This window comes from Lontra canadensis, unplaced genomic scaffold, assembly GCF_010015895.1.
Source record: "Lontra canadensis isolate GAN:19392208 unplaced genomic scaffold, GSC_riverotter_1.0 scaffold84, whole genome shotgun sequence".
Taxonomy (NCBI): Eukaryota; Metazoa; Chordata; class Mammalia; order Carnivora; family Mustelidae; genus Lontra; species Lontra canadensis.
The window spans coordinates 8135207-8279385 of NW_022631078.1; the positions used below are offsets into that span (position 1 = coordinate 8135207).

Sequence of the window (144179 nt, forward strand, 5' to 3'; positions counted from 1 at the left end):
GAAATACTACACTTAAGTAATTAATTCCTTGGACAAAATTAAAAGGGGAGGGGTAGGGTTGGTGTTTTAAATACATTTATTCCAATTTATCCTGAAATTTCTGGCAAGAGTGTCATGCTGAATGCATCACTTGGTGAGAAACTATACTACCTTTAAAAGGTATGTAACTTCTGGGAGGATTCCAAAGGTTTTTGCTTTGTTTTGTATAAAGACCCCTCCCCCTCCTCTTGTTCATTTTTGGTGAACACATTTAGGATAAGACTCTCTCTCTTCCTTTCCATAAAGCTCTGCTGTAAGGCTAGTCCCGCAGTAAGGCTGCTCCAGCTCACCCCTGGTGACCTCCTACGGCCCAGCCCTCAGAGAACCTTGCACACCTATCGGGAGCCCAGGGAGAAGGCGTGCCAGATTCCCCAGGAGGTCCCAGAAAGCAGGGGAGAAGGGAAAGAAAAGCACTTTGTTTCACATCTCTGCTACAATGATATTGTAAACTACCTTCATAATTTTTCTTTTGCTATTCCCAGTAAAGAGGGATTTCTCTTTTTGTAAAGACAGTCTCAACGTATTAACCTTGGCTCTGGATGGGCCAGGGGCTTGGGAGGTGAGGACTGATAGTGGGAATACTCAACTGAGGCACAAAGTGCTTTGGGGAAATGCTAATTTTTTATTTAAAACAGAACAGTTCTTGCCTTCATCTGACTTTTCCTCCCATGGAGAAAGCAAGCATTTGTCACAATGATGACCCCATGATGGGTCCGGCAGAGACCCGTGGGTCAGGGCGGTACCAATTTTCCTGATGTGCAGAGCTTCTCGTTAAAAACAAGTTGTGTGGCTAACTGACAAGAACTACCTAAATTCTGTGCGGCAAACACTGTCAGCTTCTGTCATTTTTTTTTTTTTTTTAAGTGGTGGTGGTAGGAGGATACAAGAGACTGACCACTTAGAAACAACTCACATATTAGAATACTTGGTAATTCCTTCGGATCTAGTCCTAGTGACCACGCACCTTAGGACAGAAGGAATGCCCCACCAGTGGGGAAGTCGTTCTGTTTCCTGACCAGTGTTACCTCCGCCCTCCTGTGAATGTTCATGGCCTCTTTCCTTTGGTGGCACAGGCAGCGCAGGGAGGTGTTGTGGGCAGGGGAGGGAGGGTCAGTGTTCTATTTTTATTAGGTTATTACTATGTTTACAAGTTCTTGAAGTTGATAATTATTTTAAATCTAAAGAATGGGATGCCAGTACCTCCTTTGTCTAATTCGAAGTCAGGAAAACAACACTATCATTAATAAGCAGGGACCATCTCTGGAAATTACACACACTTTTGGCACTGGCTGTAAACCTACAGAACTTATTACAGGGTACGCACTAACTCTGGAAACACAGAGAACATTCTATGTGGGTTTTTTTTTAAAAAAATAGATTGATGATGTTCTTGACAACATTATGTATACTTGTCTGTTTCTAGACTGTGTGGACACCCTGTGTGGACACCCTGCACTCGTAGGTAAGAAAGCTAAGAGGGTGTGGTGCAGCGTGCAGCAGAGGGGGAGGGCATCCCACTTTCTGAATGGGTTCTGAGGTCTACAGATTGAGAATTCACTGCAGACACAGAAGCTGGAATATTTTCATCTGCACCATTACATGCAGACCGAGCTGGACACTCACAGGAAGGGAAGCAACTCAAGAATAAGATTTCTTTTTGCAGCAACGCTAAGATGCGGAATCAATGCACAGGCATGAAGATTGACAAAAGTTGACAAAAACGCTGGAGAAGAAAAAGTTTGATTTTTTTTTTCAACCAGCTGAAACTGTACCTCTACTCCTAGTAAAAGACCTTATAGATAGCTAAAACAAAAGAAAAAAAACCAAAATCCAAGCAATAATCCTACGTGTTACATAGTGAATCTGAACTCTGAGCGGGGGTAGAAGGGGACCTGTTCTACATAAAGACTCACTTGTTCCCTAATCTTAGAGATGGCTATTACAGCCAAGTCTGCCGAAAACATCTTGTTTATACTGCAGAGGAAAACAGGCTTGGCTCAAGCGTTTTGCTTAGCACAGACACATCTTCATTTTGTTTAAGAGAAGAGTCAAGATGGCAAAATAGAAAAAAATAAAATCTAAAAGTACACAGCATCTGAGGTCGATATGGAATCTGGCTGTTAACCTTACAAAAACTGCCGCCCCCATGGCAAAAATTCAAGTGACTATTTGCAACAAGTCAATAGCCTGTGAAATGCTAGTTTCTGCTAGATATATTAATATAAGCTCTTCCAAATTCTTAGGAATTTCTTTTCCTTTTTTTTTTTTTTTTTTTTGCGTATCTCAGATACCACATTCAACCCACAGGAACTTGGAAGAACCAATTGTTAATTCATGCTACATTCATATCAGAAGAGTTGGGAAAGTTTTTAGAACAGGAGCCATAATTAAGAAAATTAAGCTGCTCTAAGTAAAACTGATCGAATGGCAATCAATGGATAATATTGATTTACTGGGGGACACTGGTGAAGAATTTGGTTTGGAACCTTAACATGTAGCACTGCTAAGTTAACTTCTGTGCATGTTGTGAATGGAAAAGGTCAAGGCTAGGTATGGAGGAATCAGATGCCATATGGGCCATCCATTTCTTCACAGTGTCTCGGAGATCTGAACTTTGTTTTTTGTGTGTGTGTGTGTGTGTGTGTGTGTTTTGTTGTTGTTGTTGTTGTTGTTTTGTTTTTGTTTTTTAAAAACCTAAAATTAGGTCATGGCACTGGATTTCAATTGCCAGTAGAGGTCTCCAGTCTGATGGAAGACATCTATCTCTTCCCCACGAGTGCTTTTTCCTTTTGGCTACTCATGTGGTAGACGGAAACCAAGTTTGTGATGTCTGAAAGATGGGCACCTCCAGCCACTAGTAACCAAGTGTTTAAAAAAATAAAGGAAACTAGTAAAAATTGGAAAGCTCAAATTTACGTGATTGAAGTGTTTATAAATCTACGTTAAGGAGAAGGGACCAGCAAACCTCTGCACACATGCCACAATGTGGTGGAGAGAGGCCACTCCCACCGAATTTTTTAAGTGTTATGGAAGTTACCTAACCTCTCAGCAGACATGGCTCTTGCCAAAGAATACCATGGAAAGAAAAGAGTTTTTCTTTTCCATTATATCCTCACTATATCCTGTTCTTAGGTCACTGCCAACCAATAAAGCAAAGCTTCCAGCAAGTTGACGAAAGATATGGGGTCGGGGTGGGGGCTTGGGGGAAAGAGGAGACCAAGTAGGACAAGAGCAGAAAAACAGGAACCCCTTTCGACTGGCCCAACACAAACTGACTTTAAAATCACTGTATGCAGTTGTCACAATGACACACCTGGAGAAGTCAGTGCACAGTAACGAGGGCAATAACACAAGGAAGGATCTTGGCATTCCGCATTATCCAGACATGAAAGCGTATTTAACTTCCTTGACTTCTGTTTATTTATTTTAAATTTAGCCCACTGCCTTTGGGGCCTGTCCAGAACCACTCCAATTTCCTTAATGGGCAAGCGTAGGTCATGTCTGCGGAGTGACTGGACCACATGCACATACACACGAGCTCCCCCTGCTTAGGATGTCTGGGTGTATGTACGAAGGCACTAAAGTGGTTTTAGAGAAATTGCAGGCAGCAACCCCACCCACTCCCGTTACCTGTCGAGCTGGAGTTTCTTTCCCACTGGGAAGCTTAGATGTTTAAAAGAAGCTGTGGTCATGCTTGGGAATTCTGACCCCTGGCCCCAGGAGGGAATACAAAAGGAGAATTCAACATCAGGAAAAACTGAAAGGAAATACTCCACATCTCCAGCTGAGGGATGGGGATAATTAAGCAGCAGATCTTCAAAACAGCAATTAAAATGAGCACAACAGTAGCTGGGAGCTAAAAAGCAAAATCACTTGTTCCTCATGAGATTCTGCTTATTTTCTCCTCCTGCCGCAACAAGCGGGGAGGTAAAGACAGACATTCTTCATTAACAGAACAGTCCATAGATATTTTCCTCTAGTAATGCCTATGTTTAAAATGTGTTCCAAAAATTATTAACCTATATTTCCTAGCTCTTTACACAGATTCTCAGCAATCCAACCGTACTATTTTACAGATTAGAGTTTACTTGTTTTTCTAAGTTGTTCTTTCTATCTTTCTTTCTTTCTTTTGTTGCTGGGGTTTGAGGGACAGGGAGAAGGGTTCCCTTAAAAAAAAAATAACAATCTTTAGGGGAGATGTCAGTTCACTCTTAAATGGAAGGGAAAAAAGTGATGGCATTCCCATTTATACAAACCAAACACTCCCACTAAATGACACACGATTTCAAATAAATCCGTGATAAGGCTCTTAGAAAGCTAAACCTTCTCCCATATTTTTAAGATAACGAATTGACCTGTTGCTGCTAAATTCATAATTTTTAAAAAATATTTCTTTCTATGTGTTTTAAAATGTGTGATCCCCAGTATGACAATAATGTTTGGAGACTTTTCTTTTTACATTTTTTTAAGTAAAAATTGTTTAAACTTTTTGAAGTTTCAGGAACTTGTAAAAGTTTATTAACAGGAAAGAAACAGCCGTCTATCTAGGATAAGATACGGTTAAATAAACCATCTTCAAAAAACTGGCTTCCTACCCTAGAATTCCTGAGAATGCTTGCAAATTTTAAAGCAGGAAAATAAATGTTAAAAACAAAAACAAAAAACACTGTTAAATGCTCCCAGAGTTAGTCTTCATCTAAAATATATATTTATATGTATATATATACGCACTTTTTGGTCTTTTTTTTTTTAAGTTTTTAATTTTTTCCCTTTAAGCTTAAGATGGAAGAACATTTGAGCTTCTCATGTTTATTTTTACATATTTCAAATCCCTCATTATGTCTTGTAAACAAGAGGGGCTCTAGCACCCGGCTTTCACCGTAGTATCGTAAGGAACCCAACTAACCCATAGTGCAGGCCTAGGAACCAGCAGGCAGGAGGGGGGCGGGGGCGGGGCACGGCAAGGAACCATGGCAGTGGACAGGGTCGCCACGGGCTCGTGGGGGGGGGGGGGGGCCGGGGGGGGGGGGGGGGGGGGGGGGCTCAGGACATGCTCCTGGCCCAGGGCCACTAAGATTTCGCCTCCTGTAGATGGCTGAACACAGCTGCTCTCCACCTGGACATCACCACACACCACAGGGTTTCCCTCACACACAGAGAGCAGGCGGAGGGGCCCGGAAGGAGACGTTTGTACATGGGCAGGGGTGGAAGGGGCACGGTGGTGGTGATGACAACCAGAGAGCAGGAAGAGGGCGCAGTGAGCTTTCTACAAGGCATCCAATGGGACCGAACCAAGGCTGGAGACTCAAGTCTGACCACCTACCCACAAAGGGTGCATAAAGACTTAGCTGAGCCAACGCTCACTTGAACTATGCATGTCAATCTCTTCTGAGGCTAGGTATACAATCAACGGGGTAAGCCAGAGGACTACAGAATTCCCATTCTTTGCCTCCTAAAACCACTTCAATGCAAATAATTCGTTTTTGCCTTTTCCTATACACACCCACCCACCCACCTACACACAGACACAAGCTAAAAGTCAAATACATTAGACATTGTTGTATCCTTCACTGAAGATGCTGAAGAAAGAAAAACTCCCTTGTCCTCACTAGCAGCAAGTTACGGAGGACAGTAGAGGTCTGCTCCCACCAAGGGTTGGAATGGGCAGGTATTTGCTGGTACAGAATGTCGGCACTTTATGTTAAACAGTATAATGCAGACTGGGATGTCCACACCAAGTGCTAGGGCGTTACCGGCATACGTTCCCCTCCCCCCACCCCACCCGCCCCCGCCAGCCATCCGCTTTGTATAAAGGGGTTTTCGGGTCTGCTAGAACTCTTCACAAAAAGCAGTCTGATACATGTTGATTCCAACTAAGTACATACATGTTGGTGGTAACTGTGGATTAAAAGTTGCCCCCTAGTCGGCCCAGAGTACTACTACATTGATGCTTTAAAAAAAAAAAAAAAAGTCTTTAAATACCGAAAAAAAAAAGCAAAATTAAAAAGAAAAAAAAAAAAAAAGAGGTCAAAACCAAAAAAAGGTGCAATACTTAAAAAGTCTTTGCTAAGTTATACCTGCCTAAGCGAAAACCACATACACAGGAAACACACAACACAGAGGAACGAAAGGAGACGCTTGAAGTCCACACTGGTTTAAGGACATTCGTTAAGTAAACGTTTCTGTCAGTGATGGCCTCGTGCTGTAACACGCCGCGGCCTGGCACAGGTAACGCTCGGCGAGAGAGGAGCAGAGAGAGGGAGAAGCTGCAGGTGTTCTCAGGAGGCTGCTCGCAACCGATTTGTGTCCGTTTTCACAAAACAAAAAAGAGAACCAATGGAAACCTTTAATTCGGCACTACCTCACGTCTGCTCAATTCCTCCTACTGATGACATGAGAGGGGGAGCGTTCTTTTTCTGCCTTTGAGACGGGGTGTACGTAAAAAATCGCCTGTTCCCAGGCCGACTGATGAAAGAAAAGGCCTGGATAAAACTTAGTGGGTATTCTGTGTGCCCGGCGGCCACGAACTTTAAAAAAAAAAACCAGAAATCAGTGAACACACGGTTGCTCCACGAGGTGCCTCCTGCTCTCCTACTTTTTTGGACTTGGCAGTGCTCCGCTCTACTGCTAGGTCAAAAGAAAAGCAAGAGAAAACTCACTCGGGCTAATTTGCAAATGGAAAGGCGCTCCCTGCTTATGAAATCATTAAAAAGCACTCTGTTTATCTTAATGCAGCCCAACGGAGTTGCTCTAGTAAGCAGTGGCTCCCTGCGCTTGTGTGTTCTCTTAGTTTAAAAAAAAGAAAAAAGAAGAAAAAGCAGATGGCCGGCCAGCCAGCCTGCAGACTGTCAGCAACGCAGCTTTCTGAGATCGCATGGGGGAGGAGGAGGAGGACAGGGGTGCGCGCACACACACACACACACAGAGACAGAGAGAAGGATGCACGCGGATGCACATGAACACACGTGCACACACACACCAGAACGAGCATGCCTGGGCAGTTACATGTGCCAGAACACACTGGTATTTATCAACCAGCCAATCACAAATTTTTTCCTTTTTTTTTTTTTTTTTTAGGTTTTTTGTGTTTTTGTTTTTAAAGTGAGGCTCCGTCAAGTCTCCCCCTCCCCCCCAGCAATTCTTTTGAATTCCCCTCCCTCCCAAACGTGGTAGACCTAAGGACGGAAACACACCCAGTGCAAACAAAGTTAAAAAGCTATTTTTTTTTCAGTATATATGTTTCTTAGCAACAACTTCCATATAACATGAAAAAAGTGAAAAACTAGAAACTAATTTTTTTAATTTTTTTTGTGTTTAAATTTAAATGGTATGTGTACTTGCTTCACATTGTCTTTCTAGGTTGGCGTTCATGATTCAAGTATTTCAAGAGTGATATGTTCTCTTTTTGGATTCATATTCCAAACGAAAAAACTGAAGTTAAGGGAGGCAACTATGTGCTCAGACAGTCTGTCAATGACCCACCTTTTTTTTCTCTCTCCGTTTTCTTTTTTCCTTTTAAAAATGTATTTATTGCAAGTTGAAAAAAAAAACGAAAAGGTCAAGTTAGTGCTGCTGCTGTTCCAAAAAAGGTCACGAGGTCAGAGTTGAAAGTTCTAAGTTCAGATTGAATCCGACCCTCCTCCCAGAAGGTCACCAGGTAGTAAGGGAGCAGGGCTGCCCATCCTATGGGGATCTTCCACAGCTGGGACTCCCCACAAGCTAGAAGAGTAGTTTGGGGGCCCCCACAACGAAGCGCCAGCAAGATCGGCCCCGCTGCTGCCACCAGCGCTGCTGCTCCACTGCCCGAGCCCTGTGGACCCACCGAAAAGATTCAGAGCCGGTCCGACGGGATCTGACTGGGTCTGGCCGGTCTCCAGCGACTGCCAACCTGTGGCGGGTGCACTTGGGGTTGCTGCAGGCGTAGGGGGCTGAGCTTGTGCCAGAAAGCGGCTAACTTCGTCATCGGTGGCAAACTCAGCCAGGATGGTAGTGTTCCCCAGCACACACCTAGAAAAAAGGGGAGGAAACAGGTATGGATCGGAGGGCAATTCTAAAGCACCCACAGGGACTGAAGGTGCTGAGTCCTCGAGGGTCACTGGGTGCCCCTCTGACTGGCAGCTTCCACATGCCCAGGAAGCTTTGTAGAACGCAGCATCGTGGGCCCCACCCCAGGCCTCCAGGATCAACACCTGGTTTTAACCCAACCAGGTGCTCGACAAGCACTGTTTTCAATCAATAAGGGATCACTAATCTCAGGACATCCAAAGACTACTAGAGTGTACCACATATCAGTAACCCTTGGGTATATGGAATTCATATGTGGAGAACAACGTCGCGCCTCTTTTCCCCCGGGGGAGGTGCAAGGTCACACCACAGGCAACGGGGTGACTCCGCTTTAGACATCTGGAGGTGCTGCTGCTGTGTCACGGCCCCACTCATGCCTGAGCCTCCCTGCTGCCCGCTCCCTCTGTTGGTAGCTTTCTGCCGTGGCATCTGCTGGCTCCCAGTCTGACAGCAGCTGGGAGTGGGGACGGTCGCGGTATGATCCAGTCCCACCTACTTTAGACAAAACCACGGCTTCCCCCACCCCCAGACCACTGCGTTTCACCTTCACCAACAAAGAAGCCAAGGTAGGTTGCTAGGTTCTATTACAAAAAGTCACAGCGCTTCTTACAATGTTTCACAGTCTCATAAACACTGGCTTTGTTTCATGGCACTCAAAATTTACTCACTGCTTCACGACTTCATAAATTCCTTAGTTTTGGAATTCTGGTGAGTGGCCTATGAGATGCACAGGACAGTCTGTGCTTAGGTAGGGAGAGAAAAGCAGTCCCCTCAGTACCAAGCAATCGCTTAAGCCATGATGCTGTTTTTGTGTACCTGTGTCCCGTCAAGCAGGTGGCAGGCCACTCACGTGTGCACCTTCATGCGCGTCTGTCTCAGTGAGGGCACGATGGGTACTCACATGTGCAGTGCGGTCTGGGCCTTGGCCGCCTCCTGTTTGGTGCTGTATCGGATCAGGGCGGTGCCCTGGGTTAGGTTCAGATGGAATGTCAGCAGTGGGCCATGCTGCATGCAGATGGTTCTCAACGTTGACCCATCAATCTGAGGGGTAATGACATTCACGAGATTAAAATCTGGACGTGGGGTGTGAAGGGAACGCAAGTGGCCTTTCTTATGCAGGAGAAGAAGAAGGGCTTCTGGATTGTAAATAACGGTAGGTATCAGCACAAAATGCGTCTTGGAGAAAGGAAGGAAGAACTCGGAGCAGGAAAGAGTGCACTGAATAGAGGTCTTAAAGGCAAATTTTAAGACTTTCAAAGCCCTGGGCTAAGATCTAACGGGTCCATACTAGAAATAAAAACGTTTGTAAAACACAGCTCGAAACAAATCATATGATTCAACCTGCAGTGTCTTTCCCTGAAGAGCTAAACAAGTGAACGTGTATTGATCTGTCAGGCTTAAGGGAGCAGAAGTAAGACGGCACCTGAGTAAGAACTTAAGAGAACATGCCCAGTTCTTGGCATCACCGCCAGTGTAGTAATCTCCACTTCCCCGGGTAATGATCTCACAGAGAACTAAGAGGTTAGCACTGCTAATCACACCTCATGGTGTGGGATGCTGCTGACTGACCTAGCTCACGGACTATAGTGGTGTCCTTGGACTCCCACGGTGGCCAACCCGGGGTAAGACTTTCTGCCTCCTTCTCTGTGAACTCTGCTGCCTCAGCCTCCTGTTAGCCAGACTCTCATGCCCAGTGATTCGAGACTGTTTCCCTTGCCCAGGACTTGGATGAACAAACCTACTTCTTCACTCTGATCAACTTATTTGTATCGAGGTCTTAACTAGGTTGAGATAGGCTGCGGAGTCCAACACTCGGTTCATTTCTTTGGAAGGGAAACAGATGACCATCGGAACAGCCTGCTACTGGTGGCAGCCGTGGAAATGCTGTGTGGTTTCGCCACGGAAACCCTGCAGGATGGAAACCAGCAGGTTCACCAAATTTCTTTACAGAAAATGATAAGCAACTATATGAGCATGGCCTAGAGCATGTGCTACAAGTGACCTTTCAGCAGAGATGCCCTCTAAACAGATTTTAGGTAATGAAAGTAAATTTATCCAAGTTCCAAAGATTTGCCCTAAAAACCTTCTTCTAAGCTACGATGGAGATTAGTCTATTAGGTAGTTCTGAGCTTTAAAATTAAACAATTCTTTTTACTACAAACACAGCCAACCCCCTGATTCATTTTACACACATATACGTTATGTATTCACTATTTTTCATAGAATAAAACAGAAGTGGACAGCTCGTTAGCTTCCCCAGGTTCCTTTCAAAACAGCGTATCCATTACTGTCTCTCTCATCCTAACCATATAACCACCACACCGAGCGACAACTTTTAGAATGTTGTCATATTCTGGGATGCCTGGGTGGCTCAGTCGGCTAAATGTCTGCTGCCTTCAGCTCAGGTCATGATCTCGGGGTCCTGAAATCTAGTCCTGTGTCTGGCTCAGTGGGGAATTTGCTTTTCCCTCTCCCTCTGCACCAGCCCCCCACACTCGTGCTCACTCTCAAATAAATTCTTTACAAATGTTCTAATGACGCATATACAGTTTTGAGTAAAGTCATATAAAATCTTCATACTTCAGTCAATTATCAGCTAAAAAACAACGCTACCTAGGGCTTTTAGCTGAATTGATACGGAGATTAAGAGCCAACCCAGACCTTTCCTCATGTTAACTGTATTTATGAAACTACCCTTCTCCACATGTACCCTGAAATACAAGCCCTGGGTACACTCTGCACAAACAGATTCACTGGGCAAGTAAATTTAGGAGAAGCTGTATTTCCCCACAGAGGATCATAATACATGTTAGCATATTAAAGGATCTAAGAAGTCTCATAGTGAAGAAACCTGCTTAATTTTGTTTAATCAAGTATATATTCCAAACATATTAGGCCAGAGACCTATTAATATCCCATGGGAACACTACAGAACATGCTGGCTTACTAAAGTGTGCATGAATCCATTTATGAATTAAATGCTAGACAATTCATTTTATGTGTCAAAGGGAGGGAGACATAATTGACTCCTTTGAATAAGGTGTTGTAAAGGGGGTCCTGTCAAGTCCAAATGAAGGTCACGGGCTCACTTGCAGTGGGTTCATTTAATCTCGTGTGAGTGTTCAACATAATACTGCTGCAAACATGTCAGTTATCAAGCAAACAAGGTGATAGAGTGGCTTGGGGCAAATGAAACCCATCACTGTAAAAACAACCCAGAGGGCATGTTCTGAAGAGAGCAAATTAGTAATGCCATCTACAAAGAAGAGAGTAACAGACGGAAAACTGAAAGCACCCATGTGACATTCACAATATGAAACTGACAGATTTCTTCTACTGCCGAGATGGATGGTTAATTATTTATGAAGCATAAAAATGGGAGGATATTGAGCCTTAAGCCTTGCTGGGCCTACACTCCCCATTTAGGAGAAGGCTTCAAGCCCTTGGGTGGGCAGAGCCACTCCTGTGCGCTGGACCTCTCTGCAGTGACCAGGAAATTAATGAGCTTTCTTCTCTGCCGACATCCCACACCTGAGTTTCCCTCTCTTAATGCAATCAAGTCCTGTCTTGAAAATCACAAGGAAACATGATTACCTGTGGAGTGAGATTGTGAAGAACCAGCCAGTAACTGGGACGGACTGAACCACCATCACTCCAGGTAGAGGCTGAAGCAACCAGAAAAACAATTAGGAAGAGCAATAAAAAAAGTCAGGAAGCCACGTGTGAGAAACACTTTCACACAGCCCACATACTACTACTCTCCTGTTCTCTGCGGGCTTCTCTTTTTGACCGCCCTCCGACCCCCTCCACCCTGTCACTGAATGGCCAGCTCTCTTCTCCTAGACCTTGAACACTGCACTCGCGTACCTCACTGGTAAGACGTTTTCCTCCTAATGTTCTCCCTCTGCTGGTCATCATTTTTGCTTCAACAGTCCCTTGAGAGTTCTCGGATCCCTCTGCCCTAGACTGACTGCTACCTTCCACTCAAGAGATACTCCCTCCTCTACCAGACTGCCTGTCTTGTGAAGACTTCATGTTCCTGTTTGGTGTTAACATGAACCCCTTGTGTTTGAACAGCGATGCTCCTTTCGGCGGATCCTTCTCACCCGAGGCAAGCCGCGAGTCCTGTGTCCCCCACCCCCTGACTGATCGGGGTGCTGTGCTGCTCCAGGGAGATGACGGTTTGGGGTTGGTTAGACCGGGAGGTGGGCGGGGCAGCGGTGTAGTGTTCCTTGAGGAAATATGGTTTTTCCACATCTTGTTGGAGAGATGAGTGGGGTTGTGTCCTATGGGATCTGGGGACCATGTTGATTTGTAATCAGGGAACTTTGCTATAAAGAAGAGAAAATTAAGGAAGGAATAAGGTTAGGACCGGTCGCTTTTGTCAATATACATAAAATTTGTGTGTACTCATAAATAATATTCTAAAAATAGTTAAAAAAACATTTTGAGAGTAGCAATGCAAAGTTACATTGCCCCTTGAGCTTATTAAATATAAAAATGTCGGGGCGCCTGGGTGGCTCAGTGGGTTAAAGCCTCTGCCTTCGGCTCAGGTCATGATCCCAGGGTCTTGGGATCGAGCCCCATGTCGGGCTCTCTGCTCAGCAGGGAGCCTGCTTCCTCCTCTCTCTTTGCCTGCCTCTCTGCCTACTTGTGATCTCTGTCTGTCAAATAAATAAATAAAACCTTAAAAAAAAAAAAAAAAAAAAAAAAAAACCCTTTTAAAAAAAAAAAAATAAATATAAAAATGTCAATGATTATTACTCTGAATTGACAACATATAAACTGAAGATTTAATATGATAACTAATTCTCTACTACTTTCTTCGTCAAACAGAACATGAAAGGGAAGATTAATTGAAGGGAAGTACTCCTAGAACCATTAGTCTTACAGATACAGTAGAATGTGAACCCTAGTAAAACTATTCTATAAATAGTCATTGACTGAATGGAAAGTAATTAGAAATTTGTACTTTTCTTGATCCAGATTATTAGCTATCAACATTCAAATAAAAATTTTTTTGCAAGGTTTTTTTTTTTTTTAAAGATTTTATTTTATTTATTTATTTGACAGAGAGAGAGAAAGATCACAAGCAGGCGGAGAGGCAGGGAGAGAGAGAGAGGAGGAAGCAGGCTCCCCGCTGAACAGAGAGCCCGATGCGGGGCTTGATCCCAGGACCCTGGGACCATGATCTGAGCCGAAGGCAGAAGCTTTAGCCCACTGAGCCATCCAGGTGCCCCTTGCAAGGTTTTTTAAAAGTAATCTCTACAGCCAACACGGAGCTCGAACTTACAACCCTGAGATCAAGAGTCATATGCTCTAGTGACTGAGCCAGCCAGGCGCCCCAACATTCAAAAAACAATCAACAAATATTTGCTAAGGGCTTAAGATGCTTAAAGGCACTAAATCAATGCTGTGGGTAATACAAACAGTTATTCTCAAGAGTTCACTGGGGAAGACAGAACAGATAAATAAGAGAATTGGTAACCTTAGGCATCATCACACATGTTCAATACACAGAGATAATGTGTATTATCCAATTATCCAATTATAACCAATACCGCTTGGCCATCATGTAAGGGTTTGCAAAGATAGGTCTGGAAGGATTTACATAAATGGATGGGCTCAGAGAGACAGGAGAATATAGACCAATGTCCAATCTGAACTCTATTTGTACCAAATATGCTTTCCTCCAGTTCTGGCTGAACAGTATTTCACAGGAGCAGGTATAGGAGGCTGGAAAGTTGGGCTGGGGGCCGATGAGGATGCTACTAGATTGAGCATGTAGTGTTTAAACCTGGCTCTCATCTTGGGTGACAGCAAGTAGAATGGAGCAGAAGACATGGATGGGAGATGGGGCTGCAGACTACACCCCCTGGGAGACATCCAAGACATTTACTGAATGGAAAGACTTCATTAGGAAAAGATAATGGGGGGGTGGTGCAGAAAAGAATACATTCAGTTTAGACATGTCTGAGGTGATTCTTGGGTCATCTCTCAGTGAATGGCCAACTGTAGACAAAAGGATAAAAACAGTTCAACTGAAGACAACGGGCAGTTACTGGGATAAAAGAGTTGGGTTGAAAAATGAGTTTTTACGTGTAAAGAAGTCCCACAAAAGTATAATGTAGGGTGGTGGTTAGAAACATGGGACTGCTGAGTTGTGCCCTTACACACTCACTCAGACCTGAGGCAAAATGTATCAGCTCTTTGAGTCTGAGTTTTTTCATCGATAAAATTGGGAGAAGGCCAGGACCTGCTCCCAGTATTTGATGAAGGTAAGGTAAGGATTCATGCTGAAGACTCAGCCTGGTCTCCAGGAGCAGTCAATACGTGACAGGCAATTGTGACCCTGTCGATGTGACACAGAGGTGAAAAGAAAGAGAAGATAATCTGTAAAGCCATTCACCTACAGTGTCTTAGAAAGTAGCTAAGGATTTGTTCCATTTGCTTTTGCTTGGACAGAACAGAAGCCTTAATGACTTTAATGGCTTGAGGTCTAACTTTTCCAAGACCAAGGTGCCAATCAGAAATAATCTCTCTACCAATCTGTGAGGCAGTGTGTTGAATGAGTGACTTCAAAGGCTTTACTGTATCCATTAAGTTGTTATTCCCTATCATCTTAAAAAAAAAAAAAGTAACACACATACACATAAGGAATTCAACAAATGTTGTTGGTAGAATTAACTGAGGGCCTCTTTTTTTTTCCCCCTTGGCCATTTGCCTGTAGCCTTTGTCCATAAGTGAAAGGATTTTTTTTTTTTTTTTTAGAAAAGCAAGCCATAATTGGCTGCCTAAGAAATAATAACCTGGATTTCCCCAGCTCTTCCCATGGCCCATGATTCCTTCTGGTTCAAGAAAAGCACTTGTGGCACCAAATTTAACCTCTGCCCTCTCAATTCCCACAAGGCTCCCTGCAATTATGTCACCATCTGTCCTGTCCTAAAGCTGTGTGTCTCATCCTGTCTCTGTGCTGCAGGAAGCTCCTTGAGAACACGGCCAACAGAAGAGGTGTGCCTCCATTTCGGCTGACTTAGCCAGTTAGCTTCTGTTGAAGTCGTCCTTAAGAAATAAGTGCCCATTTCCTTTGTCAAGGGGAACCTGACGGGAAAGTAACCCGACGGGAAAGTGCTAGCCAAAGGGAAACAAAGAGGTCATACTTGTACCTGAAGTGCTATGAACGTTGGTAAAGGAGTTGTCAGAGGCACTGTAGGGCCAGGCACCAGGTGAAGGCAGCGAGGTGTTGAGGGAAGAATTAGACCCTTTGGGTGACACGGAAAGAACGAGATGAAAATACTGCAGACAGATGTCAGTATAACCAGTGAAACCTTAAGTACTGTATTTAGCCTTTGATGGAAGATTAAAATGTATCTAAAAATGTATCCAAAAAACCCCTGAAAAACTACATATTTTTATGTTTTCTGATTAAATTATTAGATTATTAGCAGGTACAAATGAAAACATAGATTGACAGATACAGAATGTTGGATATTGAATAAACACAAAGGATGCCTCACTCGTTTACCTGTGGTGTTATCCCGCAGAAGTTGGTGGTCAGTATCTACAATGGGAGATGTGGCTGTACCCCCCAGCACACTTCCTGGGGTGACATAGGGGTCAGATTCAGGGTCAATGTTTTGGATACCTTTCCACGGCACTCCTGGTTGGAATTCTGAAAGAAGGAGAACAAATATTAGAGGTAGGAGGTTGTTCAAAAATGATAAAAATCAAGTTTCTTTTTTTAAATTTTATTTTTAAGGAATATCTACGCCCAGTGTGGGGCTCAGACTCACAACCCCGAGATCAAGTCCTATGTTCCTCTGACTGAGCCAGCCAGATGCCCCTCAAGTTAGTTTTTGATATAAGACACAGATCTGTGAAAAGTAGAATACTCAATCTATTTTAGTTCAGACTTTTATCATAAAATTAAAGATAAAAAACTCAGCCCGGGGGCACCTGGGTGGCTCAGTAGGTTAAGCCTCTGCCTTTGGCTCAGGTCATGATCTCGGGGTCCTGGGATCGAGCCCCGCATCAGGCTCTCTGCTCGGCAGGGAGCCTGCTTCCCACCCCATCTCTCTGCCTGCCTCTCTGCCTACTTGTGATCTCTGTCTGTCGAATAAAGAAAAATCTTAAAACACAAAACACTCAGCCCGAACAGGTACTGTGCCAGCACCTCTATATTATCAAGCATGCTGACATTTTCCGTCTCTGTGGCTTTGAGCCAGAGCCCGTCAGTGCCTGGTCCAGGTGTCTGCTCCTCCTGCTCCCAGGGAAGTTCGGGCCTGAGGGCAGCAAAGTCAGGAGTAAGTAACCTGGTGCTCAGGAGAACTGTCCGGGCATCCAGAACAAGAACTGGGAGAAAATCTGGGTTGGAGATGAGTGACTTCTCCATTTCACCGAAAATTGGCTCAGATGCACAAAAGAAAAGACAACGCAAGCGACCACCGTGATGTGGAACGGCCAGGGACAAACAGCAGGAATGAGCCGGCTTATCACGAGAAAGCCTAGAATACGTGGACGCGTGTCTGCAATTTTTTTTATCGGTTAATTTAAATCCTACTCAAAGCCATGGGATAGGATTTACAAGCTTTTGTTTTCCCAATCACAACCCAGAGAGATACAGCATTACACACAAACCATATACATTATACGAGCCTCAATGGGAGGAAACGAAATGGATTCCTATTACAAACACACCCATACAGGAAGAGGTTTAGAGAGAGACACGCCGATTTTTTATTTTTGCTTAACTAAATCTGAAAAATTTTTACAATGAAAATATTGTATCAAAATAAAAAGAGAGGAAAAAAAGTAACAAAGACTCTCAGGGCAGCATTACTGCATACCTGGGACCTAACTGGTAATACTTGCTTCATGAATAAACAAGTCAATTACATGGACATTTCAGAAGATCCCATGTTACAAGGCATCCTACGCACGGAAGAATGCCACAGTGCCAATACTCCCACATCACCTTCTCTGATCTCCCAAATTCCACTCCTCTGACCTCCTATAGCTCGTCCGTGCCTCTGCAGTGTTCATCACAGTTACCTGCATTGCAGGGGACCAGCGTCCACACCTCACCTTCCTGACTGAACTCGAAGGAGCAGAGGAGACCCCATCTACTGTGAATGTCCTATCTTTCCCACAGCACAGCACATGCCTGGCTCTTATCAGACAGTAATTACGAAATGAAAAAATAAAGTAAGTGCCTTAATAACTGGCAAAAGCAATCTGCCCAGAACCCAAGATTAAGAATTAAAAACAGACGATACACCAGAAAAAAAACAAAAAAAAAAAAAAAAAAAAAAAAAAAAAAAAAAACATGGCCTGGACAGTACCTGGAGGCCAACTGGCATTGCTGGATTTACTTCCGATTTTATTTGTTGGTGGAGATTTGGCAGGTAACCAGCTATCACCAGCAGGACCCGTATGGCCACCCAGTGTGTCACTCGGGATGATATCAAACTGGTTGTATGGTGACCCTCCTCGAGTCTTACCAGGGGCCACGATAGCGCCTGAGGGGAGAAAGGAAATTCATTCACACCCAGAAACGATTCTTATGAACACAACTTGTCAAGTCTCTTATCCAGCAGAGAACAGTATTCTGATGTTTACTCAACTAAAAAGGGGAAAAAAAAAAAAGGCACTGGAACGAGAGGTCGCCCTGGTGAGCCAGTATCCACTTCACAAGCAGGATGAGTAGAAACAATCCACTTCACCTTCCTGAGCCTCCTGGGGTCTCAATGAGGCACACAGCACTTTTCTCATTCTCGAATCTTCCTTTCAGTTTTAAAATTCCACGGTTTAAGAAATTAACAAAACTTTCATCAACAATGAATCATATCATTCTCCCCAGTTTCCATACTAATGACTCAAGAATGAGAAATGGGGAAAAACACGACACAATCCGTGGTACATAGGATATGTTCTCACGACACTTGTACGGACGCCTCCCCCCAAACCCCTGCCACCGCCCCAGGTTCTTCCATGCTTGTCAGACCTCAAATAGCTGGAAGAGCAGTGTACACAGAGGGAGCCCACTGGAGAGAACAGCATCTGCCATTGCTTTGAATTCCAAAGCCATGAGATGTAGTCCTGCCTTGGGTCTCTCCAGCATGAGGGGAGCAGGGAACCCTGCAGCTCTGCAGCCCGTGGCCCCACACACGAAGCAGAGCTAATCCTTTTGTAACTTTCTTCCTGAGAGATTTCGGCAGTTCTGTCTGTGCCCCTTTTATGCATTTCTGATGCTACGAGGCAGGAAGAACATTGAAAGCTCAAAAGTTCTCTTAACCTAACAAAAAAGGATCTTCACCTTCAATAAAACTTTGGGCCTCTGTGAGATACTACCCTATTTCTTTCTCACATGAATTTTACATGCCGCATTGTGTCACCCGATCTCCCCTCACGATGCTGTTTATAAACAGATAAAGTTATTCCCAGCATGATGTATTAAAATATTTGTGTAAATATTGATTAAAATAATTTGCCTGTGTTGGCCCAGTAGGAGCATTATCAAAACCACCTCCACGCTCTGCTAAGGCATCGCCTGCATTTCTGGAGCCGCTGACAGAAATCTGACTCAAGGGCACATCACACTGAAGTCATAGGAAATGAAGAGCTCAATTACCGTGGTGATGGCTGAGGAAATGGGGAGCACTGTATCTATAAGCTCTGAAAAGGCAAGTAGAAGTTTAAACTTCTAGATATCCTCTCACATGACATTTTGTGTTTATTATCATGCACCAATCATGTCTTTGGGGACAAAGGGACCTGACAAATCACCAGCCTAAGGAAGCAGGATAAGTGCCCAAAGCTACAAATGCTGGGCCTGAATTATTCAGTCTAGAGATAGGTGTTAGAATTTCAATAAATCATTCTTGATTTCGTGCCATGAAATCAAATGAAAGCACACAGGGAGAGCAAGGAGGAGCTCCATGTGGCCAGTTTACTGTCTCTCGGATTCAAGAGTGGTTGATAAAGGAACACTGGAAGTTTTCAGACCCGAGGCACTCAGGTCTGCCAGGGAACTGCGGCCGGACCAGCCCAACACCCAGTTATACCTGGTTCTCAAGGCTACAGTTGAGTCCACGTGAATTACTGTCCAGTAAAATAAACATTGAAGCAAAGGCTGAAGGAAGTTTCGAAGACCTTTTATCTGTTTTACAGGGACACAGAGAAGCATTTACAGAGAATGATGGAAATGAAGAGCCCACGGTTCACAACCAAAGCCCGTGATGTCCCTCAGCTGCTGTCTTGCGGACACTAATTTATTACGAACAAGAAAGCTTTGTGGACAGTTCAAATCTCATGTACTATTAGTCATCCATCTTTTGGAGACTAAAGGGTTCGAGTAATCAACATGATATTTGTTGTGATCTCTTATACCTCAAAAAAAAAAAAAAAAAAAAGGGTTCTGTTCTCTCAGCCCAAATATTAGGGTTTCATCCTAATGGGTACTCGACTTCACTGCTACTGTCCTCAATCCCATTACAGGTGGGAAATTTTGTTCCCCTTAATTACAGCTAGCATTTTAAGTTTCTTATAATTTGAAATATACACAACCCCAACCTGCCTCTCACAGGTGATCATAGGATTTGGAGGAAAAAAAAAATCAAGAGATCAAGAAAAAGCTAAAGATTTGTGCTTTAAAATAATTTTACAGGATGTATCATCAAGGCCCGGGAAGGCCGTATAGCTCCAACTCATAAGGCTTTGCTTGCTCTTACCATTTTTGTGCATATTGGCTTCCTGTGTGGCTACAGAGGGCAGTCCCTCCATCATGGAGGTCCATTGTTTAAAGCGAGACTCTGTTCCAGCCTCCTTCCCACCAACCATGCCATAGTCCATGCCGCCAGAGCTGAAGCCTAAAACAGAGAACCACATTTTATATCTTCCTATATATTTTTAGTATCAGCAACCAAGAGATCTGAGATAGAACCAACTTCATTTGTCATTTAAAGACTCATTCACAAAACGTTTCTTCACTCAGAAACAGAGATTTTGATTCAAAACACTCATCTTGGCCCTTGCTTGCTCAAGAAAGCAATGGCTCTTTGTGCAGGTATGAAAATGTGCAGGACTCCCCAACACTCACTCATTTAGCTAACGCCTGAGCCAGGCAGAATGCTGGGGCCAGGAATTCGCCAACTCAAAGTGCCATCTCCACACATCAAACTAATATGGCAGAACAAGAGCCATGAGAGTGAGGGTGTCTGGCTGAAGAAAGGCTTTGCAGAAGAAGGGATATTTGATTTAGGGCTGATGGCAGGTATGCAACTAAGTCAAGGACACCAAGCAGAAAGCTTTAATTGATGACAATCTGGTACATTTAGGGAATGAGGAGTTCAGTGTGACTCTAGTGCTGGGCTAACCATGGCTGAAGTGAGGCAGGGTGACAGGAGATTGGGGGGGAATGAGAGTCATGTTCTGTAGGGTTCTTTATGTTTTAGGCCAAGGACTTTGGGCCTTTTTTTCCCTAAGACAGGAGATAAAGACATTTTTTAACAAGTGAGAGAAAGAGAAAACTAAGTTTGTATTTTAGGGAGCGCCTGGATGGTTCCATTGGAAGAGCAAGCAACTCTTAATCTTGGGGTCATGAGTTTGAGCTCTACATTGGGTGCAGAGATGACTAAAAATAAATAAACTAAAAAAAGTTTGTATTTTAGAAAAAGAACTGGCAGTGTAAGAATGGGGCACATAGAGGTCAAGGCAGATGCAGGAGATCAATTTGAAAGAAATCTTTACGCAGTGACAAAGACCCCAGAGCTCGAACAGGCAATGAAGGAGAGGTTCAGAGGTAACTTTGCCACGAACCCCAGGTAAGCCTCAGGTGTCAAGGCTTTTAGCACGAGTGTAGGTGGGTCATGACTTCCTGCTGCAATGGGCGGAACAGGGGAGAATCAGCATGAGAGGCTTGCTGACGGGGTCTCCCAGGCCCCACCACCCACTGTGGATCAGAATGTACTCGACATAAAGAGCAAAATAAAGTACTAAAATACACAAATGAAACAGAGGAGGGGAAGAGCAGTGAACAGCCAGAGAGAGACTGAGGATGGACCGCAGTGAGCACAGAACAGCCATCGCAAGGGTGGTGAGCAGGGGTCCTGTCACGCGAAAGCTCAGGCGGCTGCAGGAGCCAAACCCCATCTGTTGGTTCTGGAGAAGATGCGCCACGGCAGCTTGGCCACGCTTCTCGCTGTGCCCACTTGACCCTCCGACCATGTGTGGTGCCTCACTGGCTCCGAGATTCTACTTATTATCCAAATCCCATGAGGGCCCAGGTCACGTTTTCTCCCTGTGCTTCTGAGTTGTGAGAGTCAGTTTTATAAATGCGTTAACAGATCCAGTTCAAATCATTCCTAACACCTTGACCTATATTTCAAATGTTGCTATTAATATAAAGAACACTGCTTCGCACTGTTTGTAAGCAACTTTACTAGTCCATGTGATTACTTGGAGCATGGGGGCGGGGAGCAGAAATTCTTGGCATAAGCTGGAAATACTTCAAATTAACTGATTTCTTTTTTTTTTTAAAGAAGAGTTTAAGGTATTTTCTGTTTTCCTATGTAGTTGAAATGAAATGAGACTGGAGGATAGCAGGGCTGAAAGCAGTAAGGCCTTTCTCTGATGGAAGCTTTAATGGCCTAAGTGGGTTGCTCCTTGGGCAAGGAACGCCTCTACCTTTGACAGAGAAAACCAACGCCAAGTGCCTGGATTCCAGGCTATTTGAAAGCTTGGTTCCAACCATGGAGGAAGAGCTTTTGGGAGTAACCCTGGATTATATGGTGAAGACTAGAAAGAACGTGACGATTAGTAAGAAGATAACCATTCCTTACATATTTCTTTTCTTTTTTCCTTATTTTTTTTTTTTAAAGATTCCATTCATTTATTTGACAGAGAGAGAGAGTGCACAGGCAGGGGTAATGGCAGAGGGAGAGGGAGAAGCCCCCCCCCCCGCCCCTGCACTGAGCAGGGAGCCCGGCGTGGGACTCAACCCCAGGACCCCAGGTTCATGACCTGAGCTAAAGGCAGACACTTAACCAGCTGAGTCACCCAGGCGCCCCCCCGTTACTTTTTCTTTAGAGTTGCTCTGAAATGTCTTTAGAACCCACTGTGAATTATAATTATTATTATTATTTTTTAAAGATTTTATTATTTTATTTGACAGACAGAGATCACAAGTAGGCAGAGAAGCAGGCAGAGAGGGAGGAGGAAGCAGGCTCCCCGCTGAGCAGAAGGCCCGATGCGGGGCTCGATCCCAGGACCCCGGGATCATGACCTGAGCCGAAGGCAGAGGCCTTAACCTACTGAGCCACCCAGGCACCCCCCCATTACCTTTTCTTTAGAGTTGCTCTGAAATGTCTTTAGAACCCACTGTGAATTATGATTATTTAATTTCAGCTGCTTAGAGTCCTTTTGTGACACGTGAAGCGTAGAAAATTACGAAGAGTTACACATCTCGAGGGGATGAGGAGACAGTTTGAGCAGTTCCATCTGAACCTTAAGCGAAGTTGGCATCTTTCTGGAAGACTTGGGAATCAAACATCTCCAAAGCAAGGCAGCGTCCTAACTAAGGAACAAGGTTTGGGAAGGAAATACCCAGAGGGCTGCGCAGAGAACAGGAGATAAAACTGCCCTGAAAGGTTTAACCTCTGAACCCAAAATCGGGAGAGGAAGAATCAGCGTGAGGCTGCACATGGTTCTGGGTCTTTCTTCAATGCCCCAGAGTAATGGGCAAGACTCACAACCTCTACGCCATTTGTGAGGCACCACATCTCAAAGCCCAGCAACGTCCAAGACCTTTCTGTCCTTGCTACTTCATCAAAACCACACTCCTCGGTCCACCAAACAGCCTCCCAGTAACCCTCTGGCTCACCAGCACAGAACCTGAGCTCCAGTCCAACAGTCCTTCGGTTCAGGTCAGCGCACCCCCACAGAAAGCCTCATTTGTGCCAGGCTCTGTGAGGAGCCGAGGGACAAACAGAAATAAGACATGCCTCCTGCTCTCTCAGGGGTTCGTGTCCCCAGTACATTCTTTTTACCTATCTTATCGTTCCTACAGATCCAACCCTTGGCCCCCCCTTATCCATCCTGGCCAGAATTACCTTCTCTGCCACACACGCTGCTTCACTGACTACTCATCATTACCGCTTGGCTCAGCTGCCACCTCCTTGAGGAAACTGGGATTTCCTCTTTCACACTCTTTGTCTATGTTAGTTCTTTCTTTCCCGCTTTTCCTTTTATTATAGATTAAAAAACAAATCCGTGCTTTTATAATAATAAAAATACACTGTAAAAGAAACAAACCACCCATAGTTGCTCATTTAACACAAATATATTTTTTTTTAAGTAGCGTCTACCCAACATGGGGCTCAAACTTACAACCCTGAGATTAAGAATTGCATGCTCGGACGACTGAGCCAGCCAGGCGCCCCCAGATTTTGATTAATTTTAAACATGAGAAGTAAAATTTTATTGGAAGTATGTTTTTTTCCTTTTTTTTAAGTAAGTTCCACACTCGGCATGGGGCTTGAACTCACAGCCCTGAGACCAAGACCAGAGCTGAGCTGAGTCAGACGCCCAACTGCCTGAGCCACCCAGGTGCCCTAGGACATTTTCTAATAAGACGAGGGACTTTACTTCTTGATTAGTTCAGATATCTATGCATGAGAGATATGAGAGGGAGTTCACACTATTCCTACTTTTTAAATTCTGAGAGACAAAAAGCACCAAGAAATCTTACATATAAGTACACAGCTGTTCAAACAACCCCAGACAACTCAGGTATATTTTCAATTCTGCTAAAAGCAGAGAATGAGAAACCATTTTTAAAAAAATAAAAACAATTAGTCAAGGATCAGTTAAAGAGTCATTAAACTCATTCAACTTTTTAATTTTGAGAAAATATACCAAAAGAGGCTTTTTTAAAGGACTTACTAACAGGCTTTTAACTGTTCGTGCTTCTCTTTCACTCAGAGGTGTCTTTTTTAGTTTAATACTCAGTAGTAGGAAAAGTGAAATAGTATTCATTTTACTACATCTTTGCTATACGCTTTTTGAAAAAAATTTAACCTCTCTGTATGCATTACGTATATTCTCATCAAAATCTTATAGCTATAGATTTAGTTATTCAAAATAGGCAGCCAAATTAGATTTACTTTGAATCCCAAAACGTATTTTTCAGTTCAAATAAATGTCATAATATTAAGGAATCAAGGACATTTTAAACTGTGAAATAAATTGCAAAGTGTGTTTTATTTATTTATTAATTTTTAAAAGATTTTATTTATTTATTTGACAGAAAGAGATCACAAGTAGGCAGAGAGGCAGGCGGAGAGAGTAGGAAGCAGGCTCCCCGCGGAGCAGAGAGCCCGATGCGGGGCTCGATCCCAGGACTCTGGGATCATGACCTGAGCCGAAGGCAGAGGCTTTAACCCACTGAGCGACCCAGGAGCCCCGCAAAGTGTATTTTATAAGGCAGACTGTAAGTGGTCAGATCACAATTAATATGATAAAGACCTAATAAAATTTATCTACTGTTTCACAAGTGACCGAATGGAAATAAATCAGTAAGTATGTTTTTGTCCTTACTTAATTTTGATTATAATGCATAGTTAAATTTATAAGTTACTTTGAAACAAAAGTATGATTAAAAATTGCCTTTTCTTCAGTAAATGTAGTGTGTTTGTATGTATATAAAACGCTGACCCTTCAGCCATAAAAAAAAAAGCCTAAATAAAAGCACATAAGAGGTCTATTCACAGGTTTTATCTGATAAACTGTGAAAAAAATGTGTCCTTAAGAGTATCTGTGTCACTAACCTATGTTGCTCAAGTTGTTGGAAGATACTTTTCTTTCCACCTAAGACATGCACGTAGGGGATGAGACTGAAGAGCTCAAAAGAACTGTGCATTTCAACATGTGGAAAAGCTGCCCGGGGCTTCCAGATGTCCACTTTGCTTTGTACGACTAGACCCTACTCTGGGAACCACGCACTCTCTGCCAAAAGGGGATGGAATAAGCAAAGCTACCTTGCTTTATTATCATATACGGCATCTAAATTCCCAAGAACTGGACACATACCAAAATACCCAGGTTCTTATTTCGTTTTATCCTTAACAGAAAACATGGTAAGAAGGTGAAGCCTTGGGGTGCCTTGGTGGCTCAGTGGGTTAAGCCTCTGCCTTTAGCTCAGGTCATGATGCCAGGGTGCTGGGATCAAGCCCGGCATCAGGCTCTCTGCTCAACGGGGAGCCTGCTTCCTCCTCTCTCTGCCTGCCTCTCTGTCTACTTGTGATCTCTCTCTGTCAAATAAATAAATAAAATCTTAAAAAAAAAAAGGAGGGGGGGAAGGTGAAGCCTGGAAACACAGAGTTAATGACACCCTCCTTAGTCATCATGGGAGGCTTCCCCCTTGCTTAGCACCCTGGATTTCTACACCCAAGATGGGCAGGCCTTAGTAAGACAGGAGCTGGTGGAGAGTTTGCTCTTCTTTTACGTCAAGTAGAAGAAAGGTTATTTTGAATTTAAGTCATTTCTCAATCAAACCATTTTAAAGAAACAATACCATTGGTGGATCTGGAGATTAATTCCCTTAAAACTATCCAGGATCAGGATCAAGGCATCCTTGGAAGTCCCTGCTCTTCTCCGCATGTGGACACCCAGCAGGCAGCGTGCACCCCACAGAAGTAGAGCAGAGCGCAGGGCTATGTGTCGAGTCGCTTTGTTTCCTAGGAGCCAAGGGTTTCAGGTCTCCCCGACTCTTATTTTTGAGTTTGCACAGAACAGTATTTTCCTTACCAAAATAAAGCCTGAATCTTATCACTTTGAGAAAAAACCCACTGTGGTGTGTGGTACCTTTTTAATTTTTACATTTTATTTTTAAGTCACTGTTGCCTCATGGACTGGATTCTGCTTACCACACGTTCCCCGGTACTGAAAGAGCTACCATCTGCCTGCCAACAAATTCTTGATGAATGTCAAAGGTATAACCTTACTTGAGCTAATTCTATTTAAATCAGATGAAATACTAATATCAGAAGAATTCTATCAGTTTGTCTCCCAAGCTTCATTTTAGTTCTCCATTTCTCCACAAGAAGGAACTTTTATCAGTAGAGCTAAACACCTCAGCCTGTACATATTCTAACAGATTTTAACTTCAGATGCGTGTGGCACTCACAGCGCAAACAAACGTTTCAACTGGCTTTCAAAAATTCCCGGTGGCAGGGGCACCTGGGTGGCTAAATTGGGTAAATGTGTGCCTTCGGCTCAGGTCATGATCCCAGGGTCCTGGGATAGAGCCCTGCATTGGGCTCCCTGCTCAGCAGAGAGCCTGGTTCTCTCTCCTTCTGTCTGCCGCTCTGCTTACTTGTGCTCTCTCCCCGTCAAATAAATAAATAAAATCTTACAAAAAAAAAAAAATTCCTGATGGCAGAAGAGCAGGTTGCCATTTGAAAATAGTAAAAGACTCCCTTGGACCCAGAGAAGTCGGAAGCATAGCTCTGAGATTTACTCATCGTGCAGTCAGCTTTCAAACACCATCAGAACTCTAGGCTATCGGCTGTAAGGCCAGGATGAGAGTCCTTCTCTTTCTCGTGTGCCTGCTGCGCAAACAGGGGTTAAGGAGGACCGAGCTCCACCAGAGGCTCAGCGCGTGACTGGTGGATTTTGTTAAAGGTGATCTGCACTACTGACCACTTACCAGAACCATATCCAGGTATTGGCCCTTTGGTTTGAAGGTCTGGAAGCCCCACATTCAGAGCGTTGGGTACCATGTTGTCCAGATGTGGCTTGGGCCCAACGGGATGAGAGGGCGAGTGCTTCATGCCAGGCTGTCTCTGCTGCTGCTGCTGCTGCTGCTGGAGCGCGCTCACCATGCGAGCCAGCTGGAGGCCAGGAGGCCAGAGTGAGGGGGAACCGGAGGGAAAACGGACACATGAGAAGCCGGCACCCCGACCCTCCCAGCAGAGACTGCAGGTGGCTGGTGCTGGGCTCTCAGAGGCACCGAGCTGCAGTCCTCACACAGAGCACTAGAGGGACCCTGCCAACCCCGCGTACCTGCTGCTCTTGCTGCTGGCGCACGGCTTGAGAAAGCTTCCTCTGGTTCTGTAGCAACTGCTGCTGCTGCTGCTGCTGCAGGAGAAGCTGACATGCCTACAAAACAGGGGAGGGGAAAGAGGAGCAAAGTTTCCTGAGCTCGACTTACTGAGACACCCCAGTGAGCTGTGCACTAAAGCACAGTGGCTGAATCAAGCATCTAGGAGGGAAGGACCTCCCTGTTCCTGGTCTACTGGGCACATCTACTTCTAGTTGAGCTCATATGACCCTTAAACATGCATAAAACGAAGCAAATCAAAGTTAAAGGGGGAAAAAAAAAAAGCAAATAGCCTTTTTTTTTTTTTTTTTTTAAGCTATAGGAGGAAAATCTGCTACTCACCAACTGAAACTGGGGAATTTGTGGAAGCTGGCTCAGCATGGCAATTTGTTGAGGAGATAACTGGGGCCCCACATTGAAAAGACCTGGGTTCAGGCCACTGTTGGGAAACTGCTTGAGCATTGAGGCAGAAACCTAACAAGAAAAAAAAGATGCATTTTTTAGAACTTACCAAAATAAAACTTTTTTTTTTCCCTGTAAGGTCTTAATAGGTCTAAAACAAGCACCCACAGTTTTCCGTGACAAGTATTTGTGAAAAATATTAAATGATCAGGAGAAATACACTAAAGTGTTAACAATGGTTATCTCTGAGTGGTGAGATAGTTAAGAGCTAATTTTAGGGGATGCCTGGGTGTCTCAGTTGGTTGGACGACTGCCTTCGGCTCAGGTCATGATCCCGGAGTCCCGGGATCGAGTCCCGCATCGGGCTCCCAGCTCCATGGGGAGTCTGCTTCTCCCTCTGACCGTCTTGCTCATGCTCTCTCTCACTGTCTCTCTAATGAATAAAATCTTTAAAAAAAAAAAAAAAGAGCTAATTTTAGGGGCAACTGGCTGGCTCAGTCGGTGGAATGTGCAACTCCTGATCTTGGGGGTTCTAAGTTTGAGCCCCACATTGGGGGTAGAGTACCTAAAGATAAAATCTTTTTATTTTGCTTTTAAATTTTTTAAGGAGATTTTATTTATTCATCTGACAGACACAGAGAGAGCACAAGCAGAGGGAGTAGTAGGCTGAGAGAGGGAGAAGCAGACTCCCTGCTGAGCAGGGCTTGACCCCAGGATCCCAGGATCATGACCTGAGCAGAAGGCAGCTGCTTAACCGACTGAGCCACCCAGTCAGCCCAAGATAAAAATCTTTTTTTTTTTTTTTTTTTTTTTTTAAGAAAAAGAGCTTTTAAATTCTCTATTTAGGTTTTTCAATTTTCCTACAAAAAAAATTATGAACTTACAATCAGGAAGACTTTGGCAAGACAAAAAGTTTTAATGACAATACGACTTTTACCTGAGAAATTGTTACTGGAAACAGAAAAAAAGTATATCAAACTTCACAAAAGTAATAAATAAATGCCTGAAAGTATTTCTGTTATACACATAAGGAATATATATTAGCCTGTAGGTAAGAGACACTGGAGTTTCAATTCATGACTTCTCACACCAAACACTGGGAGGCACATAGAGGCAGAGTGAAGGAGCCTAACAGGTCAGATGACTCAACCTGCTCCTTCTCCACGGTCTTCAGGAGTGAGCTAGGCTGGGCTGCAGAACCTTCAGGGACAGAGAAAAGACTCCCTCGCACCTTCAGATTGCTGGTCTAAGATGTTTGCACGGAGCTGAAGTGAGTTTCCCTGCACTTTCGTTCTCCGAACCTACTGAACCAGCTGGTGCCACAGAGAACAAAATGAACCTTCCATGGGGGGGGGGGGGGGCGACACACTGGACACGTGTTAGGGCTGCAGGCAGACTGCACAGGCTCCCATTGCTAAGGTGTGTGACTCTTAGCCCTTCTGAGCCTCATTTTCCTTATCTCCAAAATTAGAATAATAATATTAACTCTGGTGATTGAGGATGTTATGAGTTAATCCACATCAAAGGCTTAGAACTGCACTTCATAAATGCTTGTATCCTTCCACAGGGACGGCTCTCCAAATGTCGAGAGACGATTATAGCTCTTTGTGTCTCATCTTCAGACTAAACATGAGGAATTCTTTCATGCGTATCTCATCCAATTTCTCAATGCACAGCCCAAGACAGAGAGTCATTTTCTAGAGCAGTCGAGTACCAAGTAGACCTGGCCATCACTAACAGTTCGGTTAAAAGCCAGACTTCTATTTAATAATGCCTGAGATCTCCATTTCTATGATGATCGCACCCTAACTTCCAATCACACACTAAACTTACTGTCAATTAAAATGTGTAATATTTTTAGGTTTTGCTCTCCTATGTAATATTTAAGCAGGTTGAATTGTACTAATTTATGTTTTGATCTTAGGATCTTATCTTTATGTACATGGCATATAGTAGATGCTTAATAAATACCTATTAAATAAGTATTTTATTTTTTTAAGACTTAATTTTTTTTTTTTTTAATTTATTTGACAGACAGAGATCACAAGTAGGCAGAGAGGCAGGCAGAGAGAGAGGAAGGAAAGCAGGCTCCCTGCTGAGCAGAGAGCCCGATGCGGGGCTCGATCCCAGGACCCTGGGATCATGACCTGAGCCGAAAGCAGAGGCTTTAACCCACTGAGCCACTCAGGCGCCCCAAGACTTAATTTTTTTTAAATTTTTTCCTTTTTATGTATTTGATAGAGAGAGAAATCACAAGTAGGCAGAGAAGCAGGCAGAGAGAGAGACAGGGAAGCAGGCTCCCCGCTGAGCAGAGAGCCCGATGCGGGGCTCGATCCCAGGACCCCGAGACCACGACCTGAGCTGAAGGCAGAGGCCCAACCCACTGAGCCACCCAGGCGCCCCAAGACTTAATTTTTATTTTTACTTTATTTTTTTTTTAATTTTTTTAATAAACATATATATATATATATATTTTTTTTCCCCCAGGGGTACAGGTCTGTGAATCTCCACGTTTACAAACTTCACAGCACTCACCATAGCACATACCCTACCCAATGTTCAAGACTTAATTTTTAAGAAAAGTTTTTTTTTTTTGGAGAGTGAGTGAGTGCAAGGAGGAGAGGGAGAGAATTTTTTTAAATGATTTTATTTATTTATTTGTCAGATATTGAGAGAGATAAAGAGAGAGAAAGCACAAGCAGGGGAAGAAGAGGCAGAGGGAGAAGCAGGCTCCCCGCTGAGCAAGGAGCTCAATGTGGGGCTCAATTCCAGGACCCTGGGATCATGACCTGAGCTAAAGGCAGTCTCTTAACCAACTGAGCCACCCAAGCATCCCAGAGAGAGAATTGTAAGCAGGCTCCACACCTAGTGCAGAGGCTGACGTGGGGCTTGATCTCACAACCCTAAGATCATGACCTGAGCCATCGAGGCGCACCAGATTTAAATAAAATCTTTTTAAAAAAATTTATTTGACAGAGAGAGAGAGAGTGAGAGAGAGAGCACAAGCAGGGGGAGCAACAGAGGGAGAGGGAGAAGCAGGCTCTCTGCTGAGCAGGGAGCCCCATGTGGGGCTCAATCCCAGGACTCTGGGATCATGACCTGAGTCAAAGGCAGACAGTTAATTGACTGAGCCACTCAGTTGCCTAAAATTTTTTTTAATGTAATCTCTACAGTCAGTGTGGGGCTGGAACTCATAACCCTGAGATCAAGAGTTGCACACTTCTCGTAATAAGCCAGCCAGGTACCCCGTGAATATGGTATTTTAACTTATTAACAGTCACTCCATCGAATTCTTTTCTAACCTATTATTCCACTTATTCCCAGTTTGTGTTTCCCTATCTGGTCGTTGGTGGGAATCTTGAACGTGACAGAGCTTAAGATAATCTAGTAGCATGTCATTAAAAACTTCTTTCCAACTCAAAGTGATCAGGCTGCGAATAGTCAATCATTTACTAATCCACACAACTTTCAGCACTTAACTTACATTTATACATCTTATCTAAAACAAAGAGACAGCTTGTCAAATGGCTTGTCAAAATAAGGATTTTGACAACAACTCTATCATTCTTATGATCTGTGATTTTTTAACTGATTAATAAAGAAAATCAGTTAAGACTTATTAGTAAATTTATGATTCTTGATTTCCTATCACAGATGCTCAAAAAGCCATATTTTTGATATCTAGTCTAGAATCTTGCCTAGAATTGGCACCAAGTTCATCAGTCTAAGCCACTTTCCTTACTGTTTCAAAAATTATTTTAAAAACATCCCCATTCTCCTCACTTCCTTGTTGGGGAGGGGGACTCACCTTGCTCATCACACTCCGGGCATCCTGCCCTTTCTTGTTGGCAGTAAACCTATAGGGAGGGTTGCCCTCTTCCAGTTACTACTGTCTAAGTTTGTAATTCAGGATTAGGAAGCTCACATACTCCAAGATCAGCTTTCTCAGTGGTAAAGGGGATATTTTGGCCCCACATGCCTTCATCTTGTCTTAAAAATTCAGGATTTGTGCAAGAAAGAGGAGTTGTCATTATTAAACTCCCCTTGAAGATCCTCAGACTTCCTCCAAGATCATAGAAGGGCTCAGCAATTCTTTTCACAAATTCTTTCTCTGTTGTAGGATTTAATTTGTCTTAACCCTTTTGGTCGAGCATCTTTGTTCTTAATGGAGAAGACAAAAGCGGTAAAAACTTTATTTTCACTTAATTTAACTTAATTTTTATTTAATCATTTAATACAAATGCAAGTAGTCCAAAGCAGGGATTCTTTTCCCAGTCACCAGAACCGCACCAAACCGAACGCTAAAAGCTCTTTCAATCTGCCTGCTGTTTTGCAAGTCTGTTTATGGTGCAATCCCCCAACACAACTGTTACACATATTCATCCCTGCTTGCTACCCTTACTTTCCATCTTTTGAAAATACGCCTTTAAAATCTGAGTCGGGGCGCCTGGGTGGCTCAGAGGGTTAGGCCTCTGCCTTCGGCTCAGGTCATGGTCTCAGGATCCTGGGATCAAGCCCCGCATTGGGCTCTCTGCTCGGCGGGGAGCCTGCTTCCCCTTCTCTCTCTGCCTACCTGTGATCTGTCTCTCTGTGTCAAATAGATAAAAATCTTAAAAATAAAATAAAATAAAATCTGAGTCATCAGAAAGCTCTCACCAGAAGACCCACTGGATCTTTCTTTAGCATAACCGAGTTAAATTGGTGCTTTTGAGTCCCCATCTCTACCAGTTTAAAGAATACCTGCCCACCTTTCCTTTCATACTTTCTAGTCTAGAAACGTCTGAAGTCATGTTTCCTGTCCAGGCTCACCAACTGGTTTTCTTCCAAGATCTCAGCCACTTTCACTTAGCCTATCAATGCTGTCATTTTGGGAAGTATTTTGGGTTAAAGTAACAGTTCTCCCAGCTGTTTCCTCCCTACTCTCTATGAGATGCTGAGGGTTGCCAACCAATGGGAACCCTTGTTGGATTTTCTGTGTTAACAGCTGGAGGCCTAGCAAATGTGAGCTCCGCGTGTGCACACCACTCCTGTGCACTGTGCTTCTACACCGATTTTACGGCACGACAGGCTTAATATTAAAATAAAGAAGTAAACATTTCAATAATAACCTTTAAGCACCGACTGCAGGTTGAAATGGTAATGTAGCTATACTGGGTTAAAGAATATATATATATGTTGGGGAGCCTGGATGGCTCAGTGGGTTAAGGCCTCTGCCTTCGGCTCAGGTCATGGTCCAGGGGTCCTGGGATGGAGCACAGAGTTGGGCTCTGTCCTCAGCGGGGAGCCTGCTTCCTCTCTCTCTCTCTGCCTGCCTCTCTGCCTATTTGTGATCCCTGTCTGTCAAATAAATAAATTAAAAAAAAATCTTTAAAAAAAATATATATATACATATGTGTGTATATATATATATATATATATATATGTATATATAAAATTAAGTGGAATTTTACCTGTTTCTTTTTATCTTATTAAATGTGGATACCAAAAACCTTACGTTACATTATGTGGTTTGTGCGCTATTTCTATGGGACAGTGCTGCTCCCAGGCCATCAGCATTGTTTCTCATTTCCTTTTCGAAGGGAAAGGACTCTATGATTCATGGGAAATCTATTCTGCTTATTTTGTTTTCCAATCTGCCAACCTCTCAAAGAAACAGCCATTGTCAGAGCCTTCCTTCCTTCCCACTTCTCTGTTGGTTTTAAAAGCTCTACTGAACAAATTAGCTAGTCTCCCGATCAACCCATTTCTCTTTAGTCTTGAGAACGTATGCCAAGAGCCCATGCTTCCCACCCACCTCCAATATTCCTATCCCCTGAAATTAGCTAAAGAAACCACCATTCAAAGTAAAACATGTGTGTGATCCAGCAGTACCCTAGGAAACAAATTCGTCCTAGGAGACAAATATAGGAATATTCATAGCAGCACTGCTCGTAATAGCAGAAATCTGGAAATGACCCAAATGTCTACTGGTAGTGGAAGAGATAAATAACCGATGGTATATTCATGATATTCATGTAACAGAGTACTATATGAACCAAATTGCCCAACTCAACATGGGGAAATCTCAGAAGCACTGTCAAGTGAAAGAAGTCAGAGAAGGCTACATACTGCATGTTTTTGTTACATAAAATGCAAAAAAAAGTCTAAGTCAAACTATACTGTTTAAAGATAGATACGGAAAGAATTGTAAAAAAATGCTAACACAAGGTGTTTTATTCTTTTTTTTTTTAAAGATTTTATTTATTTATTTGACAGACAGATCACAAGCAGGCAGAGAGGCAGGCAGAGAGAGAGACAGGGAAGCAGGCTCCCTGCTGAGCAGAGAGACTGATGCAATGCAGGGCGGGCTCAATCCCAGGACCCCGAGATCATGACCTGAGCCGAAGGCAGAGGCCTTAACCCACCGAGCCACCCAGGCGCCCCAAGGTGTTTTATTCTTTAAATTTAATTTGGAGGCCAGCAACTCCAATGCGCCATAAACTGACAGTCAGAAAGACTAGAAAGGTTACCTTCGAGGACTTCTGTCTAGCTTTGCCCAACTTTTCCCTTCCCCAGACTAAACACTGTCCTTCCCCGATGAATACAAAAGGACCAGAGAGAAGCACCACTAGGCTCCTGGCAAATGGCTATTCATACCTGGGTTGCAGAGTAATTAAAGTGCAGGTTTGCACATTCCCGTAGCAGGGATTTAATTATTCTGGCTTAAAAGCCCTTCAATCTCCAGCTGGGCTGGAGAAAGGGAAGATCTAGTTGGAATCAATATGGCATTTACCGAAGCACTGCAGGTGCAAAATGACAGCAATTTAAAACAAGACAAGAGCCTGGTAGAATATGTTACTTTCGGAATATTTGAGTAACAGGAGGAAAGAGGCAAGGTAGAAACCCAAGACCCGGAACACCTGCAGCAAATCTTAACGGTGAGTTTCAATGTCTCTTTTCCAGGTTCACATTACATATGGACTGCCCTGATAAGGCAGTTAAAATGGATGTAAATTTTGATATTATACATTAAAAAATTTAAGTGTTCATGTCTTTTGACCCACACATTTCATTCTGGGTAACTGAAGTTGGAAATAACGTGGGCACAGATCGATGTATAAGGCTGCATAGAAGATCTATGGATGGGATGCCTGGGTGGCTCAGTTGGTTAAACATCTGCCTTTGGCTAAGGTCATGACCTTGGGGTCCCGGGATCAAGTCCCACTGGGCTCCCTGCTCAGCAGAATGTCTGCTTCTCCCTTTCCCTCTCTTCCTCCCCCCTGTTCCTATGCATGCTTTCTCTCTCTCTCAAATAAATAAATAAACAAATAAGATATTTTAAAAAAGAGATCTACGGATAAGGGTTTCTCTATTGCATTATTTATAACAGTGAAAAATTAGAAAAAAATTAATATCCAATAATGGGGACGACAATGTTTCAGGAAATAAAAGTAAATCTACCCGATGGAACATTATGCCTTCTTCGTTACGAATGATCGATAGAAAACTATGTTGTAACAGGGAAAATACCAGGTATGACCCAAAGTTAACAGAAACAGCAGGATACAGTGACCACAAATGTCATTAAGTGAAAACCATGCCAGTATACGAATGGTCTGAATAGGGGATTTTGTAAAAATAATCCCTGTCACTGCAGCTGGGTCGGGGGTTCCTGGAAGAATTTTTTTTTTTCTGTTATCCAAACTTTCAGTGTGGTTATTATACTGTCTTTACCTAAAAAATATATATATATATATAAATAAATAAAAAAATAGAGATATCCAACTGCTTTTTTTTTTAAGAAATGGAAATGTGAGGGGTGCCTGGGTGGCTCAGTGGGTTAAGCCTCTGCCTTCAGCTCAGGTCATGATCCCAGGGTCCTGGAATCGAGCCCTGCCTCGGGCTCTCTGCTCAGCAGGGAGCCTGCTTTCTCCTCTCTCTCTGCCTGCCTCTCTGCCTACTTGTGATCTGTCAAATAAATACATAAAATCTTAAAAAAAAAAAGATATGGAAATGTGAGGAAAAAAACTGAGGTTTCTACCGTTTAATATTCTGCCCCCATTACGCATCAAATAAACATTAACCACGTTTTGCTAAATGAACAAATCTCAAAAATGAGAACACAAATACTTCTCCACACCGAGCAGATCATAGGTCATACAGAGACTGGCAGCCTTAGGTCTCTCAGACTAAGTGAACTGTGCTTTCCCGAACAATTCCACTTCCTAATCATTCTGAAATGCATCTTCCCATGACTCGACATGTATTTACTCAAAATACGTGCCCTGCGCAGTCGTGGATTTCAGGATCCAGCAGTGAACAAAGGCAGACACAGACTCGGCCACTGTGAAGCTCGGCACACGCCTGCGGGTGGGGAGAGCGACCGAGGTGGGCTGTACGGTCCACAGACTGGCCTGGGAGAGCCTCTCTGGGAAGGCGCCTTGGTACAGATGGAGCCCCGTGGCAATCTGTGAGAACAGCATTCCAGAACACACCTGGTACCCTAGGGCACGCTGACTAGACAGGCCAGAGCTAATGGGAGGGAGAGTGGCAGGTGTCTGGGGTGGGGAGGTCACCACGAGCACTGAAGCCCCCGGTAAAGAGCTGGGGAGAGAGGGAGCCGTGAGAGGATAAAGTGGTAACATGATTTACCCTTAACTTCCCGTGATGCATCTAGAATGTTCCTTCAGTAGCCACCGACCAGGTGTGGCTATTTAAGTTTAAATCAATTAAAATTTCAGTTCTTCCACCCGCTGGTCACATTTCAAGGGTTCCCAAGACCCTGGGATCATGACCGAGCTGAAGGCAGAGGCCTTAACCCACTGGGCCACCCAGACGCCCCTCAACCTAACTATTCAAATCGACTGCATTTTCCCAAATATACCATGTTCTTCCAGATATGACTACTCCTGTCCAAGCCGTTCCTACTGCTTAGAAGTCACCTTTACCCGGTGGTGCTCAGCAAACTCGGACTCACTCTTCAAGACCCAGATTAAATGCCACTCCTAGTGCGAGGCCGCACCCAACTCCCAAACTGCGCTGAACATTTCTATGTAACATTGATCATGGTGCCTATTTGCTGACTGTTCTGCCATCACCCCCACCAACTCCAGGAGGGTATGACAGGAGATGGCAGTTTCTTCGTCTGTGCAAGGCCAACACCACCACTGGGCATACCGCAGACATCTGATAACCGCAGGACTGTGGCCTGACACCAGGCATGTTAGAGAGTGCGCTGGGAGTCAGGAAGACACAGTGACCGTGGAGCACTGGGAAAGTTGGGAGCAGCTCTGTCTAGAGGACAGACGGCTACCTGGGGCCTGGAGGATGACCAGGACTTAGAGACAGGGGCAAGGAAGGAGAGATACCAAGAGGACTCCCAGACCCCTGGCACAGGACCATGGAGATGGGAGGGTGACGTGATGAACATTTCCTCTCCTGCTAAGATAGTTACAGACGTAATGTCAAACACAGAATCTGAAATCTATAGGATATGGTTTCAAATAAATATTTTAAGCCTAAGTATTACAAGATATTTCAAAAACAAAACAGCAACAAAACCTGACCCTTCATAACCTGATGGTTGGACCTAGTAAGTGTCCCACGCCCTTCTAGAGGATGGGACAGAGTCAGAGCTCTTTATCTTAGTTCACTGAAGTGACATTCTAAGGAGACTAAGTCACTCGCTGAATCCTTACACGGACTCATAGCTTTTATACTGCTCCTCAGACCCATTTTCTCACAAAGAGGTATGAGGGACAGTTTGTGGCACAAATCTCTCCCCGTACCTTGCCAACAACTCACGGCACATCTCCTACTAAGAAACGGACCTAAAAGGTTTCCCCAGAGACTATACCCACAACACAGAGATGCTCCAGGAGTAAGTCTCTGCCATTTCATTTGTTCCAAACCCCCTCCTAGAGCACCTAGTTAGTACTTCAACATCTATCTCCTCAAAATTTCTCAGAGTAGGGGCGCCTGGGTGGCTCAGTGGGTTAAGCCGCTGCCTTCGGCTCAGGTCATGATCTCAGGGTCCTGGGATCGAGTTCCGCATCGGGCTCTCTGCTCAGCGGGGAGCCTGCTTCCCTCTCTCTCTCTCTCTGCGCCTGCCTCTCTGTGTACTTGTGATCTCTGTCAAATCAATAAATAAAATCTTAAAAAAAAAAAAAAAATTTCTCAGAGTAACCCAGAGCCTGGCTATTCTCCCGCTTCTGTGCTGGTGGATCCTCAAGGGCAACCGACTTCAGAGTGTTGACGTATCGGGATTTACAAAGTAGTTTTATTTGCACGCAAAGAAAATAACAAATGCAGCATTAGAAAAATATAGAGACATCTAAAAGGAATGTAATCAGAATGGTTTTCAAGCAAAAACATCTTTGTATGTATGATACATTAAAGAACTGAGTTTGACATTTTTTCTAAAAATCTTGATCTGGTGGCTTGACCTGGGCAGTTTCGTCAGCTAAGCGTCTGCCTTAGGCTCAGGTCATGATCTCAGGGTCCTGGGATCCAGACCCAAGTTGGGCTCCCTGCTCAGTGTGGAGCCTGGTTCTCCTGCCCCCCCCCCCCCATGTGCTTGTTCCCCCCCCCCCCCCCAAATCTTGGTCTGGATTTTTTACATTTCAGACATTTAGGTAACTATTATTCCCTTTATGCCCATAAAACCTGCCTGTTGGTGACTGATAACCACCTGGATAGGCTTTACTACTGAACTGCGGAAACACAAAATTGCTTACCTGGGGGGAAATAAACTGCGGAGGCACTTGCGCCCGGAGATTAGGAGAAGAACTTAGTGGCTGCACTGGTGTGTGCATACCTCTCGATTGTGCTGTGCTATTTCCAAACAAACCATGATTGCCACCCTGTAAACGAACGGCAACAATAAGGCTTTTTGTTAATGTAAGAAAGTGCAAAAAAGAAACAGTTCTGGTTTTCTATCCCTCAGAAGAATCATAGCCTGTGTTCCATGGAATCACAGAATTTTCTAACTAAAAATGTCCTGGTCTTGGAATGTTTGGGGAAATTATTCAAATCAAATCATGCACACAGCACCACCACCCCTGCACTCGGATGCACTCTACAACCAGAAGGGTTAAATTTGGTCAAATGTTAAAAAAAAAATGCACAAATTTTTTTTGTAATTGAAAGGTATAGGCAATATAGTGTTTATTTCAACTGCTCTCTTTTTCTTTCTTTTTTTTTAAGACTGAGTTTACCAAATTTATTTTCAAGTCCAATAATCTGAGCTCCATCTTGAAAAGGCACCTGAGTACAATGCAGCCATCTGAATAGTATCAACTTTAAAACAACACTAGGACATTAATGTCTCTGAATTGACTAGCTCAATCATAGGATCAGTGCCACCAAATTGTAGTCCAGCCCCATGAGAACCCAACTTGAGATCTGAACACCCTTCCCTGTCTTGGGTCTGCTTGATCCCTTCTTTGCTAGATGAGAAAATCTAAATCAAGAGTGAAGTTTTTAAAAAAAAGAAAGAGAAAAAGAAAAAAAAAAGGCAGAAAAGGGAAAAGGTGAAAAACCATTACTGGGACACCAAAAAAACCGTTACTCACCTGTAACCTCTCATTCCAATGTATGAACATTAGTCTGGTTAAAAATAAGCTTAATTCCCTGATTCCTGGAGCATCAACTCACTGGAGTACTTCTATACTATTCCAATCAAAGAGCTACACAAAACTGGGTTATAAGATGGCCCTTCTGACTTGTTTCAAGCGAGAAAAAGCCCTTCAGCGAAGAACTTGACACTGTTCCCTCTGTCTGAGGAAAGCTTCTACACCATCTTCACTTGGCCTCTTTGAGGCCCAGCTCAGAGGTCATCCTCACAAGGGAAGTCTTCCCCGAACCTTCTTCCTTGTTTCACATTCTATTAACTAAGCCCACCTCTATGTTCTGAAAACACATTAAACACTCTTTGATGGACCCCATGAGCAGGTCACATTAATTTTCCATTCTGTCTGTCCACCACCAGCTTAAAACTTCCCTCTCTGTACTCCCAGAAATCAATAAAGGGCTAGTCTATAGGATGCAAATGTCATGACCCACCAATTCCATATACTTGACAACATCCCACGGAGTATCTCTGGTGAAGACAGCCCTTCCCCTGCTAATACAAGGATGTGTATTCTGAACTGAAGTCACCGTCTTCTCCTTGGCACAGTGGGGATTAAGGTAATTTTAAGGAGGAATTTTGTAACAGCACCACTAAGTTCTAGAACACTAAAGATATTTCAATGGCTTAATGATTCAAGATAGATTAAGGGACTGCTACCAGGAAATTAATGAACTTAAAAGCACTGAAAATAAAAATGGCTATGAACATAAAGTAGAAAAGGCAATCAAAATCTGTGTATATCTCACAAAAGAAAATCAGAGATCCATCATGAATTTCCAATCTCCCCAAAGACTGTTTAAACATGAAAAGACCTTTAATTTTACAAGCTGTAATGTCGCCACTTCCCCTGCTTTACTAATCAAACTGTCACTCTAAGGTGACATGGTTTGGCTCTAATTTTTCTAAGATCGTGGTAGCTGGTAGCTTACCTACTGATCATTCTCAAGAACATGGGAAACATCTGTTTCACTGAGAAAATTCTCACACTTTACTATAAAAGTAATGACCTTGTTATCAGATGTGAATTATTCATGGTTGGGTCCTCAGATGGTGGGATTTCTGGTAGCTGCAGTCCTTGTCAGAATCCATGTTTTAAAAAGTCCAAAACTGCTTTACATTCCAACCCCTCTTTTGGTAAGAAATATTAGAAGGAATTTGCCTTTTTTCGTTTTTGTAAAATCAGGCCTTATTTGCGCATTCCCAGTGAACAGGTGCCACCCCCTGCCCACCGCCCAGAGGTTTTAAGTTTGCTTTATCAAGTGTCTCTAAAGCCATATCAAGCCTTGTGATACGTCTGATACAGTAACAGTACAGATGAGTTAATAGCGGTCTATCCGAAATACCTTCTTTCTGTTTAAATATGGATCCTTGGCACTGCCGCTTGTTTTCTTGGCTTGGGATAACATGGCTAGTGGCAATCATATAGTTTTTTAAGACTGTATTTAGAAATTAGGAAAATGGTCATCCAATGCTTATATGTATGTTCACGGCAGCTTATCTGGTTATTTCTAGAGCTTCCCTGCTGAATACAAGGCTTTTATGCTGACCTGAGTCCTAGTATTTAATGGTGATCGCTGCCTCAGCTGTAGTGTTTAACATAGAAAGGCACATAAATTATAAACCAAGTTACCAAGCTGATGGTAATCTGTGATTTGAAAATAAAAATCTTCCATTTTAATTTTTAATTATGAATTATGAACTATATTAAGGCTGAATGAAAATGGCATAAAAGAACCACGACACACGTACCCACCGGATTCACAATGGACTTTGCAGCATTCCATTTTTAGGATTAAAAAAAAAACCCAAAGAGGAATGACCTTTTCTTCAAGCCCAGTACCAGCTACTTTGGCTGGTCTATTATATTAAAAATTACAGGGGCGCCTGGGTGGCTCAGTGGGTTGGGCCTCTGCCTTCAGCTCAGGTCATGCTCTCAGGGTCCTAGGATTGAGCCCCACATCGGGCTCTCTGCTCTGCAGGGAGCCTGCTTACCCCCACCCTCCCTGCGTGCCTCTCTGCCTACTTGTAATCCCCCCCTCCCTCTCTGTTAAATAAATAAAATCGTAAAAAATGATAATAAAATAAAATAAAAATTATATACTAATGGCTCTTGATAAATGCACAATCCTGTAGGCATGTTTGTAATCATCATTAATCAAGAGTTTCGGACTATTTTATATTTTCTATACTTCACTCCAAAAAGAGAGCTGCCCCAAACCACCGATATAATTATTTCTTGTTTGTTTATATAAGCAAAATATGTCTATGTCCTCTGTGGAAGCATTAAGAAAAACACTAGAAATATAAAAAAAGAAAACAAGAAATTACCCATAACTCCCAAACCAGAAATAACCAACTGAACACGAGGATATCATATGATCCATTTTTAAAATGTGCTAACAGCAATAATTAAAGTGTATGAAAGACCTGTGTGCAACTGAGGACTACGGTGTAAGAGGTGTTCTATAATATCCTTTCACTTGTATGTGAAAGTCAGTATGTGGAAACAGAATGGATACAATTAAAAATTAAATGTCCTTCCATGACATCCTGAGGTGAGAGTCACTGTGACAGTAAGTGGTCACAGAACCGTGGCTAGGAAAATATCATCACTGGAGTCACTGTCACAGAATTGTCTCCCAATTCCTGGTTTTCTCCCTGAGAACTACCCTCGAGCTGCTGTGGGGTGACAGAGGCCTGTGGCACTGTGTCAGGCCCACGGAGGGGAGGGGGCCCCAGGGGCCTACCCTGCCAGTCTCACTCTTGGTGCTTGTCTCCCCTCCGCCCCCTCAGGAGGGCTGAGGCCCGCCCCTAGCAAATAGGCCAATATGTCTGAGCAATGTCCAGTCTTCCCAAAACTTCATTCTCTCCTATCAAATTACCTCTCTCGGGCTAATTATCGTATTTTACCCTTAAAGACACTAGAATTTAAGATGTTGTAACATTCCAGTATTTACTCTTACTAGTTTTGCTGCTATTTTCTAAGGAGAAGTTTTACTAACGTGAAAGGACTTCAAAAATATCACTTGCCGGGGCACCTGGGTGGCTCAGTGGGTTGGGGCCTCTGCCTTCGGCTCGGGTCATGATCCCGGGGTCCTGGGATCGGGCCCCGCATCGGGCTCTCGGCTCGGCAGGGAGCCTGCTTCCTCCTCTCTCTCTGCCTGCCTCTCTGCCTACTTGTGATCTCTGTCTGTCAAATAAATAAATAAATAAAATCTTAAAAAAAAAAAAATCACTTGCCATTCAATCCAAGGTTAAGAATTGCAAATTTGTTGCTAAGTTAGATAACATAAGATACCTACATAGCCTCTTTAACATTTTCCTAAACTAGTTCTTAGGAACTTAGCTTAACTTGGAACTCACTTAACTTCTTAAATGTGAACTTAGGACCAAAAATGAGAAGACAAAAGAAACAGATTTAAATAAAATCCATGTTGAGAAAGTATGAGGAGAGATGGGTTCTGCGGGCTAAGAGATCTAAAGCCTATACTTAGTATCATTCTGTGCATTCAGTAATCAACAAATTTCCCAAGACAGACAAATGATGCAATGAACTGCAGACCAGGGCCAAGGCGAGGCCACAGCCAAGCAGTTGTAAATTTGAGAGGCCTCCTTACTTGTCTAGCAGCGAAGTTTTGGGGGTTGAGCCCTGTGCCGATTGCTCCAAGGCTGACGTTGGGTAGTGTGGAACCAGAGGGAGACAGCTTGTAGCTGGGAGAAGGGGAGAAGGGAGAGCAGGGAGCCTCATCCCCAAGGCACCCATCTTGATTGGAGAAAGGCAAAGTCAGCTGAAAAGTAGTAGGAGTTAGCCAATCACAATGAGTGTTGGTTAGTGAAGCAACAGAATGCAAGAAGGGACAAGAGAGAAACACTAGGAACAAACAGAGTTAGAGTGTATTAGCAATAAACGAGGATGGAATTTGGATTTGATAAGAGTCATTATACTTGGCCCAAAAGACACCATCTATCATCTCTGATACGGATTTTTTTTTTCTTATCCTCTAAATCAGTAACACATTCTGTCCATTGCACTAGGATAAAAACTGCCAGATACTTTATTTTTATGCTTCTACTACTGATTACTCTACGTGGCTGCTGAAAGAGAAGCCAGAGTAATCTTCCTGTGAATCTGTTGCTGCCTGAACAGCAGCATCAGCGTAAAACTTCTGGTTTTCATTGCTTTCTGCAGAGCCAGGGCCATGGCAAATCAGTACTGTCAATCAAGGAGTTACTTCCTCCATTAGGAATGATAAAAATCAAAATAAATAGGTATAAATGACTTCTTTAAATAAGGTAGTTGAGAATTTGGACAGTATACCATTGTAACTAAAAACAGGTCACTAGGGACATGGAGAAAGAACAAAGGAACTCTCTTAGACATAACAAAAGAGAAAGTTCTGAGGCTGGAAGGCAAGGCCTTAGGAGATACGGATTGTTTGCACAAGATCCCAAATTTAATTTCTCATTGTACAGCAGCAGAGAAAAGAATTCAGAATAAATTTGTCTCTCAAATTTCTTCTACATGTTTTGAGTGTGCATTTCCCGTACTGTAAAAAGTCAGACCATCCATCCCCCCACCCCTTCCAAACTTCATAAAATTTCTAAAGACTTAGACCTTCTTCACATACTAAAGACAGATGGTTCTAGCTTCTGCCTAATCACCTGTTGACATCGACTGTTTTTATGTCACCACTTAAATGCAGGTGATGTTTGCGTTTTGCTCATTAATTCAGTAATTCTATGCTTCCTCCTGGAACTGATTATCAAAAGAACAAATGGGAACCCAAGTGGTTCACATGAATTACTGTCTGAAACAAAGGATTTGACTCACCTTCTCGAAATAAGGCCCACTATCTGTGGTTCCCATGTCTTTGGAATTAGGTGGACGGAACCCAGATCGATCCTTCCTCATGATATCATTAAAATCCCCGAGATTCATCGCTCGCTTGTCCACGTCAAATTTTTTATCTGGAAGGCTCCCTGAAAAAGAGCACAGAAGAAGTGAAAATTTCAAGAACCAAAATCTCCCTCACGACAAGGAGTTACCAGCCCCACTCTTGTCCCTTAGGTGCTGGGTGTAGCCCACAAGGGATCTCACTGGTTCAGGCTGCTGGGGAACCCTCCCTCGAGCGCAAGTGAGTCCTTTTGTTCCTTTTTAAAAAACCCGTATCAGTTGTAGCTTGTTTTCAATGGAGGATTGAGAGAGAGACTCAGACACGTCCCGGTAAAAACCTGACTAAAAAAATATTCCCACCAGTTATTGACATGTTTGATGAATATCACTTGCTCATAGATTCAATTGTCCTGGGGGAGAAAATTTGTCTCCTGCCCTTTTAGCATCTGCTAGATAAATGGGTGGGGCTGTGAAACAGTTATTGGGAATAAAAAGGCCTAAGAGGCACAGCTGTTACTCTAGAATTTAGAAATCAGAGTTGAACACATTAAGTACCATGGTTATTCCTCATTTTCTTCGCCGCTCTGGAAATTTGCTATCATATACGGACATGATCAGTGCTCCTGGAAGCATGCTTTTTTGTTATTCTTAGATTTTAAAAAATATCATAGATCAAAGACTATCTCCCTTATGACCCAGGACTGTCTTCCTGGTTTGATTCTTTTTAGTTCCTCAAGGTGAGCAACAGAGTCATGGGGACGACCCCACAGATGAAGGGCAGATGCCGCATCTGGCCCACTTGCAGCAGGCGAGCTCGTCAATAATGCAACATGCCAGGGCAGACGGGACTAACAAGCTGAGAGCAGAGGCTGGCAGGGCCACAGGATACTTTGTTCGGCCACACACCGCAATTCTTTTTTTTTTTTTTTTAAGATTTTATTTATTTATTTGACAGAGAAAGAGATCACAAATAGGCAGAGAGGCAGGCGGTGGCGGGGGGGGGGGGGAAGCAGGCTTCCCACTGAGGAAGGAGCCGAATGTGGGGCCTGATCCCAGGACCCTGAGATCATGACCTGAGCCACAGGCAGAGCCTTAACCCACTGGGCCACCCAGGCACCTCCACACACCGCAGTTCTTAAAATCTGAATTAGCTTCCAGTATTTAAGTATTGGGTTGTCCATGGATGTATTTCTGGCCTTGCTTGTAAACTGAAAGCTCTGACAAAGCTGAGTCCTAGATCCTGTAAATGGGTACATACGCCCCCAGAGTAACCAGTGGCCTCCAACTCCCACTTTCTCATACCTGGCACACACCATTCATTTAAAGGACTTTCCTGGATCCTGCAGCCGTTTGAGTTTTCAACCCCCACCTAGTGTGTAGGACAGTCCTTCACGTCTGCTGAATAGCACCCGCCCCAACTCAAACTGAGCAGGGATCCAACGCGGCATCATTAACAACAATACATTCCATTCTTATTTGTGGAGTGATACACACCTACAGACAAATCCATTTTGCTGCCTGGATTATCTTCAGTTTGACTCTGAAAAAGAAGCAACAGAGAGGGAGGATTAAAGCTTTGAATTCAATGTCTGGATCAGAGAAAAAAAAAATCGCATTATTTACATGAGAGCTGTGGCATCTGATGGGCACCATACAAGATCCTTTGATGTGAACCTTACGCAGGGATGAAGACAAGATCATTCGGGATACGTCTAATTTGATTGCCATTGGTGTCTATACTCCCAAATTCAATTTTCACACAGAATTAGCTTTAGTAATTCTATGGACACAGCAATAGCTAAACAGCCACTTAGAGAAATAAAACCCTGTCCTCAAGCTCCAGTCGGCTCAGGATCAAATTCCACGAGTGTCAGCCAAATGATGACAACTTCTTCTCGTGACTCGTCAAGTCATCAATCTGGAAATGTGCAGCCAAGTCAAGCTATTTGTCTTTTGGCAACCAGGGACGGGGTGTCCCCATGATGCTCCCAAGAGATAAGGGAAAGGAAAAAAAAAAAAAGACGTCCTCCAAGAATTTCCTATATAATTAATTACAAATACTTTCTCTAGTTATTTTGCTGTTGCTGCCGTTTTAAAAACTGTAATATTAAAACTGGTACAGTAGTAGCCAGGGAAAATTATACAAGTTTTAAGGCTTGGCTCTTTCTTCCTCTAGCCACCTAAGGAAAAGGTTACAAGGACTACAAACTCAAAAGCCATAACCATTAAATATTGGAGTAGCTCACTAAGAATAAAAGAAGACAAATATTGCTTAAATCAGAAACACTGTTTAACCAGTTTCTAACTCTGTAATATTGTACTCTATGTGGCAGCGGTTTTAACATCTGTACTAAAAGTAAAAGCTGGGCTGTGTTACACATATAAGAAAACGAAACTTACCAGCAATCCCATATTTGAAAACTGTTTGGCAAGAGGATTCATCCATGAATCATTGTTTCCTCCTTTCAGTGAGCACTACAGAAATGAAATATGTAACCTCAGAACCAAATTATTTTATCTCACTTCATATCTGAGTTGCATTTAAGTACTGACTGAAAATGCAGAACCAACAGTTTACCTTTTTGAGCCCAAATTTCCCTCTTTTAACTATGATTATTTTGATATTTAATCTATTAGGATGAAAGATTAATAAGCTTTAGTTCTGTGGTTTCCTTTTTCTTTTGTCACACTGAATTAGAATTAACTGGAAAAAATATAGTCGGCTTCCCCCACTCCCCCCCCAGGGGGAATGGCAGAGGGAGAGGGAGAAGCAGACTCCACACTACTCAGGGAGCCTGATGGGGGACTAGATCCCAGGACCCTGGGATCATGACCTGAGCTGAAGGCAGATGCTTAACTGACTGAGCCACCCAGGCACCCAGGTCTGCTGGTGTTTTTACCTTACAAATAGAAGAAGGTCAATATCAGATCTTCTAAAACACAATGTTTGCATCCTAGTACTTTCCCCTTTACTATCTCCTTGTAACCCAGTTTGTAGTCGAAGAAAGAGTTCGATGCTAGTGCCTGTTATTTGGAAAATAAATAGGCACTAACCTATTAAAATGGGCTATTTAAGCTGGTCATTAGTTTTTGTGTGGAAACAATGAAGACTCATCCACGTACCCTTCATCTGCTTGTTTAACAGTATAAACGACCGGGGTCCCCAGTGGGAAAGAGGCCTAGCGGAAGACCTCACTGATCTTACTGTAAAGTAAGGCAGATGCTGAGTTTTTGTTTTTGTTTTTTTTTAACTTAATTATTTGAGATAGAGCGAGCATGAGCTCGAGCAGAGGGGAGGGGCAGAGGGAAAGGGAGAAGCAGACTCCCCGCTGAGCAGGGAGCCTGATGTGGGACTCGATCCCATGACCCTGAGATCATGACCTGAGTGAAGGCAGACACCTAACCGACCGAGCCACCCAGGTGCCCCTGAGTTTTTGTTTCTCAAGGGACCTAGTTTCTTCCTTAAACAGGACACCCAGCATCAGCTCCCCCTTTACTTCTACGGAGGAGGCAGGTGGAACTGTGATGAGGACTTGGGGGGGGGGGCACACGGGGTGATGGGGCTTTGTGCACTTGCACAATCTACCGATAAAAACTCTGCGTTTTGATGACATTTGTTATATCGTTTTATTATTCTTGAAAGTGAGTAAGTTTATTTCAGTTCAGTTACAGGTTTTAAGGTCAAGAAAGCCCTCGCTTAGGGAAGGGAGAACTAACTGGTAGTTTTTGTTTAACGCAAACAGTTTCGGTATTGCGGATGAAAAGAGTTTTGTGGTGAGATGTGGTGACGGTTGCACAATAGTGTGAATGCACTCAACACTAATGAACTCTCTGTGTACCTAAAAATGGCTAAAATGGTAAATCTTATGTTATCTGCCTTCGATCACAGTTAAAAAAAAAAAAAAGGCTCTTGGATACAAAAGGTCAGAATTGTCAATCACGGGGCAGAAACACTGAATTCCCACTGAGCCGGATCAATTACGTCTCAGGGCCACCCAGTGGGCCAGCACCTTTCCCTTGCTCCCTTCGGGTCAATCAGCAGTCTCCCTCGACTGTCTTTTTAATCCGACTCATTGGGAATTCGTAAATGACAAAAACAAAGCCACAGCAAGCCAGACAATATGAGAGTACAAAGATGCTGACCAGTTTATCTGAATAATTCCTTCTGTGACTTGGGTGAGTGAACAGAAGTCCTTAGGAGGGAAACTGTGACTGGCTGCTTATCCAGGATGCCTCCAACAGGAACTATCTGTGTTCTCGGCTACTGAGCTACCCTATTCAGAACAAAATTGCATCCTGCAGTAAAGGGGATGAAGGCACAGCCAGCCCCCTGAGCCAACCAAAGACCTTCCAGGAGGGTACTTGGTGTCTGAAACCAGGACAATGTTCAGTGAAATGTTTCACGGGGCAGCAAGGCTCCCATGTTGAAATTAAATATATGACTGCCCATTCCTTATGTCCATCAATTTACCTGCAGAAGGGAAAGAACGCCTCTGCTGAGAGAGTGGTTCAGGTTCAAAGACTTGTTCTAGATTGAAACCAAAGTTCTCATCAAATTATGCAAATCAAAGTAGAAACCGAGTTGCTCTAAGACAAGGAAAGTGACAACTTTATTCCCCCCACTTTTTTTAGTTAAGTAGGCTCCATGGCAGCGTTTAGCCCAATGTGGGACTTGAACCTATGACTCCGAGATCAAGATTTGAGCTGAAATCAAGAGTCGGATGCTTAGCCAACTGAACCACTCAAGTGCTCCGGAAAGCGACAACTTTAGAACACGACCAGGCATAGGATATAGATAATATCAGCCGGCTGATACAGCAGGGTCACGCACCGGCACTTCACTTTGTTGGATGGTTCTGGGTTTTGGAATTTCCCGAATCGGATAAAAACCAGTCATGCTGATCGCCACTGGAGAAACTATCTTTCTTTGGTTTCTCTTCTATATATCATGGGGACTTACCCTAAAGACTTCCTTGGCTTTAGAATGCAAAAGCATAAAACATTTATAAGGTATGCCTTGAAAGCTTCCAAAGAGTTATCATCATATGGAAACTAAAAGTGAAAAAAATCTCCTCTTTGAAAAATTCCACTTTGTTCACAGCAACAGCTCTGTAGTTTGAGGTTTCAAGGTCATGGGGAAGGAAGATGAGGAATAAAGAGGAAGTAATTATTTGCTCTTAAGAAAATATTTTCCCCCTTACTTAGGACCTCAGGGATTCCTCCGTTAGAAAATTCTCAGTTCTGCCTTCTAAGAATGAAGAAACAAGCTCAAGCATTTCTAAAGTGGGCTTACCTTCATTTGCTTCTTTCCTCCTTGTCCCCAGCTTGCTGAGTTGTGGGAGGAAGCACTTCCCTGAGAGCCGGCGGTGTTCCAGACTCCTCCATCATCCTCCTCTTCCCAGCTGGGATGGCGAGTTCCCGTCACTGGACCGTCACTCTCCCCCCAGCCGTCTTGCATAGATTTGGAATCTTTAGGAAAAGAATAGATCAATCGTATGCTATAGCTATATATGGTAATAACCACAATGAACAGTCCTTACGAGTGCAGCATTTGAGGTGTTTGTCACTGTATCTAATCCATCTCTCTGCCAAGGCAAACAATCTAGCCCCTTCCACATTCATATTACCTAGACAAAGGGTAGGTACAATTATAGCTTTAACTACAGACGATCCTGAAGAGAAGACATTTTTAAACTGAGAAGGTTTTGTGATGGAAGAAGTATGATTCTAAGGTTGGGAAAGACACGGAGAAATCCTGACAGTACTGCTCAAGCATTTCCTTGTGCCGAGGGTCTGGTTCATGTCTTCCAACACCCATTTTGGATCTATTTCAAGTTTATAGCGTGGTATTTTCCATGATGATACAACCAATTTTACAGTGAAAATCATGATGAAATCATCATCTTTATAAAGCTATTTCTATTTCTTTGAAGTGAAGGAGATTTGTAATTTTTAAAATGCAAATTACAGACACAAGAATCAATTTCTAGAAAATAGCTAAAATTATATTTCTTCATGTGGCACTATTAAGAGTCATACATATCATATGATAGAACGGACAACAGAATTTGTTATTCTAGTTCAAATTTTGAGCACTCAGTATGACCACACTTTTAAGTCAAAAGATAATACCTTAAGTCTGCAATATGGCAGAAAAGAGATGTTGGAATACTTTTAAAGAAAACGACAAACAAGTGAAAATGGGCACTTGAAATTGAATTTTTCAACATTCCATAGCATCGGTTTACAAAGTTTTACAAATTACTGTGCCTATACATTGCCAGCTGGATCAAGGATAGCTTAGACTTTCAATGATTATGAATAAGTGTGACATGCTTCGTATAAAAAACTCAAATGAAGAAATCTTTGTTGGATTCAAGAAACCTTAAATGTTCTATGTGGGTGGAAGTATGAGAAGAGAGACAAAGGGACAAGGAAGAAACAGAAGGATAAAGTCACTGAGCGGCAGAGGCTGTGATCCACAGTAAAAGCCAGGAAAAGTCTTTTTCAAATTATACTAACAAAGGGGCAGAGATGCAAAACAGAGATGGTGAGCAATATTTACGTTACTGGCAAAAAAAGCACCACGGCAACATTTCAAATCTGGCCAGATACTAAACCTAACTTAAAATCAACAAAATCAACTTACGTCTTCTAGACTGTAAACATGTTAACATACGCAAAGCTAAGTCACGGTCATTTGTGACTGATGGTTTATTAAAGGTCCACGGTCCTCAATCTCATTGAAACGACAGTTTAAACATCAGCCCACTCCTCACCAACATGTTTGGCCTCCAGATCAACGGAGACTCCCTCACAAATAAGGCTGTACACTTACTAGGTTTCATGGCATTTGGAGCGTTGGAGGGTGTGTTCCCCCAGCCTGTGGTCGATGCTCCCGTGTCATCCATTTCACCCCACCCAGGACTGCTTTCGTTTGGCTCACCCCAAGCTGAAGTACCATTATCTGGAGCAGGTGGTGTGCTTTTGCTCCAGACTGCAAAGAAAGAAAATGGGTCTCTAAGAAGGATCTGTTAAAGGAAACATCCTAATATCCAGGGAGCCAGGTAGCCAGGGCGGGGGAGGGGCGGCAACAGTGGGAGAAACAGGCACTCCTGGGTTCAGCCGGCAGAAATAGGAATGGCTTGCACCCTCATGGAGGCAACAGGCATTGTCACTTTAACTTCTGGCCCAGTACTTCCTCTGCCGGGAAATTATACGATAGATACACTTGTAAAGTACATAAACCTACAGGTACAACAATGCTCACTGGATCGCTGCTGGAAACCATCTGGAAGCAACCTAAGTATCTATCAAAGAGGGACTGGTTAGGCCAATTTTGTCACCCATGAAATAAACACTGTACACGAAGCAAATAAAAGACAAAAATGTATGTGCTAACATGGAAAGTTTTAAAGTATGATGAAAAAAGCAAGGTGAAGAACAGTGTATACAGTACAATCCCTTCTGTGTAAAAGCTGTAAAGGATAGATATATTTTGCTACAGGTATGAACAAAATTTCTGAATGAGACACAAAACTCTTAAGACATTACCTGTGGGAAGAGACCCTGGGGGCTAAGATTCTTTTATTTACTACATTTCGCTTTTCTATATAGTTAAGGTTTTTTACTATATGGATAATAAATTTTTTTCATGTTAGCAGGTCTTATGCTGGACAGGGAATTAATAAGCGATCTTTATTTCCTGCTTCATTCTTTTCAATATTTGAGAGGGGAAAAAGAGAACGAGTTAAAAGCAATCATTTTCTAAGTGGCCATAAATACATTCACTGAACACTATGCTTACCCGAGGAGTGGAAAACCAAGTATTAATTCTACCTAGAAAAACAAAAACAAAAACCCCACCTGAAGAGTGCATCCCCTTAATTTGTTGAATTACATGCTTTATGGGGACATTCAAGTTGACAATGCCAAAGATGGCATTACTAGCACTACTTTTAATTTACCAGGTATGGCCATGGTTTCTATCCAAACAGAGGAAGAAGAAAGTTTAATTCTGGGAAACTGAATATCATGAGAGAGCAACTTCTTATGTGAAGTATTCCACCTCCAGAGGTGATCTTTAGAAGTCATCTGGGAAGTGACTGAAACCTTCCAGATCCTGCTGTGCTACAGCATTCCAACGGCCCCTTCCAGAACAACACAAAATACTTCCCTTCGCTGGGGAAGGAGAAACACAGAGGATATGTCCACGGGTAGAAACTGAATGGAAATCAGGTCTATTTCTGCTGCTATTTTAATTCTTCATTTTTAAAATCTGGAGCATAGTTTGTTTAGCAAGATACATTTTTTGGATTCTGCAAGACCAATACAATTACCAAAAAAAAAAAAAAAAAAAAAAAAAAAAAAAACCCTTTGGAAGACTAACACAGGGATGGCCATCTTTTTCCTTTTGCCAAGAAAGAACATTAAAATGTACCACCAGCATCTGTTATCACTATCATTTTATAAAAAGAGAGCGTCTGTTAACAGTAGAGTAGGGTTAATGTAGAAAGATTTCCAGAACAAAACCAACTTGAATAAATGCAGAATAAATGAATAAATACCAACGCCCCGGTTTAGGACTTTTCCTTATTGAACCCGCAAGAAGCAGCCACTGCCTACCTGATGCTGATTTACTGGTCATCGGGGTAGGCAGGTTTGGTTCTCGAGGTGCTGGGCCCCCTTGGGAATTCTTATCCCACAGATTCACATTCTTGTAGTTATAACTGTTAGGGTCTCCCCATGCTGAAGTGCCATCATCGATGTCCATTTTCCGACTAATTGACTGTGGGGATGGCTCTTCCCAACCACTGGGTTCCTCATCCTTAGGGGTTACTGGCTGTGGCCCGCTGCTCCAGTTGGAACTGGAAGGTCGTCCATTGCCGGGAGGTGGTGGGGGTGGGCCTCCCCATGAACCGGAAGCCTCTGGTTGTGGTGGTGGCGGCTGCTGTGGCTGCTGCTGCTGTTGGTGCTGTTTATTCCAGGAACCGGGCTGCCTGCCAGTCTCAGTCCATGCTGGAGACCTTTTGCAATCCTCCCACCCGCCTTTGGAAGCTAGGCTTGCATTCCCACTGTTCCCCCAAGTTCCAATTTCATTCTGCCCTCCTTCACCCCACCCAGACACAGGTTTACTTGCAGAACTTTCCCAACTGCTGTTTTTCGCTTGATCAACTTCCTCTCCCCAACCATTCTTCCCAGAAGTCCATCCTTGATTGGGCTGGCGCCCCCCTCCCCACCCCTGATCCTTGCTGGAGTTCTCGTTCCAAGAGGAAGATGTCTTTTCATCCGGTCGTCCACCTCCCCAGTTGGAAGAGTTGTTGTTCTTGTAGTCATTCCAGCCTCCTGTGTTCTTGGGGTCTTTCCACTCTGTAGAGGCTGAGAGCTCCCCCCATCCAGACTTCATTTGATTGCTTTGGCTGGGTGCGTCTCCCCAGCCCCCTGAGTTCTTGGTCTGTGTGGCAGCGCTCTCCCACCCCTCAGTTCCTTTGTCAGACTTCCCCTCAGGCCTTGGCACCTCTTCAATATCCCACACTGTGTCCTGCTTAATTTGAGTTTGGCCCCAGCCAGTGTTTGAGAGCACCCTGGGGTCCAAATCAGTTCGGCTCAAAAGAGTCTGTAAGACAGCCTGACAATCAGGATGTGTGGGCCGGTATGACCGACGGCCAGAATTATGACTGTCACTACTTCCTGCTTTGTGGTTGCTTCCAGTGCTTTGACCTCCAACTTCACTTCCTGTGGAGCTGGAAGATCTTCCCCAACAGGGAGCCTGGGCATTGCCTTGGTTTTCAGGGAGGGGGTGGCCCTTTTGATTGTCCCATGCTCCAGTGCTAGAATTTGGTTGGTTTGGACCACTCCATTCTCCAATTTTCAACTCATCAGACCCAGTCGGCTGTTTCCATTCTCCCTGAGAGACCCCAGATGTCATTTTGTTCCCTTCACCCCATTTGTTGTCATTAGAGTCCTGAGGGCCAAAGTTCCAGGACCCACCCGTAGACCTGTTATTGTTGTCCCAAGAGTCATTTTTTGACCCAGATGATTTCTGAACAGAAGCTCCTTTCCAGGAGTCCTCTCTATCCTTTCCATTGTTCCCATTGTTTCCAGAATTGCTTTGTCCAGAGGCTGTGTCAGTTCCAGAAGGCCCCCTAGCTGCACCCCAAGATCCAACACTCCCAGTCTTTCGATCTCCAGTGCTTTGTGAAGGGGCATCAGTGCTCCTGGAGGCGTTCCCCAAGCCCATTCCAAAGGGCATTCCCTTATTTTCCATGGGGTTTGGTGAACTTAAGTTCAAGGAGTTAGTGTTTCCATTTTTTGGTCCATCAGTGTTATGAATTTGAGCCTGTTCTCTGCCAGAGACAACAAAATTAACACCCGCATTTTCCATCTTTGACTGCTGTTCCCTGGATGCCTGACCTACTGTGCTAACCTGTGCACTGGAATTACTCGTATCCGTTTCCAATGCCCCTTTCCTAGAATTTCCTTCTTGGACCAGCGCTGGCCAGGCAGATGGGTTGCTATTTGGGTTAAAGTTGCTGAAGCCAGAGCCAGGTCCGACTCTATCCTGACCACTCACATTCCTCCAATTTCCTAGTCCATTGTTGCCCTCTGTAGTAGAGTTGGAAGATTGAACAGATTTAGTCTTAGGGTCAGATTTCCAGACCCCAAGATTACATTCGTTCCCAGAACTTGCAGACTGGCACTGGCTCCCTTTTCCTTTGTTACTAGTGGTGCTTCCTGGCAGAGTGCTCTTCTCAGAGCCAGGGTTCGAGGCACTGTTGTTATCGGTGGTGTTTTCGGAAGAAGACTCAGTGTCTTTGCTGGCAATACAAGGCCACTCTTCCATGTCAGACCCGTCTACAATCACCTTGTCCCGGATGTGAATTGGGTTGGGGGAGGCGCCGTTGTTGGAGGAGGCTCCCGGGCCCCAAGTGGAATTTGCATAATTTGAAGCAGCAGCACCTCCAAGGGTTGACTCTGGGAAAGAGATGATCTGATTAATCACAGCCACACATCACCTTTCCCCACAAACTAGCTTCTCTACCCAGTTGCCTGTCTTGGTTAACTGTGCCACACCTGTGCTAGTCATCTCTTCTCTCTCATTCTGCAGGGGTGGGGTATTGCTAAGTGTCACTCCACAACGTTTCTCAAAGCTGTCCCCTTGTCATTCCTATTGACAGAGAAGGGCCTTCTTGTATCATGAGCCAATGCAGTAACAAGCTGAAGCTGCTTTCTATTTCCAATCTACTCTAAGCACTCCTGGCTAGCGTAATTGCTCTGAAGCACCCCGTCAATTAGATCACTGCTGTATGGGAAGCTTCCACAAGTTTCTTCGTGCACAAAAACAAAGCTAAACTTGAGTCTGATCAAGACACTGCACAATCTGGGGCCAAGTGACTTGTCTCGTCTAATCTTCCACTACTTTCTATGTGGATGCCTACATTCTGCACTCCTCGACAGTCCACGACTTGTGCCTTCTCACCCTGGCACTACTGGTTCCCCTGCTTGGATTCATATACTGAAGTTTATCCATCTTTCTGGGCCTAGTTCAAGTGCCATTTCCTCTATGAGGGTTTTTGGTTTGGTTTTTAGTTCCTCACTTGAAAATAACCTTTTCCTGTCTAAAGCCATTTTGCTCAGTGCTGGGGTACTGTGTTCCCATCTACCTTCCCCCCTATTAACACAGAGACTCGCCCAGAAGCTCTCTCTCTTAGGCAGAGACCCTATCTTGCTAAGGTTTGAATTCCTCATAAGGGCCAGTGCTTTGCTGCTCAGTAAGCATCTAATGAATGCTGAATGCCCACCCATCCAGATGCTGGGGCAGACGAGCATCCTGGATCACTTGTATGCCCAAGGAACTTAGCCTGACAAATTAGTCTGGCTCAGCACACATCTTGGTGTAATTTATCCTATTTGGTGGGAAGAAAAATGACGTTTTTAACTCAGTAATTTCTTCTAAACTTGTTTTAGTTATTTTAACCAAGACGCTTTAAATCAATATAAGACTGAAAAAATATTGCACAGAGCCATATTAAGTGTAGGAAAGTAGAGAATCTCCAACTCTGTTGAGATTTAGGGGGTCTCCTTGGTTTTAAGAATGCAAATGAGGGGCTCATGTCTACATCCAGGCCTGGCTAGATCTGGCTGCAGAAACACCTGATATGACCGCCCCGCACAGACTTCCTTCTGCAACTGCTTATGAGGGGTCAAGAAGGAGGGGCCCTGAGGCTTTCCTCTGCGTGTTTTGGGCCTGGCCTGATGATCACCACAGGAAAGTCTGCAGAGAGCCCATGTAACTCTGAGGTTTCTTTCCATCTTTACTCTGCACAAGAGACAGTGACAGAATTTTCCAAGCCGATTCTATGTTCAAACTCAGAACCAAAATGAAGCATGCTTCAGTTAACAATGACCAATTCCTTGTTCTTGCCAAGGCCTGATGACGTTCAAGCTCTGAATTTTAGTACAGCCTCAAAAAAACCTTGTAAGAGCTAAGAGGAAATCTGTTAATAAGCTTTAAAACAAAAGGGGGGGGAGGTGATGTTTGGAGGTTCTCGGCTGTTAGCTGATTTAGTATTCACCTATTAAAAACTCTCAAAACTTGTAAAGCCCTTCTGCTAAAGGTGCCTTATAACTGCGTGCAGTTTTTTTTTCTGTTTAAAGTAGGCTCTATGCCCAACGTGGAGCTCGAACTTATGACCCCAAGATCAAGAGGGGCACACTCTAACTGCGGCAGCAGGGCGCCCCTACATACAGTTCTTAACAAAACTCAAAATCCTCTAAAGAAATAATTAATTTTAAAAATCCAGTAAAAAACTACAGAATGGTATTATCTGGTATCTCCTCCCACCGAGATTCTACAGAGTAACCTAAGAGATGATTCTCTCTTGGCCCCCGGCGTTCTGCGAGCATAAGCACAGGCAGGTAAGGTTAAGAACAAGCCTGTGCACCGGCCCCACCTCCAGTCGTACCCTGAGCACACACTCGTGCTGACGGCTGGAACTACGGACGCTCGGGTTTATAATGCACTCGTCTGAGGAGGGAAAAAAGTCCCAAATGGTGATGATGAGTGACAGCCACATTCGCTCTCATGCCAAGAGCACACGCTGGATGCTAAAACCCTGTTTCGGAAAGCGCTGGTGCGCATTTCATCCTGGGATCCTCGCTTATCTTCTGAGTGACCCCAAGAGTCTAGCTAAGGAAGGGTTTTTGTGGACCCTATACCAGGCCATACAGAAGACGTGCTCACTAGCTTTAAAGCTGCCTCGGAATCCGTTCCCAGCGTGGAACCCTCACCTGGTGCAGTCCCACCGTCACCCTGCAGCAGCGTTCCTGTCACTTGTGCGTTGTTTGAGTTTGCTCCAGGTGCTGTGGAGGGAGGAGGCCCTGCCCCACCCCCGAGGAGCATGCAGGACGGTGGAGGGGGCTGTCCACGTTTTAGTAACACTTTGTGGTCCTGCTGGCAACGGAATCGCGGCGGCACCTCCCGAGGCATGTAGCGGGCGGCGCTTGGCGGTTGTCCGTTCGGCACTGCCACCCTTTTGGCATTGTTGCCACCATTGACTGGTGGCGATGGAGAGCTGCCAATTGGGCTGGCGGCCGTTGGTTGGCTTAAACTTGGTTTCGTCACTTCGGGCACTGAAAGAGAGAGATTGGGAAACGGTCTTTGAAACCAAATACCTTTTTCTAAAGATTGTTTTTAAGAAAGCTTACATGAGACCAATTCCCACAGGACAACCCTTCTTCCATCCTACTGTGGATGGACGTGGTCCTTCTAAACTTCCCTGCATCTTCCGTTTACTAGAGGGACGGCAGACGTGGGGAGGGATGGTGACAGGGGCCCAAAGACAGCGATGCCATAGAACTCCATTCCATCCATTGGTGGGGGGTGAGAAGCAATCACCGTCTGCTTCCCTAAATCCCTGAAGGGCTGCCCAGCAAGTCTGAGGGTACATACGGGCACCAGGCAAAGCCGCTGGGAAAGGTTCAAGGCGCTCAACCAGAATGCCCTTGCCCTTTATCCACCTTCTTGAAGACCTACCTCGGAGAAACTTTTCTTGAAGTCCCTGGACTAGATGGGCAAAACACCTTTGTTTGTGCTCCTGGAACACGCTGTCCATTTTTCTTCACCATGAATTTATCACATTATATTGAAATTCTCATTCACGAGCTCCTCACCCTCACCAGGCCAGGAATCCCTCAAGAATGAGGACCCTCCTTTCATCTTTTCTCTTAGGGCCTAGCACAGAGTAGATCCCCACAGGAAACCTCAGACCTGGAGAGTCACAAAATCAATGGATTTCGGTTTCTACAGCTACCTGAACTCGAACACTCTTGTTTCGCACTCTGTAAATAATTAGAAACATTATAAACTTTTTTGCTGGTGTCAAAAAAAATTTTTTAAGGAGATCTTGTATGTTTATTCCAACTCTTTATTTACAATAAAAATTTCAGGGGCACCTGGGTGGCTTAGTCGGTTAAGCAGCCGACTCCTGATTTCGGTTCAGGTCATCTTTTTTTTTTTTTTTTTTAAAAGATTTTATTTATTTATTTGAGAGAGAGGCAGTGAGAGAGAGCATGAGCGAGGAGAAGGTCAGAGGGAGAAACGGACTCCCCATGGAGCTGGGAGCCCGATGCAGGACTCGATCCCGGGACTTCGGGATCATGACCTGAGCCAAAGGCAGTCGTCCAACCAACTGAGCCACCCAGGCATCCCGTCAGGTCATCATCTTATTAGGGTTGTGAGATCAAGCCCCTCCCTGGGCTTGGCAATGGGACTGCCCAAGAGTACTCTCTCTCTCCCGCTCTGTCCCCTCCTTTCTCTCTTTCCCGCTCCAAAAAAGAAAAAAAAAGTAAAATAAAATAAAAATTTCAAATAAAATTAAATAAAAATTCCAAAACGTAGGTATCTTTCCTACTTATTTTGAAGAATTTAATGTTTGGGGCGCCCGGGTGGCTCAGTTGTTGAGTGTCTACCTTCAGCTCAAGTCATGATCCCAGGGTCCTGGGATCGAGCCCCGCATCGGGCTCCCTGCTCAGCGGGAAGCCTGCTTCTCCCTCTCCCACTCCCCCTGCTTGTCTCTCTTGCTGTCTCTCTGTGTCAAACAAATAAATAAAGTCTTTAAAAAAAAAAGAATTTAATGTTTTATCTTCGTTTTAAAAATGGCAAACAGGAAGTCTGGAACGTGCAAGGTGACTAAAAATATCCCTTTTGGTTTTCCCCTCAACCCTACAGAGAATGTTCTTCGGCACCTCTTTTGCTTCATGCTACCAACAGACTCCCCCCTCCTTCCAAGAAAATCTACCTGGCAAACAGAGGCTGGCAATGTTACAGAAACAACCACTGAGCCCGATAAGTCAGATGATTCTGAGGCCCAAATCCCTGACCTCCAGAGGCATGTTTGGGCCAGGTCTGGTGGCCATACTGCTCCGACTGCTGAAAGGATGCTGGGCCAGCATGCTGCTCATTGGACTGGCTCCTTTATGGAGAGACAGATATCATCAGAAGTCAGGGGACCCAATCTACTCCCACTGTACACTGGGGAGCACTGTGAGTAACGAAAACAAATAGGAGCCTGAAGTCACTTCAAGGCAACCCCTGGTCTAATCTTAGCCAATCATGAGGCAGTCCTGGGCCTCCCAATAAGGAAGAGAGGTCAGAGAATCCATAACCTATGAACAGAATAAAGCTATTTCTTGAGAAAATAAGTTGGTCGTTGCCAGATATTATCAATATAGTAGGTTCTGCATGACCTCTAACAGCCAACAGATAAAAATAACTGATAAATGAATGAAGATGAATTATTCAGTGATTCATTTTCTATCTGTGCCTGTAAGATTCTCATAGCAGATGAGATTCTCCTAGCAGATGGTGTTCCCAATCCCCTCTCCTCTTATTATGAGAATAAACAAGAAGTTGGCAAGGGCTGGGAGGAGTCTTCCCAATTGTCGTTGTTGTTAAGATATTTATTTATTCGACAAAGAGAGGGGGGCAGGGAGAGCACGCACACAAGCAGGGAGAGTGGTGGGCAGAGGGAGAAGCAGATTTCCTGCTGAGCAGGGAGTCTGATGCAGGCTTGATCCCAGCGTCCTGGGATCATGACCTGAGCCCAAGGTAGACACTTAAATGGCTGAGTCACCCAGGTCCCCATGAGTTGTGTCTTAAAAAAAAAAAAAAACCCCAAAAACCTGAACATGAATATGAGGTCTAAACTCTTCCCACATTTAAGTTACTTGAGTACAAGTTTCCCCATACTTGGACTTTAACATTTATGTCCAAGTGTTTCCCAAATCACTATGTCCAACTCAGATCTCTTTTACCCTTCTTCCTTTTAGCCCTCCAACTTGTTCCCCAGCGCCCCATTATTTCTTAGCTCAAGGAATACAGTCATCACCTAACCATCTGCTCAAGTAGGAAACCTGGAAGGTGTCCTAGACTTTGTTCTTCCCCACACATCATTATCTGATCATCATTACATTCCAATGAACCAAAGCATCTCTCTGATGCCTTCTTTCCTTCTCCACCACTGTTCCTAACCAGGTTCAAGTCCTCACTGCCTGCTCCCTGGACTATTCTATGCCCACCAGCTGAACCATACGTCACATACCAGCATTCACTCACTCTCCAGAGGCAGTCAATTCCATCTCTGAACAAACACTCCCACCCGTGTGAGAATACACAGGTGTTTCTACCAGGCGTGACGCATACTGCAATTAGCTTAGTTTGTAAATTAGCTACCTGGGGGGAACCCAGCTCAAGTCTTAATAAATGAGAGTAGACTTAAGGTTATCCTAACCACCAACACACATTTACTAAATATACCTTCTGGGGTAGACTCAGAAGAGAGACTTGTGGCCAGTGTACCACAATGGTCCGTCACCCCAAGTATGCGGATGGGAAGCTGCTGTCCCTCAGCTGTGTTCAAGGTGGGGTAAAGGTCATGACCTGCTGCTGTGCAGGACAGTATCTAAAAATTTCAACTTATATTGAGCTGGAAGCTTTTCCCTGTTGCTTTGACTCTCACCATCAGTACTTGGCTGTAAGAATAGGTTGCACTGAACAAAACACCTGACAGACATTTACCAAGAGACTATTAAGTGTCAGGCACCAGGACCCTTCAAATCTCTGAAGACCGTTACCTGAGCTTCCTCAGGCGGGAAGCCTTCCACTGAGGGTTAAGCATCTCCATGTGTATAACCCTTCCCAAGGCGACACAGGCTCAAATCGTTGACCAATCTGGCCCAAACCCCACAGGCTCCAAACAAGTTGATTTCTGTCTCTTTACACAGTGTGGTGCCTGTTACAGGAATTGCAAATCCCTTCCTAGATACTGTATTTCTACGAACAGCACTTAAGGTCATGTCAGTCATCTTTTCTTCAAGATTTTATTTATTTTAGAGGGAGCTGGAGCGCACACACACACAAGCCGGGGCAGGAGCAGAGGAAGAGGGAGAGAGAGAATCTCGCGAAGACTGCGCTGAGCACGGAGCGGGATATGGGACTGGGTCTCACGATCCTAAGACCACGACCTAAGTCAAGCCAAGAGACAGAGGCTTAACCGACTAAGCCACCCAGATGCCCCAGGTCATGTTAGTTTTTATAAATCAATCATTTCATACTGATAACTATACCATTAAGCCAACCATGACCCTAACATCTTTTTTTTTTTTTTTTAAGATTTTTATTTATTTATTTGAGAGAGAGACCGTGAGAGAGAGCATGAGTGAGGAGAAGGTCAGAGAGAGAAGCAGACTCCCCGCGGAGCCGGGAGCCCGATGCGGGACTCGATCCCGGGACTCCAGGATCATGATCTGAGCCGAAGGCAGTCGTCCAACCAACTGAGCCACCCAGGCGTCCCTTCCCTAACATCTTTTTAACAAGGAAAAATTGCTATGTCCAAACTCCTCCATTGCACAGTCTTTCTAGTCCTGATCTTTTTTTAAGTAGGCTCCAGGCCCAGTATGGAGCCCAATGCAGGGTTTGAAGTAATGACCCTGAGATTCAGACCTGAGCTGAGATCAGGAGTCAGATGCTTAACTGACTAGCCACCCAGGCGCCCCTTTTAGTCCTAACCTTACCTTTTCATCCCTGTTATATCTGGTCTATTACATCAATCCCACAGACCCTTTCGATTCTAATTCCAATATCCAACAAAGTGGGACATCAGCTTCTACTTTAAGTGCTTCGTATTGTCTGCTACTGGACAGCAAGGCCCTCCTCTAGGCCATGTCTTCACATAACCCCCACTTGAAATCTTAATTCTATTCTCCAGAATTTTCTTTTTATAAAATAATGGAAGATAAAGACAGAACATATAATGAATCTATTTTTTTTTCTGAAATATGGACAAATCTTACTTCAGTCCTCTGTACAACCAGAGACTTGGCACCAACAGTCTTTTTTCTCATAGGGTCTCTTGGGAAAAGAGGGGCAGATTCAGTTATGGGGAGACTGCCTAAGAAAGGCACCATCTTTGGGAAGAGGAATAGGACCCAGAAACATCAGCTGAGGGAAGAGAAGAAAGGATTTGGAGTGTCCAGACAGGCTTTTGGGAACAAAGATAAAAATGTGGCTGTAAAGTGGGGCAAAAACCCAGAAAGATCAGGCCCAGTGCTAGGCCCTGTCTTCATATAACCTCCAGTTGAACTCCTGTTGTATTCTCTCCAGAATTCTCATTTTTCTTCTCCCTCTACTTATGCGCTAACATACCCCAGAGATAATTTTTATTTTTACTTCTATTTTCTCCCTGGTTCTACTAAATAAATTCCTTAGGAGATCTGAAACTGGCTTTCAGCTCACTTAGGGATCAACTTCTGATAGGGGATGGGGTAGAAAGAGTATGGAAACTGTGAGGCTATAATCCATTTTATGGCAGGTGAGAGAAAAATCCTAATTGGAAAGAAAATTCAATAGTAAGTAGGAAAGGAAGTTTGATTTTTAAGATTTTGGCAGAGGGAAGAGGAATGTGTTTCTGAGAACAGACCCAGCACATACACAAAAAATCCAAGAATGCCTTAATGGATTTTCGATTTTCCAATAGAAATACCACTTACCATACAGAGCAGCTTGTTTCCATAGCTCAGTTAGTACTTGGCGTCATGAACATCAGAGTTGTGGCCAAGCCCAGGAACCTAACCACCATGTTTCAACAACCACAGAGCCTGGATTTTCCAGGAAAATGCCAATACTCTCAACTGTTGTCTTGATAATCATCAGAAAGTCCTATAAACATAAATACTATGTGCCCAAATCCTTTCCTAGATAGTATGTTGGTTTAGAAAATATGGACTCTGTACTACTCTCAATAACTCTATTTTTATGGTAAAGTATAATTTCTATTTCAAACATATAATTTATAAAGATACTTCCAAATAAAGCCCACTACTGTGTTGGTACTGGCTAAAAGTACAAGAGGAAAACACTATTCTAACAAATTAAGACAATTATAACCACTAAATGTTCTTACCAGTTTATTTTATAAATCACTACAAGGCCCCAGACTACATTCTCCCTTTAAATGCATTTTGATTAGAAATACATTACAGTAATGTCTAGTCATCTGAGAATTTGTTTTCCAGAACTAAGTTTCCTTAAAAACTAGCACCGTCTTGGGGCGCCTGGGTGGCTCAGTGGGTTGAAGCCTCTGCCTTCGGCTCAGGTCATGATCCCAGGGTTCTGGGATCGAGCCCCGCATCGGGCTCTCTGCTCGGCAGGGAGCCTGCTTCCTCCTCTCTCTCTGCCTGCCTCTCTGCCTACTTGTGATCTCTCTCTCTGTCAAATAAATAAATAAAAATCTAAAAAAAACCCCCCAAAAACAAAAACAAAAAAACTAGCACCATCTTTATTAGTTTTCCATCACTATTGGACATGCTTTGGCCTAGCAGTCAACAAAAGAAAACAAAACCAAAAAAAAAAAAAAAAAAAAAAAAAAAAAAAACATAAAGGGGCCCCCCATTCCACCTTGGCCTATCCATACCTTCCGACCACATCATGGCCTATCCATACCCGGACCTTCTTCCAAGTTATCACAGTCCTAATGTGATTCCTTCCATCCAAGGCAGTGGCTTTCAACCTGGGGCATGTACTGGGGTCACCTATAGAGCTTCTCAAAATACATCTGCTAGGTCTGTGGCCTGAGACCATGAAGGTTTAGGAGGAGGTCCATACTTGTGTATTTGGCAAGTCTATGCAAATGATGTCAATGCATATCCTAGCTGAGAACCACATACTTAAGTGGGCAAGGACAGGAGCCAGAACACTGGTCTCAAGGAATGAGGTCTACCATTCTGCAGGGGAACCAACCAAAAGTGCAGCCATCATCAGACTGCATAATCCAACCTGCACCAGATTATGCACAAGACTGCATAATCCAAATTAACAGAAGAGAGAGAGATCTGAAAGCACACAGACCATTAGGTTGGGGATGGCCTGAAGAACATCTGCTTCTGTTTACGACACATCACTAGTCTGTAACAGAGTTAAAGTGTACTATTTTTTGAAAAAGCACATTCCGGGCTCTAGCTCAGAGGACCACCTGACCATCCCAGACACTGAACACGCCCTTTCAGACACAATGCATGGTATGCATCAAGATGTTTAGCAATCCTCTACAGTTCTCATCTATAAATGAGCGGCTAGAGTTTTCTTTTTCTTACTCTTTTGAAAAGGTTCAGTTCAAAATCATGACCCATATACTTTCAAAACAAGGTATTACTTCTTCTAATCTCCTTTGCCTTCTAAAAACTTTAAGGCCAACTAGAAACACTACTACAAGTACTTTTAATTTGTCATTACTGCTCTTCAGTGGTTGTAAACAACCAACTTAATTACCTTGCACCCACTCTCACTAACCAAGTAGATTGGAGGCTGAGTCAGCAAGGGTGTAAAAATCTAAACACAGAAGGTTCCAATGACTGAAAAAAGAAGAAAAAAAAATCTTACCTTTGGTTTTTTGTTCCGTGACCTGAAAAATAAATTAACAGACAAAAGTGAATGAGATATGCTTTCTAGTTCCCTATTATAGGACTACTGTAATTCTAATGACTTAAGGAATTCAGGCTATCAGACATGCAGACATAGTTCAGATCCAGGAAAAAAGCTTGAGAGTCCACTCTGATGTCCTTCTATAATGCCACATGTCCAGTTATAACTTACAATTATAACTTACTACTATGGATACTAAAAATTAAAACAAAAAGCATTCCACTCTTACTAAATGATGAAGTACCTGTACCAGGAATGCTGTTTGTCATTTTCATGCTATGACTGGAGAAAAGCAAATGGACAGAGCCTAGAAACTAAATTAGCCATAGAGACAAAAAGATTACCCTATGAGTATGGACTCAAACATTCAATCTCAAATCTAGAAAGCAAAAGTTCAGAGGCCCATCATCAGAGGTATCAGAAGCCATGGCAGAAAGGATTGAAAACCAAGCCATACCACTTCCTGGCTGTGTGATCTCAGTTTTCTATTTATCTGTTGAATGGAGATTAGTAGTAACAGTATCTCGGTACAAAGGGTTGTTATAAGGAGTAAATCAGATTACCCTATGCCACTGCTCAATAAATGTTTGTTGTTTTTAATCAAAGTTCATGAAAACAGTATGAAATACAGCAATGAGTGAACATGTTAAATTCTGAACAAATAAAGACTGCTTTGTTGAACGTATTTCTTTATATAGTAACTAATAAATCTATGGAAGTGATTAACCTAAAAGGTTGGATAGGCTGAATGTAATAATAGGCTTTTAGAGAGTTTGGATATGATGATTAGGAGCCACATGGAAACTGCTTCTGCTATTGAGAGGAAAATAAAGGAGGGCACCTAATTATACATGCCCTATGATATTAAAAAACCACAAAAGGCCATGCATAAGAAAAACACCCAAAAGGAAATGCACCAGAATTCTAATAGGCTTACATTATTTTCATTACTATTATTATCGAGATAGTACATGATTTTGACTCCCTTTTCCCAAATGTTAACCTTCTAAAGCATTTTTAATGGTTCTCTGACTTTGATATAGGAAAGAAGACGTTTGGTTATTTGTGGCTGATAACCAGACCAAGCCACTGCTGTGGGTGCTCATGAAAGCATGCCCGTCTTTGGAGTTATGTCCTACAGCGAACCAACCCGCTTTGCAGTGGATTCCAGCACACTAATGCCCGACACAGAATCTGAATTAAATGCCCTAGTTGTATGACCTCCTGGAGTGTTCCTTACATTCTTGCATTAAAAGACAAGCTAATTCGACTCTATTGAATTTGTAGTAGACAGCACTTTAAAATGAATGTGTTTCCCTGTACCAACTGTTAAAGAGCTCAAGTCTACTGTGCAATTTTTCTAAAACTCCGTTTAACCATGAATGAACTGATTTGCATCCATATACCAATTCCTTAAGGCAATTTAAATTTTATAACATTATAAATATTTCTCAGAATGCCATTTTGAAGATCAGTTATACAGGAAGTCAATGCCTTCCCCAGTTGTAAGTGACAAACCCAAATAATGTCAACTGTGTCTTACAATGTGGGTTCTGTTAAAAGAGCTGTCCTCCAGACGGTGGAAAGCTGATGATCAAAGCATGTGTTCCGCCAACACTGAACAATGGTCCTTTAGCAGCATCAGCTTAATGAATGTGAATGGAATCCTTCCTTGACACCTTTCTCATGAATGGAAATCTAACCCAGTTTACTCAATGATGGCTCTAGAAAGAGCAAACTGCTTATGAGAAAAGCTCAAGTTTAATGTGTGTGTGGAAATAACTTGATTTAGCTTTAAGGAAAAGTCCATTCTTCAAGAAAATAACACTGCCAACACTCATTCTTAACCACTGATCTGCTAAACAGTTTTTTTTTTTTTAAAGATTTTATTTATTTATTTGACAGAGAGAGAGAGAAGGATAGAGATCACAAGTAGGCAGAGAGGCAGGCAGAGGTGGGGGTGTAGCAGGCGCCCTGCTGAGCAGAGAGCCCAATGCGGGGCTTGATCCCAGGACTCAAGGACCCTGAGATAATGACCTGAGCCGAAGGCAGAGGCTTAACCCACTGAGCCACCCAGGTGCCCCTAAACAAACGGGTTTTGAGTGATTCTTATGTACTGGGCACCGCCCTAACTTCCTGGAAATACAAATATGAGTAAAACCTCGAGAAACTGACAGTCTAACAGGAAGACAGACACGAAGAGATGATTATAGAGCAAGAGGGTAAGCAGCGAGAAGGATGGAAGCACTGTAAACGATGCTGACTGAATGAATGACCACATGATAGAGCCTCTGGCATATTCTCTATGATTCTTTGCATCATAGCACATTTTATGCCTCCTCGTTGAGGCGCTGTCTCTACAATAAGGTTGGAAGCCACTAAGACAATCACATGGTAAGCTTTGTGCTCTTCCTTAAAACTGCTAAATCAGAATTTAATTCTGGAATGGCACAATGGTTCAGTATGATACAACAATATCCGAGGCCATGTGTTGGCCTGAATCCCGCGTCAGCCAATCTAGAACATTTCTGAACAAAAATGATTGAATGTTATTGTTCATACGTGACCACTGGATTTTATTTATGGTGATTTTCTTCTTTGCCATAATTTCTGAACCAGTTCTTCATGCAGATACAAGTACACAGGGAGAGTGACCAGCTGTATAAATGACATTCTCTGCCTAAATACCCAATTTGCTTGTGAATAAACCCACACAATCTTGTGTTGTAATCATTTTTCTATTAGTGGATCCACAGTAAAGTTTACAGATGCATATTTTATCAATCACATCCAGATGCTGATTATTTTCCAGTTGAGGAATATTATGACCTTTGTGAAGAATGAAGACAGATCACAGATTGCCTAAAATAATCACTCAATTTGCTATCTTCTTGTTACCACTCTTTGCTCAAGTTCACCCATGTCCAGCCTATTAACCATTCATTCCCACAGACTGCAAAATCCAATTTTTACACCAACTTAGTTGATGAAATGGGAATGCCCTAAAGGAAAGAAAACCTTCACTGTGGTTCACTCTCCATCGCTCCAGTTGGAAGGTCAGTATGCGGAGGGGCAATGCCCTGACACGGTCTTGCTGATGGACCTGCTTATCACACCTCAATATGTGGAAGGGGGCTGTGTCTCCAAAGGCAAGTATGAAAAAATCCTCTAGGTTGTTTTCTGACATCTTTAGTCAGACTCTTTCCTGACATTTTAGATAATTCTAATAAGCTCAGATCAGAAGCAACATGTTAAAAGCAGGAGCCCCGATGGCATGAGGATGGGATGGTGAGTACACCACTACTAACAGAAACGGAAACACCAAGAAAAGCAGACAAAACCTTAATGAGCATGTGCAGCAGTCTATTATATTATAGGCCAAATAATAACGGATATTCCTTTTAATTAAGTCATGAAGAAAAGACAAAATTTTATTTAACATGTTTAATGTGGCAGGGTCAAATGCAATCCAATTCAGAAAATATTTCCAGTATTGTTTTTTCTCCTGACATCCAAAAATGATCTATTTCAGAAATTCAGAAAGCTGACTTACGGGAATAACGGTTCTATCCAATAATGCTGAGATAACTTGTGGTGTCCCGTGACACCCCACACTGATTTGTGTATGACTGCCTGCCTGGGGTCTGTTCTAAATCTAGACTTTCCTCTGAACCTTTTAACAGGTTCTACCTTCCTAAACTTAGCTTCAATAACCTGGCACTACAGCAGGGACCCTCAAACCTGACTCACAGTTGAGGTCCTACTTCCCAAGTATGCTAGTCAGCGGTAACAAGAACTGGAGGCAAATTTTACCTCCCCAAAAGGTACCAGAACACTCTTGCTGAGCCAGAGCCTAAGTCAGGCAATGCCGAAGAGTGGCGAGGTGGGGGAGATTAGACCAGGGAGGGGGCAGAGGAGCACACACTGAAGGAGGGGCGTGGGGCCCACTGGTCTCTGCTCAGATAGCGCTGAGGTCCAGCTCGTCAATTAAGACTTTCCGGTTGATGGGAGCATCTCGGTGGCTCAGTTGTTGGGCATCTGCCTTCGACTCAGGTCATGACCCCAGTGTCCTGGGCTCCGTCCCTGTAACGGGCTCCCTTTTCAGCGGGGGCCCTGCTTTTCCCTCTCCTATGCCCCCTCTGCTTGTGTTCCCTCTCTTGCTGTGTCTCTGTCAAATAAATAAATAAATAAAATCGTTAAAAAAAAAAAAAAAAAAAAGACTTCTCAGTTGACAGAGGTGAGGCCTGTGTCCTTTATCTTTTACCATCTCTTCTTCCCTAAGCAAGGGCCTCAACGCCATGGTATATTATCTCCCCCAGAGCGCTAAGCAGACTCTTACAAATGACAGTGCTGTAGAGGGACCAAAAGGAGAACACTGTGGTGAACTTACCAAACCTTAAGAAGTTATTTTATAAGCTAACCTAAGAAAATGGAGATTAATTATGATATAAATAAGGAAACTCAGTTAAGAATTTAAATGCTGGGGACCCTCTTGCCTTTCTCAATTTCGTTTACTGCTGTTATTAAATCAGCTGCAGCTCTCCTGAATACCTACTTATGGAAACAAATGTAGGTCTCCAACTTTCTCCCACTTTCAGATCTTAAAACTTTCAAGTGAACTAAGCAGCAATACTGGGCTCGCAGGTATCCAACCCAAGGCAGTTACTTACTCTAATGCTTGGTGGATGTCAAGGCAGACTTAAGTGATTAAACCTACCTTCTGAGTGGCTTCTTTTTTCTTTTTATCCTCTTTCTTCCTTTTCTTGTCTTCCATTAACTGTTCTTCCCTTTCTTGCTCCTTCTCTCTGTTAAAGTAATAGCACACCAGAAGGTTAACAACTATACTCAGTCTCTGCAGCCAATGAAATGTTTGTAGATGGTGTGCAAACATTCCATCTCTGTGACTGAGCAGAACCCGGTATTTTACTTAAACTAAGAGGCTGCATAAAACTCACCACATTTGGTTATCCCCCTATTTTGGTTTGTTACTCCTTTTTACAAAATATGACTGTTTGGTTTTAAAGAAGCCCATTAAAGTGAGCTTTAAAGTATCTTCCTGAAACGAAACAAAACACACACACACACACACACATACACACACACACAGTAAAACCCTTGATTTGAATATATGACAACATCTGGCTGGCTTTTAGGGGATATTCCTGGAATCCACGGATCTACAGAACACTCAGTACCTGGTCTTAAAAACACAAGTAGAGAACACATAAAACACAAAGCATTAGCAATGTCAAAGAAAAAAATGTTTTTAAAGGTTTTTATTTATTTATTTGACAGAGGGAGGGGGGAGAGAGAGAGAGAGAACAAGCATGGGGAGCAGCAGACAGAGGGAGAGCAGACTCCCTGCTGAGCAGGGAGTATTTGATCCAGGACCCTGAGATCATGACCTGAGCCTAAGGCAGCCGCTTAACCAACTGAGCCACTGGGTGCCTAAGAAAAATTCTGTGATAGGCAACAGCCCTCAAAAATAATACAGAATATATTAATCATGATACACAGTTACATATCACAATTTAGGCATTTTTCCATGACATCTCCAGTATGGTTAACATAAAACTCTACATTCTGCATTTCATATTTTTCTTCTATATTACTAATACTGGACACTTTACATGTTTTCTACTTGTGTTTTTAAGGTGGGTACCAAGCGTCCTATAAATCCGTGTACACCTTCCTGAATGAGTTCACAGCTGCAGCTTTGTGGACATGTGCATTAAGACCACCAATGAGAGGAAAAATGATCCACGACGCTGAACATTCTAGCTGAACACGTGCTGAATCTTAAGAAATTAAGATAATGTAATTGATGCTTCACATGTAGAAGAATGTAATATTTAGGGACGCCTGGGTGGCTCAGTTGGTTAAGCGGCTGCCTTCGGCTCAGGTCATGATCCCAGCGTCCTGGGATCGAGTCCCACATTGGGCTCCCTGCTCAGCAGGGAGCCTGCTTCTCCCTCTGCCTCTGCCTGCCACTCTGTCTGCCTGTGCTCTCTCTCTCTGACAAATAAATAAATAAAATCTTTAAAAAAAAAAAAAGAATGTAATATTTAGACTCCTATACCCTGTAACATGTGCCTGAATGTAACGTATACAGAAGGCTGCCAACCTCCACTCTGTGCAGCAAATGGGAAGAGCGCATCGCCAAAACTACTGCGGCTGCTTCCAAGCTCAAGGCAGGGCCCAACGCCACTCTCCGAACGGCGGAGCTAGAAGGAGACCGAGATCTGGAGCCTAGTTCCCCCACAGTACTGAACAGAGACTTAGGATTTTAGGTGATCCAGCACACTGAACTCATGGCTTCAGATACCATCCAGAAAAATGCCAAGTTCAAAGTCAGACACATGAAAGAAAAACGTGAAGTAAATGTTTGCTGGCGTGGCAAAAGCCACAAAGACGGTTCCTGAAGGACTTGAGTCGGAGAGTGGTAACGCCTCAAGCTGTACAAAAAACTGACTATCAACACTGAAGCTGGCTCTCCTGACCGGGTAATGCTTTGTTTCTAGAAAACGAGAACTAAATGACAACAACTAAGGACCAGGTGTTCTCCCTACATGCCAAGCCTCCTGGGGTTCTGTCCATATTCACAAATACTGGCCCTTCTCCCTCCCTGCCTCTGACATAGACATACAAACGCCTGATGTGCACAATTCACACCCCAAAGGTAACTTCAGCGCCATCAAGGAAGAGGTTTGACTGTGATTCCCGTAGATTGAATGCTGGAACTCTGTGGAATCAGATGATGCGTCCCTCAGTCTCAGCGGGAACTCGTGGTGGAAATCCACCCGCAGCAGTGCACCACTTCCAGAACGTGGCATTATGAAAACTGGCAAGATAGAGGCTGACCATCTAAGGCAGGCTGGCCAGGGATCCTGCTGTACTTGCTTCCTCTGGATGCAAGTGGGAGAAGATGGGATTCCTCATGACCCAGTTACTGTAACTCAGTTCCTGTATTTTAAAGTGCGATGCACTACTGAGAAAGAGCAACACAGTCTGAAAATGTTTAAATACCCAATGCTTTAAAAAGTAGTGAGTTGCAATTTCTTTCTGTATCTATTCTAAAAAGTTTATTTTAAAAACTCAATGTAAAAAAAAAGCAAAGTAAGTCTTTAATGAAACACATTCTTCAAACAACTAACCTTTTCAAGCATTTTTTCCTATAAACAGGTAATTCAGGGAAAGGGACTGAAATTCATATTCACTACAAGATTTATTTCCAAAATAAATATTTTTCAAAGCTTTCCAGGAGACAGGCTGTGCTTTCACCATGATCTTTTACTGCTTATATTGGTAGAATTGAGTTTTCTCTTTAGATTTCACTTCCTTAGGAAGAATTTACTTTCCCAAACCAAACCTGACTTAAAAACCTGACGTTTAGAGGCGCCTGGGTGGCTCAGTCATTAAGCATCTGCCTTTGGCTAAGGTCATGGTCCCAAGGTCCTGGGATTGAGCCCCGCATCAGGCTCCCTGGTCAGTGGGAAGCCTGCTTCTCCCTCTCCCACTCCCCGTTTGTGTTCCCTCTCTTGCTGTGTCTCTCTGTCAAATAAATAAAATCTTAAAAAAACCCACAAAACCTGTCATTTACTTAATGATGAATCAAAAAGTATAGAGTTCACCTTTCTTCTCATCCAGTTGTGCTCTACCTTGGTTGCATCATTGGGGAGCTTTAAAATATCCCATACTGCGCCAGAACCCAAGAGGGCAAAGAAGGCATCCATGCAGGGAAGGCGGTTACATATAGGGAGACTGATTGATTGATTGATTGATTTATATATATATATATATATATATATATATATATATATATATTTATTTTTAAAGATTTTATTTATTTATTTGACGGAGAGCGAGAGATCACAGGTAGGCAGAGAGGCAGGCAGAGATAGAGGGGGAAGCAGGCTCCCTGCTGAGCAGAGAGCCCAATGTGGGGCTCGATCCCAGGACCCTGAGATCATGACCTGAGCCGAAGGCAGAGACTTGAGCCACCCAGGTGCTCCAAATCAATAAATATATTAATGATGATGACAACCAGGTTTCCCACTGTTGAAAAAGTAGTTACCAAAATGGAAAGGGAAAAAGCTCAAAAGAGTCCTGTGGAGTTGGATCAGAATTAGTTATTGGCAACAACTCAGGGTTTATAACATATAGAGAAAGACATAACAATAAACATAGATGTGATTTTTGGGAGCCCATATGTGTGCATATTCCTTCATGTATGCAAACACACACACACATACACACCCCTAGCTCTGTCACTGAAAGGGCTTGGGAAGAAGCAACACCCCAATAGCAATGAACACACCTAGTACCCAGACTGTGGCTTCTAAATATCATTCTTAAAAAGAACTAAAATTCTTTTTCAGAAGAGCTAATTTGGGGCTAGGGCAAAGGAAGTACAAAATGAGTGTGGAATGCTCGTTGCCAAGAAGCAAGGAAATGTTCAACAAATAATGGGGCATGTCAAACGGCTGCAGAGACCAATTTGAAGGGGCTCCTATAAGCTAAATCTGGGACAGTATGCACATAAAAAATAATGATGGTAAGAAATTATAAGCTATTGTATAAAATAGGAAACCATGAGTCCATTCAGACAGAAATAAGTAAATGAGTAAGTTAAAAGTGAAAGAAATGGAATATTCACATAGTTTAAGGTACCTCCCTATGAAAATACTAATTAGAGGGGTGCCTGGGTGGCTCAGTGGGTTAAAGCCTCTGCCTTCAGCTCAGGTCATGATCCCAGTGTCCTGGGATCGAGCCCCACATCGGGCTCTCTGCTCAGCGGGGAGCCTGCTTCCTCCTCTCTCTCTGCCTGCCTCTCTGCCTACTTGTGATCAGTCTGTCAAATAAATAAATAAAATCTTTAAAAAAAATACTAATTAGAAAGGAGATAAGAATAAGTACACAGAGGAAAAGCCTGGCAGACACCACCTTAATCAAGTAAAACACACGAGCATCATTGTAATGGGATAAACTGAAACTGTGAGTTGTCTGATTAGATGCTCTGAGAACACAGAATCTCTTCTACGATATTCCTCTCAAGTATGTATAACCTGAAAATTATCAGGAGGAAACGCCAGAGAACCTCAAATTGAGAGGCATTTTACCAAATAATGGGTCTGCAATCTTCAAAAGTTTCAGGATCACTGAACCTCAGGGAAACAGGAGATTTAATGAGACAAAATAACCAAATGCTAAGTGTGATACTTTTGCTATAAGGGCTATTATTGGGCTAAGTGTCAAACTCTGTGTAGGGGCTGAAGATTAAATGGTAGCAATGTATCAGTGTTTTGTTTTTTTTTTAAATTTCAATAGTTGTATTGTGGTTATATAGGAGAATGTTCTTGATTTTTAGAAATACACTAAAGTATAGGGAAAAGGGATACGGGCGATGGGACACTGGGACAACAATTTATTCTTAAGTGATTCAGGAAAAGTGTTGTTGCTGTTTTAATCGTATTTGCAACTTTTCTGTAAGTTCAAGATTATTTCAAAATAAAACAAAAATCAACAAAACCATTATCGGGGTAGTTCCCCAAATCAACTACATAGGAATCTCTAGGAAGAGAACCACAGCTCCAAATTCTGCATTTAAGCCTATACTTTAAAAGGTATTTATAGGGGCGCATGGGTGGCTCAGTCATTAAGTGTCTGCCTTCAGCCAGGTTGTGATCCTGGGGTCCTGGGATCGAGCCCTTCGTCGGGCCTCCCTGCTCAGCGGGAAGCCTGCTTCTCCTTCTTCCCACTCCCCCGCTTGTGTTCCCTCTCTCGATGTCTCTCTCTGTCAAATAAATAAATAAAATCTTTGGGGGGGAAAAAAAAAGGTATTTATACCTCAAACATCAAACCTTCCATCCAGCAATCAAATACAAGTGCCAGGTGACTAGCTGGGTCCCACTTAACCACCAACTGCTTCTAAGTCTAGCAGAAGAAATCATTCACATTCTCCCACATCTCTAACTACGCAGCCAGATCCAAGTGTAAACACTATAATCTAGAATAAATCTAGACTAGTAAAAAGGCAAAACTACTTTTAAGAAAGGTCTAAGGTGAAAAAAATACAACAGTGTTTCTTGTTTCTTTTTTAAAAAATAACCATTAATTGAAAGAAGTAGTAGTAACTATTTTTTGAGAAAAGCAGTACTTGAATAAAGAAAGGGTTTGAAAAAATATCCAGTCTTCACCTGAGCTGAGGCAGAGCAAGACTCCTGTTCTGCTCACAAGTTCAGAATACGGAACAGCCATTGTGCTAACGTTCCTAAAAACCCACCACATTACATATTCAAAGGCTCCAAGAGTCTAAGAGCACACAGGGCAAGTTAAGAGCTATGCCATCTGGACACCTCCCTAGAGCTCACATTCAAGATCATTCACAGTACAGTTCTAACTTCCATATTCTCCCTCATCAATTCCACACAGCTGATAGAAAAACCCTCCTCCTTCTGTGGCCCAATCACACCTTACCCCGTTATGAAGTCTTGGCTCAATATCTGTCTACATCATCTCCAATTCACAGAAAACATGCCTTCCCCTGGACACCCCACAAGCCCCCGAGGTGTTGGTAGCTATCCATTACGGGCAGCATCAGACCACACGAAAGGACTTCTCTGCAGCATGGCAGCTTTGAACAGGGAGGTCTCTGGGGAACAGAGGCTGGTTTGGGGCTTGTCTGTATTTCACCTCTCCTCTTGCAGGATGCCCAGGAACGGATCCATCCATTCCTTTAACAGACATTTCCAGGTGCCTAACACGAGCTGGCCCTTCCCTAAGCACAGGGGATAGAGCAGAAATAAAACCAAGGCCCAGTTCTCAGGGGGGCTTACATTCCAGTGGGGAAGAGAGGCAACAAACAAACAAGATCTACAACAAAACTCTATGTAACAAATAAACACTTCTGGCGGCAACAAGTACCCTGGAGAAGACAGGGTAGGGTAAGCTGATGGAGATGGCGGGCAGGGAAGAGAGCAACTTACATATGATGGTTAGAAAAGGCCTCTCTGGTCAGGTGGCCTAAGAACCCCACTGAAGCGAGGGATTGTGTGGGTGCCTGGGAGACAGCATTATGAGATGACCTGTCTGAGGAACCAGGAGCTTGTGTCTGAGGAGGAAGGGAGAAAGTGGTGGTTGGGGTCAGAGAGGTAGCAGAGGCTCTTCTTAGAATGACTGCATTTTTCAAGTTAACTGGGACCTATCTTCTCACAATTGAGTAATGATCACCACTTCCAAAATCTCTTGTTCTCACCTTCAACCAAAAAGCCCACCTCTCCTCTCAGGTGTCAACATTTCTAGGGCTGCGGTTTCCGGCCTCGGAGGTGGCTCGCATGCCTCCCTCAGAGCACCAGGCACACTGCAGAGACATGAGCTAGCACGTTTGCATTTGCTACCCATGAAGTCTCTGAATGCAGGGGAGCTGGCCTTACTTTTCTTAGGCACCCAGCAAAAAACCAAAACAAAACAAAACTAGGGACACACCAGGTCCTCCATGCAAATGGTACCAAAATGCATGATTACAGAGTGAGGGAAATTCTTCTCTCTCTGAGGAACATGTGTTCTATCAAAAAGCCACCACACAACCAATGAAGTCACATACCATACACTGAGTTACTATTATGTGCCAAGCACTGGGTATACAACAGTGAGGGGAAAGAGAGACAGGCCCTACCCTCAGGAAGCTAACATTCCAGATGGGACAAACACCCAGTGCCAGGGAATCATTACAAATGCCAGGAAGAAAATAAAGCTGGGAAAGAGGCTATAGAGGACCAAGAGAGAAGGGATGAGTGGGCTACTTTATTCAAAATGTTCACAGAAGGCCTCTCTGAGGCAGTGAGAGACCTAAAGAACAAAACTTCCTGGTGGGAAGTAACCCACCAGGCACAGAAAGCAGAAGGGCCCTGAGCTGGGAAAGTGCATACTGTGAATTTGGGGCTTTATTCATTTTGGGGGCCGGGGGTGAATCTCCTTCCCTCCTTTACCCTCTCCTCACAGCAAACACCTCCACACACCAGCGGAGTCTTCTGAGCTTATATATAAGGTCACTCACACTAAAAGAATGGGACATCTATTTCTTTAAAGTTTCCCTTCTACCTCACTCATTCTTTTTTTTTTTTTTAAAAGACTTTATTTATTTATTTGACAGAGATCACAAGTAGGCAGAGAGGCAGGCAGAGAGAGAAGGGGAAGCAGGCTCCCTGCTGAGCAGAGAGCCCGATGCGGGGCTCGATCCCAGGACCCTGAGATCATGACCTGAGCCGAAGGCAGAGGCTTTAACCCACTAAGACACCCAGGCACCCCTACCTCACTCATTCTTTCTCTTTCTCTTTCAGTGCCTGCTGGGTGTCAAGCACTGTGCTAGGGGCCCAGAATTCAGCAGCAAATAAAATGCAGTGCTGCTTGCTTTCCCAGGCCTCTCAGTTTAACTTTTTCAAACAGCTGTTAACTCCCTCCCCTTACAACCCAGGCATCATTGTTAGGGCAGGAACCTGTGTTCTTCGTGTTCTGCCCTCCATAAACTTTGGGGGATTCTGAAGACCACTTACAGCTTCTTTGGTGTTTTGAAAGTGGGTGGGTATGTGCAACAGCTCAGTCAGAACTTTGGGCATATGAATTCATGGCCTCTGATAAAGACCAACTTTTCTCCATAACTAGAATCATGACCAATGGTTCCTGAATTCACTTGCCCAAACCCATCATGCTTCAAACATCAGGCAGAGGCAGGGCTGACAATTTCCTACTTGGAAGCAGTAACCACCAAGATTCTGACTAGATTGAAACGATTTTAAGAACCTCAGTTCAGATAAACAGGGCTCATCCTGACAGGAAAATGTCTCTAGAAATAAAGAACATCTTCTTTTTCTTTACGGACTGGATAACTGCCCATCAAATAGCATCAGAATGTTTTCCTGGGGCACCTGGGTGGTTCAGTGGGTTAAGCCTCTGCCTTCGGCTCAGGTCATGATCCCGGGGTTCTGGGATCGAGGCCCGTATCGGTCTCTCTGCTCAGCGGGGAGCCTGCTTCCCTTCCTCTCTCTCTGCCTGCCTCTCTGCCTACTTGTGATCTCTGTCAAATAAATAAATAAAATTTTTTAAAAAATGTCCACCTCTTGGTTTCAGCTTGTGTTATAATATTGCGGTTGTGGGACTGAGCCCCAGGTGGGGCTCTGTGCTGGGCATGGAGCCTGCTTAGGACTCTTTCTTCCTCACCCTCTCCCTCTCCCCCCTGCTTTCTCTCTCTCTCTCAAATAAGTAAATCTAACCCCCCCCAAAACCAAAAAACCAAAACCAAAACAAAAAAAACCTCACGTATTCCTGATGCTCTGTGGTAAGTGTGTTAGCGGCTCATTATCAACTCCATACAACTGAGGCAGACAGATGTGAACAGATACAACACGTCCACCCAATACGTGAAACATGCCAGAAGCAAACCAATACTGTACAAAAAACCCAACTCATAATACGTCAACAACCTGGGTAAGTCTCCAGGGAATTATGCTAAGAGACAAAAGACAACCCCAAAGGTTACATACTGTAGGATTCCGTTTACATAATATTTCTGGAATGACTGCTGTTGTCGGGGGCTGCAAGGAGGTGAGGGGCAGAGTAACACGGGTGTGGTTACACTAGGGACCCCTGGGGTAATGGAACTGCTCTGGATCCTCACAGTGGTGGCGAACATGTGAACGTACATGTGGTAAAGTCACAGACGAGTATACACAAACAGGCAGATGTAAAACCGGGGAATCTCGATAAGATCACTGAGTTCTATCAATATTAATACCTCGGTTGTGATACTGTAGTACAGATCTGGAAGAAACTACTGATCAGGGGAAACCGGGTAGAGGACACATGACTCTTTCTTACAACTGCATGTGAGGCTACGATGATCTCAATTAAAATTTTAATTTAAAAGGGCTTCAACGCTGACTCATCTGTTTAAAATTTTCTCCAAGGACTTCTATTTTAAACCATTTTTAAGTAGTTCTTTATGAAAGTCCTGTAAGAGTCAAAAGGAATTTTTCAAATTGTTTAGTCCTGGCGTTCCCAGAAATGCATTCCCAGAAATATTCTAGAATTTACAATTTAGTCTAATATGTTCAAATTGTTATAGTTGTATCAATCAAGGTTCCTGGCCTTGAGTATATTAGATACATGATAAATGTGATACCACAGGGGTATTTAAAATCTTCCTCTACCCCATAATTCATCATACAATTCTTTCACTGAGGATTTTAGTGGTAACATAGTAATATACGCTATTGTTTGACTCTGTGGTGGGTATGTGCAACAGCTCAGTCAACACCAATTCCAAGCTACCTCAGGTCCACTCCCCTCAGAACTAGAGACTGAGATGTGATTTACGCTCTGCCGGTAAGGTATGCCTGTATATGAACTTTAGAAGGGAAACGACAGGGTACAGGGCACAGATCTTCTCAGGGAGCAGAATCCACACCTGTAATAACGGTTTCCTGAGTGTGCAGGAAGAGGAAAATGCCCCCGCCAGGCCCTCCCCAGTTCCAAAGTGTGGTTCCCAAGAAATCAGTGAGATAGTGTCACCACTGACTAAACCCCCGGGCACCTGGGAGAGTGGATTCTGCAGTCCGGACACAAGAGCTCTAACACAGACTTACACGGAGCTTTTCCAAAGCACGTCTAATACATGTGGCTCGTACCTTTATTTCCTTAAAAGACAAATGGTTATCTTGGCAATTTATAAAACATTAAGAAAATAACTAGATCCCCAAACCATTAACAACCATAACCAATTAAGGATTAATGATACCGCCTGTGTATCTGGGGTGAAAAAAAATTAACAAAAGAAGTGCCATGAAAAGAGTCAAGCAAGTGCTCAAAGTATCCATTTAGAGTGTTTTAATTAAAAACGCACACAAAAAGAAAGCATGTTGGAACATATCCAGTCAGGCAGAGGAAATTACATACTAGGGTACTCCAAGTATCTGTATTGAATCTCTTCTTAACATTTTTTTCATTTGCTAGTTCTGACTGAGAGAATTTAATGGGATGCTAATGTAATTTGTACATGATATTAAATTAGTAGACAAAACCAAACAGCACTGAGGCATAAAAATCATTCTAACACTGAGTGGCTCATGGGAAGAAAACGGTAACATTAAACCTAGAAAAATTAAGGTAAATGCATTTTTCATTTAGAGGGATACAGAAATATCTCCTGCCTTCAAATCCATCATGTGACACGTGATAGGCAATTCTTTTGTATCCCAGGAACAAAATTCAACATAGCTCCTTTTACAAATGGATTATCTTCCTATATGAAGTTAAAGATAGCAACGCTTCTCAAACTTTAACGGGAATCTCATTAAAATGCAGATTCTTATTTAGTAGATGTGGGTTTTAAACTACAACTCTCCATTTCTAACAAGCTGCCGGTCCCGGGCCTTGACTTTGAATAGCACAAGTACAATGCACTTGGTTGTTTTTTTCCAAGAAAATACGGAATTGTAGTCATTTCTCCAAGAATAAATACTAACCTCATTACTATCAAACTTATGCCTTGTTATTCCCATCTGTGTTTCGGTGCCAAATTACAGCATAATCTTTACAAAGTTATATTAAAATGCAATTAAACAAATCACAGAGTACCAAGTATGTACGGAACGCCACTGAAATGACGCTAGGAATTGCTAGGGCCAAAATCATACACACAAAAACAAAAAACAAAAACAAAACAAAAAACCAGATGAGAGCCAATCCTAAGGCATCAATAGCTGAAGAGTGCCCATCAAACTGCACAAGACTTCAGAGATGTCAAGCATGTAGAGGATGTAAGTTTCAGAATCAGTGAAATATGGCAGGAAGATCTGTGCACACCTCGGCTCTGACTCTAAGCGTCTCAGAAATTTCCCACTTTCTGTATTTTGAGACATACAAGGATTAGACTTATTTAGAATTACTCAAACTAAATACAGATAAAATATTTAAAAGAACTTGTTTTCACTTTCAGAAATTCAAGGTGGCGAAAGTTGTAACCGATGAACCTAAGGAGAAACCACTCTTCTTACACCTTATACGCACTCTTGCTAGGCAGCCCAGCAATCTTGAACAAAGGGAAACTCTTGGCCTTCTGTTTTTGTTTTATTAAAGATTTTATGAGAGAGAGAGAGCATGTGGGTAGGAGTGCAGGAAGGTGAGAGGGAGAAGCAGACTCCCCGCTGAGCACAGAGCCAGACAGGGGGCTCAGTTCCAGGAGCCTGAGATCAGGACCTGAGCCCAAGTCAGACGCTTAACTGAATGAGCCCGAAGCAGTGCCACATTCTCTGACCTTCTATTCGATCTTAGTCCAGCTGTGCACTTCTTGCAGTGCTTTGGAAATGGTCTCCTTGCAGCTTCTGCCCACCGGTCCTAAGCCTTCCTTCCCAGGCTTCACAGAGCAAGTGTTCTAGTCATTGTAGTCTCCCATCATGCCAAGGCATTCCCAGTTCCTTCCAACACTGCCTGTGTGGTCTGGCTTTCTACCCCCTCACACTAGGGTCATTATCCCCTAAAACATGTTCCAGTTTGTGTACACTCATCCAATTATTGGGCAAGGCAGCACGAGAGCAGGCCTTGCCACGTCCTCATCCCAGAAAATATACTACTGCCACTGCTGTCCAAGAGCCCATGTGCCTTCTTGGAAATCACATCTTACAGAATTACAACCATCAAACACCCCTATTTTTCATAGTACTGCTAAGTCACTTCTCCACAACTGGGTGTGGCATCTTACATGTAGCTCTATTAATGTCCTCTGTGCCAGACTGCTGGCCTGGCACTGCCGCCTCCTAGTCTTCCTTGCATAGCAGGAAAAGGTCTGGAACTACATTTCTGAGAAGCCCATTCTCCATTTGTTCTAGGTTAGATGGGCTGAAGTGAGGCACACCCATGTGAGATTTGGAAGACAGAGTCCATATGCTCTGAAAACAGCTGCAAGCAGACACACAAGCAGCAGACCGGACTTTCCACTCTTAAAGCAGCTTCCAGATGAGTTAAAGCCATACTGGAGCGGCAGGCAGTTGAGATCACTGCCTTCCTGGGAACCCGGCACTCTAATTTCATCAACCATAACAACAGCCCCCTCCCCTGAATTCTCCCCCACCAGACTTTCTAATGATTGTGAAAGTCTTTAGTTCCCTTTATTAAAGTCTTTCCTTCTTGGAATATACAGTGGATTCTAGCAAAAAAAAAAAAAAAAAAAAAAAAAAAAAAGTGGGGGGGAGGGTATTAGAATTAATAAATGACTGTAGCAAGGTTTTAAAACACAGGATGTCTATATAAAATCAGTTGTATTTCTATAAACTAGCAACAATCAGGAACCGAAATTTTAACAAATCCTGTTTAGTAGCATCAAAACTTATGAAATACTCAGGGATAAATCTGACAAAAAGTTTGCAATCCCCACACACTGAAAACTATAAAACATTGCTGAGAGAAAAATTTAAAAACCTAAGTAGGTGAAGAGGTGTACCATATTCATGGATTAGAAGACTCGATACTGTTAAGATGCTGATTTTCCCAGAATTAATTTATGGATTTGACCCAATCCCTATAAAAATCCCAGCAGGTGGGGTTTTTTTTTCATAGAAATTTATAAGCTCCTTTTAAAATTTCATAAGAACCCAACAACTTTTTAAAGAGCGAAGTTGGAAGACTTACACAACCTGACACCCAGACCTGTTATAAAGACATAGTAATTGGGAGTGCCTGGCTGGCACTGCTGGTGAGGCATGCAACTCTTGATCTTGGCTGGGATTGTAAATTTGAGCCCCACGCTAGATGTAGAGATTACTTGAAAATAAAATCTTAAAAAAAAAAAGGAAAAAAAGAGTAACCAAGACAGTGGTGTGGTGGCATCAAGACAGATAAAAAATTCACTAGGACAGGAGAGATTCCAAAAATAAATGGACAGAGATAGGGACAAGTGATTTAAAAAAAAAAAAAAAAAAGTTACAAAACCAATTCAGTGGAGAAAGGACAGCCTTTCTAACAAAGCATTGTGGAACAAATGAACATATTAAAAAATGAATTTCAATCCGTATCTTGTACTATATATAAAAATTAATTTAAAATGAATAGACCTAAATATAGGACCTTAAACTACAAGAAAATGTAGGAAAGAAAATTTCTGTGACAAACGGGTTAGGCAAATTATTTCTTAGGTATAACACTGAAAGCAAAATCCATAAAAGAAAAACATGGATAAAGCCGATTCAAAATTAAGAACTTTCTCTTCAGAAAATGCTGTTAAGAAAATGAAAAGAGCTGCCTACTGGGAGAGAATATCTGCAAATCACTCCTCTGATAAAGAGCTGACGTCCGTATATATTCCACATACATAAAGAACGCTAAAAACTCAGTAATGAGAAACAGCCCGATTTTTAAAACAGGCAAAAGATTTGAACACTTCACTAAAAAAAATACACAGATGGCAAATAAGCAGATGAGAAGATGCTCAACATCATTAGTCATTAAGAAAAGACAAACTGGGGACGCCTGGGTGGCTCAGTGGGTTAAGCGGCTGCCTTCGGCTCAGGTCATGATCCCAGCGTCCTGGGATCGAGCCCCACATCAGGCTCCCTGCTCAGCAGGGACCCTGCTTCTTCCTCCCTCTTCTGCCTGCCATTCTATCTGCCTGTGCTCACTCTTGCTCTCTCTCTCTGACAAATAAATAAAATCTTAAAAAAAAAAAAAAAAGAAAAAAAGAAAAGACAAACTAGGGGTGCCTGGGTGGCTTAGCAGGTTAAGCTTCTGCCTTCAGCTCACGTCATGATCCCAGGGTCCTGGGATCGAGCCCCACATCAGGCTCTTTGCTCAGCAGGGAGCCTGCTTCGCTTTCTCTGTCTCTGCCTGCCTCTCTGCCTACTTGTGATCTCTGTCAAATAAATGAATAAAAATCTTAAAAAAAAAAAAAAAGACAAACTAAAGCCACAATGAGATACTACTACATGCATACTTACTAGAACATCTAAAATTAAAGAGACTGACCTTACTAAGTTTTGGCAACTGGAACTGTCTCACGGTGAGAGTGTAAAATGGTATAATCGCTTTGGAAAGCAGTCTGGCAGTTTCCTACAATGTTAAACATAAACCTACCATATGACCCAGCCATTCCACACCTGGGTATTTACCCTAGAGAAAAAAAAAAGGATACATCCAGCACAAAGACTTTGTAAATGAGTATTTGGTAATAGCTGAAAAGTATAAACTACCCAACTGTGCATCAGTCGGTGAATGGATAAACAATAAACGGTAGAACTTCCTACTCAGCAGTAAGAAGGATGAACTGTTGATACACACGACACGAATAAACCTCAAAACTACAATCAGTGAAAGAAGCCAAACAAGAAGTACTGTATGTTCCATTTGTATAAAATTCTAAAAAAACCCCAAAAAACCAAAGAACAAAAAACCAAAGAACCCCTAAACTAATCCATAGTGACACAAAAGCAGATCCGCAGTTACTTAGGGTATGGGGAGGGGCAAAAAAGAATAGGAAGGAATACTGACAAATGGGCACCAATGGACTTTGGGGAACAAGGGATACATTATCTCTTGTATACACAGTTCAGAATTTAACACATACTGAACACTTCAAACATGAGCAGTTTATTATAGGTCAGTTAAACCTCAATAAGGGGCTACAATCAAAATTAAAAAGAGGGGTGCCTGGGTGGCACAGTTGAGCGTCCAAGTCATGAACTCGGGGTGTGGGATGGAGCCCTACACTGGGCTTCTCTTCCTCTCCCTCTGCGCCTCCCCCCTGCTCTCTCAAATAAATCGTTTAAAAAATTTAAGAAGAAATAAAAAAGGAAAAAAGAAAAGGAAGGGGAGAAGAGATCTTTCCTGCTGGAGTATCCTGAATGGCCTGTTTTCCTGGCTGATACGCCAGTCCGAGATCTCTTTAGCAGCTGAAATTTCACCCAGGCGGTGCACACTATTCCCTAAAACGGTAAATCTTTAAATTGGGAGCTTCTGCATGAATAACGTTCCTATGATGGGTATAAAGTTTCATTTTTAAATGCAATGAAACCTCCTATAAAAGAAATCTTGGTAAATCAACGTCGAATTTTTAGATCTTTACCTTTACATTTCATTTAACATGCTGGATCACTATAAACTACCAGCATCTTCACTGTATTTTCTCCTGAAGTTTCATTCAATTGGTAACACCTGATGGCATGTTTGTGTTGTGACTCGGGAGTCAAATCTGCTAATTTTTCAGCCATTCTTGTGGGTTTGTTTGCCTTGAACTTAGCTTCTTCAAGCTCAAAGGACCCCTTAGGTTTTAATGTGCTAATCTGGCGAATAAATCTTTATTAGCAACATTTTACTCCTAAAAGTACTTTCCCATACACTCCAATTAGTATGCCAACTTCCTAAAGACAGCCTGAAATTAGCAGTCGTTTTACAAAAAGCCCAACAGGCGAAGGGGCAACACCACGATGAGGGCTATACCACGTACTCTAATATTTATATCCTGGAACCACTAAAAACCATGTTTAAACCTTAAGGGCCAGACAAACCCACAAAGCCAGACAGGCACTCTACCCTTGGCATTCAACAACAAAGAAAGTGGAAAGTAATGAAGAGTCAAAGCCAGCGCTTTGCAAAGAACTATTCACTACAGAATAGTGATGATATAGGGTTCCTCAGCAGGAAAGAAGTTTCTCAATCAGAATCCACAGCTGTGAGGCACACATTTTTAGAACTGACAACTTATTAACAGTAGAGTGGGGCTGTGTTCACAAACACTTAAGTGCTTGTTTTTATGTTGTTTTTTCCCCTTCTTTGCCTGCTTCCATGCATGGTTCAACACAATTATTATATTAAAGAATTAAAAGAATAACTGACCTTTGAAATCAGTTAAGATTGTTAGCAGTTCAACCAAAATGACTCTATTAAAAGGCGGTTTTAGGGGTGCCTGGGTGGCTCAGTGGGTTAAGCCTCTGCCTTCGGCTCAAGTCACAATCTCAGGGTCCTGGGATCGAGCCCTGCATGGGCTCTCTGCTCAGCACAGAACCTTCTTCTCCACCCCGCCCCCAACGCCTGCCTCTCTGCCTACTTGTGATCTCTTTCACTCTGTCAAATAAATAAAATAAATAAATAAAATAAAAAAAGGCAGTTTTAAAGGAATCAGAGTGTGACATATGACTATAAAAGTATGTGGTATCCAGACACATCCAGGAGTAACTCAGGGGCTAGGACATTAAAATGCCTGACATGCTCTACACATGTCCATCCACGCCGGGGTCTCATCTTTGAAGATGCTGACGTGGAAGCCTCGGTCTGAGACTCAGATCCCTGTGTGTGCACCTAATGGAGATAGCAGGTTCTGGAAGGTGCTGGGAGGTTTTTTGCCCACCAAAACAGGGAAAGGGAGTTGGATAGTGTGTGCCCTCAACTGGGAGTCATCATTCTCAGGCTTTGGACTCTCCTTCCTCATTGACCAAGCTACTTTCTGTCTCATGGCTCTATGGTACACATAAGAAATGAGGCTAAATGAAAATCTTTAAGAAGTTTCTTAAGGGCGCCTGGGTGGCTCAGTGGGTTAGGCCATTGCCTTCGGCTCAGGTCGTGATCCCGGGGTCTGGGGATTGAGTACCACATCGGGCTCTCTGCTTCTGCGGCGAGCCTGCTTCCCCCCACCCCTCTCTGCCTGCCTCTCTGCCTACTAGTGCTCTGTCTGTCAAATAAATAAAAAAATCTTAAAAAAAAAAAAAAAAGAGAGAGAGCGAGAACATTCCTTAAATTTAAGGACTAAAAGGAGAATCCAAGTGATAAAGACAACTGACTCTCCTCTGACCATGTCTAGGCTCATGTATACACTGTATTGTGTTCAGAAGGTCAGAGGGCCACTACGGGTGTTGTCATGATGCAGGTTCTCCAAGGAAAGTGACTGTTGCATACATTTCTAGACCTCTGCCTTATTAAAAAAACAAAAAAACAAAAAAACAGCATTTTATGTCAGAAATTAGATGGAAGAGGTACGGACTTTCTTACGGATACGGAAGAGATACGGACTGCAGTATCTACTGCAGACAGTGGGGGAGACTGGCAGTGCATAAGCTTCCTGATTATGCTGCATTACTACCATTTTATTAAGTTTGTGCCTGTTACTCTAATTCTGGAAATCCTCTGAGAAAGGGTGCTATTTGTGACACTTATCTTGGTATTGAAAAAATTAGCAGAGAAGGAAATCAACTCTGAATTTAGGATTCCACAGGTGACAGTCGTACCCTACTTCTCAATGCTCTTAATTTGTGCTCTATTTTCAGAATAGTAAAAATGGAAAGTCTTGTTCTTGGGTGCCAGCAGTTGTCATTTAAATTTAGCAAGCTGAAAGATAATAATTGAATTACCTTGAAGAAAATGTGTATTTATTAAAAGCAAGCATGTTTAATGTTAATAAGTAACCAACTACAGAGTAAAGCTAACTCATGAACTTACGTGACCCAATTCTTTAACTAAAATTATACACCAGTGCGAAAATGATTCAAAATTTAAAATATGATTTATAAATAGCCTTCTGATAACAACTAACCCAACACTGACTTGTGTTTAACTCTTCAGGATCAAATACAGATGGCTAACTCCATTTAAGATGATAGTGAAGTGTCCGTATACAGTTTTGTACCTAATTTCTATGTAAGTAACCTGAGGGAAATTTTTATTTTATTTTTTTAAAATATTTAATTTATTTATTTATTTGAGAGAGAGAAAGAGAAACAGCATGATAGGGGAGAGGGTCAAAGGGAGAAGTGGGCTCCCTGTTGAGCCAGGAGCCTAATGCGGGACTTGATCCCAGGACTTTGGGACTGTGATGTGAGCCAAAGGCAGTTGCCCAACCACTGAGCTACCTAGACACCCTTGAGGGAAATTTTTAGAAATTTTTAGTAATACTGCTGTGTCTGAGGAGGAAATGCTGGGTGGTTGTAAGAAAATCGTATACTCTTTTTGACCAGATAAATTCAGCTAAAAAAAAAATAGGGGTGCCTGGGTGCCTCAGTGAGTTAAAGAATTTAGAGAATGATCTCTCTACCACTGCAATCTTTAATGGATGATCTCAGTAAGAGCTATGTGTAAATGTCATGTTTTTCTGAGAGAATACTTAAATTTCTCTTTAGGTATCAAGCTCTTTCTTTCCCTTGTAGTTAAGAACTGTACTTTCTTGGGGCAACTGGGTGGCTCAGTGGGTTAAAGCCTCTGCCTTCAGCTCGGGTCATGATCCCAGGATCCTGGGATCGAGCCCCGCATTGGGCTCTCTGCTCAGCGGGGAGCCTGCTTTCCCCTCTCTCTCTCTCTGCCTGCCTCTGCCTCTTGTGATCTCTGTCTGTCAAATAAATAAATAAAATCTTAAAAAAAACACTGTACTTTCTCTATATAATTTGAGTCTAGAGATTCTCTGAACTTATGCACTCAGTATTTCTGTATTCTTCCTCTGTTTTAAGACCTTCAGTTTCCAACAACTTCTTCAAAGTTCTTTTGATTCCACCTCCCACAATTCCGTAGAAGCATGGTAAACTACAACAAGCACAGCACCTTCTACCAAGGCTGCCTAGTAGAAAGAAGCACAGACTTGGAAGTCTAGCAGTTTTAAGATCAACTGTGTATCTTGAGTCTCAGACTCTAAATGGCATGAACTTGGGCAAATTATCTGGCCTCTAAGTCAGTTTTTGTATCTATAAAACGGGGGTATGCTACCTATCTTAAAGAGCAGCTGTGCTGATTAGAGAGCGTGGATGGAAAGCACCTAACAATACGCAGCCTGTGGGCTGCTGCTGCTGCTGCTGCACTGGTGTCCTCCTCCTTCTCATGCACCTTAAGCATCTGTGATGCACAAAGCACCAGAGAAGGGCAACGGGTAATACAAAGAGGTATGAGATGCCAACCTTTCTAAGAAGAGACTCAGGGACCATCATGACTCTCCCTATAAAATTAGATCCATACCTCACACAAATGAAAATAAAGTCCAGATGGAGAAAAGATTTAAATGTGAAGGAAGGAAGGAAGGAAGGAAGGAAGGAAGGAAGGAAGGATACAACTAAAGCACTTGAAGAAAGTGTGGCTAATTTTTCTTTTCATAATCAGAGTGAACAAAGACTTTCTTTTTAAAAAATTTTTATTTTTAATTTTTATTTTTTAAAAAGATTTTATTATTTAAGAAAGAGAGGGAGAGAGAGAGAACACAAGCAGGGGGAGAGGCAGAGGGAGAAGCAGACTTCTCGCTGAGTAGGGAGCAGGACCTCAGATCATGACCCGAGCCAAAGGCAGACGCTTAATTGACTGAGCCACCCAGGTGCCCTTAAATTTTATTTTTAATTTAATACCCATACCCAGTGGGGGCTCAAACTCACAACTCAAGAGTCATATGCTCTACTGACTGAACCAGCCAGGCTCCCCCAAAGACTTTCTAACTAGGATACAAACTCAAAATCCATAAACAATTGCTATATTTGTATAAAATGCAGATTGTAAAAGTAATTGCTATATAAAAACTTTAAAACAGGGGCACCTGGGAGGCTCAGTGGATTAACCCTCTGCCTTCGGCTCAGCAGGGAGCCTGCTTCCCTTCCTCTCTCTCTGCCTGCCTCTGCCTACTTGTGGTCTCTGTCAAATAAATAAATAAAAATCTCTAAAAAAAAATAATAAAAAAAAACTTTAAAACAATTGTTATGATAAACCTACCAGTAACAAATCAGTATTTGTTGAGAAAAAGAGATTAGCAACTTATATCACAAAAAGCTAGGTTCCATAATATATAAAGAACTTCTACAAATCAGTAAGGAAAAGACCAACAATCCAATAGCAAGTGGGTTAAGGAAATGAACAGTTCACAGAAGAGGAGTGATGAAAAGTTCTAAACATATGAAAATATGATCTACTGCATTACCTACAAAGGAATAGTGTATTAAAACTATATGAAATATCACTTTTCACTTACCAACTGTCAAAGACAAAATTTGGTCAAAACACAGTGCCATTCAAAGGGGTCATGGAAAAAGGCATTCGCATATATTGCTGGTGAGAATAAATCTCACTGAGAACCATTTGTCAGTAACTTATCAAAATTAAAGTGTACATAGTTTTTGACCCAGCTATCTTACTTCTAGGAACATATCACAGGAAAATAATTACAAAGGAGGGAAATTATCTATGTAAAGGATATCTGCTGCAACATGTCTCTAATGGCAAAAGACTGGAAACAGTCCATCAATTAGGAGATTGGTTAAATAAATTACAGCTTATCCACACAAGCTTCTATAATTGCATATATAAAAGGAAGTTTTTTATGTACTAATGAAAATAGATCTTCAAGATATATCATTAAATTTAAAAAGCAAGATGCAAAGACGTGTACTTTATGCTACCTTATGTGTAAGAAAAAGGGGGGCTTATATGTAATTCTTTGTATATTAATAGAGACTCCCTGGAAAGAAACATGAAAAATGAGTAATACTGCTGTGTCTGAGGAGGAAATGCTGGGTGGTTGTAAGAAAATCGTATACTCTTTTTGACCAGATAAATTCAGCTTAAAAAAAAAAAATAGGGGTGCCTGGGTGCCTCAGTGAGTTAAAGCCTCTGCCTTCAGCTCAGGTCATATCCCGGGGTCCTGGGATATCCTGGGATCGAGCCCCACATCAGGCTCCCTGCTGAGAGCCTGCTTCCCATCCTCTCTCTCTGCCTGCCTCTCTGCCTACTTTTGATCTCTCTCTCTGTCTCTCTCACTCTCTGTCAAATACATAAATAAATAAATAAACAATTAAAAAAAAAAGAAAGATAAAACAGCAGGTGTTACCAATAGGGGAAATGGTAAAAGATACACAAGATTATTTCTTACAACTTTTTAAGCTTTTATTTAAATTCCAGTTAGTTAACATACAGTTTGTTATTTATTTCAGGCATAAAACATAGTGACTCAACACTTCCATCCATTACCTGGTGTTCATCATGACAAGTACCATCCTTAACCCCCATCACTATTTCACCTATCTCCCAACCCCATTCCCCTCTGGTGATCTCAGTCTGTTGTCTATAGTTAGAAGTCTGTTTGTTGGTTGGGTTTTTCTTTTTCTTTCTTTCTTTCTTCCTTTTTCTTTCTTTCTTTTTTTTTTTTTAAAGATTTATTTATTTGAGAGAGAAAGCAAGTGAGGGGAAGGGCAGAGGGTGAGGGAGAGAAATCCTCAAGCAGACTCCCTGCTGAGCGCAGAGCTCTACAAAGAGCGAGCTCTATCCCAGGACCCTGAGATCATGACTTGAGCTGAAACCAAGAGTAGGATGCTTAACTGAGTCACCCAGGCTCCCCCTTTCCCATTTTTTAGCATGTTATTTTTACAACTGCATGTGAATCTACAATTATTAAAATAAAGAGGTTAAGTTAAAGAATCCCAATAACGGGGCACCTGGCTGGCTCGGCCAGTGGAACATGAGACTCTTGATCTCAGGGTTGTGAGCTGGAGCCCCACATTAGGTGTAGGGATTACTTAAAAGTAAAATCTTAAAAAAAACCCAAACCCAATAATCTATTTTATTTGGATAAACAATATGAAATGGATCTGGACGTCAAATGTGTGGTCAAGGGAGTGATGCTATCCTAAGTTCGGAAGATCACACTGTTCGGTGTGACCACAAGAGCTCTGATTCCTCCCTAAGAACCCTCATTCCCCACACAAGCCCCATTCCTCTCTGCTCCTCTGGCCCATGTGCTCCCACACCTGGAATGCAAATCCCCTCTCTTTCTTTTTGGTTCTAATCAAGGCCTTCAAATAGCCAAGCGATCTCCCCTGGGTCAGCTCCCGAGTCCCTCTAAACCTCTTTCTTACCGCTGACACCTCCGTGTTTTGTGTGGTGGCACAGAGGGAACCACACACAAAGATGCAGGCTGCCCAGATCAGCCAAAGTGTAGAATGAAATCCTGAGAAACAAGCTGCAAATGGTCAACTAAGAGTTTCAGGGACTTCCTAATTTTACCTCTGTGAAGGGGCTAGGAGATGGTGTGAAGACAGAAGGTAAGAGAGGTGGTCCGGGGAGACTCCAAAGAGTAAGAACTTGTTTTCTCCACTTCTCCTGGGGCTGAAAGTGCCTGGATTATTAGGAATGAGTCATCCTGTCTCCTGGCTACACCTTAAAATGGGAAAAGCGATGGATGGGCCAGGAAACCTTAAAACTTCAGGACACTAGCCACTGAAATCCTTCTACTAAATCACCCCTTATATGGACTCCACGCTCACCAAATGATACACAGGACACCTAGAGGAAGGACAATTTTGTGCAGAATGTCCAGTGAGAATCACAGAGCAAGGGGCAGCAGGAAGTAGATAGGAGATGTCAATAAACAGGGTTAAGAAGTTAGCCAAAACCTTCACTTAATTATACAAACTCCAAGAGAAAACTAGCAACTAAAACAAGTTTGCGTTTATAGATTTCCTGAGCACTCAACTGGTATAGGACTATGGCTCCTGAGACATCAGAGAGACTCTGGAGACCTGACTTAGGAACATAGGTAAGACACACCGTCAAATAATTCATACACTTAAGAGAAGGAAACCTCTGCCTTGAACAAAAGGAAACTACATGCTGTGGTGTGTCTCAGGGAATGGTGGAAGACTTAGGATCTTCTGGACAGAATGCTACAGGTGTCAACAGATCGGGGTGGGAGGGCGAGAGGTGGGAAGGGCAGGAAATGGGACACTTTAGACGGATGCCGCCATCATCGGGAAAACCAAAGCTTCCCAGAAACAGCCAGGCCTTTTTGCTAAAAGCATATCAGGTGGGGCTTTTGATTAAAATTTGCGGTTTGCTTTCCCCTACATGCCCGCCTTCGCTTACCTTTTTCATTCATTTTATCTGACACGCTCCGGGCCTTTACCGAATTAGACCAACGAGTCCAGGCTTGAAAAGCTAACAACTGCTCTCCAAACACACCAATTTCCCTTTTCCTAAAACAAAGCCTTTAAAAGGGAAGGGAAAGTGAAGAAAGAGAGCGTGTTCAAGATGCCTGCCAATTCTTTTGGCCAACTTGGGTTTCCGCAATTAAGCTTTGCACTGTTGTATGTGCATCTTCTGTTTAAAAAAAAAAAAAAAAGATGAAAGGAGAAGGGACATGAGACACTGAGCACCAGAACTCAGCTTTGAAGGTGCCATAACCAAAAGGGAAAAAAAAAAAAAAATCGCAGGAAGATGAAATGATTTAAGTGAACACTGGAACAGTAAGTTGCTGCACGCATACTCACAAAACTATTCACTGCCTCCAGCAGGGGAGATTCAAAGAGTCTCTCCCTCCCTCTTTTAAGTCACTCTAAAGCTGACAGAGTGACAAAAGCTTCCCAGTGGCTGGGGGTGAGGAGGGAAGGGGGCTCAAACCTCACCCCTCCCTCAAAGGGAGAGAAAGGGCATCTGAGCACAGAGCCGCGGGCATCCTCTGCATCTCCGCTCCTGGTCGCACTCAGGATTCTGGCTTCGGCTCCAGGACCCCTGTGGCCTGTCTGCGGCTATCAAGAGCTGGGGCATCCTTCACCAAGGATTCCCGACTACACATGCCACCACCGGCAGGCAGCAGCCAGGAGAGAGGCAGAGGTCAGGGGGTCAGAGCATCCAAGATCTGGCACACTGGATGCCCTACCGTGGCCGATTCCCAATGCCATCTGTTGTAAGCTGTGTCACGGTCGGTTGCTAATAAGGTTCCTAAGTTTAGAGTCGATGTAAAAAAAAAAAAAAAAAAAGGGTCTCCCTCTGTAATAAAATGTATTTTCCCCCCTGCATTCAAGTAGCGTCCCCCATAGGACATGCCTTTTTCTGGGGACTCAGCCTACAGGCGAAAAAGGCAGAAATGGTGTTTGCAGTCCAGTCTGGGGGCAACCAGTAAACCAGCAGACCGACAAGGAACAGGGTTTTCGTCATGATCAGTACCACGAAGAAAACGAAGCAGACTGGGTAATGGGACAGGGCAGACAACGGGTTCTAGAAAAGGAGAAGAAAGTCTTCTGAGGAGGAGACATCTAAGGCCTGGATGGTGAAAAAGAGCCAGGGTGGGTGTGGGGTGTGGGGGAGGGGGAAGAACCAGTCTGAAAGGCTCCGTGAGGAGGTCAGTGTGGCCACTCTCGACACCCGGGTGCTCAGCCTCAGTCTGCAGGGTGAGTGGCAGTTAGAAGACGAGGCACTGCTGGGGGTGAGGGGTGGGGAGTCTGTGGACCATGCCTGGACGACAGGGCTCTTCCTGTCCTCCTGCCACAAAGCCCCTCCAGCCTTCCATCCACAGTTCCCAGCCTGGACCTCTGCTTGCTCAGCCCCGCCTCGAGACGCCCTTCCCGCTCCTTCACATCCTCTCTTCTCCAGCTGCAGTTTCCCAGTTCGAGTCTCACCCCCTCCTCCCCTTCCCCTTAGATCCAATGCAACGGCTCCTGAGGGCCGACAGCACTCAGTCATCTTTCTAAGCAAATACTGACTGTCCTACTAAGTGTCAGGCATTAGCCTTGCCCTGGGGATACGGAAGGGATCTAGACAAAGGCTCTGCTTCAAGGGGTCTGGCCTGGTTTTCAGGGAGAGGAAGTGGTAAACACACACCTTCTACTCAGTGGGGTAATCGTAACAATAAAGTTCATTTGACTTTTAATCAGGTAACTGCCTCTGACAGCAACTTAACTCTTCTGTGGGAGCAGATGATGTCACCTGTCCAGATGAGCCTGAAAACTCAACAGCCAAGTAAACCTGTTTCCTGGAAGGCCTAGGCGGTCGAGTTGAAGCCTGTTGTTCCTTAAAAGTGTCCCAGTTTGGACAATGAGCTCACCTCACCTATGAGGACCAAGCCTCCAGTCCCAAGCCTGGTCGCTAAAGCCTGCTGCCCGCGGGGCCTCAACGTACACCCCTGCCTCCTCTACCACACCTCCCTGTACAAAGCTTCACTTCCAGTTACCAGAACCCACTGCCACCTCCGACACCGCATGCCTTTTCTCTGCCCCACGCCCCCAACGTTTGGTCCAGGAACGGCATCAGTGAGCGCTTGTTAAAACACAGAAATAAAGGGGATGCCCGTCCACCTGCACCACGGCTAACTTCAGTATCAGCCGCGAAAGCTGTCCTGGCGGCACCTGCCCTCCCGCTCAGCATTCTCTTCACTACCCCTTAGTATCAGTAAGGCACTATGTAACAGGATTTTTTAAAAGATTATTTATTTATTAAAGAGAGAGAGACAGGGAGAACACACGAGTGAGGAGAGGGGCTAAGGGAGGGGGAGAGAATCTTCAAGCAGACACCCCGATGAGCGCGATCCTCTGACCCTGAGATCATGACCTGAGCTGAAATCAAGCTTTGGACACCTACCGATGGAGCCACCCAAGCGCCCCTGCAGTCTGCTTTCTTAAAGCAACAGTGATTTAGACGTGTAAGTTCCAGAGGACCAGCTTAGAAAGGAATGATGTGGTCATACTGTGCATTCTTTCCTGACACCTCCTTCTGCACCGCACGTTCCCAGCCCTCACTGATAGCGACACAGGAGGCAGGGTGTCTAGAACCCCGGGCAGGCCACTCACCTGGCTCTGGCTCACACCTGTGAGAAAGGGAACTGGGCTTCCAGATGACGTCAGGTTCCCTTCAGCCCTAACATTTTATAGTGAGTTTAGAGCATTAGTAAAATCCAATTTCAATAAAAGAATAATTTGGAAAATACTATGTGGGACAAGTATAAAGAAACAGGCTCTACTTTTTATTGTTAACTACAAAAAGGCAGATGCCAATAATGCAGCGGCGGAAGACAACAAGCAGTAAAGAAAATGCTTCCGGCAGCCAGAAGGAACTTTCAGAGTATGCTAATGGACTCCCAGAAAGGACACGAGTGGGGTATACCCAGTAAAGCAGAAAGATTCAGCCGTGCAATGGACAGCTTGAGATGGTCCAGCAGAAAGGCAGGCAAAGTCCCTGCAGTGAATTAAGAGAAAGTTTTAAAATGTTCATGCTGTAACAAAATGTCCAATTTGAGACTAATGACAACTCAAAGAAAGAAAGCGAGATAACTTCATGTTTTTCTTTTAAGGAAGGGGTGGTAATACAGAAACCACAATAGGAATTAGGCTCCAAAGGGGTTTTCACATGCTTTTCATCCAAATATTACAGAAGGGAACAACCTATCATACCATGACTTTGAGATTAATAAGTGAACCCTGGGGCACCTGGGTGGCCCAGCTGGTTGAGTGCACGACTCTTGATTTCCGCACAGGTCATGATCTCAAGTCCCACGTCCAGCTCCACACTCAGCGGGGAGTCTGCCCAAGACTCTCTCTCTCCCTCTGCCCCCCACCCTGCTCTCTTTCTCTCTCTCTCTGATAAATACATTTTAGAAAACAAACAAACAAAAAACAAACAAAAAACCTCTCTTGATTAAAAAAAAAAAAAAAAAGGAATCTTTTTTTCATGGTTTGGCTCCTTGTCAGTATTTTTACTGAAGTGACCTAACTCAGCAAGACTCACAGTCACCTAACTCACCTTCTCAAAAGTTTTTACCTTGTAATAAAAATCAATTCACCATTAAGATATCAACAAGTGGCCCCTTCCTACACTCAACAAATACCTGTTTTATAATATTCCCATTCATTCAGCAACTATTTACTGGGCATATACAACGTGCCAGGCCCTGAGGACACAGCGGTAAGAAAAGAAAGAAGGGAAAAACCCAACATGGGCTTAGTCCTGCCCTTGGGAAGCTAAGTGTAGTTGGGGAAAGAGACGTTCATTAGAGAAAACTCATGGAAACGTCCACCGAAGCCAAAGTAGGTGCCGTAAGGGGCACAAGGTACTGTGTGTGCAGACCAGCTGAGGAGGGAGAGGGGAGCTCCTGAGACTGCAGGACGGTGCTAAGGACGGAGGGCGTGGGAGAAGGAAGGGGTCTAAGCAGAGGGAAGAGAATCGGCAAAGGCTACGAAGGAGAAACCTGGCTGCTGAGGAACTGAAATGAGACCTGTGCGACGGGGAAGTGGAGCGTGAGAGCAGCGGGAGCGGCAGATGAGCCCGCCCAGCCACCACCCTGCAGGCCCTGGAAGCAAGTCTCTTCTCTTTCCGCAGAGCGCGGGAATCCACCCCTGGGTTTAAGCGGGAAGAGATTTCTATTCCCTGAAGGTCACTGGAAGCAGAGAACCGTGTGTGTAGAGGCAAAGCTTGGGAGCCGTCCACGCGCACACTGCTGGCTCTGTCCACTTTACTCGCACCGTCGAGGCCCACGCAGGAGACAGGCCACACGCATCATTTTCACAGAGAGGTTTTCATATAAAGAACGGTTAACTAGGTATAAAATGACTGACTAGTCCCTGCAAAATCAAAAAGAGAGAGAGCGCACACTAACGCCCTGCAGGGAGAGCAGCTGCCTGAGGCTGGGGAGCAAAGGGAAGAAGTCCCACCACGGACCTCTGCTTGGGGGGCTCTGGGGGGGTGCCCGCACCTTAGGGAGTGCAAGAAGGCTGGTTCTGCGAGGTCCCTGCACGCGGCGGAAAAACTGGGGAATGGATTGAGCCGCCGCTAGAGGCAGGAAATGCTGCCGCGGGAGCAAGGCCGCGTCGCTAAGAGGAAACAGACAGGAAGAGGCCAGTTCCCTCTTCCTCCTCTGGCCCCGCGGTGGCCCTCGCACACCCCTGTTGCCAATGCCTGACGAGGCCAGAAGCGGGGGGCAGAACTTCAGCTTTAACACCCCGAGAGCAGGAAGGGTGAGCTTGGGGCTGAGAAACAAACACTTAATAACCAAGAGAACACAAAAAAAGCGCCTGACACAACTCGCACCAGCCCCTGGTCTTTTCCAACACGGCTGGATGACTCACAGGCCATATTAAATCTTGGATACCGTGAGCATTCAGACGAACCATATTTTAGGTGCTGCTAAGAAAAACTGTCACCCATTAGACTCGCTCAATACGAAGTCTCTGTGAACTGTAAGACGCATCCGTATTTCAAAGATGTTAGAGGGCGAAGAAAAAAAATTTCAATTTCAGAATTGACAAAACAGCTGAATATTCTTTAGCAATATGTCAAATTTAATCAAAACAAGTCACTTATTACCGACGAAGCCAGATAAAAGGGAAATACTGAAAACCAGGAGCTCTAAAAGGGATTTGTTTTGCTCTATTTTGGGGGGTTTAACTTTTTATTTTGAGATCTATGGATTGACACACAGAGATCCTGTATACCATTCACTCAGTTTCTTCCAGGGGCAAGTCTTACATGACTGTAGCACAACATCACAAACAGGAAACTGGCATTGATGTAATCCAGCAGTCTTACTTGGATTTTACCAGTTTTTATGTGCTTGTTTTTGTGTGTGCGTATTTAGTTCTCTGCCACTTGTCATATGTGGATTTGCACAACCATCACATCACAGTCAAGGGACAGAACAGCTCCGCCGTGACAGTCCCCATGCTACCCTATCGCAGCCATGGCCATCCCTCTCCCTGACCAATACCGTTCTGCATTATTTTTAAGGCGAAGAGCTTATATATTACTCTATCACTATTTGTCATATGAATTGAATTTTCTTCTGTATTTAAAGAGCAATTAAAGAATGTGGTATCTCAGTTGGCTTTGGGTTAACTATTCCTACAGGGGAACACACTGCCAAGTGGGTAAGGACCTCTCCAGAAAAGGAAATCTCATTTTTCAAACCCCACCATACTACTGTCAGATCCCTGCGCTAGCCCAAGTTCTCCCCTTCTCCTGAATCATTGCAACGCTGCTATTATCATCCTTGTGATTGGGTATGATTAGCCTGATTATGTCTCTCCTGTTCCAGTTTTGCCACCCTCTGACACTTTTTTCACAGAGCAGCCAGAGTGATTTTTATAAAAATAAAATCCAAACATGCCTTTGCTTGCTTAAAATCCCTCCCAACTTTCCAGACCAAGCCTTATTTCCGGAGCCTGCCATTCGCAGCTCTTGGAGACCTGGCACCCGCGGCTCTCTGGCCTCTGCATCTCCAGGGCAAGAAGCCACTCGCCACCTCCTTCCCCTGGACCACTCCCCATACCTTTCAGACTCAGGGTGCTCCCTCCTCAGCAAAACCTCCCTGATGCCCTTCACTGGAGGCTTCGTGCCCCTTCACCATGTGGGCACTCTTTCTTTATTGTGAAAAATTATTCGTGACATAAAATTCACCACTGTTTCTATTTTTTTTTTTAAGATTTATTTATTTATTGACAGAGAGAGAGGGAGGGAGGGAGGGAGAGAGCACAGGCAGAGGGAGCAGGAGAGGGAGAAGCAGACGGCCCAATGAGGGGCTGGAACTCAGCCTGTGGGATCACAACCCGAGCCAAAGGTAGATGCAGAACCGACTGAGCCACCCAGGCGCCCCCACTGTAACTATTTTTAAGCGTACAGTTCATTGGCATTAAGTACTCTATTCAGCTTTAACACAAGTTTATTACTCTAGATGCAGCAGGCATTGAAATATGTAACAGTTTTCCACAGAGCGGGAGAAGGAACATATCAGAAGTTAGAAATTAGAGACGTCATAGTCTCATTTAATAGGAAGAGTTACGCTATTAACAGTTAAGACGTGAGCTGTCCAATATGGTGGCCACTAGCCACACCTGGCCCTTGACATCGACTAAAATAAAATAAAATGTGAAAATTAGTTTCTCAGTCTCACCGGTCGTATTTCAAATGTTCAATAGCAACATGTGGTGCCTGGGCACCACACGGGGCAGCACAGACACCGAGTATTTCTATCACTGCAGAAAGTTCTACTGGATAGCACTGCTGAAGACTATTTTTAAAAGAAATGAGGAATATCCAGCTGGCGAAAGGCAAGGCACACAGGCAGGAGCAAAGCCACAGCCACGAGGGAAGCTGAGGCATGCTGGAAGCATGTAGAAACCTGGCACACAGAGACCACAATCTTGGCCTATGTCCATACCTAAAGGCCATAAAAACCCCAAGCTAATCTGTACCCAAAGGTATGCTTTAAAAAAAATCATAAATGTGGGGGCGCCTGGGTGGCTCAGTGGGTTAAAGCCTCTGCCTTCGGCTCAGGTCATGATTCCAGGGTCCTGGGATCCAGCCCTGCATCGGGCTCTCTGCTCAGCAGGGAGCCTGCTTCCTCCTCTCTCTCTCTCTCTGCTTCTCTGCCTACTTGTGATCTCTGTCTGTCAAAATAAATAAATAAAATCTTAAAAAAAAAAATCATAAATGCTGGCAATAAGGACACTAAGGAAAGTGCCAACAGCAGTAGGTGCAGAGGCTAAGAATGGACCAGTTAAGACGGGAAAGGCATTAAGAAGCCAACAAGGTCTCTCCAGCGAGGACCATGATCTGAGTCTTAAAGAACAGACTTCAGTTAGGGGGACAAGGTTAGCAGGGTGTTCCAGGCAGAGTTCAAGGTCATGGAGCTGGTAGGTGGGAGAGCCAAGATTCAAACACAGGTCTGTTTCCCAGCGATCCTGACCACTCGAGTAGATAACTGGGGGAAACCACAGAAGCACAGCAATCTCACAACCTGAGAGCGGCTGGAGCCCTAAGTCCGAGGGAAATGACAGGAGATAAGTCTCAGATAAGCAGGGGCTAGTACAAAGGGCTTTGTCTCTCAGGCTAAATTTGGAGTTTATCTTGGGGAGGAACTGTTGAAGCAATCTAGTAAGCAAAGTAATGAAACCACCACATTGCCGCTTTAGAAAGCGAGCCTTCCAGGTGGAGGAAGGTTACTGGGCCAGAGGAGAGAGAGACAGAAGGACGGGTGAGTTAGGAGTAAGGGAGACTTCAGGCTCTGCAGTCAGAGCCCGGCCAGCTCCACGCAGCACACAACCCTGGATGCTTCCTTCGTGTGAAAGGGGGTATCTCCCTATACATTTTCTTAGGGATGAGGGGCTGGCCTCTTCTGAGGACAGCTGTCAGGGTCCTCCTGACAACACCCCCTGCTGTCCTTTCTGGGACGGAGGGCTGCAAGGACAAGGATGGCTTGGGTTGCTGGGGCCTCCTGCTGCCCTGCTGGGAGAGCCTGTCAGAAGGGATACAGAAAGAGGTGTTGCCCTGGGCTTCCCAGGACACAGGCCAGTCAGTTCCTCTGGCTGGCATAATGGTCTGCGCTGGGTTGAGGTTGCCTGCACGAAGTCTGTGGTCAGGATTACACGGGACACATGGGAAGCGGGGGGCATGCTGTCTTACTCACTCAGGTACTCAGTCCAGGGGGTGTTCTCAGGACCACCCAAAAAGTTCAGGCAAGAGAAAAGCACCTGAACTAAGTCAGTGAGAACAAAGAGGAAAGATGGAATCTCAGAAAACTAATCAGGGAGCAATCATCAAAAAGGTTCAGTGATTGACTAAACGAGAAAAGAGAAAAAGAAAGGTATAAGATGGTCAATTTCAAAGGAGGTGTTTTTGCCAGCCAGGGATCATCGCTAATGTGTGGAAACGCATGAGACTTTCATAGGGACAGGGCGCTACTGGCAGCTAGTGGGTGGGACCAAGAACGCTGCTCAACACCAGACCGCTCACGGGGTTGGCCCCTCAAGCAAAGTATTATCCGGCCTCCAGTGTCAGTTCTGAGCTTTAGAAACTGTGGTCTAGGATGGTTTCCAGGTTCCTAGACTAGGGTGACTGGTCAAGGCAGGCTATCCATCAACAGAGAGCACACAGGAGGAAGGACAGAGGTCTGGGGATGGGGGAGGCGCAAGAGAGCCTGAGTCCAGGCTGGGATGTGGTAAAACCTGTGTGCCCCTGGGGCGCCCAGACCGACCTGTTGAGTAAGAGCTTGGAAACGTATCAGAGGAGAGGTCGAGATGTAACAGGAGTCAGAAGCCTTAAAGTGCCAAGGTAGAAACCCAGGTCCCAGGAGTAATGAGTTTATCCAGGGAGCATGAAGAGAGGATGGCAAAGGACAAAGCCAAGGAGGATATAAATTTTAGCAAACCACAGCACATCTTCCTTATCATTAACTGAATTAAGGGCTAGGAAAGATGCATATGACAGATATTTGTTACCAACAGTATCCTAACGGCTCCCAACCCTCGCCTTTATTTACAGCTAGAACTACCACAGCAAAGAGGAACCCTTGGGAGCATCCAACTCATCTACCTGTTTTAACCACTGAAAGCAATGCCCGACAAATGCTAGAAAAAATAATTTTGATCCAAGTGCTAGTAGTGCTCAATAATCCAGAAGTGGAAATGGATCCACAGACTCCCTTAGCAATTTATTTATTTTTTTTTAAGATTTTTATTTATTTTTTTGACAAAGATCACAAGTAGGCAGAGAGGCAGGCAGAGAGAGAGGAGGAAGCAGGCTCCCCGCTGAGCAGTGAGCCCCATGCGAGGCTCGATCCCAGGACCCTGAGATCATGACCTGAGCCAAAGGCAGAGGCTTAACCCACTGAGCCACCCAGGCACCCACCACCCCTTTAGCAATTTTAAGGAAAGACTGTACAAGCCACACGCCTTCAAAGCTATGTTATAAAGATCAAACTCTGTGTTCAACAGCCAACATTAAGAGGCTTGCTGGGGGTGGAGGACAGGGAACAGTGCTGGGTGTTAGGTAAGGGGAACAATCATCAGCACCTATGTCCCCACCACATGTCACTGAGGGCATGGCATCTTCATGCCTGTTGTCTCATCTCACCTGATTGACCTGTGCAGTGAAATTGTCACACGGATATCACCATCTCTGTGTTATAGTGGAAGAAACCACTTTAAAGGTTTTCTGTGATTTCCCCATGTTCACATAACTACTTAAATGGCAGGAAAAGATGACAAGCCCTGTGAAACCTGAGGGGCAGCCATGAAGGTGGGAGGAAGAGCTAGTCCCTGCTTTTTATATGAAAATTAGGGCCAGTCCTAGAACAAGAGTGTCCATTGGGTGGTTTAGATGTATCCGTCCTTCAACCCTTCATGCCTTGGGGGCTCTTACTACTCCCATTTTAAAGTGAAAAATTTGAGTTTCAGAGACTTTAATTACAAACTTTTACACATAGTATGTGGCAGAGCTGAGGTTTAAACCCACATTTCTCTGATGCCCAAGCCCAAGTTCTTAATTTATTCTTTTTCTTTTGCTTAATACTGAATTTTCCCTCCTGTTTTGGTAAGATGAGGGTTTGGACTTTTTCCCTCACTAGCCAGATGACATGTCCAAACACAACTGGAAGAAATGAAAGTTAGTTTCACTTATTTTCTTCTTACTCTCTATTGAGTACATGATTTGGATAGAAAGGGACCGGAGTAAGCAAATGTTCTCAAGGAAGGCTGTAATCAGCTTTGACTAGAATAAACTGGGGCTCTCTTAGCTACTCATATTTTGAAGTTTTACCAACAGGAGATTAGGGACAGTAAAATCTAATGGTTGATGCGCCGAAAGAGAACCTAATGTGGGAAAGAAACATTTTTCCATCTGGCTCAATTACTTAGATGCCAAGAAAAAAGAAAACGAAAAGGAGACGGACATAGTGCTGCTTTGCTAAACATGTGAATACGCTTTCACATGCCACCAAAATCCCCTTCCACCAGCTCTGGGGACACAATGTCACGTCTGCAGCGGCACAAGCTTTCCCAATGCCAAAGTCATGGGACAATCAAAGATCGCTGGGCCTGCCTTTCCCTTCTCCCTGTTTCAAGCATCTCTCATCTACAAAGAATTCAAAAACACATGTAAAAATAAGTATTCAGCACTTGAGTTACTTCTTGGATGAAGACTTGACATTTCTGTTATTTCTCCACTCTTTAAAACAATAAAACTTCTGGGGTAATTTTAAAAAATTTTTTAAAATTTTAAAATTTTTTATTGTTAAATATTTAGTGCATACAAAAGAACACCCATGTACCCACCACTCAGTTAAAAGCAGAGAACATTCCCAGTACCCAGGGACCTCTGTATCCTGCTATGAACTCACCCCTTCCCACCCTATGAGTTCGCCACCCCTCGGCTAAATGCCTGTCACCCCCTTGCCTTACCACACAGTGCTTTGTAGCCTGAACAACGTATTTTTCATTTTGCATATTTTTATAAATGGATCTATACTATTTTATTCTTTTGCAACTTGCTTTTTCTCACTCCATATTATATTCCTGAAATTAATTTGCGTTGTGTTACGGTTTGTTCCCGTAAATGCTGTACAGAGTTTCATCATTAACGTACCACAAAGTATTTATCCATCCCCTTTTGACGGACATTTAGATTTCCATTGTGCTACTACACACAGTGTTGCTGCTGTAAACATTCAGGTACTCTCCCTTCCTATAGAAGCATGTATACAACAAGAGTTCTTCAGTGAGGCAGGTTAACTGCAGATAGTTCTAGCTGTTGGGTCACCTGAACTTCACTGCATACTGTTACACTGTTTTCCAAAGTGATTACTACAGTTTTCTCTCCCACCTGAGGAGTGTAACAATTCCTGTTGCCCTACACCCTCACCAATCCTTGGTACAGTATTTTCCAATCTTTTAGTTTTTGCTAACGTGAGGGGTACAAAATGCTATCTCATTGTGTTTTAACTTGCAGTTCCTTGATTACTCATTGAGTTGGATTTTTCTCCCCTATGTTTATTGGTCATTTAGGTTTCTTCCAACCATGAAATTCATTTATTTATTTTTCTACTAGGTCTTTTTCTTATCAGTTTGTAAGAGTTCTTTGTGAATTCTGGATACAGCTCCTTTCTTGATAATATGTGCTGAAAATATGTAAGTTCTTAATTACAAAAAATATGAATGCAACAACTTTTTTCATTCATGATTTGTGCTTTTGCATCGTGTTTAAACATTCCCATCCCAAGATCACAAATATTCTCTTATATTTGTTTCTGTAAGTATTAAATCTTTTCATATTTATATGAATCCATCTGGAATTTATTTTTTTATAGAGTATGTCTGATTTGATCCTTACACACAGGGGGAAATGATGTGAAAACGGAGGCAGAAACTGCAGTATTACAGCGACAAGCCAAGAAACTCCAAGTATTGTCAGTAAACACCAGAAGCTAGGAAGAGACAAGGAAAGACTCCTCCCCGGTGCCTTCCAGAGAGAGCCCCACTCTGCCAACACCTGCATTTTGGACTCCCAGCCTCCAGAACAGTGATAGTGTAAATTCCTGATGTTGTAAGTCATCTAGTTTGTGACATTTTGTTATGGCAGCCACCAGAGACTAATACAATCATATGGAGCATCCCAGCACCTCTTGTTGAAAAGCCCACCTCTCTGCTAATCTGCACATTGACTGTCACTTTGCCAACTGATTAGTAACGCCAGTTCTGTCACAGATTCCATATACACGTGGTGATCTGAATCTAGGCTTTTCAGTCTTGATGCTCTGGTCCCTCTCTAACCCTGCAGTTAAACTACAGTGCCTTAATTTTCCAGCTTTGTGTTAAGTCATGGGCAGGGTAAGTCCTCTTATTATTTCTGTTCTTCTCTCTTCCATATAAATTTTAAAATCAGTTTATCAAGTTTCAGAAAAAAAACTGTTGGGATTTTTATTGGAATTTAAATTTAAATACCAATCTGAGGAGAAATGACACCTTTATGTATTATTGTTTTTTAAGATTTTATTTATTTATTTGACAGCGAGAGTGAGAGAACACATGCTAGGGGAGCAGCAGAAGGAAAGGGAGAAGCAGGCTCCCTGCCAAGCAGGGAGCTCGATGTGGGGCTCGAACCCAGGACCCTGAGATCATGACCTGAGCCAAAGGCAGATGCTTGATATCTGAGACACCCAGGTGCCCCAAAATGACCCCTTTAAATCACTGAGCTTTCTTACCATGATCATGACAGAGCTCTATGCTTATTTAGGCCTTATATTAATGTCTTCTAATATTTCCTTCCATGGAGGCCTTATTAGTTTAGTCCCAAAATTCTTCTATTTTCTCTTGTGACTCTAATGATATTTTTAAAAACTATATTCTTTTTTTTAAAAGAATTTATTTATTTATTTGACAGAGAGAGATCACAAGTAGATGGAGAGGCAGGCAGAGAGAGAGAGAGAGGGAAGCAGGCTCCCCGCTGAGCAGAGAGCCCGATGTGGGACTCGATCCCAGGACCCCGAGATCATGACCTGAGCCGAAGGCAGCGGCTCAACCCACTGAGCCACCCAGGCGCCCTAAAAACTATATTCTTAAACAGGGACTCATTTAAATAAAAAAGATGAAACACTGTTCTTTAGAAACAGTTCCTAATCATATACTCATGCCCAGTAACCTCTTGACTGAGAATCTCATGTAGAATTCAGACATTCTTTTTTTTTTTTAAATAATTTATTTATTTATTTGATAGAGATCACAAGTAGGCAGAGAGGCAGGCAGAGAGAGAGAGAGGAGGAAGCAGGCTCCCCTCGGAGCAGAGAGCCCGATGTGGGGCTCGATCCCAGGACCCTGGGATCATGACCTGAGCTGAAGGCAGAGGCTTAACCCACTGAGCCACCCAGGCGCCCCGAATTCAGACATTCTAATAACCATATTAATATCTATTATTCCAGTGCTCATTATGTGTTGGACACTACCCTAAGTATATAGTCCTCAAACCTCTGAGGTAAGTTCTATTAGCCTCATTCTAAGGTGAAGAAACTGGCTTAAAGAGGTAAAGAGCCAATGAGGTAGCTGTAGAGGTAAAAACCAGTATTTGGTTCCACTGCAAACTTCTTAAATACCATTGTGTTGTCTCCTGTACTGTGGGAGATGAGAATAAAAGCCACCTTAACCTCAGAATCCAAGAATTATTATCTCCTAATAATCAAAATCCCCTTAGGCTGCCCAAATTCACCTGATGGGTTCTCCAAATCAAAACAGCATTCACACTGCATTCAGGGTTTTAAAACTGTTCTGATTAATTTAGAAGAAAACACTCTACAGATGATAAACATTCAACACTTTCAATAATTACATTTAAAAAACAATTAAATAATATAGTAAACCAAGAATGTCACAAAGACCAATATTATTTTGGTTTGTTACAATGGCAATTTTCAGATAATTACTCAATTACTTTAAAAAAAATTCTCAATGTTTAAATGTCGATTTTCAAATTAACTGACTCACTTTCAAGATTCAGTAATGGACCTCACTCAGACCTAAAAGCTTCTAAGTTGATGGTTACTACTGCTTCCAGGGGCAAGTCAACATCTGACTAATCTTGTAATTTCCGTGATTACATTACTGTTTTCTGTGTAAATTCTTTCTTACTGTATTAGTCACAGAATCAGCAGATCAGAGTGCCAGTAATCTTTTGACCTCCAGTCAATACCAAAGAATCCTTAGTTTCAATGCATAAAAAACTTATCTCACCTTATGTTAACAAATAATCCGTGAATGACATCTACTTATTTAATTACATCTCTGCGTTCTCTGATGCTACAAATATTTATTAGACTTCTTCCAAGCACTTGGGTTACATCATTTAACAAAACAGAACACATTGACAATTCTCCCTATGAGAACAAGCCAACAAATTGGCAAAAAAAACCACACGGGCCCAGCACCCTCCAGGTGTGGTTCTTAGGAGTGCTCGGGAACAGCCAATCGGCCTATTAAATCACATGTGTGCAATACACCTGAAATTAACACCATTATCAATATTAATGTATGTTAGGCAAAGTGCCCTTTGCTAGATATGCCTGCATATTGAACAGTGCTGTTTGGTAAGATAAAAATGCATCAGTACTTTCGACATAAGAGCTACCAGAGTTTTCTTAATATCAATAATTTCACTAGATGAGAGAAAATGATGATTAAAAAGCAATGGCATTTTTCCTACACCCGTTTCAGTGAACTGCTGGTATCCCTGCAAAACCCCAGTAATTGGCAACTTATTAAAAATACAAAGAGCAGCAGTGGCGGCAGAGAGAACAACAGCAGGTCGGTCCATGCACAGCGGAGGTTCGCGGCAGCCGCAGGCGGCTGTGCAGTAGCTCCGCAGTCAATTACTCTCACAAAAGAGCATCAGTGAGGGCAGGTAGCCCCTGGGTCGGCTGCACATGTTATCATTCAGAGATACATCATACTCACAAATAGTGGTGCAAGCATTAAAGATCCAAGTTCCACAAACTGCCATGCAACGTGTAACATTTACTCCAGCTAATCACCTGGAGGCTTTTTCTGAATATGGTGGAACAGAGGAAGCAGAAAGGCAGGTCACCAGTGGGGAAGACGTACACTGCCTGGGTTCCGCCAGTCCCTGGGAACCACAGTGGCAGCTGGTGATTCTGGAATGACTGGCCCTGGACACCGACCACAGCATCCTCAACCAGAAGGGAAAAAACAGGACCTGTGCTCGCACTTTACCCTAATGGTCTGTGAATAAATAGTAGATTGAGGTTTCACAGGACTGACCAAAATTTGCATTAAAAGATCCTGTCCCATACCTCCTTCTCTTAGAATTAAGCAACCAAGAACCCAAAGAGACTAAGCATGGTACCAGTGGTTTCTGAAATACAAAAGACTATTCATATCCTCTAATAACTTAAAAGAGATGTGGCAACACATAAAGACAAACAGTTACGTATTTTGCTCAACATTCTGCATTACAATGTTTCTTCTCTTTTCCTTTCCTTCCCTTTCGTTTAGACTAAGGGTGAGAAGTAGAGGGCTGAAGAAGGAAGTGCTATGTGGGTAGAAAGAGGGCAAGAAGGAAATCTGAGGAAGGAAAGGAAAGGAGAAAGAAATACATCACAACGGGCAACAGAGATAAGAAGGGGGTCCAAGTGCAGGCTAGCCACTAGCTTCCCACCCCACAACTAACAGCCCTTCTGGATTCCAGATCACTGCACCCTGCAGAAAGCTGTGGCCAGAATTTTCAGCCATTTCTGAGGTACTTCTGAGCTGCACCTGCCATGTGGCAGGAAATGAAAACAAAACATAAAATCGCAGAAGCAGAAGGCCTCACCACACAAGAATGTTCTGATTGGCTGAACCTAAGACTATATAAAGAAAGAAGATACCAGATCTCAAAATTTCATCTCAAATACAGAACTTATTGCAACTGTAAAGATCTCCCATAGTGGCCATGATCCAAGTAATCATTAAAGAGTTTATCGGGCTATCCCAATTTTATCTATTTCACCACACATTTGTACACTTTCGCATTCTTAGACACACCTGGCAGAGATGAAAGTAGAAGCGAAGAGCATTCTCATGAAGCTGATTTCTGTTATGGAAGGGCAAATGGTGGGCCGTGGACTGATGGAAAGAGGAAGGTGGATCATACAGCCAGAAGCAATCCTGATGGGAATCCGTTAAGGGGGTGAGGCAGACCTTGGGCAGTGGGGAAAACCTGGCAGGTTGTGACATGTGAAGTCTTTGTGATGCACTAGAGTGCCCTGACAGCTGGCTGGGAAGCACCAATAGCTCAGGACTAAAAATGTGCTTTGTTTTGAGCTATCGGTGAAGTTTCTTAAACAACACTGCCAACACCAATAATTAGTTCTACCACACTTAACAAGACAGGCTGATAATCACTTGCCAACATTTTTTGAAACCTGCTAGTAAGGTAATGCCAACCTGCAAAACGGAACCTCATTCAACAGAGACCTCGGCCTCAACACAGTCTAAGGCAACGAATGAATGGGCCCGATGTCGTCCTCATTAAATTCAAAAGTATGTTAAAGCAAAAGGGTAGTTAAGATCTGGGCAAGAAAAGCAAGGAAGAAAAGACATCAGGAGTGTGGAAGAAAGACAGGATGGAAGCAAGGTCTACAGGCTGTCACTTCTGAGACATGCAGCAGTAGCAACTCCTGGGTGAATAAAGAGCAGAGGGGCCAGCCACGCATGCGCCCCTTCAATGCATGGGCAAGAACTTGAGATCCATACGGGCCAGAGATATGGAGGAAACATTGTTTAGAAGATTTTATTTATTTACTTGAGAGCGAGCAAGAGAGAGAGAGAGAGAGAGCGTGCACACAGGCAGCAGGGGATGGCGGGGCAGAGGGAGAAGGAGAAGCAGACTCACTGCTGAGCAGGAAGTCCCACACAGAGCTCGATCCCAAAACCCAAGGACTGTGACCTGAGCCCAAGGCAGATGCTCAGTCGGTTGACCGAGCTCCCCAGGCGCCCCTGGATGACACATTCTGGTCTTCACCAAAGCTATGAGGGTGATTATTCACCGGTGTGATTCCCTATCCCCAATTTGAGAAACAAGTCATTGGCAACCTTGAAGTAATACACAGATCAGATTAATCTTTTAAAAAATGATTTTCTCCTTTTGAAAGACCCAACTCCTTCTGTTTCACAGTCCTCAAGCAAATCTCATCCTATATGAATTTATACATGCTCAAAGGCAGCAATGGTTCATTTACATTCCTTCACTGAGTGCAGGAAAATCACAATCTATTTGCAATTATAATGCCCTAAAAATAAGTTATTTGATTCTTTCAAATGTGAAAGGTAACAAACGAGTGGAAATATTCTTGTTAAAACTCCTAATAGAAACTTGGTGATTTGTAAAATAGGTCTGCCGGGGTAGGGTGGAGGGGAGAAAGAAAAAAAGAAAAAGAAAAGTCATTTGGAGGTTTTAAAAGCCTATTTTGGTTTTTAAAGCAGCATTTGCAACAGGGTATATAAGAATACAAACATCAAATTAAGTGACTTTAGCTAAACTAAAACAAGTATGAATTCTATGACTTTCAAAATCCACCAGGAAAACTTTTCAAAACCTGGCATATAGTATTTTCTTGGCTTATACTACTTGAGACAAAAGTAACTTAACGTGGCCCTGTGGGTGACTCAGTGGGTTAAAGCCTCTGCCTTCGGCTCATGATCCCAGAGTCCTGGGATCGAGTCTCAAGTCGGGCTCTCTGCTCAGCGGGGAGCCTGCCTCTCCATCTCTCTCTGTCTGCCTCTCTGCCTACTTGTGGTCTCCGTCTGTCAAATAAATAAATAAAATCTTTTTTTAAAAAAAGTAACTTTAACGTTTCTTAGGTCATGACCTAAGTCCCAGCCCCTGCTCGGCGGGGAGCCTGCTTCTCCCTCTCCCTCTGTCACTCCCTTGCTTATGTTCTCTCACTCTCTGTCAAATAAATAATAAAATCTTAAAAAAAAAAAAAAAGTAAAGCAACACTTGAGCACAGAGAAATCTGGAATTAAGCCAATATTTCATATTCCATGTTGCTCAAGGTCCACATGCACGTGGCAAAGAACTGCAGACAAGTATCCCCATGGTCTGTTTTTTTACATCACTCTTAACAAATCCACTAAAAGCGAAACTTCATGGTAGAAAGGTAATCAAAGGTTTTTTAAAAAGTTTCTGAAGCTAAGTATGCAAAAATATGTTTAAAGCAATTTTAAGACTGTAGTATTTATAAAAGCAAAAAACCAATAACCTAAATATTCAGAATAGCTACTGTTTATGGAGTGCTTGCTATGTGCCACACTGAAGTGCGGGTACTCTGCATGTTTCATGTCATTTTCAAGATGAGAATTCTCTTAGATGGGGACTAGTAACATCTCCAATCTGCAAATAAGAAACAGGGGCACAACGAAGTTGAGTAAGATTTCTCAGTTGCGGGAGGGCTGGGATCTGAATTTAGAGCAGAAGCCCCCAACACAACAGTGCACTGCTTCTCAGGACAGGGAGCTTAAAGACACAACAGCACCCAAGCAGAATGGTGGGGGGCAGGGGTGTGCTGGGCAGGGGCAAAGGCTGTGCCTTCTGATTGCTGACCATTGTGATTCCTAGGAATGCAGCAAGTGTAGCACATCATACTCAATATAATCTACAATACATATAATACACACAGACATATCTACATAAATAAAATGCCCAAGACAATATGCATCTGTTGTTAACAGGGGTAGAACTGAATGGGAGTGGAGAGGAATTTTAAAATGAGAAATAGGGGAATTACAATTTTATATACTTCTCATGATCTGAATGTTAGGCAAGAATATTACTTTCTAAATTCTGAAACAATTTCAAACTTCGAGAAAAGTTGCAAATATGGTACAGAGAAAGAACTCCTTATCCCAGAACCACTGAGAATAAGCTGTCAGTCTCATGTTTCACCACCCCAAATTCTTTAATATGTTTTTCTTTTAAAAATTCTTCCAACTACAACACAACTATCAAAATCAGAAAACTAACACTGATATGTTACTCCCATTTAATCTTCAGGCCCCACTCAAGTTTTGCCACCTGTCCCAGCAGCGGTCTTCATGGCAAAGGAACAGCGGCATTCAGCTGACTTGTCTCTTTAGTGTCTTTTCAATTTGAAACGGTTCCTCGCTCTTGCTTGGACTTGACACTTTTGAAGATGATTACAGGCCATTTAATTTGTAGAACGTTCCTCAAACTGGGTACGTCTGATGTTTCTCCTGATTCGATTCAGGTCCTTTATCTTGGCACGAGTATCACTAAGGTGATGCTGTCCTCTCACTGCCTCCTATCATGTGACACAATTTCAGAGCGTCCCATTCTGGTGAGACTGACTCAGATCACTTGGTTAGGGTGGTGTCTGCCAGTCTTCTCTGCTGTACTCTTTCCCTCATGGTATTCAGTAAGTATTTTGTGGGAAGGTACTTTGAAATTTAAATAACCCATGCCTTGAACTCTGAATTTATTTACAACTCCATACATAGGTTTTATTGCAAAGTAGGTTTTATTGCAAAGTAGTTTTATTTGTTTTCTTACTCAACAGGTTTTAATGAATGACATCTTAAATTTTGATAATCAAATTATCCCAGGTTTGGCCCCATGGGAGCCCCTTCAAACTGGCTTCTAGGTCCTTCTGAAGTGTCTCCATCATTTTGTGAAAACGTCTTTGCTTTTCTAGGACAAGATATTTCAGGTTCATTTTAAACTTTCCTGCTCTAAATCCTATAATCAGCCATTCTTCAAAAAGCTGGAATTCCTTTGAGTAGAAAACGGTATTTAGAAGCCAAGATCTGGGCATGTGATGTGCTCATTGCTATTGGCGTATTGCTGCTTCCAGGTACTCTCTTCCTCTCTATGGGAAGACCTAAGAATTGTATGCACACACGTATGTATACAAATACACACATACAGGGTGCCAGGGTACCCCAGTCAGTTAAGTTTCTGACTCTTGATTTTGGCTCAGGTCATGATTTCAGGGTTTTAAGATCAAGCCCCATGTCAGGCTCCCCAGACAGTGGGAAATCTGCTTGAATTTTCTCTCCCCCACTCCCCGTTCTCGCTCACTCTCTCTCAAAAATAAAAAAAATAATAATAAATCTTAAAAAGAAAAAAACCCACACATGCATTTTACATCTATAGTATTTCTGCATTTATCAACACTTATTAAAATCTTTGAGTTCACACCAACATTCTGTTTCCAGTCTAATATCATAGGGATTATTCTAGTTTTCTCCTTTTCAGTATCTGAAGCTCTCTTCTCCAACATTGAGAATTTCTGGCTTCCATTATCCTTGATATACTTACCTGACCAATCCATCTGTATTTAACTAATCTACCAGTGAGCCTGCCACTCCAGCCCTATGTGGGTACCCCTCACCTCTCTTGGGCTCTGATACAACAAACCAGTCCCTCCCTGTGTGTGAAGACCTTCTCATCCTACTTGGGCTGTGACACGCTTGGCCAGGATTCCTACCTTCTCTGTCTACCTATTGGCCGCAGGACTGAATTGTTCAGGAAGGAGAAGAAAAAGAGAAAAATACTTCTGAAAATTAAATGTTTAAAACTATATTTTTTAAAAAATACTATCCATTAAACTGGAACTTGTTATAAATCAGACAACCAAACTGAAGTTCACTTTTGCATCACCTATGAAGAACAGGTTTGTTAAGTAAATTAATAGTGTAAACAAGCTTGTAACCCAGATGTTTAACCTACTTAAGAAAACTAATTGTTTTCAAGCACTTTAAAATCACTGGGCATGTACTTGCCTTTAATTATTATCTAATTACAAATGATTTCTATTTTCTTCATTATGGCTTTGATAACTCCTCTACTTGATTATACTTTAAGAAGTACTACTTAAACTTGATAAAGTTAAACTGCTTTTTAAAATGACTCTATTAATCAATTCGGCTTTTAAATTAATCATCTGAAATCTGGTTTTTAATCATTCAGTGATTGTTCTTTTTTCTTAGTTAACCTATCATGCTGCTCAAAAAGAAAATGCCTTTCACTGACCTCCCAGGACTGCCCCCCAAATCTCCTACTCTGTGTGCCATCAGTCCTTACCTCCCTGCCCTCCTTATGTATTATGGATGCAGTGCTGAGGACCCCCACAAAAAGCCATCAGTTCCCATCCTCTGAGTCCATACTTAAAACATTCCACTTTATAAAACAGGAATTCACGAGTTAACAAATGAGCCTTTACTGCATTTTCAAAGGCTCTAGGAAGAGACCACGTTCTGGAGTTACTGCACCTGGTTTGGCCCCATCCTTGTTTATGTGGCCTCGGACCAGTCAGCATGCTTTGGGCATGCCATCTTAAGAGCAAACCATTCTCCACATCCAGTTGTCATGAGGACTAAATAAGGTAATGGGAAGTACCTGCTATAAATGGGCACTTAATGAATATGAGTTCATGACCCCCAACCCCAACCCACCTGCAGCCTTACAGAAAACCTTGCTATCATTCAGAGCAGAGTTTTCCAATTTGGTCACACAGAACCTGAGAACCTATAGAAAAACATGGGTTATAACTGCCTCCTGATTTTTTTAAAGATCTTATTAATTTATTTGAGAGAGAAAGAGAAAGAGAGCATGAGCAGGGGGAGAGGCAGAGGGAGAAACAGATTCCCCACTGAGCAGGGAGCCTAGGGTTGGATCCTAGATCCCTGAGACCATGACTTGAGCCAAAGACAGATGCTTAACCAACAGAGCCACCCAGGTGCCCCATAGATGCCTTCTTAAATTGTATCTGCCCCTGACCAAACCAAGGGAAACGTAAAAAAATACCAGCTAGAGTTCTATGACCTAAAAATGAGCAATCAACTTATCCCTTACCCAGGAGAATAGTATTGGTATTCATGGGGGAAAGAAATGAGAAATAAATAGGCTATATTTTCAATTCTAACTTCCAAATAAAGAAGTCAACTAGTCTAGAAACCCCAACTGATCCTGGCCTGAGGGTCATCTCTGGTTTTTCCTAACCATCTCTGTCAAGTACCAGTGACTAAATATTAGGATTTAATATCTGATAAAAGAAGACCATGTTATTAAGAATCCATGGTGCCTTGCCTCGGTGGCTCAGTCAGACAAGCATCAAACTCTCAATTTCTGCTCAGGTCATGATCTCAGGTCCTGGAATCGAGCCCTGCATCAGGCTCCCCACTCAGCAAGGAGTCTGCTTGTCCCTCCTCTCTGCCCCTTCACCTGCTGGTACACACGCTCTCTCTCCCTCTCCCTCTCAAATAAATAAATAAATAAATAAAATCTTAAAAAAAAAAAATCACAGTGTCAATAATGTGATACCCTTAGGGCTAGCCTAGCGGTGTGTTTAAAAAACAAAAAACCAAAAAGACAAAAACAACAAAAAAAGCTAGTCCCCCGAAGCAAACCAAGCAGAACTGCAAAGGTCCCAATATGTAAGACATTTCAAACACATGGCCTCAACATAAAACACTAGAATCAGGAGTGATTCTAAAAATTGCCAGCAAATAAAGCCAAATGATCTATTTCTCAGTATGTTCAATATTTGAAATATCTAAGCTTTTGGCATGTAAGATTATGTGGTTTTGGTGTGTCATTTCTTTTAAAAGCATGAAAATTTGTTTACATGGAAGAGATGGAAGATGTAAGGGCATTCCTTCCAAACTGCCTCAAAAGCCAGATATTAAAAGAACACAAACCAAATGCTGAGGTAACACCTGTACACACTGTTGCTTCCCCAAGTAACTGCTTCTTCACAGAGAAGGATGAAGTGGTCTACGTTCTCATCTGCAAAGCCTCCGCGCTTCTGAACAGCCTCCAAGCAAAGGTCAGAAAGCGTCTCCCTTGGATGTGCAAAGGGCCCAGGCTCTGAGTGCTGCGTCACAGACTTCAGACAAGGGCGGGGCGGGGGGGAGGGGGAGCGCTCATGGCCAGTGACTGAACTCCTCACCCAACAGAAGCCCAACTAGGGGTCGCCTGGATGGCTCAGTTGGTTAAGCAACTGCCTTCAGCTCAGGTCATGATCCCGGAGTCCCAGGATCGAGTCCCGCGTTGGGCTCCCAGCTCCATGGGGAGTCTACTTCTCCCTCTGACCTTCTCACCTCTCATGCTCGCTCTCAAATAAATAAGTAATTAAAAAAAAAAAAAAGAAGAAGAAGAAGAAGCCTAACTAGTTACCCAGAGGAGCCGATGGAACCTACAACACGAGGGGACTCCCCCCCGAGAAGAGAACACGGTCCCGTCTGTCAAACTGGGAACTGTAAGTCCGCAGCCCCACAAGCCACTGCTGACACTACCACTATTTCCGCTACAGGCAACTCTGATGCACTGCACATCAGACAAGCTTTTCTTCGGTCTCTGCATCCCTCAGTCTGCTCTGGCTCTTGTCAGTTGAGATGCATAAAGGAGCGGCAGCTCAGAGAACTCACAGACTGACAGGCACTTGGTCTTCTTTAATTGTGAAATCACCTTTGTTTCCTATGAAAGGATGTTGGACATGAGCAAGGCAGCTGGGGAAAAAACTGAGAGTTCTACATAAAAAATAATGTTGCCTAAAATACAGAAATTTATTTTTAAAAAGGGAGGCAACAGTCAACCGCACCCTTCCATGCCACCCCAAATATTTCTGTTAGGAGGAAGGGTGGCCCAGCAACTTCAGAAAGCTATTACAAAGCTAAATGGTGGGGGAGAACCTTTTATGCCTGGCTTCCCCCTAAGGCAGGAGAACACAGTGCTCACACACACAAATGCAGAAGCCGAGGCTGTCTGGGCCACTAGTTCTACCTGTGTAACCTTGGGCAAGATACTCTGTTAGCCTCAAGAGTCTTCATGAAGATTCAGTGAGTGAACATATGTAAGGCACTTAGAACGTGTGCCTGACATTCCTCAGAGGAAGCACACAGCAAGTAATTTCATCTTTCCACTTAAAAAAAAAAAAAGTTTTTAAAGTAATCTCTATACTCAATGTGGGGCTTGAACTTACAACCCTGAGATGGAAATTCACATATTCCGCCGACTGAGCCAGTCAGGCGCTCCTCTTTCCCTTCTAATATGGAAGTTCTCACCTTCTCCAATCCAGACTCTCTCTTTACCTACTCTTCCAAGTCATTTGCTGCTCCCTGGTTTTATCTTACTCCCAAGGGAGCCTGGACTCTCAAACATTCACCAATATTCACCAGCATTCCCCCGAAGACTTCACCCCTGATGATCCCACACTCCCTTTCTAGGCCAGTCCTCATTCAGCCTCAAATGAACCCTAACCAGCTGCATTCTTCACCTTGACTTGCTGGAAAAAGCCTGCACGGCCAAAGATGACTGCCATCACAAAGGATCTTCCCTCCCAGTGAAGCCCTGAGAGCTGGTAGATGTTTCACGGTTTTCTTCCTTCTCTTTGGTGGTGGGGGTAGGAAGGCTGTTCCAAATGTTTTATCTCTTTAGGCTCCCCTTTACCTGCTCAGACTTCCTCTTCTATTTTACAGAGAGGAGGGACTCCCATTCAGACATCAATGTCTCTCAAGGGAACTCCCTCAAATATCCTTCCTTCTATTTCCAAATTTACTCCTCCCTCTCGAAGGCTAACCTGTCATATATGCAGTGAATCTCTTCCCACACCTCAGTTCTCTTCTTGGACCCTCACTCCTGTGTTCAAGTCAATGAACTATAAAATGCCTAGTAGGTGCCAAGTTCAGTCTGTGAATAAGGATACAGAGCTCTTCTTACACTTTCAATCATTACTTCTCTCCTTGCTCCTTCCCCTTAGCCTTCTCAATCATGTTTTAAAATGTAAGCCCTCCAAGGAGAAGGATTTTTATCTAATTTGTTCTCTCCTTTATCCCTAGAGATTAGCACAGCTATTAAAACACATAAGGCTCTCACACTCAGTAAGCATTTGTTGAGTTAATCCAAGTCATCCTTGATTCATTTAGTCCTTCAAAAAATGCTCACAAAAAAGCAAAAAACCAAATCTGATCAAAAATGGTCAGAGCGGGCGCCTGGGTGGCTCAGTGGGTTAAGCCTCTGCCTTCGGCTCAGGTCATGATCTCAGAGTCCTGGGATCGGGTCCCGCATCGGGCTCTCTGCTCAGCAGGGAGCCTGCTTTCCCCTCTCTCTCTCTGCCTGCCTGCTGTGATCTCTCTCTCTCTCTCTCTCTGTGAAATAAATATAAAAAAAAAAAATGGTCAGAGCACCTGAATAGACATTTTTCCAAAGAAGACATACAGATAGCCAATAGACACAGGAAAAGATGCTCAACATATCTCAACATCAGGGAAATGCAAATCAAAACCACTGAGAGATCACCTCCCATGAGTAAGAAAAGCTACTATCAAAAAGACATGAAATAACAAGTGCTGGCGAGGATGCGGAGAAAAGAGAACCCTGGGGCACTGCTGGGAACACAAACGGGTGCAACCATCGTGGAAAAACGGTGCGGAGGTTCCTCAAGAAAATAAAAATAGAAATACTCTACAATCCAGTAATTTCACTACTGGGTATGTTACCCAAAGAAAACAAAAACACTAATTTGAAAACATATCTATATATGCACCCCTGTGTTTATCACATTATCTACACTAACGGAGATATGGAAGCAACCTGAGTGTTCACCAACACATGAATGGATAAAGAAGATGCGGTATATACACAGACGTGGAATATCAGTGGAACCCCTGATTGGCTCCATCAGTAGAGCATGTGACTCGTGATCTCAGGGTTGTAAGTCTGAGCCCTGTGTTGGGTACAGCGGTTACTTAAAAATAAAATCTTAAAAAAAAAAAAAAGGGAATGAGTTCTTGCCATTTGTGACAACATGGATGGACCTAGAGGATATTATGCTAAATGAAATAAGACAGAGAAAGACAAACACCACATGATTTTACTTATATGTGGAATCTAAAAACAAAACAAAACAAAAACCAAAATCCTAAATATAGCAAACAAACTGGAGATTGCCATAGAGAGGGCTGGGGGGATGGTGAAATAGGTGAAGGGGATTAAGAGAGGTACAAACGTCCAGTTATAAGATAAGTGAGTCATGGGGATGTAATGTATAGCACGAGGAACGCAGTAACATAATGATGCTGTATGGTGACAGACAGGAGCTACACGTATCACAGCGAGGAGAGTACAATGTATACAACTGTCCACATCATTACGTTGTACACCTAAAAGTAACACAACATTGCAGGTCAACTACATTTCAATTAAAAAAAAAAAGTCCACTGGGCTCTCTGTGTGTCACAGTGCTGGGTCATAGAAGGGAGCACAACTAGTTTCTGGCCCATAGCTGCTCACTGTGTTGACAGAAGAAGATCCCAAGCACATGGGAAGACTTCCCAATGTGACAACAGGGGCAAACAGGATGGCAAAGTGCTGGGGCTGCTGGGCTCAACAGAGCCCTACACCTAATGCACTGAGCTCCTCCAGGCCAATTTCACGACCCAAATTCTGGGCTTATCTCTACTGGCCCCCTGAAGACTATCCTTCACTTCCCTACACTCTTTCCTATCTGGGTTTCTCTTGGAGAAAACCTTGTTTCCTGGTTTCATCCCATTCCTCTGGCCATCTGTTAAGGGAACACTGTCAGTCTCATGGCCTAGATGACCATCTCCAGATGTAAACTTATGTTTGGGAAACTCTCTTGAGCTCCAGACCCTTATTTCTACCTGCCCAGTTAAACTAAATGTCCAGCAAACACCTAAAATATGTCCAAAGCAAAACCAAAGCCTTTCACACCCCATCCTCACCCTACTACATACTCAAAATCCATTCTCTACCCGCTGAACATGCATGCCAACTCATGGCACCACTCATTCTCCCAGCCTGGACCTTCCTGACCTACAACTCCTCCCTTTCTGATCTATCCAACAGATTACACTTCAGAAGTGTCTGCAAAATCTGGTCTTTCTATCTTTACTATCACTGCCTTAACTTACATTTTTTTCCAGTCACTTCTCTTGCTTTGACTGGCCACAATCTCTCCCCCCTCCATCACACCTTCAACCTGGAGATCAAGTGAAGCACAGTTGATTTTTTTTAGTTGTTTTCTACAAGACGGTGTCTAAATTTCTTAGAATACTCAAAGGCCAACCAAGCCTTGCACTCGCACCCAGAGAGCCTGCCCTTGCGTCCTGCTAGTATCTCAGCATCTCCCACCCTCACCCTGTCCCTAACTCGTCTTTGCTTGTGCTCTTCCCTCTGCCTAAAATGCTGACAATAAAACTAATGAAAACAGTCGCTAACACTGACTCCAAGCAATACACTGAACACTTCAAATGTGTTCTCATTTAATCCTTATAACTACTCTTTGAGGTAGGTGCCATGATTACTCCATATCTTACCAGTGAGAAAAGCTGAAGCATACAGGTAATACTGCCTGACACTGGGCTGACCAGACTTCAGAACCGGAGTTCTTAACCACTACACCATAGCACCCCTGATTCACTAGCCATCCCTTCCACCAAACGGTTCCTAATCACCCTTTAAGACACAGCTCAAACACTCCCGCTTCGTTGGGACTTCCCCAGTGCCCTAGGCCTCTCCCCCCATCCTCCAGGATCCCTGGGCATCATGCTTTTTATCTTTATTACAGGCAGCCTCACTGGTTGAGTCCCAAAGATAAGTCAGGTTGTTTTTATCTTTGTATTCCCAGCCCTATACCCCGTCTGACACACAAACACTCAGGTAATACACAAACTCTTCCAAGTGCACAGAACCTGTGGTCTATCCTGCTCAAACTCAAGACTACCCTCCACGTTCCAGCTCCCGAGCACCCTTCCCTGCTAACCAGCTCCCAAGCACCCTCCCGTGCTAACCACAACCTCTCCCCTCATCCTCACCCACCCCCCCCAGGCCTCCTCCACGCTGAAGAGGCAAGGCCCTTGCTGGGGCTGCCACTCCCACAGCCAGCTGATAGCATTATCACCGCCAAGCAGGGCCATCGAGGGGCTGGCGGGGCACCCCTTGATTACAGAGTAAAGTGCACCTAAGAAGCACTTTCCCTGGCTGAATAAAGAGGGGACATTTGATGTGGGGCTGCCAGATTTAAGGTCTTGAATGCCTAAGTGGGATGGTGAACATAAAAATATACATAATAGGACAAAATCTGCCATGGACATTATTCATAACTCATAAAGAGCCAACCAGCTGACAAAAATGTACATAAGTAATATTATTTAGTTCCGTGATCTACTTGCCACCTTTACATAATCACCGTCATTATGTATTTCATTAAATCAGATAAACTTTGCTATAGGTTTTGATTACTTTAGATGCTACAACTGCTTAGCACCTAATGGAATTGGTTTTTCTTTTCTTAAAGTAGAATGGTTACTTGCTTACAGTCTGTGCCAAGGGAACAAAGTAATTTTTAAAAAAGTATGAGTCAATGAAATCATCACCACTGTAGCCAGTAAATAAGAATGAAGGAAGGCAGTCCCAGAACTTGAAGTAAGGTTTATTCCTTTGAGTGAGGCTAATAAAACCCAGGAAGTACACAGTTAATTGTAACACATGCTAAGAGATAGTCTATAATTAGGATGTGGTTCCCAAACGCTGACCTTTAGTACCTGTGCCGATCTATACTTCCTATGTAATGGTTTTCATAAAGCTATATTCAACTTAATGAGATGTCTAGGATTCTGAGACCTTCCATTCAACTGTTACAATGTTTTTTTTCTTTGAAACAATGGTAATAAACGGTGAGTTTTTAAAAAATGCCTTTACCTGGCAATTTTACAACAGGTAACTCATTCGGCTCCCAGTACTGCTTTTACAATGTTACAGTTCCCCAGAACCCAAGTCTGGAAACCACCATGGGAGAGTGTCTGAAGGGACTTGGGCCAAATACAGCTTGTGTGACTAGGACATAGCTTTAGAAAGGAATAACCAAAACAGAAAGCTAATGATGCATTTCCTCAAAATGTGTCTAAAAAAACAAAAACAAAAAACCTGGTACTTCAAGATTTTGTATCTGCACGTTACTTAAGATTCCCAATGTACATTAGCATCTTAAAGACTCTAAGTCCTGTAGTGACTTTATTTAAAAAAATTGTTTATGACTATGCGTTGATGTGATAACTCAGTGAACCAATACATTTGATTCTCAAGACCAGCACATGTGGAATATGATGTCTCATGTCTCACATGTGGTTCCCTAAAACTTCTTCAAACCTCATGAGACAATCTTTAGTGGATCAAATTAAAATTTAAATCAAATTAGTGGGTTGGGATCAGCTTTTTTGATTGGGGGTGGGCTTTTTTTTAGGTTTATTTATTTGTTTTTAAGTTTATTTATTTATTTGAGAGAGAGAGTGTGCACACAAGCAGAGGGAGGGGCAGAGGGAGAGAGTAAGAATCTCAGAGACTCCGCGTTGCTCAGTCTCAGGACTCTTGAGATTATGACCTGAGCCAAAATCAAGAGTCAGACACTTGGGACGCCTGGGTGGCTCAGTCAACTGTCTGCCTTCGGCTCAGGTCATGATCCCAGGGTCCTGGGATCGAGCCCCACATCATGTTCCCCGCTCAGTAGAGAGCCTGCTTCTCCCTCTCCCACTTCCCTTGCTTGTGTTCTTTCTCTCAATGTGTCTCTGTCACATAAATAAATAAAATCTTAAAAAAAGAGACACTTAACCTGCTGCCAACCAGGTACCCCAGGCTGTATTTGTTTGTTTGCTTTTAACAAACAGAATATATCAGAATACATTACACACAGTAGCAGAAAGCCCCTATTTTTGCTTCTGTGTACACACACATTCACATACATACAGAGCCTTAATGCGAACGGCACTTCTTACTGTGCAGCCAAACAGAAAGCCACTGTTTGAAGCTACCCAATATTCTATCTAACTTCAGCTTATACATAGGAACTTCTTGGCCTAAAAACAACAGCAACAATATTTTCTGTAAGCAAAGGAGTCAAAAAAACAATAGCATGGAGGTTCAAGATGCTGCTCTGGGTTTGGGGGAGGAGACGGGGAGGAGGGCAAGGGACCCTGCGCTAGGTGTCCGCCTTATCACAGCGGTCCAGGGCGTCACTCAGACCCACCACTATCCAGTCTGGTTTTGACAGAAGCATAAATGTATAACCCAAATGCACTTCTAAAGGAAAACAAAAATGGAAGGGATTAGTTTCCGTATTGATTAAAAACAAAACAAAACAAAACACTACTTCACAGAACAGCTGACATCCCAAACTCCTACAGGGCTCTTCACAGAAAACCAGGCTCCCCTCTATCCGCTGAAATGAAACTGCAGCAACTAAAAACCACGGCTCACTCTCCAGTGTGAGCAAGGTTTGTTGGGTTCCGACCACAATTCAAGATAATTTCTATCTTTACTGGTTATTACTTAAAACGTCTAATTAGTAACTACAAAGCAATCTAAATCAATGGGATGATTAAATAAAAATCTTTGAACCTGCTTTTTACGAACCACTCATATTTAGTAAATATTATACTAGCCCAGGATGGCAAGAAATACGAAATGAGTGTAACAGTGTAAGCCCAAACAGCTTGTGGATGACCAAAGCACGCAGGAAGTAATTAGCCCTTCGGCACTCCTTTCCCCTCTCAAACACCTCCACTGATGCTAGATGGCTGGGACCACTTACCAAAAGCTTCCAAGAACACTCAAATTCTAATTTCATTATCTCTCTGCCTGGAGCCACCACCAACCCACTGACTCCAAAATTCAACAAGATCAAAAAGGGGGCAGGAGTACTCCCATCTCTGCAACTGAATGTGCTTTTCTGTGTAAGCCTCTGCCCCTAGCAATTCTGACATGTGACACAAATTGGCATGTTTAAGAACTTAATAGTCTTATCCGTAACTGGCCAACATGCCATTCTGTTGACTTAAGCCAAAACAATTTTTTAAATTTGTTTTAAATTTTGGAATCTGTGCACTTGCATAAAAATAAAAAAGTTCACCTCCTCACATGCAAAGTTAGGATTTGACCCTCCCAATTCTAAAAATTCCACCAGCAGAATCCAACATGCATTCTAAGAAACATCAGTCTATGAAATGCTTTGTGATGGTAAGAATGCTTTATGATGCTTTAGCTGTTTTTAAAACGTGCATTAGCGGTAAGGTAACCCATTTACTTCTCAACAAACCCCATGGTGTCCAATATGGTAGTCACACATGGCTAGTGTGCACCTGTAATAAGACTGGTGTGACTCAGAAATGGAATTTTCAATTGTATATTAGTTCAAGTATTGAAAATTTAAAGTTGATACTCATTCCCATTACTGGAAAACTTTTTGTATGTTTGGAAAAACTTGGGTATGTGGGTGTACTTTTTCAACTGTAAATTTTATGAAATCTAAATACAGATCAAGCATTTCCAATGAAAATTTCATTTTCAAACTGAAATGTGTTTTAAGTATAAAATATGTACCAGATTTCAAAGCCTTAGTATAAAAAAAAGTCTAATTTTAAGTATTTAAATATTTAAGTACTTTAAAATTGATTTCATGTTATATTGAAAATATTTTGCACATATTTGGTTAAATAAAATATTTATTAAAATTATTTTCATGTTCCTTTTACCTTTTTTTTTTTTTAAGATTTTATTTATTTATTTTACAGACAGAGATCACAAGGAGGCAGAGAGGCAGGGGAAAGCAGGCTCCCCACAGAGCAGAGAGCACGAAGCAGGCTCGATCCCAGGACCCTGAGATCATGACCTGAGCAGAAGGCAGCGGCTTAACCCACTGAGCCACCCAGGCGCCCTCTTTTTACTTTTTTAATGTGACTCCTGGAAAATATTAACTAACACATGACTCACATTCCATTTCTCCTCTTCTTCTTCTTCTTTTTTTTTAAGTTTATTTTATTTAAGCAATCTCTATATCCAACATGGGGCTGGATCCCAGGACCCCGAGACGAAGAGCCGCATGCTGTAATGGGTGAGCCAGCCAGCCGTCCCTCACATTCTGTTTCTACTGAATGGTTCTGGAGTAACCTAATGATTCCCAAACCTTTCCCACTGGAACACCTCCCAACACTAGGTTTGGGAACGTTACCGTAACCACATACTGTTCTTCCTGCTGACCACATCTGAGATTGAGAAGTCCTTTCTCAATGATTCCAAACTGTCCGACACAATCACCTTCCTTTTAATCCCTTCCCAGGTCCTCTTTCTCTTCCTGTCCCCAAGGACCTATTCTCAGTTCTCTTTTCCATTCGCTACACTTTCATGGTGAGCTCATCCACTCGCTCGGCGTCAGCTATCACGTCTACGTGGATGACTTCCAATCCTTTATCTCCACTTCTGACCTCCTTCTCAAGCTTCAGCTTCACACTGCCAGCTGCCTGCTACATAGCGGCCTCTGGGAGTCTCGCTGCCTTCGTAAACTCAGGATGTCTGTCTGACCTGGAGTACATCTTCACTCCTCCTGAAGATTCCCATCATTCATCCTGAAATCCCGGAGTCCCTGTCCCTCTTCTAGCCACGCCACAGCAGTCTTATCTGTAACTGGCCTGCATGAGTCTAAATCACCCTGGAGTCCTCTGCCCCACTGCCATTGAGAATTCCCCAAAACCACTTTGAATGCTTTGTTATCATATTTTCAAGTCCCATCTGTCTGCCATCCAAACTATGAGCAATCCAAACTACTGAACAGGTCTCCTGGCTCGCCGGTACATCTCTGAGCTCCCATCAACCCTCCCAGGATGTAACTAATCCTCCAGATGGACTGCTCTCCACTCTACACAATTCCCACCAACCTTTTAGGCTTAGCTCAAATGCATGGTCCTCATAAAGCCTTCGATGATCAACTTGACCAAAATTAGTCTTTCTCTTCCTCGAACTCCTCTGGTATTTCTAATGGCAACCATCATGGTAATGGGAGTATGTGGTCTTAACTTCTTTATAAAATAGTGTCCTCTTAACAGCAGCTAACAGCACCTTGCACTGCACATTGCCATTTTTGGACATCTTACCAAAGAAATCACCTTGAAAAGAAAAATGCTGGAGGACTTGGTACTATTGACAATTCTCAAATCTTTATCTCCAGACAGATACCTAATAGCTCCACATCTTCATTTGGATGTCTCAGAATTCAGCAACTCCAGAACTGAACTCATAATCTCAACCCCACACCTGTCTCCTGAATGGACCCCTCCTTGGTGAATGAGACCACCATCCCACCAGTGGCCCAGGCCAAAGATAGAGGCATCACCTTTAACTTCCCCATACTTAGCACTCAGGTGCTGTGAAATCTTCTTCTTAAGTATCTCTGGATTTAACTACTTCTTCCCAACTCTGCTGCCAGTTCAGGCCACCATTACCTAGGATGCCTACAATACTGTCTGGTCTTATATTCAACTCTCCAGCCATTTCCTATAGTGCAACCACAGTCATCTTTCAAAAACCTAATCTGAGCAGGTGACATTCCTGCTGAAGACCCTTCAACTATTCTTAAGATCAAAACTTTCAAACATGACTTACAGACCTTCTGCATCTGGCCAGTGTTTATCTTTATAGCTTTGCTTCCCATTTCCCAGATCATCTCTTTCCCTATGTACCTCATGCTCCAACCACGTCCAAGCACTCTATACGCAGTTCTCCAAGTATGCCAATGTCTTCTCTTGCCTCAGGGCCCTTGCACAAGCTGGTCCCTCTATTTGGGTTGGATATTGGTCCCTCCCTTGTAATCATCCAACACTCCCAAACACTGGCCAGCCTCCTTGTATTTCTACTCTTTGTAACTTCAGGAATGGTACCTGGAGAAAATCTTCACACTATTCCTATATTAGCACTTATCCTAATATCCATCATGTAATAGGTACTCAATAATTACTTGCTGAATGAGTAAACAGATAATAGTTTTCTGAGTTAAAAAAAAAAAAAACACAACACAACAAATTCCAGGGGCACCTGGGTGACTCAGTCAGTTAAGCATCTGCCTTTGGCTCAGGTGGGCTCCCTGCTCTGTGGGAAGCCTGCTTCTCCCTCTCCCTCTGTAGTTCCCCCTGCCTGGGCTCTCTCTTTCTGCCAAATAAATAAATAAAATCTTTTTTTTTTTTTAAAATTCCCAAGTCAATGAATGAAAGCCATTTCTAGGACATCTATATTTATTTGACAGCATTGTAGAGTGGGCAATTGACCTAAGTTTTTATTTTATCTGTCTTTTGAATCAAAACTATTAAAAGTTTCATTAAATAAACAGATTTACAGGTATAGGCTCCGAATAATCACAACGAAGGAGAAAACACTGTATTTTATGTTCTCCCTTGTAAACTTGGGACCAACTCATCTGAAACTGTTGAGAACCTTTTGATGCAAAACACAGAATGTATGAAAAGCAGCCAAACGAATGTGGCTACATCACAGAGGCAGAGCCGGCAGGAAACTGGAGAGCATGAAGAGACGACATCAGACCCCAGGAATGTAGGTAGGGACTTTTTAATAAAAAGAAAAGGCTCAGCACTACTCCTGTCCTTATCCAGCCTGAAGCTCAGAGCACACGTTTCATGATCCTGTGAGCCGGGAGAAAGAATGGAGGCATCTGTGGGGCCATAAAAGTCTTTCTGGTTTATTTAACAAAGGGAGATAGAGCAAAGGGGAAGGAAATACTTACTAAGCAAGGCAACTAGGTGCCGGCTCTTACATACATTTCCTTTATGGTTCACAACAGTGTATTATCCCCATTTTACCGATGAAGAAATAGGGACTTACGGTCACATAGCTGATCCTGGGGACCTTACACTCCAGTCTAACACCAACACATTTTTATTGAACATTCATTCCTGTTAAGCACAGTTCTAGATGCTGGGGACTGAGCAACAAGCAAAACAAAAATCTGCTCTCAGGAAAGGGTATGGTTTTGTGGGGAGTGATGCATCATACACAAATAATGTAATTTCAGATAGTGACACAATTAAGGGATATTAAACCAGTAGAAGTGAAGGATGTGGCAGAGTAACAAGGGAGGCAAGTTAGGTTGCAAGGTTTGCAGGGCTCATTTAAAAGATAATTCTGAGGAGATACTTTTGCATGGTCAAAGAAAATGGAGAATAAAGTGATTATCTTGTCCCACCTTCAGTGGAAATCTCTGAACTACCAGAATCAAACATTACCATTCATTTCCTGATTCTCAGCAAAGAGACTAGGAGATGAAAGGAGCTACAGTGTTATCCTAGTCCTAACCCAAAGCGATCGGTTAGATAGTCATCAGATGTTGAGTATTTCCACACAAACCAAGGGGTAGTTTAGTGAGAAGGGCTGACCAAATTAATTCTTACACTTACAACAGTGACAACACTTACAACAGTACCCAACACATGCCACGGCGTAATAAATGAGAGCTGAACGACTATATGGAGGAAGAAGAAAAGGAAATGTTAAAATGTCACTGTCATGGCCTAAATCCCTTTTCAGGCCAAGCGGCTTCAGTTCACCCCAGCCCACTTCACCACCAGACTCAACCACAAGAAGAGGGTGAGAGAAGGTGACTGGTGTAAATCCACGAACAAAACTGTACTAGGAAACAATCAGCATATGCTTCCCCATCTCCAACCAAAGATGTCAGAAACCCCACCTTTAAATCACAAGTTACACTTAATGAAAACCTAATAATCCAAATGATGACCAAAAATGAGTAATTACTTAGCTGTTTTAAATAAGGGCTCTCTTAATGCAGGTGCTCTGGATACTTCTGTGTCAGGTACCTGCTCTAACTACTGCACACGCAGCACCAAGCTGTGATGGCCTCTTTATCTGATTATCTTCCTTGCTAGACTGGTACTTCTTGAGGGCAGGAACAGGGTCCATTCATCTGTATTGCCTCAGGGCCTTGCCCAGTTTAAACTGGACATGGTTATGCTAAAAGCCACGATTATGCTAAGTTAGAAAAATTAAATTTCTCCAAAACGTTCCAGACATGGGGCGCAGGGTCAGGGTGTGGCCTACCCACTACGACTGTGATCTGCGGAGCCTTCTCTGCAGAACCTGAAGGCCTCACCATCACACATCACTCTGTGAGCATCCCTTGCACAGGTGAAGAACTGCAAAAGCCTTAGAAGTCTCTGCTTCAGTTTTTAGAAGTTTGTTTTTGAAGGATGGCGGTAGTAGTGACGAAGAACAAATGGCCATTCAAAGCTGAATGAGAGTTGAGTTTGCCACTAGATACCAAAGATGCCGACGCTTCCTTTCTGGAACCCGGATGGAAGGACCGAAATAGTTTAAAAACAAGATACCACTTCTGATGGGTTAGCACTACCAATTTTTGTGATGTTTCAGTAGATCTTAATAATGAATCTATGACATTTCTTTCAGAGACAGAGCAGTGTTGTGAATAATGACATTACTGTAGTATCACCAGTAGAACCAGCATAAGGAAATACGGACGGTGGGGGGGGGCGTCCTACGTAAGAATCATATACATTTTCTCTGGTAAGAAACTTCCTCTGCATACACTGTCTCGTTTTTAAGAACCATAACATGCAAGTTCTAATCTCCTTGGGTTCTGCTCTTCCAACACATCAGCCATGTCACTATAAAAAGTTTTTTAAGCTTCATTTCGCCCTATCAACAGAAAGAAAGCTTCGATAAAAGGCACAAATTCAACACTATCCATCTGCACACTTGATTTCCTACTCATTTTTACGTGCTTCTGAACGACCACCGTTTTGGTGTGCCATCAGGACTGGCTCTGCAGGACTTAGATCCAAAATGGCAGCTGGGCTTCTGAAACTCACCACAGCCATAACGCTTAACATACGTGAAACCAGGTCTTATGTATGTCACTTTTCAACCTGTCTAGGAAAAAGGAATATTTATAAAAACATTTCAAAGACTCAGATGGCATTCTGCTCACGTTCGTTCGAGCCTCCTCCTCCTCGCGGGAGAACAGGCCCCCTGCTTTTGGTTCCTCGGTCCCACAAACTGAATTAACCTGCTCTTCACATGTTTACACAGTCCACAAAAACAAGCTAATGGCAAAACATGGAAAGCTTAGGTTTTTCTCACTCCTCTCCTCTAAGGCCAACTTAGGAAATGGGTGTAAAATGAATCACCTAACAGGTAAAGCCCCAGATAAGTGCTTTCGTTCTCAGAAAAAACAACAATAACGAGAGCTTTAATTTTCTTGAGGTCCACCACAAAGCAACACTCTTTATCACTATGGTAATTTCTATGTCTTTTCCTTTAAATTCAAGCTGTAAAGAAATTTTTTTAAGAGAAATTTGTTCCAGATACCTCTTTAATAGAATGTTTCCAAACCCCTCTTACACAAAAGCTGAACTTATATCACCAAAAGATGTACGCTGAATTTAAACTGTCACTCCTCTACTTATTTCCATTACAAATATAATAACATTAATTTTAAAAAAACAATAAAATACTTGCTCTTTAGAGATGGAGAACTTTAATTATCTTTATGTATTCAAATGCAGAGTCTTTTTGTTAAATTAGCGTGAAAGTCCCTTCATCTACACACAATTGGCCCAAAGAAACAGGCCATTTTCAGCACAAGGGGCCAATCCATTTGAACAGTGAATAAAGCTTTTGAAAGCACTACACACCCTCTTCCAGACTGTCAAATTTTCAAAACGGGCCAGCATTTCTTCCATTTTTTTTTTTAACACTTGCAGGACCAACAAGCATCTTATAATTAGATTAATTAAAAAGGAAACAAAAACACTGCTCCCTTCTGATCAAAATTATTCCCTTTTGCTTAATTAGCTTTAATCCAAGTCTACATATCTAATGATGGGGATATGACAAGTCCATTCATTTGCATATTTTAAATCCCTTTCTAAACTATACTTTGTAACAGATTTAGAAGAACAGTCTCTTTCTCATGCCAGTATGCCACGCATAAATCAGGAGGATACAAATTAGGAAAAAAAAGAAAAAAGAAGAGAAAACAAGGCCTCTCAGAGCCAGGGATGTGCTGAGGGGGTGGGGTAATTTACTCAGGGGTGGGGGCAATTTCCCCGCCACATCACAAACTACGATCCTTTCAGCCCACCAGACGAGAAGCATTACATCACACTCTTACAATGATAGGGGGAGGTGGCTCTGAGAAAGCAAGTTTTCAGCTTTCTTCCCTCCCTGCTCCCAAGCTTTCTAGAATCCTGTACTGGGAGTAATGGAATTTAACTTGAGGGCACCGCACGGTTTCGGGGGTAACTGACATACACATCCATACAGCTACCTATTTATGTGACCCTAAATGACCACTTCAACAATGGATATGTGGCCCAAACAGGCAAACACAACACACACACACACACACACACACACACACACGCTGAATTTGCGCTGAAAAGCCCAGTTCGTCTGTGTAAAATTAAAAATGTTAACCCGTGAGAAATGGAGGAGGCCAGTCTACCGGGAGAAGCTGATAAAGAATTCATTCCTAATGGGGTGAATAGCTGTTTAGATCTTTAACACACCATGTTTACAAGACAGTCCTACCATTTGGTTCAAACCACGATCAAAATAAAAGCGCATCTGGCTGCACATTTGAGAACACACACAGAGACCCAGTGCAAATGAGCGCGCGCAGCGAAGACAGGGGTGATCCACACATTGCTTGGGAGGTTTTCAAGCAGGGGAATCTACAAACCCCAAACCTCCTGGTGTTCACTCGCCCCCAGCCTGATGTTTAAAATGTATCAGGTCTTATTTTAGGTTCTACATCTCTCTAGGAAGGATGGCCTAGCTTTAAGGGAGAAGGAAAAAAAAAAAAGGCTTTCCCGTGGTAGTGCTTGCCCTCCCAGATCCTTTGTCGGCCTTAGCAGCCGAAAGAATGCAAACCCATTTATATTTATGCAAATTTTTGCAGCAGATTTAAGGGGGCAGGGAGAGGTCTGTGTTTTTTAAAAACCTCTTTCTAAATATCAAATTTCCAGTTATTCGCAGTTTCATTTATTTGCAAGAAGAAATGAGGATGAAAATCTGTATATAAATTAAAAGTGCAATTAAATCACTTCAAAATTTAAATATTCTACCACGGCTTTTCCATTTCTAAAATGCCAAACCAAAAGTACATCACGGGTCTGATTTACACAGATTCACGAAATGTCTGAAGCCAGTCTCCATGCTAGACAAATGTCCATTTGCAACACCACTAGTGAAAACGGTTAGACAAGATCCATATAAATCAATTGGTTTAAAAAAATTGAAAATATTTACCAACCTCATAAAGTGCAGCAGTGCTTAAATCCAGCAAATTGAGGCATACAAGGTAGAAATGGAAATGAAAAAAGGTCCAAAAAATGATTTCTTTTTGTCTATCTGTTTTTTTGTATTTTAAATATTCAGAAACCAGCAGAGACTCTGTCGGCCATTTTGGCTTGAACTAACTCTCTCTCACTCACTCTCCCTCTTGCTCTCTCTCTCCCCCTCTGTCTCTAAAGGAAGCAGCTTTTTGTGACCTTCAAATAGAGGCGGATCATGTGACTTCGGGTAGGTTTGTCAATCAGGAAAGGGGAGGGAGCTGGGGTTGAAACTGCCTTAAAGGGAAAGCAGCCCTTTTCCACTCACTTTCATTTGTGAAAGGCTGTTATCTCATACTCTCCGCCTACACACACTGAATGTGAAAGTGGCAACAGCATAAGGGTAACAGATGAACAAAATATAAAAACCTTTATTGGTTTATAGAAATATGCTCAGTTGCTAACGATTCTTGCAGATCCTAGAGCTTGGCTTGCTTGCTACAGTTACTCTCTAGTTGTTTGGGCAAGCATGGGCTGGCAAACTGCTCTTTAAAAGGGGGCTTAAACAATGCTTTAACCAAACAAGAGACTAGTTTTTAAAGATTAAGGCGAAATACAGGGCACAACTGATCTCTGACAAGCTCCTAAAATGCATGGGAGAAGACTAAAAGGAAACAGACCCAAGTACAAACGGAAACTGGCAATTCAGAGAGGTTAAGTGACTAATCTCAAATCACACAGCGAGACAGAAGCAGAACAGGGACCCGTCTACCAGCTGAAGTCCACATGTATTGTTTTGGGTGTATGTGTGTTGGATACCTCCTCCCGCAGCTCCCCCCAAAAAGCGATGCTGCACCTTTAGCGAGCTGACTTCCTCTAGGATAGGAAGATTCCAGGCCTCTTTAATCCCCTCTCCCACCTGAGGAAAGAGCTCTGCAGCTGACAAGAGTAAGCATGAAATTTAAAACCTACCTACTTTCCCTATCATACCCGGTCCCTTCTCCCGGCTACATGCACTCTTGATTTATACGCATCTAAGAAAGCCAGGCTGGGTTTGCGTCTCTTGCCCTAGGGCCAACAGGCTGTGCAAATTTAGTTAGGAAAATGCCTTCACCTCCCCACGCTCAGTTTTCTGACTGGAATGTAAAGACTGGACATTACTAGATGGTATCTTTGGTTCCTTCCTGCTCAAAAACACTGCACTTGGCTTCTTTCTTTTAGCAGTTCTGTTCATCTTATCCTTGCCATCTCAAAAGTAAGTCATTACTCCAGGAATGCCTTCTTGACCCTCCTGGTTGAGACCAGGCCTCAACACTCCCTTGACATCCTTCACGGCTTCTTTGTAACATTGGTCAGAATCGCCATTTATTGTTTGCGTAAAAATTTGCCTATTGTTGCTCTTCCTCAGTGTGTATAAGGACAAACATCACATCTTCCCTCACTGCTGTCTGAGGCCCCATGCAGTAGGTGAATGAATGAATGAATGAATGACCTGGACTTCCATTCATAGGTGCCGGGCAAGAGGAGATCCACCACCCAAATAGAAAGAACAGAAGTCACATCGTTTCCAGGAACTCACCTCCAGCTATCTGTTCGAAGGACTGCTTTGGAAATAAAGCAACTACATGACAGAGAGCAGGCAAAAGTGCTCCGCGACTCAAAACTCCATCAATCTCCAAAAACCAGAAACACTGGGATCCCCAGTGTGAGTTCCCAAATGAACAAGGCTGACCAGGTGTAACCTGACACGCCATCCGGCAGGGAACCCATGGATTCTGCAAGCCCGGCCTTCCTCGAAAAGGAACCTATGATCTCTTCCTAAATCCCACACGTTTGTCATCCTAGCTTTTGGGTCTTGTCTTCCTATAGACTTCCTCCCTTGCTTTTTCCACGCCGAAGGAAGAACAGGAAAGGAGCTGTTTAAGGACAGGCGGAGCCAATGCCTCAATGATCTGGCGGCTTGAATATTTATGGCGTAAAAGGCTTCCACTGTCTTCTCGCCACCCAGCCCGGAGTAGGGCAAGAGCCAGGACCCAGACTGACAATTGAGTTGTAGGCAAAAGCAGGAAACTCCTTGGATGGAAATTTTGAATATTTAGTCTATTTTTATCCTTCCAATACCTTCCAGATGAGTTACGGAAAGCTTACTTATGTGGAGCATGCGCCACATGTTCCAATGCATGGAGACTGTACAGCTGCCTTGTTTTAATTTGGGATGGACATGGTTTCCTTATAATTTTGCTAAGTTTCCATTCCCCAATGCAGAATATTATTGTATAAATACATACATATATGTATGTGTGTATGTGTCACCTTATAAGTGCTAAACAAGCCACATGAAAGGCCAGAAAACATAACCACATTTAGAAACAAAATATTAATTCTATTTTCAAAGAATAGGATCAATGTTTTCTTCAACTTCTAGAGAGCTTTGTTTTGTGAGATACCTCTAACCTTAAAGCAATTAGTCTACTTGCTCATCTGAAGGAATAGCTGAAAAAGGGGCGCCTGGGTGGCTCAGTGGGTTAAAGCCTCTGCCTTCGGCTCAGGTCATAATCTCAGGGTCCTGGGATTGAGCCCCACATCGGGCTCTCTGCTCAGCGGGGAGCCTGCTTCCCCCTCTCTCTCTCTGCCTGCCTCTCTGCCTACTTGTGATCTCTGTCAAATAAATAAATAAAATCTTAAAAAAAAGAAAAGAAATAGCTGAAATAAACCTATTACTTTCACTGTATTTCCAGACATTTTGGACTTCGTGATATATTTGCTGTACTTTTTCAAATTGACCATAAGACAGTGTTTTTAAACTGTACTATCTATTACAAGATGAGGATACAAAGTAACAAAAAAGTTTCCTTTTTTTTTTTTTTAAGGTTTTATTCATTTATTCACAAGAGACACAGAGAGAGGCAAAGAGCAGGGAGCCCGATGGGGGACCCAATCCCAGGACTGGGATCATGACCTGAACCAAAGGCAGATGCTCAACTGAGTCCCCCAGGTGCCCCCAAAGTTTACTTTTTTAAACAAATAAACCAAAACTTAGACACTCATATGTGTGTTATCTTTCAAAGTTGGCACCTTGGTGATGATATACTAAAATATTTTTACTAGGAAACAAGATGAAAAAATAATGAACTGGGGCACCTGGGTGGCTCAGGTGGTTAGGCGCCTGAGTCTTGGTTTCAGCTCAGGTCACGATCACAGGGTCATGAGATCAAGCGGGAGCCTGTTTAAGACTCTCTCTCTCCCTTTGCTCCTCCCCCCAAACCAAAATAAATAGGGACGCCTGGATGGCTCAGTCAGTTAAGTGTCTGTCTTTAGCTTAGGTCATGATCCTGGGGTCCTGGGATCGAATTCTGCATCAGGCTCCTTGCTCAGAGGGGAGCCTACTTCTCTCTCTGGCTGCCACTCCCCCTGCTTGTGTGCTCTCTCTCTCATTCTGACAAATAAATAAATAAATAAATAAATAAAATCTTTAATAAAAGAAAGAGAACTGAACATTTAACTCAGCAATCTAGAAAACAAGTAACAAACCAAAAAAAAATTTATAATGATAAAAGCATAAACATAAAGCAAAATCAAAGAAGAGTAGACTAAATCAAACTAACACCTTTTTTGCTCTAAAAAATATAGGTATATAATCTTTTGGAAAATCTGAAAAATTGGGCGCCTGGGTGGCTCAGTCGGTTAAGCATCTGCCTTCAGCTCAGGTTATGATCTTAGGGTCCTGGGATCGAGTCCCGCATCAGGACTCTACTCAGCAAGGGGTCTGCTTCTCCCTCTCCCTCTGCCCCCAACTCATGTTCTCTCTCACTCTCAAAAATAAATAAAATCTTAAAAAAAAAAAGGAAAATCTGATCAAATTTAAAAAAAGGAAGAGAGAAGTCATAAATTAACATTAGGGCTCAGAAAGAGGGCATTATAACTACAGATCTGGAGAGTATTTTTCAAGATTTTTTTTTTTTTTAGAGAGAGGAGCGTGAGCATGAGCAGGGGGAGGGGCAGAGAGAGGGCAATACAGAAGCAGACTCCCTGTTGAGTGTGGAGTCTGACACAGGGCTCCATCTCACACCCCAAGATCATGACCTGAGCTGAAATCAAGAGTCAGATGCTTAACCAACTGAGCCACACAGGTACCCTGGAGAGTATTTTTTAAATTTTAAGAGAATTATATATTACTTCACATCAATAAACTTGAAGATTAAATAAAATAGAGAGAAAATAAAGGATAATCAAGGAAAATAGAAATTACTAAAATCAACTCAAGAAAAATTATGAAAATAACAACAAAAACCCACAGCAGAAATCTGTAAGGTACTCCAAGAAGTAGCCACTAAAACTACATCAGGCACAAATGGTTTTCTGAGTGAATTCTACCAAACTTCTATCAAATAGATAATTTCCATGTCATCCCTACTATTCCCAAACTTATGAAGACAACAGGGAAGGCTTCCTAATTTCTTCTCTGTGGCTAACATATTCCTGATATCCATCTGAACTGAGATGGTACAAAAAGTAAAACTATAGATCAATCTTCACTTGTGAAGACAAATATAAAAATCCCAAGTAAAATATCAACAAATAGAATTCGGCAGTTTTAAAAGAACAGTTCCCTATGACCACGCAGGGTTTATACCAACAATGCAAGGATGGTTAAATTACAAAATCTATTAACATAACTTCACTTGTTCAACAAGTATGTGCTCAATGCTTTCTGTGTGCCTGAGTCCACGCTAGTTGAGTTAGTGAACCATACCAGAAGGGTTCTTGTCCATGTGCAGCCAACATCCTTACAGGAGAAGGAAATCACTGATAAGGAAATAAAGTGTTTGATGGCATACAGAATAACTAAGGGAGGCTCACTTTAGATAAGGTGGTTAGGGAAGGCTTATCTCAGGCTGGATATTTAAACTGAGTTCAAAAGCAACCCGCTAGCTTAAAAGAACAAGAGGGAAGATCAGGAGGCTAGTACAGGTGAGCAGGGGAGCAGAGTATGAGATGCATCTGAGAGTAAGAGGAGCTAGATCATACTGGGTCTTGCAGGCCACAGTAAGGATGTTATTTTAAGAACAGTGGACAGTGGGATGCCTGGGTGGCTCAGTTAGTTGAGCCTTTGGCTCAGGTCATGGTCTCAGGGTCCTGGGATCAAGCCCCACATTGGGCTCCTTGCCCAGCCAGGAGCCTGATTATCCCTCTGCCTGCCACCGCCCCCTGCTTGTGAACTCTATCTCCCTTCCTCTCTTGGACAAATAAATAAAATAAAAATATTTTAAAAAAGAAACAAAAGAAGAGTGGAAAGTCACAGAAGAATTTTAAAACAGGAGATCAAATGGCACTATTTTATCCATTACTTATTTTCCACTTAAGGACTACTGTCTACCAGCTTGTCAGAAGACTAGGAAAATATTTAGGACCCGAAAAAAAATACTTCCAAGTCAAAGATACAAAAAGAAAATTATAACCATAAAAATTAATAAAGGCTTAAATGTCCTGAAATCTAACAACCCAGGAATTTTTTTTTCTTTTTCTCTTAACCCAGGGCCTCATCTCATGATCCTGAGATCAAGACCTGAGCTGGGATCAAGAGTCAGATGCTTAACTGACTGAGCCACCCAGGTGCCCCAAACCCAAGACTCATTCACTGTTAAATTTGGGATTTACACTTGATCTAAGCCAAAAGGCAGAGACATTTGAAAACAATTCTCACTTTACAAAAATTCCTAAAAATGCTAACTATTAAAAAAAATCTCAGGTAATTATAAATTAAGTTAGTTATTTGTAGCCAAAGAACTTCAGTAGCAAAATTATTAATATCCTTTAAACACATGATAGCAAAAATAAATAAAACCACAAGTTTAATATGGAACCTGGGTACCTTTTACTGGATTTCCTATAAAGTGGGGCAAAGTCTCCAAACCCTCCCTAAGTATGCATTTCAAGGACCCACGGAGGTCTTACCACCACTTTAAGACAGGATCAGATTAATGTTTTCAAAGGCTCATCCTGCTTGTACATGGAGAGTACAATCTACAAGATCCAGAGCAGAAGCAGAGAGACAAACTGGAAGGCAACCATGGCCATCTAGGTGAGGGCGTGACCAAGTGGATGGGGGAGAGGTGGAGAATATATTTAGAAGGTACAAGTGATTCTATCATCTATTAGTAGTTGTTGTTAAGAATAATATCTGTGACCATGAAATAAAGTAAGGCCAATCAACTCTTTCAAATATAAGACTTCATGGGGCGCCTGGGTGGCTCAGTGGGTTAAAGCCTCTGCCTTCGGCTCAGGTCATGGTCCCAGGGTCCTGGGATCGAGCCCCGCATGGGGCTCTCTGCTCAGCAGGGAGCCTGCTTCCTCCTCTCTCTCTGTCTGCCTCTCTGCCTACTTGTGATCTCTATCAAATAAATAAATAAAATCTTTAAAAAAAAAATATAAGACTTCAAATTCTGGACTCACCATTCATTCATATAGTCAAGAAACTTTTTGTTTTTTGTGCAAATTTTAAAGCATCCACCACACATTATATACTGTGCTAGAACGAGGCCCTGGGGGATACAAAGATGACTTTTAACACCCTCAAGGACAGAAACATAGTTAAAATACAGTATGGCAGGGGTGCCTGGATGGCTCGTCAGTTAAGCGTCTGACTCATGATTTCAGCTTAGGTCATGATCTCAGGGTTGTGAGATCGAGCCCCGTGCCGGGCTCCGCACTAGGCGTGGTGCCTACTTAAGATTCTCCCTCTCCCTCTGCCCTGCCCCCTTAAAAAACAGCATGGTTAAGTGCCATAAATAAAGAACAGAGATACAAGATAGTTATGCCATAGGAATACAAAGAACTAAGTGCTGGGAGAGTCAGAGAAGATTTCACTGGGGATATGAGATTGTCAACAGAGTCTAAAGAATGAGTAGGAGTTTGCCATGGAGAGAACATGGAAAAGGTAAAGACTTTTCTAAGTTTATCAACTTCCAGTACTATCAAATGCTGGCAACGACGAAGGCTGACAAGAAACAATACAAATTTAAGGGCTAAGTTTTTCAGGATTCTTAAATCCCAACAAAATGAGAAGGTGGATATAGTAGCCAAAACTTGTAGCTGGAAAACAGAATGTTAGCATTTATACTCTTACTACATTTAGAAATTAGAATGCTAGCAGACCTAATTTTAGGGAACATTAAAAAAAAATTCTCGAATTCTTTAGAACCAAAACTCCAAGATCAAATTTGCATTTAGAGGAAGAATTCCTTGATACTGAGGGTTGAGGCTGCTGTCCTCTGTGCTTCTGGCTCCCCGTGCACATGTCTGGGGTAGCACCTTCATGCCCTGTTGCTGTTGTCACCCATTCACTTCGTACTTCCCCTTCTAAACTCTGAGCTTCTTAAGCGCAGACTATGTGGCTTTTACTTCAGGGCCTAGTACACGGAAGGAATTCAGTGAATGTTTGCTGGGTGAAGGACTGAACGAATTAGCAAAGGAATAAATGGATGAGCAATACAAAGCTAAGTATTTACAGGGCGCAAAAGAAGACAATACTTAAAAACCTCTAATTGGTTGGGGGCGCCTGGGTGGCTCAGTTGTTAAGCATCCACCTTTGGCTCAGGTCGAGATCCTAGGACCTTGGGATCGAGCTCCACATGGAGCCCGGCTTGGAGCCCTGCATCGGGCTCCCTGCTCAGCGGGAAGCCTGCTTTTCCCTCTCCCACTCCCCATGCTTGTGTCTCTCCCTGTCAAATAAATAAAATCTTAAAACAAGAGAAAACAAAAAACCTCTAATTGAAAGAAGATAAAACATGTACAAAGGATAGTCAACCAGAAAGTGCAAGATAAACTGTTAACTGTATGGCTTGCCTAAGAGACACTGGAGTTAGAAAACAGAGGCTCTCCTGAAGCACTTTGAGGGGTCCTGGCACTGTGCCCAAATGATCTCCCTGCTTTTTTCTGTTGCAGTGTGTTTTTGTCTTCTTCTTTAATTGTGCTAAAATACACCTGTTATGAAATTTACCATCTTAACCAGTTGTATGGTTAGTAGCATTAAGCATATCCATGTTGTTGTGAAACAGATCTCCCGATCTCTAGAGCTATTTTATCTTGCAAATCTGAAATTCTATACCCATTAACCAACTTCCCTTCTTCCTCTCCCCTGGTCCTTCGTAACCACTATTTTACTTTCTATTTATATAAATTTGACTCCTTTAGATACCTCATTTAAGTGAGACCACCCAGTATTTGTCTTTCTGGGACTGGCTTATTTCACTCAACACAGTATTCTCAAGATTCAATCCACGCTGTAGTATGTGACCGGATTTCCTTCTTTTTTATGGATGTATGTATACGCCACCTTTTATTTTTCCATTCATCCACCCATGGACGCTTGGGTTGCTTCTGCCTCCTGGCTACTGTGACGAGGGCTTCTGTGAAGATGTGTATACAAACAGTTCAATTCTTCTGCATATGTACTCAGAAGGCAGACTGCTGGATCATGCGGTAGTTCTGTTTTTAATTTTTTGAGAAACCTTTTGTCTTCCATAGCAGTTATGTCATTTTATAATCCCAACAGCATGCAAAGTTTCAATTTCTCCACATCTTGGCCAACACTTGCTATTTTCTGGTTTTGGTGTTTTTGTTCTGGGTTTTTGTTTTTCGGGGTTTTGTTTTTGTTTTGATAGTAGTTATCCTGATGTATGTGAAGTAGTATCTCATTATGGTTTTGATTTGCATTTCTTTATTAGTGATGATGAGTGTCTTTTCATATGCTTACTGGCCACTTATATATCCTTGGAGAAATGTCTATTCAAGCCCTTTGCCCATTTTTAAATCATGTTATTTGATCTTTTGTTGTTGAGGTACAGTTTTCTACATATCCTTCATATTAACCCCTTACCAGATATACGGCTTGCAGAGATTTTCTCCCATTCTGTAGGCTGCCTTTTCACTCTATGGACTGTGTCTTTTGATGCACAAAATTTTAAAACTTTGATGTAGTCTCATTTGTCCATTTTTGGTGTCACATCCAAGAAATCCCTGCCAACTCCAGTGTCATGAAGCTTTCCTCTTCTGTTTTCTTCAAAGAGTTTTATACTGTTAGGTCTTAATCCATTTTGAGTTAATTTTTGTACAGGGTATGAGACAAGGGGCCATCTTCATTCTTTCGCTACTGGGTAGCCAGTGTTCTCAACACCATTTGTTGGAAAGACCCTCTCCTTCATTCCCCATTGAATGGTTTTGGCACTCTTGTCAAAGATCACTTGACCTTATATGTGAGTATTTATTTCTGGCTTTCTATTCTATTCCATTGGTCTATTTGCCTATCATTATGCCAGTATCACACTGTTTTGATTACTGTAACTTTGTAATATATTTTGAAATTGGAAGTGTGACTACTCTGACTTTGTTCTAAATGACCAATTATTTTTATAAAGTGTGCAAAGACAAGATATTTTCATCACTCTTAACCCATATTGTTAAAACCACAGCCTCTTTCCATCTCAACTTTCCCCCATCATGATTCCCTGTCAGTAGAGTGAGAGTGGGTGCAGGCATTTCAGGAATCTGTAGAAAAAAAGTTAAATTGGTGATATATTCATTTTAAGATTAGCGGAATATAGTTACGTGGTTCTCAGTCACGTCTATGTGTGGTTGAGTAATGTTAACCATCCTTGTATACAAAGATGTTACCGAGCCAACTTACTCTGCATCATGATATAAATGTGTCAGTTCAAAGAATATTTCAAAGTAGCCAATGTACATGAAAAAAATGAAGCCTTGTAATATAAAGGATACTTGATAGATGTTTTTCCCAAAGTTGACAATCTTAAAAACTTATATAATGTTAGTAATAACAAGTTGTGAGGCTGAAAGGAACTTTGCTAATCTGTCAATATGAAAAACCATATTCTGGTCAACCTTTCTGTAATAAACAATGAATTACCTTTTTATTCTCTTTTTAGAAAATATCACAGAATTGTTACATGAAAGGGAAACAAAGACTATACAGCCAAAAAATGGAGAGAAAAAAGTTTCACAGTGATGTGTTAAGCAGTGAATACAAATATTATTGCTATTTTTCTGACGTTTGTATTTGTCAGCTCTTAAAATTTGCCATTTTTGTGATTTCTTTCCTCATTGTAAATAAATGTTCACTTCTGTACAACTTGTATTTGAAATTAACGCTCTTAAAGAGCATTCCCACAAAACCCAGATTCACCCCTGGTCTGAAAGAAGGGTCCTCTTTGCCTGAACAAAGGCATATAGAGGGGAAGGAAAGGAGACGTGCATGGAAGGCCTTATGGAAAGCCACTGGATGGGTGCAGAAAGATCCTTTAATTAATTAATTAGGCAACTAATTAATTAGGTTTTTCTTTTAAAGTAATCTCTATGCCCAACATGGGGCTTGAACTCATGACTCCGAGATCAAGAGTCACAAGCTCTAATCTTCTGAGCCAGCAGGCTCCCCAAGATCCTTTAAAGAAAAGAAAAAAATATGCATTGGTAGGTTAAAGGCCACTTAATGGAGGCCCCCAGAAGCGAAGAAAAAGTTCAGACATGGATAGAAAGGCATCTTCTGCTAAATAAACAATAATCAACAACTGGCTTATGGTAGAGATCCTTAAAGAACAGTCCCAAAATCAGGTCTGTTGGAAAATACTCAAGAAAGCATTGGCTATAAAGTCAAACATGATACGTTATCAAATCACGTCCCTTCTGCTAATAAAAAATAAAATATTCTGGAGTTAGGATTTTTAATAACTTCACCTCAGACTTTCAAAGTGAATATAGAACAGGGATTCTTAGCACTCAGACAACCTCAATCATTCAATATAGTATATTGATTGACATTTTCTATGGGCCATTGGCAGTGACCAAGCTGAAAAAGGTCCTTGTCCTTGCAGAGCTGAAGAGCAAAAAGGCTTAACATGCCTGCCATGGTGTGCCTCCTCTCTATCATGTTTTTCACCTCTCCTCCAGCCCCAACTTCCCGGCACAGACATTCCCAGCAGGAAGGGAAACCCAGGCCAAGCGCTCGGGGCTGAGCTTGTCTCCCCACCCTCTAGTGATTGTTAACATTTTGGGGAAATAAACACTAGCTTCTCTTCATGACACCTCTAGAGATTCCTGCAGCTGAACTTGTAGTTCTTTACCTATAATTGCTATTTCAAACATTTCAGAAACATTTTGTAACTACACAATAATAATAACATCTCAAAAAAAAAAAAAAAAGCCCAAGACACCAATTTCAAGGAACCAGGCAGATACATCTTGCCTTTCGAGTAATGTTTTTCCATAAAGGCAGTTAGTTTGTCCATAAGCAAAATATAAGCTAAATAATTAAGACTATTATAAAATTAGCTGCAGTTTTCTAAGAACTGCATGATCTACCCTATTCATTGTTGGTTAAAGTCACCACTCGAACCTGTAAGTAGCAGCAACCCACACAGTTTGTATCATTTTCAACTATGAAACACAGAGATCCTGAAGTTACTCTTACTGTAACTAATCCATGGACCAGACATCCAAGAAAAACCTCATGAAATACAATTCAGAACCTATTATTATGTATGATTCTGAGACTCGGGGGAAAGCTGTTTTCAGAGAATTAATTTTTTCAGTCACTTCAATGCAAATTACAAAATTTATTAGCAAGGGATAGTTTCCCAAAGACCTAATACAAAATGTTTACGGTTATGCTAAAATTCCCAGCAGCAAAAATTCCATGAGCATAACTATCATCTACTGAACCTCTTTGTGGCATTTTCAAAATACCAATTAACTTGAAAATAAAACTCATTTCCTTTCTCTTAAAAACAATCAAAGACGATTATATAGAAATCTAACTAGTCTTCTGATGTGTAATAATGATGGAGCTTACAAAGAGTTCACTTTGGTACTTGTAAGTTTATTTCAACTTG

General features: G+C 42.9%; 1 protein-coding gene across 8 annotated transcripts; it reads right to left on the reverse strand.

The window, feature by feature from the left end:
* Window positions 1–7341: 7341 nt before the first annotated feature.
* TNRC6B (trinucleotide repeat containing adaptor 6B) lies at window positions 7342–64608 on the reverse strand. 8 transcript variants are annotated; one of them, XM_032882942.1, is made up of 22 exons: window positions 64511–64605; window positions 57397–57738; window positions 52732–55080; window positions 50945–51103; window positions 49400–49575; window positions 48578–48634; window positions 46507–46581; window positions 45601–45646; window positions 44044–44192; window positions 42830–43000; window positions 38317–38442; window positions 27542–27673; window positions 27163–27258; window positions 26807–26990; window positions 19833–19970; window positions 17445–17621; window positions 15629–15775; window positions 15270–15365; window positions 12210–12434; window positions 11698–11768; window positions 9005–9144; window positions 7342–8046 (listed from the first exon to the last, which is right to left on the reverse strand). In XM_032882942.1, exons 2-22 carry the CDS (start codon window positions 57593–57595, stop codon window positions 7659–7661), a joined length of 5301 nt encoding a protein of 1766 aa, XP_032738833.1. In that variant the 5' UTR covers window positions 57596–57738; window positions 64511–64605; the 3' UTR covers window positions 7342–7658. The 8 variants fall into 8 exon arrangements, with proteins under 8 accessions (XP_032738833.1, XP_032738837.1, XP_032738835.1 ...); XM_032882946.1 differs by lacking the exon at window positions 17445–17621 and having other exon boundaries at window positions 64511–64608; XM_032882944.1 differs by lacking the exon at window positions 19833–19970 and having other exon boundaries at window positions 64511–64607.
* Window positions 64609–144179: the final 79571 nt, after the last annotated feature.

Bases quoted from the DNA above. Each gene is read 5' to 3' on its own strand.
- TNRC6B (XM_032882941.1), bottom strand. From the start codon at position 58,324: ATGAAAGGAGGGTCCTCATTCTTGAGGGATTCCTGGCCTGGTGAGG. The intron at 38,443-44,043 runs GTGAGTCAAATC...GTTCGTTTACAG, and splicing joins GTGGGCCTTATTTCGAGAAG to GGTGGCAATCATGGTTTGTT. The intron at 27,674-38,316 runs GTAAGCAATTTT...TTTTCTTGTTAG, and splicing joins CGCAGTTTATTTCCCCCCAG to GTTTCTGCCTCAATGCTCAA.